The sequence below is a fragment of the Amblyomma mixtum genome, chromosome 10 (genome assembly GCF_055824585.1).
Source record: "Amblyomma mixtum isolate Tamu chromosome 10, ASM5582458v1, whole genome shotgun sequence".
Taxonomy (NCBI): domain Eukaryota; kingdom Metazoa; phylum Arthropoda; class Arachnida; order Ixodida; family Ixodidae; genus Amblyomma; species Amblyomma mixtum.
Genome location: NC_143021.1, coordinates 8,873,809 through 9,017,987, shown reverse-complemented (window position 1 = coordinate 9,017,987; position 144,179 = coordinate 8,873,809). Strand labels below are relative to the sequence as shown.

The 144,179-nt window shown below is 48.5% G+C and overlaps 1 protein-coding gene across 1 annotated transcript; it reads right to left on the bottom strand.

Annotated features, from left to right (window-relative positions):
- Positions 1–22,912: 22,912 nt before the first annotated feature.
- Notum (palmitoleoyl-protein carboxylesterase notum) lies at positions 22,913–136,267 on the bottom strand. Its single transcript, XM_089562453.1, has 13 exons — positions 136,056–136,267; positions 100,857–100,909; positions 98,003–98,098; positions 92,523–92,583; positions 91,932–91,990; positions 88,721–88,823; positions 71,301–71,489; positions 56,515–56,615; positions 36,576–36,714; positions 31,271–31,318; positions 26,449–26,595; positions 24,205–24,359; positions 22,913–23,325 (listed from the first exon to the last, which is right to left on the bottom strand). Exons 1-13 carry the CDS (start codon positions 136,265–136,267, stop codon positions 23,012–23,014), a joined length of 1,677 nt encoding a protein of 558 aa, XP_089418579.1. The 3' UTR covers positions 22,913–23,011.
- Between the last annotated feature and the right edge of the window lie 7,912 nt (positions 136,268–144,179).

The following is a 144,179-nucleotide window of genomic DNA, read 5'->3' as shown; positions in this document are numbered from 1 at the left end:
CGTCGTCGGTGTCGTCGTCGTCGGTGTCGTCGTCGCCGGTGTCGTCGTCGCCGGTGTCGTCGTCGCCGGTGTTGCTGGCGAGATTGTTCAACCGTTCTTTCGTTGATGGAGGTGAAGGAAGACAGTTTGCTTGCTTTTACTACTCGGCGAAGTGGTCCCGTCAGTACGAATTAGGGCTGCAAGTCGTTTTGACCGGCTGGAATCGTGACCTTTCCTGGTGCGCCCACAGTGACAGTTTACTTATTGAAGTGTATTTTATGCTATTTTTGCGTTCGTAATGAAAAAATTCTAACGCATTTATCGGCACGTTATATTTTTACGCTCACTCGTTTGGCTGTTTTGCCAAACTCGCCGTGTATTGAAACAAAGGCTGGTGATGTATGCAACTGGCCTCTACCACCGAAATGTGGGCATGCGTTCGGATGGTGTGCCGAAGTGCGTTTGCAAGCACACTCCGCTCAGCACGACTGCCTTTTAGTGCTGCAAGGGCAACCTTTGACGCTTCATAGACTTGCGTCGGTAAAAGTGGCGTAAATTACTGGGTTTGTTTGTTGTGGTTGCTGTGCTATTCTCTTGTCACCTATAAAAGTGAACAATTATGCTTTCTTTTGCAGCAACCCTGATTTATTGGGCTCGGCAGAAGGGTATTGATGCCATCGCAGCTGTAAACCTGACGATTATGCTCAACGAGAAGATTCAGTGAAAGCGCCGAGCGCAATAAAACACTGACGTACTCGGAAGTCACCTGCAGTATTTTGGGCTCCCGTGAATGCCATTTACTCGCTTACTCAACTGTATTTGAGCTAGCTGGAGTGCTTGGACGTCCCGACGACTCCATAGGGAAGTCTGTGGTTGGGATGCAGTATGTCTCCGTTCGATCTGGAATTGTAACAGGTGTCAGCTGCATCTTGTATTGCAGCTGGTTCCACTTGCCACTGGTTTAAGGAACAAATTTCAAGTTGCAACAACTGGAAATGTGTCCCTTAAAACAGTTGGACTGGAACCAGTTAGAAATTTTCACCTGGGTATTGATCTATGTATAGTCATATTCTCTTTATATAGACGTCTAGACTGCGTAGACTTGGCGTACTTACATGTTCACAAATATCTGATAAATGTCGAGCATGATGTCTGCAGTACGTACTTACAACGTGGACTGGACCCCAATTTTCATGTTGTAGGTACGTAGATTTTTCGTAAACGGTACTAAAATGGATGTCTACTGGAGGTGTAAATATCTCGCTGATGTCTATGTGACGTTTTATGGTTTACTGGGCAATGAGCGTCGTTAGCTCCACTCAAAGGCGGCGCTCAAGACGAAGTCCCTACGATTGGTCGAAAAAGGCGGAAAGACCACGGGAGGGACTTTTTAAAGCGCTCGAGACGTTCAGCGAGCAGTGATTCCCTCAGCGATTACCTGAGACTCTTCTCAGATTTTACCCTGTTTGTCATTGCTTGTAACTAATGTAAATATGTGAATATAGTTTTCCTTTGCTTCTACTACTCCCTGTCTCCGGCCGACGTTCCTTCCTCCGTCGGCACAGCGGCGGTGCTCCTGGACCCGATGCTTGGTAGAACACGCTACTAGCCCGGCGAAACTTATCAACTGGTGGCAGCGTGTTCTACCAGGCCAAACACTTCCTCCACTTAGCAGACCTGCGTACTAACACTCGACAATTTCACAGCAGAAACCCTGAACACTGGTATGTTAAACATGTTTAACACTGTATTAAAAACTCATCACACTCAAAGCTGTTGATGTGAACACTGGTGTAATTTGGTGCAAATTACTTTCAAAACTGATCTCCCTACTGAAATTACATTGAAACTGCTGCATCACTGATTTTTGTTTGTGTTTGTACATATGCCTCTTCATTTTTTATTTTTTTGCTGCCCCACACGGTAGGGGCGAATGACTTGTTGTGGTCTTTGTATGAGTACTTATTTTTCTGCATAGCTGTCTGCTGCTTCGCACTGTAGGGGTCGATGGACTCGTCAAGCTGCTCTTGCAGCCTTTATCCTCGGACCTTCCCAAGTGACACTAGGAAAATAAACTCAATTCAATTCTGTGCATTACGGCCTGTGTCATTGATGTCCAGATTACATTGGTAACTTTATAGATTTGCGAACAACTCTGCGGCTACTTTAACTATTTAATCCATACTGCACATCAGTGTCTTTTAGCGTATTCATATGATTTTTGCTTATGCCTTGTTTCTTCTTGACCGCTTTCAAGCTACTTCTGTTCTTGAGACCATGCTCGATTATCTCAATATTATACTTCTTTATGTCGGTAACCTTGCACACATTAACTCTGATAGCTCTCCCAGTTCTGTTTTTGCGTTGAGCTTGGCTCATGATGGCCTTAACTGCCTATGTGCCATAAAAACAAACCCAACGCAACGCTGTTTTTGTGTTAAAGAATTTCATGCTGAACCAGAACATTTTTAACAAGTTGAAGCATTTTTCTTTGTATTCTGATTCATTTCCCGCTAAGAAGCATAACTACAGGGAATATTTCTTGAGGACGCTATTTGTTGCAAAGTGGCTCCGTATATTCATTATGCAATGCTTTTGAGGGAAGAGTTTCAGTTCGAGGATTTTCGAGTTATAAATATGGGTTTTTCAGCATGGTATTACCAGCGTTTGTTGACACCAGAAAACCGGTGAATCATTCTAAATATTAAGGTTATTAACTAGTTTTTAATAATGAACTTTTAACTGTTAGAGTTATGCATTTAGTTTCAGTTAGAGATTTGTAGCCGGTTGTAAGTAATAGCCATATCAGAGTTTGGAATCACAGCGCCAAAGATAATCGCATTTTAGAAATTTAAAAAATTGATATGGCTATCACTGAAGACCGGCTACAAATATCTAATTTGGAACCAGTTGCCTTGCTGTGATAGTAAAAAAAGTTAACTATCATAAGCTAGTTAACCAACTTGCTACTTAAGATAATTAACCGGATTTCCGGTGTCCTCCAGCACTGGTAAACTATGGCACGAAAGCCATATGTTTACCTGAAAGACCAAATTTTGAAGATTAGCCTTCCCTGAAACACCTGGTTTAGGACACAGCGCTCGCTGACTATGTGGAACAATAAATCTGTTTCGTGTTATTCTTTATTTTGGAACTTCTGTACATATTCAAGTGTTGAACTAAAATGATGCTTGCCGTAAGCCTGAACGTGCTATTCATAGACTGTGATCAGGGTGTGTGTGATCTCCAGCCTTCAGTGGACAGTTACCAAGGTGGTGGTATCTGAAGTCATCAGCTGGTCTCTGGGCTGTGCAATTTTTTTTTGAGTGGCGGTAGGAGACAGGACGATGGCCTTCCACGTTTGCGTGGCAGGCCAGTAGCACCAGACTTCACGAGACTTTCCACTGCACTAAGGGTAAATTCAAGGAGATCCGTCTTACTTAAGCCTTTAAATTCAACCTCACGATAGAACTGAAGCGATAGGCTTGCCCATAAAATGTGCAATAACTCTCAATGTCCATTTTCTCTCAACGTTCGGTAGAGGCTTATCCGAAACAGTATTTTGTGACAAGCCTCCCATACCCCTGGTGGTGCTCGCGGATAGCTGCGGGACGCTCCACATTGGTATTTTTTTTTGCGCTGCGTGTCTTGTTCCATCGACACACATCGCCGGCATATTCGTCTTGTCATCCTAGTGCGGGAAGCAAGACGTCTGGATCTTCGAGAGGCGGATTTGGCAGTAGCAACGACCCATGCGCACACCGGTTTGATTCCATTCAAAGCACCGATCTGCGCTCGAGAACCTTCATCGCCTAAGCAAGCCCAGCCGAACAAGTTCGCCTCTGAACAGCGAAATGGTGCACTGCGCTTGTCAATGATACGCCTAAAACGCCCCAACTCTGGACGCTACAAAAGAAATTGTTTCATCGCTGCCTGTTTCATTTGGCAGTAGCAACAACCCCTGTGCGCACTTCTAACGCTTTGGTTCCATTTGACAGGTTGGTTCAAAGAGCGTTTGCTTCTTGCGCTTCATTATTTCTTTCACTTCATCGCTCCTGCCAAATGAGTGACCAACTGAGTGGTTTGGCCGTTTTTCCTTCTGCATAGCTGTGTCTTTGTTCTTCGATTGTCTTGGCCGCATGCCAACGGGCAAGATGAAGGATGATACGAAAGCTCAATTTACCAAGCTGTAAGAGATAATCGACAAGAACGCATGGCTTTCCGCGAGTCCATGGAAAGAGACCTGCGTAGCGAATCCGTGACCTAAACAATAAAAAAATGTGATCCAGAGCCTTGAATTCGCCTACAGAACAATAAATGAGTTGAAAAAAAAACTGAATGATGAGGTTGCTAAAAACCTGGAGACAACAGCTGAAAGCGAGATACTTTGAACGAGGCTCACGTCGACTGAAAGCAAAAGTAAAACCTTGAATACTGGGTTACCCACACCGAACAGTACTCAAGGAGGAACAGCATCACGATAGAAGTGTTCATGAAACTGAGCACGAGTCTGTCACTGACATTCTGGCAATGATCAGAGATGCTGAAAATGAACCAATTATTGAGAGACACTGAGGTAGTGTTTGTGCCGAGAAGAGGTCCCAATAAAATCAACATCGTCGTACAGCTCCGGTCTCACGCTGAACGCGATAACGCCCTTGGAAACGCAATAAAGACCCGTTTCACTAACAGCAACATTAGCCGTCTATGACCCTATTTACATCAATTAACAACTGTGTCCCACACTTAAGCTCTTTGGAAATGTCTGCGAAGAAAAAGTGGAAATCGGTCTGATCAAGCAATTGAAAGATCTTCGCAGACAGGCCGAAGGCGTGTCGGCTCTGCGAATCCTTACTAAACATCGACAAAATATTTTCCTGCCCGGCTAAGGTTGTGTCTTCCTCTGCTAATGAGAAACGAGTGTATGGGCCCAGCTGCTCATTCAAAAGGGGGGAAAATAGTAAAATCGACTTTCACAAACTGGTCTTACCATCCAAACGAGACTTTCAGCCCTATTTTTGTGCACCAATCTTGCACATCTACATGTGCACTTGGTTAGTGTTGTGTCCCCTTATTGCTTTTGTGTGTGTGCGCCCCCTCCTAACGACCACTCGCATTCCCCTCCTAACGACAGTTCGCATCCTCCTCCTAACGACCACTCAATCCTCCTCCTAACGACCGCTTGCCCCTCGTCGCACGCTGTCACCAGATGCCCCCCCCCCCACGGTGCGCCCCCGCACCCTCCTCCTGTTCTGGGAAGCCACTCCCTCCCGTGGACGCTTCTCAGCTCCCTCCTTTCTTCGGGCGGCCAGTTCGGCTGCTGCCTCGGTCGACGCTGGTCGCACCCTCTTCAGCTTTAAATAAACGAAGTCTTAAAGTACCGTGTGCGTCTTTCGCTGCATTCAACACAGCGACCGGACACGACAGTGGCGACGAGAAAGTGGATTCGACCCGCGCTACGCAACGCTATTGACAAGCCATGGCTACGCGAGGGTTTCCCAATCAGATACCGGAATTCAACGGCTCATCGTGGTCATCGTGGGTTGGACGCCTTCAGTTCTACTTTGAAGCTAACAACATCACAGACCCAGCCTTGAAGAGGGCCAACCTGCTGACGCTGTGCGGGGAGCAGACCTACGATACTGTCTGCGCCCTTATTCAGCCAAGCACACCAGCGGCAGTGTCTTACGACGACATCGTAAAAGCGCTGCAAAAGCACTACGACCCAAGGCCATCCGAGGTCTACAGCCGGGCTCGCTTCCAACGACGAGATCAACTGGGAGGAGAAACTGTGAGCGCCTACGTAGCCGCGCTCAAGAAGCTCGCTGCCGACTGCAATTTTGGAACGCTGTCGACAACAGCTACCGGGCAGGAGGGAGACGCAGCTTCTTCTGCTAACACCACCATGCTTCCCTTGGACGTGATGTTACGCGACAGATTTGTGTGCGGACTGAGTGACGAGTCACTGCAGCAGCGCCTGTTCGCTGAGAAGGACCTCACATTCAGCAAAGCTTACGACATCGCCGTTCGAGCGGAGAGCGCCGGTCACCAGCAGAGAGGGATTCGCCGGAACACCGAGCCGGTACACCAGACAAGCAACCAGGTGCGCAAGCCTTCTGTTGTTGTAAAATCGGTCAAAAAGGCACAACGCTGCTGGCGGTGTGACGACCAACACAACCCCCAGGGATGTCGATTCCAGTCAGCCACGTGTAATTTTTGCCACAAGCGAGGGCATATCGAAAGAGCATGCATTACGAAACGGAGACTTGCCAAGATAAAGTCACCTTCCCAGCCTAATCACAGCGTCAACGCCTCAGAGAATACGCCGCTATCTGATCTCCATGGAACAACATCAGCAACACCATCTGTGTTGTACGACCTGAACACCATGAATCTCGGCACGCGACCGAAGATTTTTACAGAAGTAAGCGTACATCACCAGCTGATTAAGTTCGAGGTGGACTCCGGCGCAGCCTGTACTCTGATCAGTGAGGACACGTTCCGAACTTCATGGCCATCTGACGCACCCGCCCTGCAACAAGACGACACGCACCTGCGAACGTGGTCAGGACAGAATCTGCCACTATTGGGCTCTGCCAACGTGCAGGTTAACTACAACGGCCAGACCCATACGCTACCTCTGCTTGTTGTGAAGGGCACAGGATCAAGCCTTCTAGGGAGAAACTGGTTTTCTCCACTAGGCGTGATGATATGCGGCATACACCAGACGCCGAGCCAGAACATGGTTGAGCAACTCCAAGAGAAATACGGAAGAGTATTCTCGGAAGAGATTCCAGGAAACGAAGGGCCCCCGGTCACACTGGAGTTGTTGGACAACGCGCAACCCAAATTTCTGAAGGCCAGGCCGGTGCCGTTTGCTCTCCGAGATTCAGTTGAAAAAGAGTTGGACAAACTGGAGCAGCAAGGTGTCATCGAGCCGACGCAGCATTCCATCAAACTCTCAGCGTACGACTACGCTCTGGTCTACCGCAATGGGAGTAAACATCAAAACGCCGATGCGCTAAGCCGTCTGCCACTAGACGCAACTGTTGACGAACCATTTCCACCAGGAGACGTTCTGATGTTCGAAGCACTGCCAGAACCTCCGCTTACAGCAGGCACAGTTGCAGCATCTACGCAGAAGTGCGCAGCTCTCCGGCTAGTTTACACAGCTGTTCAACAAGGCAACGTGCATAAACTCAAAGGGGACAACTTCGACGCTTACCGCAGGCGAGCTACAGAGTTGAGCACCCATCGCGGCTGCATCATATTTGGGTCCCGAGTTGTGATGCCGAGAGAACTACGCGCACAAGCTATGTCTCTCATCCACGCCGGACATCGGGGCATCGTTGCAATGAAAAAGTGTGCCAGAAGCTACATGTGGTGGCCTGGCATTGACAACGACATCGAAACAGTGGTGCGAGAATGCAAGCCTTGCCAGAGCAGCCGGAGCGCCCCGCCGAAAGCTCCTGTCCCAGAATGGGAAAAGCCAGACACACCATGGCACACACTGCACATTGATTTTGCAGGACCAATTGAGGGCTGCACTTTCCTTGTGGTCGTAGATGCCTACACAAAGTGGCTTGAGATAAGGCAAATGGGACAGACGACTTCGGCAGCAGTCATTGACAACCTCCGATCACTATTTGCAACGTTCGGCCTGCCGCGCAAGGTAGTGTCGGACAACGGAACACCGTTTGTGTCTGCGGAGATCCTCAAGTTTTATCGCGACAACGGGATCTCATCAGTTACATCGGCCCCCTACCACCCAGCGACAAACGGACAAGCCGAGCGCTACGTAGCCGAGCTAAAACGCGCCCTTGAAAGAGATCAGACAGGCTCGCTGCAGCGCCGCCTTGCGCGTTTTCTCTTCAAGCAGCACACGACGGTTCAGAGCACAACAGGCGAGACCCCCTCGAAAATGATGTTCGAGCGTGAAATGCGAACCCAGCTCACAGCCATCCTCCCCGAGCCAAAGGCAGAGACGTTCCGGGAAGAAAAAGCAATTCCGCGCTGCGGCACGCTTAATGAGGGGCAGCGCGTCCTCGCCCGACAGTTTCTGAAAAAGCCACGCTGGGAGGAAGCTACAATTGTCAGACGCATAGGCCTGCGCTCTTGGCTCGTCAACATACATGGCACAGTAGCACGCCGACATCTCAACCAGCTGCGTAGATTTACGACGCCGTCTGAGAGCTGTCCGCCAGCGGAGAGAACACGTGCACCATCTTCCCACATAGCCTGGCACCTCTTCCCGGAAGAAGAGACTTCGCCCAGGACAGACCTAGGAGACACAGCGAACAACAGCCAGCCTACAAGTGTTTCTCCCCCGAGCGCACAAAGCCAGCGCGCCTCCACGCGTGAGCGCCGACCCCCTGCACGATACCAGGCAACTTTCTAAGGGGGAAGGAAGTGTTGTGTCCCCTTATTGCTTTTGTGTGTGTGCGCCCCCTCCTAACGACCACTCGCATTCCCCTCCTAACGACAGTTCGCATCCTCCTCCTAACGACCACTCAATCCTCCTCCTAACGACCGCTTGCCCCTCGTCGCACGCTGTCACCAGATGCCCCCCCACGGTGCGCCCCCGCACCCTCCTCCTGTTCTGGGAAGCCACTCCCTCCCGTGGACGCTTCTCAGCTCCCTCCTTTCTTCGGGCGGCCAGTTCGGCTGCTGCCTCGGTCGACGCTGGTCGCACCCTCTTCAGCTTTAAATAAACGAAGTCTTAAAGTACCGTGTGCGTCTTTCGCTGCATTCAACACAGCGACCGGACACGACAGTTAGTATTAAGGAGAAGACTGTCGCCATCTTTTTACAGTTGTTTCTCTTTTAAATTAGTGTGAGAATAATGTGTGAAACATCGTATTCAAACAGTAGCCTAATATTGGTATTAGATGTCTGCGAGAACTTTCTACATCTGTGTTTTACCAGCGCCGTTGCAATTCTTGCTGAGACTCGAAATAAATGTGAAATTCTGTCAAGAGCTCTGCATAGTCATTGATGAGTGTAAAATGCTGACACTGAAAAAATAAAACGAAGCAATTTCTGGTATATACCGCCCACCACGAGTAAATGTTATGCGCTTCCTTGATTTTATGAGCATTTCTAAACTATGTCTGAAAAAAATAATCTGAAGTTGATCGATGGGTGTGTTTTCAACATGGATAATATAGAAATTATCATTCCTGCACATGAGCTTATTATGCAAATGGTTTCGTTTGGTTTTGCAACCATAATCGTAAAACCAACGCTCATCAAATAATCCACATCTTGGGAGCTTGATATCTTGATAACTTATATTGATAGAGCCATACACCGTGCCGGCACAATTTCTTCCGACATCAGTGACCATTGTCCGGTTTTCCTCATACACTACATTGATTCAGTGCCACGTAAAGAGCATAAAAACCTGTCGCTACTCAGTGCATCGCAGAAAACAGGTTAGTCATTCAGATGAGAAATATTATCCCAAAATGGGTGTTCAGTGTTACCAACAGGAAGCGCAGATGAAGCTTGCACTGAATTTGTCATGGTTATTGCATCTACTTGTGCCAAACGTTTTGCACTGAAAACAATTGAACATTTTAAGTAAGCAGGAAAGCCATGTGTGACAAAAGAGCATCTAAAAACGATAGAAACTAAGCCCGCCTTTATCAGTCTTTTCTATGTAGATGATTGGATCGACGTTAAAAACGTTCAAAGGGCTTCGAAACAGAAGTGCCAAGTTTACTTGTTGTAAAGAAATATTTGCTAACATCACTCAACAGCACGCCAATTCTGCATGGAGTGAAATAAAGAGCGTTCTGGGTCGTGGAAACTTTCCCCGCAATATATTTTAAATAATAAACGGCCGTGAACTTGGCGGCAAGAAGTTGCCTCCTACTCAAATTTTTGTTTTTTTTATTGCACTATTGCAAATCGCCAGGAGGCATTGTTGTAGGAGGAATGTTATAGAAACAAAAAACACGTAGAGTGATTATGGAAGCAAAGTATCAGTGCAACTAAAGCATATAAACACACTAAAAATGAAATTTACACAAGAAAACAAAGAATAAAAAATAAGTGTCAAGACAAGCAAAGGCAGGTGTTACAGAGGAAAAAAAAAGCAAAATAAAATGCAATATAGTGTGCAATATAAAGTCACAATCTAGGACTATGCGCTATCCCAAAGATATCGTCTTACACACCCAACTGCTCTTCACTCGTAGACTATACGGCCCGAGGCACTTCCATTCGGTAATGCTGCGGGGAAAGAATGATGACTGGTATACTTTTCTTTGGAAGGCAGTTTCGCATATTTTTCTGTTATAGTCGTGTCTATGCACTCGGTATTAAGAAAATGTAGTGGTTGATGGCGATATGATTTTGGTCAATTTGAGTATGTTAATGTTGCCGTCACGATTGTGAGAAACGCCGCCGCGGTGGCTCAGTGGCTATGGTGCTCGGCTGCTGACCCAAAAGACGCGGGTTCGATCCGGCCGCGGCGGCTGGAATTTCTTTGGAGGAGAAATTCTAGAGGCCCGTGTACTGTGCGATGTCAGTGCACGTTAAAGAACCCCAGGTGGTCGAAATTTCCGGACCCTCCACTACGGCGTCTCTCATAGCCTTAGTCGCTTTGGGACGTTAAACCCCATAAACCAAACCAACCATTGTGAGAAACGAACCCACCGAAAACAACGATTTCCCCGAGGGAGCATAATCGACAGCATCTTCTCTTCACCAACCGATGACTCTACAGTTATGGCAAAACAAATAACAAAGCGTTAGGCACTGGCAATATTCAGATAAAGCCTGCCAAATATGTCTTCTGCATAATAACACCTGTACATTTTGGTATACTCAACTTAGTAGTAGAGTAGGACGCAGGTTTCCGCATCCCTTATGCGCATACAAAGTTGGATGCACTCCGACAGGTGAGCGCATCATGCAAATACGCATATACACCCCAGGGCAAAGGCGCTGGCCTGTATGCATAAATGTGTACATGCGCTCAAAAAACGACCCCATCATAACTGTGACACCCTGCCTTCGAGAGTCCTGCTCGCTTATTTCTACAAGTGGCTATAAAGCCGCAAAGCATCTGCACTACACTTTGTAAGACACACATTTTGGGCCTAGTGCGCGCGTAGCTGCTCTAATTTAGATTTGCTACGGTACTCTGGAGGTGAAAGCGAACCTTGAAAGCTATTGCCACGTATCATTATAGTGTTTGTTCGTTCACTCTCAAGGCTGCAGTAAAGGGCTGTTATCATTTTTGTTCGTGACGCGAGAAGCGACCAGTCTAATCTCGATTGATCGCAGCCATGAAAGGCTGCATCTAGGTTTTTCCAGATTACTGTAGATGATCTTGTCCTGCTATCTGGAAGTTTCCTTGCCGGCTTTAAATTGAGCGATGCCGCGAGCGGCGGACATTCGTAGTTCGACGATTGACGAGCACGCTTGTTGCTTACGCCGCCACCGAGTGATTCAGTTCTTTTGCGGGCGCAAGTCAGCCCAAATAAAGAGCTTCGTTTGCAAGTATTTCTGGTGCCTTCCTGACCGCTGGACTGCCGTCACTACAACGTGACATCTGGTGGAGGTGCGGGGTAGCCTTTTATGTACCGGACACCCCCCGCAAGCCGTGACGCCAGCCCTCTGAGTCATTCACCGCAGGACCTGAGTCCAATCCACCGCGCAAGCCGACGTCTGCTACGGGACGCACCTGAGTTAGGGATTCTGCCGGACCCTACTTGAAAGCGAAAGCAAGTAGCAACTTCCACCATGAGCTAGCCCTAGACGATCACTCCAATCATTCTTCAGCAGCCCCGGGTGCTACCAACCTTCGACGCTTCGCCTGGCGCAGACCCCGAAGAATGGCTGGAGCTATTCGACCGTGTGGCTGTCTTTAACAACTGAGACGATGCCACGAAATTTAGGTTCGTCTTCTTCACCCTGGAGGGACCAGCAAGAGTGTGGTTCGAGAATGAGGAAGCCAGCCTTGCCAACTGGGAAACCTTCAAGGAACAGCTTCTGAAGACCTTCACAAACGTCGTGCGAAAGGAGAGAGCGCAACAGCTGCTACAGTCTCGCATACAACACCCGAACGAGACCGTTGCAGTGTATACTGAGGAGATGAAGCGTCTCTTCCGGCGTGCCGACATGAACATGAAGGAAGAAGAGAAGGTGAAGTTGCTTATGCGAGGAGTTAAAGAGCAACTCTTTGCCGCCCTCGTCCGCAATCCACCGAAAACCGTCGCGGAAATCGTAGAAGAGGCATCCACGATGGAAAAAAATCTTGATAAAATCTTGATGCCCGAGCCCGCCAGTGTGACCGCCAGCAACGCTTTTTGTCAGCAAGCTGTCTGAAGACCGCTAACTACGACAACTTGCGGGAGCTTATACGGCAAGTTGTGCGAGAAGAGCTCCGACGACTGCTGCCAACGGGAACGCAGCCGCAGCTTTCATCGCTCACTGACGTCGTCCGGGACGAGGTTCAACAGGCCTTGACTGTGACGCCGACACCCACGTCTCCTCTGTAGCCCCCAGCCATGACTTACGCCGCAGCTGTGCGCTGTCCTGCACCTCGACGACGGGACCCAAGCCCCTATCGCCCTCAGCCAGCTGCGTTGGACCGCGGCCCTCTCGCCCCAACCCGCACGTCCTACGAGCGTCGCACACAGCCGAGGAAATGCAACGAGTGGAGAACTTCCGACCAGCGCCGCCCACTATGCTTCCACTGTGGCGAAGCCGCCCAGTAAAAAAAAAACCATTGGAACAAATTGGACATTCCAGTTGGAACTAAATGGACATTCCCATTGCTTCCAATTGGATTTCCCAATTGGAACCAATTGTTTCCAGTTGTGTTTATAGCCCCCGACCAATTGGATCCAACTGGACTAGCCAATTGGACCCATTAGGCCAGGCAGTTATTTCACCCAGAAAATATTTACAAAATATGTTACGTTCATTGAGAAAGGTAGCTAAATGTTTGAATAATATGCTCTAGGATCTTGGATAAATATTTCTACAACTTAACACATTGTAATGTGCAAAAACAAAAACTGATTCATGAGGACTGCATGAAGACACTCTGCCTAGTGCAAATCACCATTTTTCTACGGTATTGAGATTAACATGCTTTTATGGAAATCAATGTCAGCAGACACACATGCATCACACACAATCAACACTGCACATTCAGGCACTAGTAGCATACATTACCTAAATATGTACATCCAGAGAACACACTTCTGCTCTAGCTTATATACCCAATTTATTAGGCTCTCATGCTGGGGCCAGTGACGCTTGCCCACTGAGCGCAGTTATTTAATTTAATTTCAGCTCCAGTGGTGGTGTAGGTGATGAGTACAATTTATTAGGCTAAGCTGCTGATAGCTCTTATTGTAAGTACCATATTAGTTCTACCTTTTTCGTCAAACATGCAAACATTCATTGGATAAATTGGGTGCAGTTGGGCGGACCAATTGGATGCAATGGGTAAGACCAATTGGGCTCACCAATTGGAAACCCAAATGGTCCAATTGGATAGTCCAATTCGACCATTCAATTGCAACACCATTCCAATTGGAACCAATAAGAATCCCAAATGGTCCAATTGGATAGTCCATTTGGACCATCCAATTAGAACACCATTCCAATTGGAAACTGAACTCGTCCAATTGGAACCAATTGGAACCCATTGGAAATCCAATTGGTTCCAATGGTTTTGTTTTGACTGGGCGGTCACGTCCTCCGGCACTGCCCATACAGAAGACTGGGCATCCGAGGGTTCGCTTACGACGCTCCACGACCCCGACCCGGCCAGCGACCAGCCGAAATCGAAGAGTTCTTACGTCGGGAAGAATACTCAACGCCCAGCCGCCTATCACGTTCCCTGTCGCCATCGTCACCGCGCTTCCTATCTCCTAGCCGAGGCTACGCCGTGCGTGGACGCTCCCCAAGTCCCCGAAGGTTAAACTGAATAAAGCAGCCTCTGGAGGTGAGGTTGCTTCTATGCACAAGGACAAAGATCCTCCACCGACGACAACTCCGACGACACCTCCGACGACACCTACGACGACAACTTCGACGACAACACCGACGACGACGCGGCCAAACTTGACGCCTTTGCCGCTGCCCATAGCAGTAACGTTGGAGTACGCCCACCGCAGCCTCAATACCCGACGAAGCCGAGATCGGACACCAAAGACAACGTGCAATACAAAAGCGCGAACAAGTGACCTTGAAGTTACGGTCGACGGTCACGCGGTTACTGCCTTGACCGATACGGGAGCTGACTACTCCGTCATGAGCGGGCCATTCGCTGTTCGACTCAGGAAAGTGACAAGAACTTGGGATGGCCCGCTGATCCGCACCGCAGGTGGTAACCTGATTACGCCGTCAGGACGCTGCTCCGCGAGAGTTACAGTAAATGGGCGAACCTATGCTACAACCTTCCTGGTCCTACAGAAATGCTCGCGAGACGTGATTTTGGGAATGGACTTCCTGAATGAACATTGGGCGATCATCGACCTTCGATCCAAGTCGATCAAGCTTTCCACGGACAAAGCCATATCTGCAGCGACGACAGCGACTGATCGCGCTGCCTTAAACGTCCTCGACGAAGCACTGACCGTGCCGCCCCGATCAAGTGTCGTCGTCTGCATAGGTACAGGAGACATCGAAACTGCCGAAGGCGTCGTGGAAGAGAACACCCAGTTACTGCTTAATCGAGGACTGGGCATCGCAAGGGGAGTCGCCCAAATCCGAAATGGCCAAGTCCAGGTGCTGCTAACCAACTTCACCGAAGAATACCGGCATCTAAACAAAGGTACGACGATCGAGTTCCTTGACGAGCTGGCAGACATCAGAGACATATTTGCCCTACCCGACCAACACGTAGAACCATCTGACCAAGGCAATCAACCAACGTTTGATAACAACCCAGCATTACCACGGAGCAGACAAGGCCAAATACGCAGTCTTCTTCAAAAGTACAGCGATTGCTTCTCATCAGCATCGAATGTGCGTGGAACCCGGCTTGCCAAGCACCGCATTGTCACAGACGAACACGCCCGACCACTGCGAGAGAGCCCCTACCGTGTATCGCCGATAGGACGCCAAGCTGTCCGCAAGCAAGTTGAGGAAATGCTTCGTGACGACGTCATCCAGCCATCGAGGAGCCCCTGGGCAGCACCAGTCGTCCTAGTGAAAAAGAAAGACGGCACCATTCGCTTTTGCGTCGATTACCGCCGCCTTAACAGCATTACGAAGAAGGATGTCTACCCCCTCTCCCGCATCGACTATACACTGGACCGGCTGTGCAACGCTGAGTACTTCTCATCGATGGACCTGAAGAGCGGCTACTGGCAAATTGAAGTCGACGAAAGAGATTGCGAAAAGACTGTTTTCATCACACCAGACGGACTCTTCGAGTTCAAGGTGATGCCATTCGGCCTCTGCTCTGCCCCAGCGACGTTCCAGCGAGTATTGGATACGGTGCTCGCAGGCTTGAAGTGGCAAATTTGTCTAGTCTACTTAGATGACGTTGTTGTCTTCTCCACAAGCTTTGAAGACCGTCTAAGAAGGCTTTGGACAGTGCTGGAAACAATCAAGTCTTCAGGCCTAACACTGAAACCAGAGAAGTGCCACTTCGCCTACGAAGAGCTGCTGTTCCTTGGTCACGTCGTAAGCAAGGATGGAGTTCGCCCAGACCCTCAGAAGACGGCTTTGATCGCAGAGTTTCCACAGCCTAATGACAAGAAAGCTATACGCAGATTTCTGGGATTGTGCGCTTATTACCGGCGATTCGAGAACTTTTCGCGCATCGCTGAGCCTTTGACCCAACTTATCAAGGCGGACGTGCCTTTTAAATGGGAAATGCCGCAAGAGGAAGCCTTCATAGCGCTAAAGCGCCGCTTACAGTCCCCTCCTGTGCTCGGGCACTTTGATGAAAACGCCGAAACAGAAAACCATACCGATGCAAGCAGTGCGGGCTTAGGAGCGGTGCTCGTTCAGAAAAATGGTGGAGAGTAAAAAGTTATCGCGTACGCTAGCCGTTCACTGTCGAAAGCCGAAGCCAACTATTCGACGACCGAGAAAAAATGTCTCGCCATAATTTGGGCCACGTCGAAATTTCGCCCCTACCTGTACGGACGACCATTCAATGTTGTGAGCGATCACTATGCTCTCTGCTGGCTAGCCAATTTGAAAGATCCCTCCGGCCACCTTGCTCGTTGGAGCCTGCGTCTAAGAATTTGACATAACTGTAGTCTACAAATCTGGCCGCAAGCATTTCGACGCAGACTGCTTGTCGCGAGCCCCCGTCGACGCAGCAAGCGAAGAAGAAGACGACGATGCTTTCTTAGGATCCGCTATGCACCCTGGCCAATCCCCCGCCGTGGGTATGTGCCATTCAGCCCGAGGACATCATCATCAAGCGCCAGCAGTTTCGCGCAGCAGCAGCGCTCCGATCCTGAGTTGCAAACTATAGTTGATTACCTGAAAGGCAAGACTGCATCGCCTCCTCGAGGATTCAAGCGCGAACTGTCGTCCTTCGTCGTTCACAATATTGTCCTCCTGAAGAAGAACTTTGCGTCCAACAGGACAGTAGATCTTCTTGTCGTGCCCAAGAATCTTAGGCAAGAAATTATGCAGGCATGTCATGATGAGCCGACTGCGGGGCATCACGGGATTGCTCGCACGTTGCACAGCGTCCAGGAGAAGTACTGTTGGCCGCGGCTAGCTACCGATGTTTCCCATTACGTGAAAACGTGCCGTGAGTGTCAACGACGCAAAACGCCTCCGACTAAACCAGCTGGACTCCTGAACCCCATTTCACCTCCAACTAAGCCCTTTCAGCAAATGGGGATGGACCTCCTCGGCCCCTTTCCGACTTCATCATCAGGTAACAAGTTGATGATCGTGGCCACCCACTACATGACCCGCTACGCCGAAGCAAAAGCGTTGCCTAATGGTACCGCAACAGAAGTCGCAAAATTTGTTGTCGAACAAATTCTCCTGCGACACGGCGCCCCCGAAGTGCTCATCACAGACAGAGGGACGGCATTTACAGCGGAGCTGACGCAAGCCATTTTAAAGTATAGCCAGACAAGCCATCGGAGGACAACTGCCTATCACCCGCAAACCAACGGACTCACAGAGCGTCTGAACAAGACCATTGCAGGCATGCTCTCCATGTACATCGACGCCGAACACAAGACGTGGGACTCTATTCTGGCCTACGTGATCTTCATCTATAATACTGCCGCCCAGGAGACAACCAGGTTTACTCCATTCCAGCTGGTATACGGCAGGAAGCCCACGACAACACTCGACGCAATGCTCCCCCACGTTTCCGACGAAGACAACCTCGACGTCGCCGCCTACCTTCATCGCGCCGAGGAAGCCCGAAGAGTTGCGCGGCTTCGCATTCAAGACCAGCAGCACACCGACGTCCGACGCTACAATCTGCGCCGACTAGACACGCATTAGAAGATAGGTAATCGGGTTTGGATATGGACGCCAGTTCACCGCCGTGGATTGAGCGAAAAGTTGCTGCGACGCTACTTTGGCCCGTACAGGGTTCTCCGTCGCATCGGTGACCTCGACTATGAAGTCATCCCCGAAGGCACGACAGCATCTCAGCGACGTCGCCGACGCCCGGAAGTTGTACATGTCGAACGCCTGAAGCCATGTTATGAACGTTAAAGGACTCGGAGTTTTCATTCTCCGTGTTTATTTTCATTTTCAAGCATCGAGACGATGCTTCCTTGGAATGGGGGTAATGCCACGTATTATTGTAGTGTTTGTTCGTTCACGCTCAAGGCTGCAGTAAAGGGCTGTTATCATTTTTGTTCGTGACGCGAGAAGCGACCAGTCTAATCTCGATTGATCGCAGCCATGAAAGGCTGCATCTAGGTTTTTCCAGATTACTGTAGATGATCTTGTCCTGCTGTCTGGAAGTTTCCTTGCCGGCTTTAAATTGAGCGATGCCGCGAGCGGCGGACATTCGTAGTTCGAAGATTGACGAGCACGCTTGTTGCTTACGCCGCCACCGAGTGATTCAGTTCTTTTGCGGGCGCAAGTCGGCCCAAATAAAGAGCTTCGTTTGAAAGTATTTCTGGTGTCTTCCTGACCGCTGGACTGCCATCACTACAACGTGACGCTATAACCAAAGAGAATTCCACGTGACTGAACATCAACCGCGCACCTTCAAGCAAGAAACGTGGTTTAATATCAAAGAAACATTCCACTGCGGCTATGGTATTTCTTCGACAATACCGTCAATTTATTAGTACAAATGTATCTACAATGCAGTTACTTACATATGACCACAATGCACCCTGAGTTGAACGATTGTAAAAAGAACACAAAAATGAAAAACTCTGCTTTTCATACCCGTTTTGTTCCGTAGTTACAAACAACAACAAAGCAGAAGGTACTGTACATGATGAAATGAAACTGGCAACCACGTCAACATTTCACATAAAATTTGCTGCCAGTCCTCTCACTGTTACAGGAGAAGGTCAGTGAGAGAAAAATTAATTTGCCAAACTGGCAGGCCAAATGCAGTTCAGCTGCTGTACAACTGACATTACTGCTCTTCTTACCCAAGTCAGATGAAGCTCTTGAGGTTTAAACACAAAATTAATTGCCAAAATTTCCATTTATCTCATTCGAACAAGAATAACAGTTTTGAAAAACTCACTTCCGATACGCTGCTCGAAAGGCTAAAGAATGATTCGCTTTCTAAATCGTTTTTAGCCCACATCATATGTGTGACACGCACCGCCCCTGCTTCAGCGCAGCTTTCTCACGGATGATAACACTTGTATTTCTGATCAAACGGACGGCTACTTGTCTGGTTTTTGAGAGGAAGAAAGTGAGAAGACGTTCAATGTCGCCTCCACAATACTGAAGCGCTGGCATGTTGCCGCACCTTTGCTTCTACTGTGGTTTCCACATATGAGAAAGAGACAGCAGATTTGAAAATCCGCAGATTACCATGGAGTATTCCGCCATATGCAACTTAGAATTCGAACAGAGGAAAATCACTTTAAATTGTCATGCTTTCGAATTTCCTACCAAGCTGATCGTTTGGAGTCTGTATGAGAGGCCACTGGTTCAAAGCGCTATGAATAGAAGAGCAACAACTGAGATGTGTTTCGCGGACACACAATTTCAGCGTCATTGCACAGGCAAGTTTCAAGCAAATGCGATGAATGTTGTAGTATTATGGGAGTCAGTAAGCAACGCGTACTGATTGAGCACTGAGATCGTCACTCCAAGTGCCTAAAGCTTTAGATTCTTTTATAATTCACTAACTGCAAAGATGAAAGAATGAAACACCACATCTGCGTACAGGAATTGTATTTAAAGGAGTCAGCAGATGAGAGAAATGTTACGGGCCAGTGCGTGGGAATTCATTCGATATGCTCGGCTAGAGTAAGGGCCAACCTATACATATTCCGATTTCGATGAATTCACCACTGTTACTGAGACGCTCCGTCGGTTCTCGCTTCCGTGCATTGCATATGCCCTGTTCAAGTCCGCTCCGTGTTCATTAACAAGAGCGTGTTCCATAACTCTCTGAATCGTATCCCTATCGTTTTTTTTCTATATAGCTCACTGTGTTGCCCTTGATTCAGTTTCAGGCACTATGTAAAGTTCGGCAATCAAAATTTGAAATTTGCTCCCATGTAGGGTTTTGGTTTTTGGAGTCCCTAACAACAAAGACGTACTTCCATCGCCTAGGATTGAGCGCGGCTGGTTCGCCGCACCGATCGTGCTGCCTGTAAATCTCCTTTTCACAGCTCTGGCTCTCCCCGAGAAGCCGCAGCATCTGAAGAGCATGCGTTTCATGTCAGATGAAGAATGAAATAGAGCATTTCGCTGTCAGCCTTCCTTATTCTTCCCTAACGGCGTGCGAAATGGCACAAGCACGTCGGCTCTTGTGAGGAACGCATTGAATGTTCCTCGAAATAAAATGACATCTGAACCTTTCACTCCAATTCACACGCTTCCATTTTATCAGTAGCAAACAGAAAAAGGCAGCCCAAGGAGTGAACGCATCTGTTGTACTTATTCAGCAAAAAAAATCGCTTTTTGTGGAGGCTCTTTCGTCAGTGCCACAAACTATCTCCTCTGTCACATTCACTGCGTCGTGGGTCACCGGTGGGCCACGCCATTTGTTCATGCTCTGTGGCCGTGAATACTAGGTCATGTGATGAATCTATGGGCCAGATTTTATTATGAGGCCTAACAAGGAGGCCCTGGCAATAAAATCTGTCCTATGGCTTCATTGTGTGTCCAGGTATTTGTGGCCGCACAGCATGAATAATTGATGTGATCCACCGGTGACCCACGCCGCTCTGAACATGATATAGCGTGTCCCACTCGAGCGCAGTACCTAAAAGTGCCGGTTCAAAACAAGAGATCAGGCCCGTATTTCTGGAGAAATAGATATATGTGGCCTGTCTTCGTATGCGATATATTATAGTTTCATGAGATGAAAATGTACTGGGAAGACGAAGAATCGCATTATTCCAGCTTGATTATTCTCAGGCATTTATGAGAGCGCTACTGCATGTTGGGCCCCTGCAGCACGTAAGTACATGACACTTTTCAAGGCTTAGTGCGCTGCTGCTATGTTTGAACTAGACGACATGGAAGTTTCTGGGGTGATCTTTGAATAATACTCGATATTTTATCGCTTGCACTATACAAACTTTAACATCGCTGATTCTTACACTGAACAGCATCGTAGGTCTCACTAAAAGTGCTACCGGTTTGTGTAATTTGATACCTTGCATATGCCTTGTATACCGTCGTAGGCCTGTGGCTGCTGTCTCTGGAAACCAGCATTTCACTGCTTATTACATGTTGATGCATTGATTGATCAACTCAAGAGAGTCGCAAGAGTAAAGAAAACCTTCCGATAAAACGATAACAATGTGATTCTGTGATCCTCCCAAGAACATTCTCTTAGTACCAAACGTCTAGGGCACTCCTTGCTGATTCTTACAATGTACGTCAGTCGAGGCACAGTATATAGCTGTTATCTGTAATTATTTCAGCACTGCAAATTAGGCTGTCCTTCAATTTCAGGGCACAGAGAATGCAGCAGCAGTTTTTTCTTTTATAGCCTCCTTGGTTTGTAGTATATTTTGCTCGTCTGCTGTAAATGTTCACTAGACAAATAATTCACCCAACAAGGGCTGCGGAAGAGCAAAACATATTTCACAAACCACACTGCGTATGTCTTGTCATCTAGAAAGCTCCGAAAACATGATTTCCCACTGGTAATAAGTTAACAACAACTGACCTTAATTTGGATAGAACGGTAATGAAAATCAACTGTGTTGAAAAATATCTATGAAAGCTGTGTACTTCAGACTACTCCAATTGTTCAAGGAGGGCTTTTGTATGTGCTTTTGTACTTAATTTTAGACTGATCAGTTACGCTACAAGAGGTGCAAAATGTACACAAGCAAACACGTATGAATACACTCCAGCCATAGCACACTCAACTCTTAGCGAGACCCGAGAAAATGTTTCTGAAATAGTTTTGAAGAGGGTAAATTTTTTTTAGACAAACATGCCCCTTTCCATTTAAAACGGATGCGAAGGTATGAGTTACTTAAACTACCGTGATAGTATGGCAAGAACATGCAGCTTCATGAATATGCAGTGTGCACCATTGATTAAATGTTAATGAACTACTGCTGGAGGCTAAAGTTCAAAGTAGGATTCCTGAAATAAAATTGGCTGAGTCTTGTATTCAGAGTTACGACATAAGAAAACTAGAAAACCCTTAGGGATATTTTCAACAAATTTCTTTTGGAACTTTTATGAAGGATGTACCTCTTCAGCTCTGGCTAAGAGCGCTTACATCATTGGACAGAAAATCTAACGTTCTCCATGAAACAATGATTCCACCGTGGCTTCATGTGGAAGAGGGATTACAAGCAGAAAATGATCCTATTCTTTTGCTCTCACGACAATGGGTATCAAAGGAGCGAAGCCCACTCCTGGATAAATTCGATCGCAATGACTTCAAATTAACTTTACTTGGGACCAGCTTCGGGAAATGTAGTTCAGCAAATTTTCTAGAGTTGCGATTCCTGTACTACACTTTCATTTTCTAGGAAACAATATGGAACAATCTTGGTGCACGCCGTGTCTTATGAAGATGAACACTGTGCGTGCAGAAATCATTATAGCTGAGACGCCAGGCACGAACAAAATTTTGCAGTGCGACTTGCACAATGCCGGAAGAATAAGCGCGATCGTTAGTGGGCTGCCTGAGCAGTACTCATGTAAACTGAGCACATCGGGCTCGGACATCAAACGAGATGAGAGGCATAGCTAAAAGCACTAATTCATTTACTTGTGAAATGAGCAGCTGTTTCTATGAACCAGCTTGAATTCAGTGTTCCTTAAAATTACTCTCGTTCAGATTAGCAGAATGAATCAGCTGTAGTGTCTTGCAGCCATTGCTGAAATACAGGCTAAGTTGGTGTTCGGCTGTTAATCAATGTGGCACAGGCTTAAGGGCAGTACGCCTGAGATCACGGCGACTGAAAAACTGGGACTTAATGTCTTTCCATAAATAGGCGAATCTGCGCTAGTATGGCCTCTGTACCACTCGAGGGATATGCATGGATTGGCGACGGAGAAGCCTCGAATATCTACAGTCTTTTGGGCATTGATAAGGTAGGTGATGGGCCTCTCCCAGAACTCTACTGCTCGCTACCTCTTGCAGCACCAACCTACAATCGCTGGGCGACTGCCTCGAGGAACAGCTCAACACAATGTGTCGAGCGTCTCTCAGCACGTTGCTTTCAGGAGAGCTGCTTCCCTCGTTCAACTGAAATCCACGCCATACTGACCAGTAGGATGAAATAGTGCGAAACACCGAGAGAAACCGCCGGTGCCTAGTCCCTCTGTGTGTGCCAGTTGTAACGGCTATTTTAGTTGCAAACAACCAAGCGTCCCCGCGCGGTTCTTGTCCAACGGCAGACACACCGCACTCGACAACCAGCGGCTTAGGGGCGCGTCAGTCGTCGTGGAGCAGGGCTTCCGGGTCCATAGCAGCCAGCGCCGCCTGGTCGAGGCCCAGAGCAGCGGCGACGTCGGCCACGTCGAGGCCGAAGGAGCGGAGCAGGTCGGCGAAGCGCAGCTCGCGGCCCGTCATCGGGTCCAGCATGCGTGGGCAGCGGCGGTTGCACTGCGGCCACGCGCAGCTGTCCATCAGCCAGTGCTGACAGAGGTCCTCGTGCAGACGCCAACGATGTTGCGCGTGCCGGCTGCCCGGACGCTCGCGGGAGCGCCGCCGCGGCTGTACGGAGCTTCGCGGGGGTGCCACCGTCGCTGCGAAAAGCACGGCGTTGAACAGTACAGACTTGACAATTTAGCCAACTTGGAAGAAACAAGACGAGACTGACAAAAGAAGACAACAGAAGCGCTTACTCGCGAGCTGTATAGGCTCTATAGAACATAATTTGCATCTCAAGCCCTGCCGAAAAAAAGTTCTCTGATGCAATAACCCCATAGAGGCTTCACAATAGAACATCATACAATTTGTATGATATATATTTCAATTTGTATGACATTCTGTTACATCGCTCTGATGACTGTGTGATTCTACAGAAATGTATGACATTTGTATGATAATTTTCTATGACTTTTTATAAGTCCATTATATTTGTATGACAAACTGTATGAGTTTATTCCATCATACAACGTTATTCAGCAGGGAGGGAATGTTTAAATATGTGTGCAAGTGCAATTTTCAAGCTCAGCAAAAGAAAGTCTTAAGAAAAGCTTTGCAACAGCACGTTTTTCATTACCCGTGATTCAATTTTTTGTTACCATTATTCCCATTTCATGCCAGGCCAATTCATACTGCCTGCTTCCGCAGCAGGGAAGCAGTAAAACCATGCCATTCATCCAGAAGGTACTGCCATTCTCTTCACTCATGAATTCTAGAGGTTATTTGGGCTACAATTCATAATGCAATTTTCATTTTGCTATCATTGTTCTTGAACTGCAACGGAAGGATAAGGGCTAAGTCTTACTGCTTGGTGATCTTTCATCCCTGAGTACAGAGGGCAGAAAAATAAACTTTACGAACATACTTCCCTACAAAAATATATTCATGCCAGCAAGCACTAAACTCTTTATTAAAAACATGGGTATTTGTCAGTCAACAGGCTTTGAATTAACGTGCCTTCATGCGCCTTCACTTACTCTGATCTGATTTCTTGGTTTTCTGCGTGCCTTTCCTATTCCGCCGGCAGTTCTTTCTCCGGCGCTTCATCTTGCGTCGTCTCGCCTTGGGTTTTTGTGCGCGACCACTTGTCATCCTCGTTGCAGACATGTCCGCGAACATTCTGTGGGGAAAGTTGAACGCACAAAAATAAAGGAAACCTGCTTAACTGCACAATTTATAATGATCTGTTAGGAGGAACAGTTCCCGTCTACATCTTTTCAATGCGAAGTTAGGCTACTTTACGCCACGGAGCATTTTCTCAGAGTATGCTCTGAATGACTTCTTCGGATGTAAACTTTGCTAACAGTCTCATTGGCAGTGGCACGATCACTCATCGCTTTATGACAAAACCAGCAAATAAAAATGGGTAGCGCTAACTTTTACATACAAGCAGAGAGCGCCACAGGTAAGAATACCAACTGGAATTGTTGGTATCCCACTAATAAATAGACCTAGACAAAATGAACCTCTTTAACCTAATCCCGAGATGGAATGAACTATGGATGAGTTCTTTTCAAGAGAAGCGAAATGTGGGAGAGAGATGTATTTCCAGGAGGGCAAATGAGGTTATGAAATTTCGGAGAAAGGAGCATGCGCACGTGGCGCATGATAGAGCCAGCCGAGGATATTGATTAGTACAAATGAATCACGAATGTTTCCAAGTGTTTCCAGAGTAGCAGACGCATGACAAATTCGTTGCAGATTTTAACGTAGTAGCGTTATGGAGACTGTGCCGTAGAAAACCCGGTGTCACAGTCGTCGTTGAGCGTGAGGGAAAAATCCACGAAAAAACCAGACAAGCAACTCAGGAGGCCGCTGAGCAATCTAGGCCACGTATCCATGTGGCATCATTACAACATGCCCATCACATCGTGAGCAAGCTGGACACCGTGGCAAGTGGTGGTTGAATTAATGACTGTTCGCGCGAGGTTGCTCACGAAGAGCAATATGGATTGAAAGTCGCACCGGTGACCGCCTCCCAAAGATCTATGAATGTTAAGCAGAGGCAGGCGAATTGTGCATGATGGCCATTAGCTATCGCGTCATATCCTTAAGGCGGAGCTTAAGACACCCCTCCACTTTTTAACTGTTCGGTGTCTGCGTTGTAGCAGGTTCTGTCATAAACATTAGCGCTCGTATTCCCCACAAGAAGCGTTACCCAACTGGGTTTGCGTGCATCATTCGTGATGAAGTGATCGGTCCTTGTTCATGCATCGGTTGCTCTCGCAGAGCGTCAGTAGTGTGTCATGAGCAGCTCTCTCTTTCTCTTGGTCCTGAGGAAACATCTAGATGTCAAGAAACTTTTCCGCGAGACTCAGAGCTTTAAGCTGTACGTCAGTCTGCAGGTATCACTCTGCAGTTGGGAAAAATTGAAAGCGTTATAACAACCTCTTCACTACAAGATTAATATTAGATTAAGATAGTAAAAAGCTTAATGAATAACGCGCGCATAAACTGGGAGTCCATGGGAACTGGGAAACTTTCGGCTGCAAAATCTCGCTATGAGCCCTCCAAAGGAATGACGTTAAATAAATATGATATCCTAACATCTTCACAACCAAACTGTTGCCATGCCCACGTTTTGCATGTGTAGGTAACTGTCATCTATATTTTCATTTCCAAGAAATCAACATTTTATATACATGAAATATATTGTTTTACCTGCTTTTGCCCAACAGTGTCCCGTATCAACACCCAGTAACTCGGCCTCGATTTAGAGCGCACAGATTGTGCAAAGAAACACCGCGTCTGAGAAGGAGTTACCTTGTCTGCATAGGTTTCAGTGTATTTCCGAGAAAATCCTAACATGCGAAGGCAGACACGAAAAGCGTTGAAGGTAAGAGCGCTGTCGTCCCTTTATGCCCGTAGAAAGCACTGAACAATCAGCTGCCGCATCACCCAGCAATTAGCAACATTCTGCGTAAGATTTAAACATAAATGAAATTGGCGTATAGATTTAACTTTTGAACAGCTAGGACACTGATTTACTATAATGAAATCTGTCAAACATTATTTTACTCTCAATTTTAAATCTATTAAGAGGCATGCAAGGAACTTGTTTTTATGTATATAACTGTTACTAACTTTCTAGGCTTAACGTACCGCCACCGCGGTATGTGCATTTTGTTTTCTAATTTCTCAAACAAAAAACAACATGTCGGTAACAACAGGGTTCAGAAGAACTGTAAACTGAGGACGGTCCCTATCACTTTCTGCATCACCTTGTCTCATTCTCTCGCGCTGGAAGCCGATCGTAGAGGTTGTGATTCGGGTGATGCTCGTGGTGATTGTGTTCATGTCTCTGCAACTCCCAGCAACGCAGGGCCTCGGGCAGAGATATGCCGCAGATCTCAATGGTCTGCCAACTCCTGGAACATAACCGAAAGAATGGCAGTTAGAAAGGCACAAACATGGCCCAATGTCCACAGCAGTACGCCATATTACATTGGGCTTTTCGGCTGGCTGGCACCATTCTAGGCGCTGAAATAAAAAGTGGCGAAGAACACACCCACGAGAATCAGCACATCGCTTCTTCTTATTATTTTTAGTAATCAACAATGCGTTTAATTTTACACCCGGGTTGCGCAGGTCTCGTCGGCAGCATGTTTGCCATGAAGGCATGAACCGGTCTGGAACGCGATCCTGCATATCCAAGGGGCACCGATTGAGTAAAATAAAGCAAAGGATATAATAACGGCCTTTACTAGACGCACAGCCGATCAAGAGATCATAAGGGATAAAAGTGAATTGGGATTTTGAGTTTCAGTAGCATCCTTAAAGTGAGGCTTCCCCTTTAGTCTGACGTGAACACTTAGTGATTTTGTGCCAAAAATTATATTTGAACCATCAATGTTACGTGCTACAATAAAGAATAAAATGCACGAATATACTTAGTGGCGTTAGTATATCAATATAAATTCCTAGAGACCACAAGGATAACGTGTCTAAGAAAGCGTGACAAAGGAGAGTGTCCCTTGAGAAAAAAAAATTGACGACGCCGCAGGCATGAACTTCGCATATTCAGACTACCCCAGCATTAAGGTAACTGTCTCGTGTCGATGCCGAGGAAAAAGTGTGAACAGCAACACTTCATGGATAAGTCATTTCAATAGTTCTTGCACATGAACTTCAAATGTCTGATGAAATATTAAAGGCAATCTTGAATTATTAAAGATGGTTGGACTGATGATAGTGCGTGGACAAGAGGTCTTTTTTCGCTATGGAAGACTTTTTCGTGCCATACGTCGTAGAAGCAAAATACTTTGGAGGTTTGACTTCAGCAAAGGATGCACCACCGCACTAAGTCTGTGACCCTACTTCTTCAGTCATAAGCCGCATCCGTTTTGACAGAAGCAGGTTTGTAGTCTGCCAGTATATACAGGGTGTCCACGCTAACTTTAGCCAAGGGTTAAAATATAAAATATTTGAGGTAGGTCAGGGAAACCACGTAGATACATCTACCAACTGGCTTGCGCATCATAAGAAGTTTTTGTTTTTCAATTAATTAGTTAGCAATTAAGATAATTTTTCTAAACGCGTGAATATTGGCTTTAGACAGCAAATGTGAACAGCAAAGTTGGAAAGCGCCTTCCGAAACCCCAATCTATTTATTTGAGATAAAGAAAGCCTCATGTGTATCGTTTTTAAGGCCTCCAAAAAAAGTCCGCGAAATACAAAAAATCACGTGAGTAGCGCACTCGCGCGCCACGATTGTGTTGCTCTCAATCATGGCTTGAGTGAACACACCAGGCTGTTTCATTCATCCGAAGCAACAACGGGCCAGGCGCAGTCCGACAACGGATCTTTTTCACGAGCGCTTCAGGTGCATAAGGTCTTGTCGAGCGCATAGGTGATGCATCAAATTTATAACACAGCCAAACAACCACAGAACAAACAAAACTTGTACTGCAGCAAAAATAAAGGTCGAAAGAAGCACGACGCGATGAAAAACTACGCAAAGACCGCGCCGGAAATGGTGGCTGACGAATAGGATTGGATCGACTTTTGGGACTGACGCTCTGCCGCGGCCCATGGTAGGAGTTTACTTTACATGGAAAGCAGCATGCCTCGGTTACCTCAGCGGAATGCTGTTGGAGAAAAGAGCACTGGTGGCAGAAAATCACGCAATTAGTTTAATTCAGTTTCTTTCATACCAGCACTATACTCGAATGATCTCAATTTATTAATCCCAATATTAAACTAATTGCGGGTATAGAAATTTGGTAGGCTGAATTTTGTCGTTTGCAACAGAGAGTTTCTTTTAACTTTTTTTTTTATGTGAGAAAAACAAACTATGTATACGATGTCGTAAGTTCAAATCCCTCGAGGGATATTCACGGATGCCCGCCGGACATCCATCAGCGGATATCCGCCAGACATCCGATAACGAATGTCCCTCAGACATACTCAAAATCTCCGATGCGTATGTACGAATATGGACGTACGTAGGCATGCCTTACGGACATCCCCACCTGGCACTTCAGATTCGGATCTTAATCGTACGCACCGCGGATATCTGTGGTTGACTGTAGATATTTTATGTGCTCCTCTGTAGCACATATGTAATCTTATGCCTCGAGACAGGTTGCTTCCTAACAAGACGAAAATCGTTTTCGTCTGCACAGTGTATAGAGACGGTGATCGAACAACCCTTGGCAATTACAGACCTATGTTACGAATGTTTTCAAAAATAGCAGAGCACGTAATCGATTCAAAGTTTAATTGTTTTTTGGTTTATAAAAACAGGTTTGAGAAAGGAAAGTCAGTTTATATTTTAAGGGTGTGTATCGACCCAAAGCGGCTCAGGCAGTGAGCGACACCGTAGTGAAGGGCTCCGGAATTTTCGACCACCTGGGCTTCTTTAACGTGCACTGACATCGCACAGTACACGGGCCTCTAGAACTTCGCCTTCACCGATATTCGACCTCTGCTGCCGGGATCGAACTCACGTCTTTCAGGTCAGCAGCCGAGCGCCATGACCCCTGAGCCACCGCTGCGGCCATAATTACGATCTTGACGGTATCATTGTAATTCATACGTTATTGTATTGTCTGTGAGCAGATCACTTATGTGTATCAGTATATATTAGTCAATTAAATTTGTTCTCATTAATACATGTGCGACATCCTTTAGTACTGTATCTAACCAGTGCAATTTAACTTTTCTCGCTTCTTTAATTTGCCCCATCAGTATTGCGTATTTCCAATCGTCGCACCGCTGTCTGGAGCCTTGTGTGCAATATAGGTTCCGAGGCCTTCTGAGGCGTTTGAATATGCCTTGTGCCTCCGCTCACCAGGCAGGATGGAAAAATCTAATGTATACATGGTCATACTGAAGACACAAAACTACGCAGGAAACAGGACACAGAAAAGAAGCAGACAGGACGAGCGTAGACTAACAACTGATTTATTGGTCGAAAACAACCTTCCTTCAAGAGCAACGCATGCGCAACCAAACTTAACGCCCAAAGCAAAAGTACACAATCTTATCAACCCAAAAAGTCAAGTTCCTTCTGATACAGGTGAATCGATGCCTCGCTAACACATTTTTCCGCACCGTATCTAGCAATTTGCCAGGCTTCAAAGATCTCGCGTGCCTTCATGTCCTTCGCGCAGCCTATAATCTCCGTTTGCTTGAAAAGCGGCGTACAAAATACTTGTTTATCCTTGTCATTGATCTTACAAGACTGGCAGTGCCTTGCTAAATGCTGCCCACCGTGCTGGCTCAAAGAGTTATTATGCTCCTGAAGGCGTTTATTAATGCAGCGCCCCGTCTGCCCTACATATACGGAACCAGTATGTCTTACCAACTCATCAGTATGTCTTACCAACTAGCCTCTCATCACACACTTCTAGTATACATGGTCTGTTCCCAAAGTAGTAGGACTCATTTTTTTAACAAAAATTTATTCAAGGGAATAGTACAAACGATTACAATTTTTCAAGGTAGCACGCACCTACAGGCTGCTGCCAATGAGTTTTACAGTTTTGGTACGCCTCCAGGAACGCCTGGACCGGAATGCTGTTTAGCTCCCTCGTCACGGCCTGTTGAACCACATCTACCGATCAGTGATGTTCCCCCTTGAGCGTCGATTTTTTTCTCGGGAATAAAAAAAAGGCTGGCGGGGCCAAGTCGAGGCTGTAGGGGGGCTGAGGCAGCGTTGCCATCATGTGCTGGGCAAAAAATTGGGGTCCTCATTCACATGATGAAGATCCTACCTGTTGGCCTTTTCCTCCTCTGACAACACTCCCGGCACCAACTTCGCGGACGCTTTCCTCATGGATAAGTTTTCTATCATGGTCTCAAAAACTTGGGTTTGAGGAATGCTCAAGTCATCAGTAATCATTCCGATACTTATTCTACGATCACTGTTAAGTAAATGGTTCACTCGCTACACATTTTCGTTGGTCTTGCTAGTCGAAGGGCGTCTGGAGTGGTCGTCTTCCTCCACTCTTTCCTTACCTTCTCGTAAAAGCTTGTGCCACTCAAAAAACACCTGATCTACCCATGGAAGCGTCACCGTAGGCCTCCTTAATTATGTTGCGAGTCTCTTTGCCGGTTTTACCAAGATTTGCTCAAAATTTGATCGCGTATCGCTGACCCAGTAAACGCTCGATGACTGCGTGACGAGACGTTTCGACAGGGGTTCACAGTACAAGCGACCTCCTCTATTTAACGGCCGGGAGCCGACTGCGGATTTTCCCCAGCATTCCTAATATTCCCCTTCCACGATCCTGCACGCGCAGACCACCTCTCGTCCGCCAGTTCGCCCAGGAAAAAACCAGTCCTACTACTTTCAGAACAGACCCTGTATATGCATGCACACCTCACCTGATTCCGTCGAAAAGAAATGAGTGAATGAAAATGAATGAATGAATGCTTAGTAGCTCGAGGTGCTAGCGCCCTCTCTCGACCGAAGCCACAGAGGGGGCGCCTCTGCGAAAGGAACAGAAATAATTATGAGCAAAAGAAAAAAAGTAAACCCGCTATGTGTAAAGAAACCGAGCAACATTCATGAAACAAGAGACAGGAAATAACACGTACCTTTTAGTCAGAATTTCGTGTGAAATGCAAGATGGTGCGAATAAGGCTCTGAAATAAAAAAATGTGTGCCATATTTTACAATCCCGTAAATAAAAAAGAAAATGCGACGTTGTGGTTACAGAAACTTGTTACAATTAGTCGGCCTTAGTAGCAGGCATAATAAAGGCTCGGCGAGCAGAATGTGGTCATTCCCCCTCAACCTCAACCCATCCCCCCCCCGCTTTCCCTTCTCCATTTTGCCCTCGCGCGCCCTCCACATGAAGATGACGGAGGTAGTGCATAACACAGGCAGAGGGTGCTCACGTGATCTGAGCGGAACCAACTGTGTGTCTTTGTCAGAGGTGCGTATCATAGCTAATCTGTAAAAACATTGGTTAAGAAATGCTTCCCTGCCTCAAACAGCTGCTGAATTGCTGAATGCGATACAGTTCTCACAATGACGAAAACATTATTCAAACACAGTGGTTTCTCTAAAACTTGCGGAAACATAGGAGGCTGCTATATGGTTGTCTGAGATAGCAAAAAGAAGGGAATCGCGCTGCACCTATTATAAACGCTGTTTGAGGCGACATTAGCATTCTAGATATTGGAAACGACAACATTTCAAAAAACAAGCATAGAAAAAATTATTCTTTGTCGTTGTGGATGGGGCGACATTTTATTTCCCATTTCATTTGGGAAAGTGCGTGTAAATTTAACCAAAATTTTCGCCTTTGAAACATTGCTTCACAGTGCGGTGCTGAAAGCGTTAAATATCTTCTCTAGTCGCTTCGTGTTTAAGTTGCCGTAAGCACCGCTTATATACAGGAAGGCTAAATACAGAGGTCTGTTCTCCGCCCTAGATATTTCTACGCATTGAAGAATTACGAACCGGCTGTCATCCAAGCGCCTACCCCTCCTGAACGTGTTGTGAAGTTCTCCCAGTATTTTATTATTCCATTTTGTGATGCGCAACAGACGTTCTCGTAATTGGTTTGCGGGATTCTGTACTGGCCTTAACTACTTTCCCATTGTAGATTAAAGAGCGTACACCTGCCCCATACTTAGCGATAGCAGAGGAGCCGTATGACCAGTTATATCGCGACTACCACGTGGAACGTGGTCGAAGGCTGAGAGCGGCAGCTATGTTGCGCTACCTATGGTGTCTATATTGAGTAGTGTTACGTTTCGCCGTCGTCGTGGGGAAGAAAACGGCATGGCTGCAGCGGAACGCCGACTAACCCCGAGACGTGCGTTGGGTGAGCGCCTGGATTGCCTCGGAAGCCGCGTCCGTCTGCCCGGTTGAGCGAGCGTCTCCCCTACACCGCGTGCGAACGCACGTTCGAACGCATGAACTGCGCGGGAACGCCGCTCGTGGACATTCCGGCGTCTGCGCTACGAGCCAAGACGAGGGGTGCTCTCGAAAGAACGGACGAAGTACGGGCCGAGGACATTGTAAAGTTTAAGGCCGGCCAGCAGCGTAATCGTCCGAGGCTGTCATCACGGTACTCCAAACGCGACATGCGCCGAAAAAGGGCCAGACTGACTGGGCGCGTTCAGAAAAAACGAAAGCCACCTGACCCGTTGTGGCGACCCTGCGGTACTTCTTGTAGGACGTGTGAACCTCGCAGCGGGTCGCAGAGAAGGACGCCCAGCTACCGCATGAAAGAACGCCGCAGAACGCGTTCCAGTCGAAGGACATTGCCGAATCGAGAAAGGAGTTCTCGTAGGCGTTTCTTTCATACGCGACCGTCACCCCCTCGCATTCAAATGCTCAGACGCTGCTCGGGTGTTGAAGACGTGCGGCCGGGGTGCGGAAGAAATCGTAGTTACATGGCGTCTGGGGCTAGCAGGTGTCGAAGCGCAGTTAAGCCCTTCGATATTGTCGATTGTCCTTTGCTAAAGCCACCGTTGGTGTGCGACCGCGCAGGGCGCGGTTGAAGAATAGGCAACCCCTTTGAGCCGCGGCGCGGCTCGTTAGCAGCGGATTCCGAGCATGTCTCTGCTGTTTGCTTTTTCTTTTTTTTTGGCTTTCCTGCAGAAAAAAAGTTTTGAGCAGGAATAGGTTTCGGACGTGTTGTTTACATTGGAAGCGTTTCCTTTGATAAAAATTGTTTTGAAACATGCACTAGTGGTGCCCATGTGTAGCAGCGTCCGCCAAAACGAGAAGTGCTAGCCAGACGGGCCATTGTAGGCCACTAGCATAAGCGCCTGGAGTCGCTTGACTTTATGGCATTGTCTGGTTTTGAGCGAAGCCTTGAGGGGTTATGCAAGGTTTACAAAAAGGGGAAGTCTCAACGGCATCGCCGATAGCTTAAGTCGAGGTCCCTAGCACAAGAATCAGCATCAAAGTTGCTGTTTGCTGGTGTTTTTATGCGAAGCATACTAAAATAGCCCAACCCAGCTCCTCGAGCGCGGCGGTGTCGTTACCATTGACCTTTCGTGACCTCCATGTCATACCACGTGATTCGTGACGTCACAGCAGATGAAAAAATGGCTGAGGCTTAGCTTAGGTTAAGCCCAGTCAGATGCGAAGCATATTGTCGCCGAGTTGCATATCGAGCACGCCGCTTGGCTAGACGTTCTTCACGCTCTTCATCAGTCTCTGTAGCACGCCGCAACTTTTGCTTCTCATTCCAACGAGCAGCCCTGTCTCCAGGAGGCATCTCTATCCCGTGTACGCCTAGCAGTGGCAGGCGCACCCCCTTGTATACCGCCGCTCCAGCATCACGTGTTCACTACAGCGCACCTAGCGGCAGAAGCAGGAAACACATTGGTCGCGAAGCCTCGCGCGACGGCGCGAGCTGGGGCCCCGTTTCTCCTATGTCGTTACGTCACGCATCACGTGGTCATCCTTGGTCACGACGCCTCGCGCGACGGCGCGAGTTGGGCCCCCGTTTTTTCATCTGCTGTGACGTCACGCATCATGTGGTATGACATGGAGGTCACGAAAGGTCAATGGTAACGACACCGCCGCGCTCGAGGAGCTGGGTTGGGCTATTTTAGTATGCTTCGCATAAAACGGGGGCCCAACTCGCGCCGTCGCGCGAGGCGTCGTGACCAAGGATGACCACGTGGTGCGTGACGTCACAGCAGATGAGAAACGGGGGCCCAGCTCGCGCCGTCGCGCGAGGCGTCGCGACCAAGGAGGACCACGTGATGCGTGACGTAACGACATAGGAGAAACGGGGACCCAGCTCGCGCCGTCGCGCGAGGCGTCGCGACCAATGTGTTTCCTGCTTCTGCCGCTAGGAGCGCTGTAGTGAACACGTGATGCTGGAGCGGCGGTATACAAGGGGGTGCGCCTGCCTCTGCTAGGCGTACACGGGATAGAGATGCCTCCTGGAGACAGGGCTGCTCGTTGGAATGAGAAGCTAAAGTTGCGGCGTGCTACAGAGACTGATGAAGAGCGTGAAGAACGAATAGCCAAGCGGCGTGCTCGATATGCAACTCGGCGACAATATGCTTCGCATCTGACTTGGCGTAACCTAAGCTAAGCCTCAGCAATTTTTTTCCTTTTGTAGGATTTTGAACCTATTGGTTTTGTTTATTGTTTTAAATTGAGATACGCTTTCTTGTGTAATGTGCAAATTTGTGGACACTTTCTAAGTGCTGGTGGACTACTCCCAGGGATTAATTGGCTTTGTAAGAAGGAAAGAGCCTGGCATTGCTTGGTGGGGATTGTGTCGTGGTTGCTGACTGAGCGGTTGGGTTTTCGGCGAGGTTCTAACGCTAGCGGAGCACGAGTAACATTAAGGTGCCCTTTGTGAACCTGCACGTGCCAGGGTGCGCTAAGCTCCAGAACCGCCGAGAGACAACCGACTCCGGTTAAGACCAGCCTCAGGCGACATCCCTCCGGATAGCGGATGTTGTCCCCTGTCCATCGGGATCTCCTTCTCCCGGCGGGGCAGTCTGTTACGTTTCGCCTTCGTCGTGGGGAAGAAAACGGCATGGCTGCAGCGGAACGCCGATTAACCCCGAGACGCGCGTTGGGTGAGCGCCTGGATTGCCACGGAAGCCGCGTCGGTCTGCCCGGTCGAGCGAGCGTCTCCCCTACCCCGCGTGCGAACGCACGTTCGAACGCATGAACTGCGCGGGAACGCCGCTCGTGGACATTCCGGCGTCTGCGCTACGTGGATGGCATCGTTCCCCCTCTCCCAGCGCGTGACGGCGGTGATCCCTCAGGAGTGTGTGTGCGTTTGTGATTGGTGCCACTGAGAACTTCCTTCCTCGGCAGGCCGGGAAAGGGCACTCTTTAAAACCTCGGCAGCGGTATGGCCGAGGAACTTTTTTCATCTGATAGTCTCATCATGTGCTTTCCTCATGAAGCGTTCCAGCAGTGAGCGTCTCGTTACCGAGCTCACTTGTAAATAATGTAAATTTTGCTGTATAAAGTTTTCTCTCCTTGTCTTTTCCCGCATCCTCGTCTCCGACCTCCCTCATTCCCTCTCCGGTACGACCATGGTACCTCATCTTTGACAGTAGGTATGCTGACCGGTTCGAGAACAGCACGCCTCCTGTTACGACGCGGTGGTGGCGCTGCCAGCGGAAGCCCTGTTCGCGCCCACTACCTCCCGCCTTTGCTATTCCTGCATAAGGCCTTGAATCCCGTCGAAAAATAGCCAGACTCTGCCTTTTCCACAGGTTTTATCATTCTCCTTTGAGTCTTCAGTTATCACCTCTGCACACCGCCTTTCACTTCGCATCAGTCATCCGAAAGCTGTTCATACACCTCGGGCATCCACTTCTGCGCACCTGAAATCATTCTTCGCCCAGACCGCAAGAGACTGGAATGACCTGCCCGCTGAAGCTTTCATCCATCCTGGCCTGGAATCCTTCAAATCATTCATCACTGATTTATTTAAACGATATGTATGCCTACACCTGATGTAATGCCGCTAGTGGGCCTTTGAGGTACTAATAAATAAATAAATAAATTAATCCTTCAATTATTTTCGAGCTCGCATGTTTTAGAAGTAAAAAGAGATTTATATAACAGGTGTGGAAGCTAACCGCAAGATAAGCAAGTCATCCTTAACGAGCATTGACCCTAGCTCGCACGGTTCAGTGACCACCGTTCAGCTGCTGGCCGTAAAATATAACATATATATTGATATCGGAACGCTGAAGTGTGGTTATGAATTATGATGAAAGTTTCCATGACAACCTCTGTCATGCGTAACCTACGGTTCAATTCACATATTTCCCGCACTAAATACCAGACTACTCAACCATGCGTTTGCTGGGGATGATCGTCAATCCTAGGCACCACCCTCCTTCACTAGCGGCTAGTCCCGGGACTAGGCGATGTATGAATCAGGCTTACGTCACATTCATGAGAGTTTTGCGTAGCTTGCTCCCTAGGGCATGAATGTAGTCCCAGTGAGCCTTGCTTGATGGGGCAGCGACGTTGTTCACAGCCATCTGGGCTTCGTCGAAGACCCATTGAAATACGAATGTTGGTGCTGAAAAAAGCAAGAAAAAATGTTCCGGTCAAGTTTCATCACATGCTCGCAAAGCTCGGTTCGGTTTTATGGTGTTAAAAGTCCCAAAGCAACTCAGACTATCATCATCATCATCATCACCAGCCTGACTACTGCAGGGCAAAGACCTCTGCCATGTCTCTCCAATTAACCCTTTCCCCTGGCAGTTGCGGCCACCCTATGCCCGCCAAGTTCTTAATCTCATCCACTCACTAAACTTTCTGCCACCCCCTGCTACGCTTGCCTTCTCTTCGAATCCACTCCGTTAACCTTAAGGACGAGCGGTTATTTTGCCTCTGCATTACATGCCCCTCATCTACCACGCTCTTAAACATCTCGATTGCGCAACGTCTGCATGACTGCTGAGGTTTCAACTAAGTCAAATGGTTTCTCGTAATCAATGAAGGCTATATACAGGGGTCCGTTACATTCTTTACATTGCTGTGTCACCTGATTGATAGTGTGAGTATTTTAAATTGTCAAGCATCCTTTATGAACGCCTGCCTGATCATTTGGTTGACTTAAGTCGAAGGTTGTCCTGACTATCCGCGATTACCTTAGTAGTAGTAGTAAAAGACCTTTATTCGGCCATTATTTACAGGCCGAGCATGTCGACCGCCTGGGCGACCTGAAGTCGCTGTTCTTCCTCCCCTTCAGTGCCAAGCCAGTCGAGCCAGGTGGTGATGGATAAAGAACGTGGGGGGTAGGAGACACGTACAAGCGCAAAAAAAACACAGACAGAGAAGATACTTGGACAACACGGAACCCGACTGCTGAGCAGCCCGGCAATAGAAGAGGCAATGGGCCAGGTCCGCATAGATACAGGGACAGTTGGGACAGGAAGGGTCTGATCGATAGCGACAGAGAAAGAGGCGAGAAGGGGTGATAACTGCATTCAATTGGATGTGCCGAAGAAGGCGAGCCTCCGGCACCGTGAGCGATGGATGAGAGGGAGGGTAAAGGCATTTGTCTAGGCGGAGCTCGAGGTAAACCTCTTTTATAATGCGGCGAAGGGTGAGTTTCCCACCGTCCTCCGAGGGCTTGGGCCAGGGGATCAACGGTGCCCGGAAAAGTGTGTTGCGGACGAGCTGATGGGTCAGCTCACGTCAATCCCTGAATGCCCAGGGACCCGGCGGAGGAAAACGATGGAAGGATGCAGTGCGGAGACCGCTCGTTCGACCTCCTGTTGGAGAGAAGGGGTTAGGGTGCGTTTCTGTATGTGGTGTATAGCGGTTGTGAGTCTGAAAAGACTGTGTACTCCTGAAGAGAGGGAAGGAGAGAAAATGACTGGAGGGCATGCGCAATGGCGAGGACCTCGAGGTACAGAGTATCCGGAGGGTGTAGATACGGCCCGCTGGTGTGGGTTTCAGGAGCGGGGAGGTGGGGATGGTACAGGGCGTAGCCGCAGGAACCTCGAGGAGCCACGAAGGCGGTATCCGTGTAGGCTACACCCTGGGTATCAAAGAGAGGGGAATGGTGCTGCGCGGCCGCACGAGGACGGCCGGCGTGCAGGACGGGGGACATGTTGGTCGGGAGAGGAAGGATACGAAGATTGGGAGCCGGGGTTGCGATAGGAGAGGTAAAAGGGGCGATGGGAATGGGCGAGATAACCGCTTGAGTCAGTAACCACTGACCCTGACGGGTAAGGGAAAGGCGGGCAAGCTGCGAGTCATGATGGAGAGAGAGAAGAGAACGGAGAGGATGAAAGAGGCCTGTGGCAAATATCTTAGCGGTAGAGGTGGTGATAGGGAGGCTGAGAGCTGCCTTGCAGAGGCCCACAAGGGCAGTCTCGAGAGTGTTGAGTCTGATTGAAGGAAATGTAGGGTGCAAAGTACAAGACCTTGTTGAGGGCCAGCGTGTGGGCAACTCGGCACGCGTGAGCCTCGTGGAGACCTGAGCGCCGAGTGACCACGCGCCGCAGTCGATGAGTTACGGAGTGGCAGGTGGTGACAGCGTGGTGGAGGGCTTGCACGTTCTTGGCTGCGTGCAAAGGAAAGCCAAGAACTTTGCACTGCGTGACGACAGGAATGGGAGAGCCAGAAAGGTGGAGAGAGACGAAGTGGTTGTGTGAGCGCTGGTATGAGGAATGGTTGAGAAGAAGAAGCTCGGATTTTTCAAGAGCAGGAGAGAGGCCAGCGGTGGTGAGAAAGGAGTCAATGAAATCTAGGCCACTTTGCAGGGTGTCCTGTACGTGACCGGGAGAGGCCGACGAACACCAAAGAGTGTTGTCATCGGCGTAAAATATATGATGCAGGTCGGGAATTTCAGCTGGCTGGGAGGCGAGAGGGGCCATAGTAAAATTGAAAAGGGTAGGAGAGAGAACAGCACCTTCAGGAGTGCCACGGGTGAGGTGTGGGGGTCGGACAGATGGGTGTCTACTCGAAAGTGAGCCACACGTTTAGAGAGAAATGAATGGATATAAGAGTACATGCTGGGGCCACAGTCTAAGCAGTCGAGTTGGGAAAAGATGTGGTCGTGGCAAACACTGTCGAAGGCCTTGCGAACATCGACGGTCACAAGTACGTGAATTTGAGTGGGGGTAGGTGACAGAAAGGTGTGCTGGAGAATCGGAAACATGTCCTGTGCACAGACGCGGCGTCGGAAGCCGATGAGAGAATGGGGGAAGAACTCTCTCGCCTCGAGAAAATTAGAGAGGCGAGTCAAGTCCATTCGCTCAAGGGTCTTACCAACGCACGATGTCAGGGAGATTAGGCGGAGGTTAGAGAGAGAGGGAGGTTTGCCCGGCATTGGAATCATAGAAATGGGGGAGGAGGTCCAGGAGGTGGTCAGGCAGCCGCTGTCCCAGGCCTCATTGTAGGTTTGAAGGAGGAATTCTTTTGCGCAGTCAGGAAGGTTGCAAAGTGTGGTATATGTAATGGCATCCTCACCGGGAGCCGAGCGTGTAGCATTAGCAGCCAGAGCCGATTCGAGCTCTCGGAGAGTGAAGGAGCGGTCCAGATCGGGGTTAGGTCCGCCCGAGTACACCGGGTAGGAGGGTGCCACATGGGGAGGGAGGTAGAGAGAGGCGAGCTGATCAAAAACATCAGAGGGAGTCCCCTGAGTGAGGGCTTTAGTTAGAGCAAGGGCAGGCTTAGTGCCAAGGAGGGATTTGAAGAGAGACCATGTGGATGGCGAATGCAAAGCAGAGTCAAGACGGTTACAAAGAGCACTCCAACGAGAGTGCTCGAGTGAGGTGCAGTGGGTGACGATCTCGGCCCGCAGAGCAGTGATCCGGGAGGAGAGTTGGGCATTGTGGAGTTTGGAGCGAAAGGAGCGTTGAAGACGTTTACAGCGACGCCATAAACGGAGAAGGTGAGGATCTGGGTCTGGGACTGTGTGACCAGTGCGAATGCGACGGCTACTGCACGTGAGCGCTGCAGTGATGCGCGACGTCCAGTCGTCGTAGGACTGAAAGGAGTCGGAGGCGAGATTAGTGCGGAAGGCGTGCCAGTCAGTGTGAATGACCGGATGACATCGAGGGATGTGGGAAAGAGAGGTGTGAATATGGACGAGAAAGTGGTCACTGCGAAGAGTTTCGGCTGTCACCTGCCAGTGAAAGGAAAGTGAACCCCGAGAGAAAGTGAGGTCAGGTGTCGTGGGGCGCTGTGATACATTGCCCGCTCGAGTAGGGCAGCCAGGAGTATTAAGAAGGGTGAGGTGGCGTTCCTGGGCCAGACAGTGGAGGAGGCGGCCGGGTTTGAGGGTTTAAGGGTAGCCCCAGAGTGTGTGAGGGGCATTGAAGTCACCACAAAAAGAGGAGATGGGAGTTAGAAGGAAGACAGTGAAGGAACTTTCTGTCGTGTCCGGTCGCTGTGTTGAATGCAGCGAAAGACGCACACGGTACTTTTAGACTTCGTTTATTTAAAGCCGATGAGGGTGCGACCAGCGTCGACCGAGGCAGGAGCCGAACTGGCCGCCCGAAGAAAGGAGGGAGTGGAGAAGCGTCCACGGCAGGGAGTGGCTTCCCAGAACAGGAGGAGGGTGCGGGGGCGCACCGTGGGGGGGCATCCGGCGACAGCGTGCGACGAGGGGCAAGCGGTCGTTAGGAGGGGATGCGAGTGGTCGTTAGGAGGAGGATTGAGTGGTCGTTAGGAGGAGGATGCGAACTGTCGTTAGGAGGGGAATGCGAGTGGTCGTTAGGAGGGGGCGCACACACACAAAAGCAATAAGGGGACACAACACTTCCTTCCCCCTTAGAAAGTTGCCTGGTATCGTGCAGGGGGTCGGCGCTCACGCGTGGAGGCGCGCTGGCTTTGTGCGCTCGGGGGAGAAACACTTGTAGGCTGGCTGTTGTTCGCTGTGTCTCCTGGGTCTGTCCTGGGCGAAGTCTCTTCTTCCGGGAAGAGGTGCCAGGCTATGTGGGAAAATGGTGCACGTGTTCTCTCCGCTGGCGGACAGCTCTCAGACGGCGTCGTAAATCTACGCAGCTGGTTGAGATGTCGGCGTGCTACTGTGCCATGTATGTTGACGAGCCAAGAGCGCAGGCCTATGCGTCTGACAATTGTAGCTTCCTCCCAGCGTGGCTTTTTCAGAAACTGTCGGGCGAGGACGCGCTGCCCCTCATTAAGCGTGCCGCAGCGCGGAATTGCTTTTTCTTCCCGGAACGTCTCTGCCTTTGGCTCGGGGAGGATGGCTGTGAGCTGGGTTCGCATTTCACGCTCGAACATCATTTTCGAGGGGGTCTCGCCTGTTGTGCTCTGAACCGTCGTGTGCTGCTTGAAGAGAAAGCGCGCAAGGCGGCGCTGCATCGAGCCTGTCTGATCTCTTTCAAGGGCGCGTTTTAGCTCGGCTACGTAGCGCTCGGCTTGTCCGTTTGTCGCTGGGTGGTAGGGGGCCGATGTAACTGATGAGATCCCGTTGTCGCGATAAAACTTGAGGATCTCCGCAGACACAAACGGTGTTCCGTTGTCCGACACTACCTTGCGCGGCAGGCCGAACGTTGCAAATAGTGATCGGAGGTTGTCAATGACTGCTGCCGAAGTCGTCTGTCCCATTTGCCTTATCTCAAGCCACTTTGTGTAGGCATCTACGACCACAAGGAAAGTGCAGCCCTCAATTGGTCCTGCAAAATCAATGTGCAGTGTGTGCCATGGTGTGTCTGGCTTTTCCCATTCTGGGACAGGAGCTTTCGGCGGGGCGCTCCGGCTGCTCTGGCAAGGCTTGCATTCTCGCACCACTGTTTCGATGTCGTTGTCAATGCCAGGCCACCACATGTAGCTTCTGGCACACTTTTTCATTGCAACGATGCCCCGATGTCCGGCGTGGATGAGAGACATAGCTTGTGCGCGTAGTTCTCTCGGCATCACAACTCGGGACCCAAATATGATGCAGCCGCGATGGGTGCTCAACTCTGTAGCTCGCCTGCGGTAAGCGTCGAAGTTGTCCCCTTTGAGTTTATGCACGTTGCCTTGTTGAACAGCTGTGTAAACTAGCCGGAGAGCTGCGCACTTCTGCGTAGATGCTGCAACTGTGCCTGCTGTAATCGGAGGTTCTGGCAGTGCTTCGAACATCAGAACGTCTCCTGGTGGAAATGGTTCGTCAACAGTTGCGTCTAGTGGCAGACGGCTTAGCGCATCGGCGTTTTGATGTTTACTCCCATTGCGGTAGACCAGAGCGTAGTCGTACGCTGAGAGTTTGATGCACCAACGTGTCATTCGCGGAGACAAAGTTGGTGGCATAGGCCTTTGTGGTCCCAGAATGCCCAATAGCGGTCGGTGATCGGTTATAAAGGTCACCTTCCGGCCGGCAATGTACTGGTGAAAATGTGTCGCTGCGTAGACGATGGCTAGCCCTTCTTTGTCAAGTTGCGCGTAGTTGCGTTCTGCTTGCGACAACGTACGTGAGGCGAAGGCGATGGGAGCTTCCCTTCCTTGCTCGTCAGTTTGCGATAGAACCGCGCCGACTCCGTACGGTGATGCGTCGCAAGCCAAAAGCAGAGGCTTCCTTTCGTCGTAGTGGCGGAGGACTGTACATCTTCGAATCAGGTCTTTCAGGGCATCGAATGACCGCTGATGGCGTGGCGACCATGTCCATGTCACATCTTTCCGAAGGAGTTGGTATAAGTCGTTGGCCACGGTAGCTCTTTGTTCCAAGAACCGGTCGTAGAACGTCAAGAGTCCGAGAAAAGCCTGTAGCTCCTGCTTGTTTGTTGGAGCTCGTGCTTCTGTGATCGCTCGCACTTTGTCCTCGGTAGGGTGAATGCCTTCCGCATCAATTCGGTGTCCCAGAAATTGCACCTCTGGCACCGCAAAACAGCACTTCGATTTGCTTATGCACAAATTAGCGTTTGCTAGCCTTTCGAGAACGAGCTCTAGGCGCACTGCATGCTCTTCAGTGGAAGTGCCACTGATGATGACATCGTCAAGGTAGACACAAACTCCTGGGATGCCCTGAAGCACTGTCTCCATGAATTTTTGAAATATGGCCGGGGCTGCAGCTACGCCAAAAGGCAGTCGCTTGACTTTGTACAAGCCTTTCAGTGTGTTAATTGCCAATAATTCAGCAGTTGACTCGCTCACCTTCAGCTGCTGATACGCCTGGGTGAGGTCCAATGTGCTGAAGACCCTTGCGCCACGCAGTACACTGAATACTTCTTCAGGTGTCGGTAGCGGGTAAGAGGACGCTTTAGTCGCAAGATTGACGGTGCTCCGGTAGTCTCCGCAGAGGCGTATGGTTCCGTTCTTCTTGCGAACTACGACAAGTGGTGTGGCCCATTCTGAATGCTGCGTCGGCTCGATGACACCTTGCTGCTCCAGTTTGTCCAACTCTTTTTCAACTGAATCTCGGAGAGCAAACGGCACCGGCCTGGCCTTCAGAAATTTGGGTTGCGCGTTGTCCAACAACTCCAGTGTGACCGGGGGCCCTTCGTTTCCTGGAATCTCTTCCGAGAATACTCTTTCGTATTTCTCTTGCAGTTGCTCAACCATGTTCTGGCTCGGCGTCTGGTGTATGCCGCATATCATCACGCCTAGTGGAGAAAACCAGTTTCTCCCTAGAAGGCTTGATCCTGTGCCCTTCACAACAAGCAGAGGTAGCGTATGGGTCTGGCCGTTGTAGTTAACCTGCACGTTGGCAGAGCCCAATAGTGGCAGATTCTGTCCTGACCACGTTCGCAGGTGCGTGTCGTCTTGTTGCAGGGCGGGTGCGTCAGATGGCCATGAAGTTCGGAACGTGTCCTCACTGATCAGAGTACAGGCTGCGCCGGAGTCCACCTCGAACTTAATCAGCTGGTGATGTACGCTTACTTCTGTAAAAATCTTCGGTCGCGTGCCGAGATTCATGGTGTTCAGGTCGTACAACACAGATGGTGTTGCTGATGTTGTTCCATGGAGATCAGATAGCGGTGTATTCTCTGAGGCGTTGACGCTGTGATTAGGCTGGGAAGGTGACTTTATCTTGGCAAGTCTCCGTTTCGTAATGCATGCTCTTTCGATATGCCCTCGCTTGTGGCAAAAATTACACGTGGCTGACTGGAATCGACATCCCTGGGGGTTGTGTTGGTCGTCACACCGCCAGCAGCGTTGTGCCTTTTTGACCGATTTTACAACAACAGAAGGCTTGCGCACCTGGTTGCTTGTCTGGTGTACCGGCTCGGTGTTCCGGCGAATCCCTCTCTGCTGGTGACCGGCGCTCTCCGCTCGAACGGCGATGTCGTAAGCTTTGCTGAATGTGAGGTCCTTCTCAGCGAACAGGCGCTGCTGCAGTGACTCGTCACTCAGTCCGCACACAAATCTGTCGCGTAACATCACGTCCAAGGGAAGCATGGTGGTGTTAGCAGAAGAAGCTGCGTCTCCCTCCTGCCCGGTAGCTGTTGTCGACAGCGTTCCAAAATTGCAGTCGGCAGCGAGCTTCTTGAGCGCGGCTACGTAGGCGCTCACAGTTTCTCCTCCCAGTTGATCTCGTCGTTGGAAGCGAGCCCGGCTGTAGACCTCGGATGGCCTTGGGTCGTAGTGCTTTTGCAGCGCTTTTACGATGTCGTCGTAAGACACTGCCGCTGGTGTGCTTGGCTGAATAAGGGCGCAGACAGTATCGTAGGTCTGCTCCCCGCACAGCGTCAGCAGGTTGGCCCTCTTCAAGGCTGGGTCTGTGATGTTGTTAGCTTCAAAGTAGAACTGAAGGCGTCCAACCCACGATGACCACGATGAGCCGTTGAATTCTGGTATCTGATTGGGAAACCCTCGCGTAGCCATGGCTTGTCAATAGCGTTGCGTAGCGCGGGTCGAATCCACTTTCTCGTCGCCACTGTCGTGTCCGGTCGCTGTGTTGAATGCAGCGAAAGACGCACACGGTACTTTTAGACTTCGTTTATTTAAAGCCGATGAGGGTGCGACCAGCGTCGACCGAGGCAGGAGCCGAACTGGCCGCCCGAAAAAAGGAGGGAGTGGAGAAGCGTCCACGGCAGGGAGTGGCTTCCCAGAACAGGAGGAGGGTGCGGGGGCGCACCGTGGGGGGGCATCCGGCGACAGCGTGCGACGAGGGGCAAGCGGTCGTTAGGAGGGGATGCGAGTGGTCGTTAGGAGGAGGATTGAGTGGTCGTTAGGAGGAGGATGCGAACTGTCGTTAGGAGGGGAATGCGAGTGGTCGTTAGGAGGGGGCGCACACACACAAAAGCAATAAGGGGACACAACACTTTCCCAGGGCAGAGAATAAACAGGAGGTGACAGGGGGGTTGTAGAAAGACAAAAAGGTGAGTGAGACGCAGGAAGAAGGGTGGTAATAGACCACACCAACTAAATATTTAAGGAGGGTGGAGGGGATGTCAAGTGGCTCCACGAGCACGTCGCTGCGTACATAAATAGACGCAAGTGGTGTGGACGTAGTGGCACGGTAGGCGCGGTAGCCTGGGACAGTGCGGGCAGTCCGAGTCTCCTGGAGAAGGATAAAATGGGGCAGGGAGGGGCGGGTTAGGAGATACTGGTGGAGGGGGTTCTTATTGTGGCGAAGATTTCGGCAGTTCCACTGCACAATCTCGAGGTCCTCGCCAAACGCCATTATGATAGTGGAGAGGTAGAGGCTCGCGATGGTACGCGTTCCTTCTTTTTTGCTGGGGGCAGTGACTCATGGACGGATTGGAGCATAGAAGTGAAGGATTCCAATTGCTTTGATTGTGCCTGGAGGGTGGTAAGAATCTGGAGAACCGATGTCTCTAGCTGAACCAAGCGAGTGTGGTGTGCCTGGTAAACACTCTGTACGCAACGGACAGTAAACTGATCAGCCTGTAATTTTTCATGTCCTTGACGTCCCCTTTCTTACGAATTTAGATAATGTTAGCGTTCTTCCACTATAAGGGGCGTCATATTACAGAGCTTCGGATAATTTCAATCACCTGGGATTCTTTAACGTGCACTGTGGTCGGAGAGCACACGGGCCTATAGCATTTCGACTTCAGTGAAATGCGACCATCGCAGCCGGCGTCGACCTCGCGTTTTTCGAAATCAGTAGTCGAGTACCGCACCACTGAGGCACCGCGGTGGACTGGTACCATACCGAGGGAAGCGTGCAACAAAATTTGTGTTCTCTCTCTGTCAAGGAGGCGGAACATCACAGAGCAGCCTTTGCCAGCCATGCCAGCAGCTCGCGCTATGACGTAAGCCACGACTCCCTATTAGTGGCGCCACGTCTCGCGCCGACTACGGGAACAGAGGCGTTTGAAAAGGTCGCATGGAGTAGAGAGAGGTGCGGCTGGCAATTAATTCTGGAGTACTCAGCTCCAATTTATTTGATTGTCACGAAAACAGAATAAACGGTCGGCTTTTACAGGACGACGCAACATCCATAGCTACCGCAAAACCCATATCACCTTCGGCACATGGCTTTAAGAGCACCGAAAGCAAGAACAAATTACGGGTTCAAAACTATTAGATACCATGTGACTACCTTTCTGAATGAAAGCAGAAATTTTTATGACCTCTTATATCAATGCAGAAGTCAAAAAATATACAAAAGAAAAGTGATTGCACTGTTGACTGCATGACTTTCCTGTACATCCTGTTACATACTGTAAATTGATAACAGTTAACATGATTCTATATATTTTTTTTCCTTTTATACCTCTCTGTATCCAACAACATGCATCTCCTTTCGTTCAAATTTAAGCAGTGCTAACTTTTAGGACGAATACACAAAGGACATGACAGGACGGGCGCTGACTCCAACTATGTTTGCACAACCAACTAGCCCCGCAACGTGTTTTACTAAGCATGCATCTCAACAAATCTGAAGCTACTGTATCATTACTGTACATTTTTTTTAACATGCCAACAAGTGTCACGGTGACCGCTATATTTATTATATTTGTTTCTTTGTGTGTATGTGCCGAATAAAATTTGTTTACCGTAGAGAGGAAGGCCCTCGTCAGGCACCACGCCTTTTGGCCTCCTTCCTGAAGTGTATGTTCACTTCAAATAAAATGTTTTTCAATTCAGTTCAATCAGCTCTATCCAAAAACAGAGATCGCTGCGGCACCCGCACTGGAGAAATGCGTAAGCATGACGTCACACCTTATAACGTCACACCTTATGACGTCACATCAGCTCGTCGACATACACTTCCACACTTTTCAAGTCAACTGAGGTTGTGACCGCAAGTCGAGACCCTCAAACCGGAAGTCGATCACTTATCGATCACTTATCGATACTTTATCGATACCACAATTGTCGTACTTAAGTTCCAATTGCACATCTAATTTTTCAATTGATTGATGGTAAAACATTTTATTCGCCGGAAAGAGCTTGGTAAGAGGTCGCGTTAAGTGGTCGAGAGTACGCAGCCCTCGACGACTTTGTCAGCCCACTCAACCGCCAAAACTTGCGTTCTGAGGTCAGAGCTAGCCAGCACGGTCTCCCACCGCTCGAGAGAAGGAGCAGTAACTAGATCACCCGGAGGTGGCTCTATTTTGTAGTCCCACAGGATGTGATCATAGGTGGCTCGTTGGCCACAGTGTTTACAGTTTGAGCTGTAAAGATCTGGATAAATGTGCGCCAGGAGTGATGGGGTGCATATCGATCTCGTCTGTAGACGACGCCACGTAACCTCTTGCTCTTTAGTCAGGCTTTTGTCCGAAGGGGGGAAAATTCTCTTCTCTAGTTTAAAATGATTGGTGAGATCATGATATGTGATCATGGAGTCCTTCGCGAAATTCAGGGAGCCAGACTCATCCACTGTCCGGTCGACGAAACCTCGGGCTTTATTGTGGGCTGCCTCCTTCCCCGGATTCCCCGAATGGGCAGGGACCCATATCAATTCGGAATAATTTGGTGAGAATTTGGTTGCGTTAAGGATTATAAGGGAGGTGTTTGTAATTCGCCCTCTTGCGAAATTATTGATACCCATTTTGGAATCGCTGAGGATGGTGCTCTCTTGGGTATGCGCTAGGGCGAGGGCTATAGCCGCCTCTTCTGCCCTTTCAGAGGATTTCGTTTTGATTGTTGCCGATACGATGTGATCACCATTATCGTTCACAGCCACCATTGCAAAAGCATTGGTATGTTTGTAGTCTGCCGCATCTACATAAAGTTTTCCAGCGCACTGTCTGTATTTATTATGTAAGGCTTTGGCTTGTGCTTGTCTTTTACCCTCATGGTGTAAGGGATGCATGTGTTTGGGGAGTGGTTTGATTAGTAGGGCCGTCCTATAGTTGCGGGGTAAGTCTACTTTAGCATCTCTATTCGTAGGTTGAAAGTTAATTCCGAGCCTGGCAAGAATACTCCTGCCAGTTCTGAAATTGGCTAATCTCGCTGTTTGAGCTATTAAATGGGCTTCTTTCAGTTCATTGTAGGTGTTGAGTATTGCTAACCTCATAAGCCTTTCGGTTGAGGCATTTAGTGGGAGTCCTAACGCAGACTTATAGGCCTGCCGTATCATGATATCCAATTTGTCCATTTCTGCATTCGTAAATTTGAGATAAGGGGTGGCATAGAGTATCCTGCTTAGCGCAAAGACCTGCACTAGTCGGCGTAAATCTCTTTACCTCACCCCTTGTCTGCGATGAGCTATGCGGCGGATTAATCGCGCCGTCGCTCCTACCGTGCGTTTCAGCGTAGTGAGTGTGTCAGTCTTCTTTCCATTTGTTTGTAAATACAACCCCAGTTTCAAACTTCACGCCACACTTTGCCTTCAAATTTGGCGCCCCGCGTTGCCTCCGCCCACACTTACGGTCACGTATTACCACAATTCCGACGTTTTCAAAATTGGCGCCACTTTTTCTCCGGCCCCGCCCACCTTTTGGACATTTCTTGCTCCAATTAACTAATTAACCCACCTCAACCCCCCGACTTCCCGCACGAGATTTTTTGATGCTCTATTCGATGGTGCCATCCTTTTTCGCATAAACCGATTCGTTCGGACGTAATCGTGCGGACACGCTCGTAATGACCCGAAACCGCAAACATAGCCATACATGCTTACGCATTAACAAAGCTCGCCCATATGCTTCCACCCACCCGTTAAGCTGTAGCCGTTTCAGTTAGCCTGACTGGTGGGTGTTTTTTTAAGAGTGGAAAAGAAATAGAGGCGCAATGTGCTAAACAAAGTTGCAGGTTCCATTCCATGCCAAGCCATGCCAACTGCGAGTAAAGAGACAATTTGGGACAGTTGGTATAGCCTTTTTGCAATGGATAGCATTAACTTTGACAGAACGACCTGGCAAAAAGAGATGACAAACAGAACGAGCGCTTGTTGGCCATCTCTGTGTCCCAGGTCGTTCTGTCAAAGTTAACGCTATCCAGTGCAAAAAAGTGCAAACTGCACGGATGCCAGCGGTTTTCCCTTCGGTTCCGGAGTTCAGATCCAGTGAACAGGGATGCCAGTTGTTTGGGTAGCGATAATGGTTTAGCGTCCATATTTCTGCAAATCTTTGTAGTATTTGTTTTGTAGAAGAAGGACGTCGGGGACGGCGTCCAGGTCGGCGAAGAAGCGGGGTGATCAAGACCAACACGATAAGCGCGATGGCAATTCCACAACTGCTTCTTCGGCTGCGTCCAGTCAAGGGGTCCATCTTCTTCTTCACAATGCCGCCCCCCCCCCCCCCGCAGAGAAAAATGAGCCATCCTGTCGACTTAAGGGGTTGAAGATACGATGGGGTCGTAGAACTGCTTAAGGCGCTGCACGTCTGCAGTTTGCGGGCCACGGCACCGAAAGTGAGAAGGTGGTGTAAGAGGCTCAACAATGTAATTGACTGGCGAAGTGCGCTCGACTGCTTCTACTTCGTCTGCGTCCAGCGAAGGGGTCCATCTTCTTCACAGTTTGTTCATTCTTCAAAGCTGCCGGAACACCACTTTACCGCTTGGTTGTGATGCACGACTCTTAACAGATTTTTTTCGATTGATCGCATCCAGAAGGAGACAAGCCTACGTTGTTCCAGAGTGTTCTAGTAATTTTGCATGCTTTATCTCGAAAGTTCGCTATCAGCTTTAAATTGAGCCCCACCGAGAGCGGCGGACAATCCGTTCGACGACCGCCGAGTACGCTTCTTGCTACGCTGCCGCCGAGTGATTCAGTACTTCGTGGGAGTAAGTCAGCCCAAATAAAGAGTTTTCTTTAGAAGACAATTTCTGGATTGCAGTCACCACTCTCTGGACTGCAGTCACCACTACGTGACATCTGGTGAAGGTGCTAACGGGCGTCCCTGTCGACATCACCACCTGGGAGCCGCCAAAGCAGGCCGAGCCGTTTCGAAGCAGATCACGAGAAAGCCGCAGAAGCCGTCCCAACCGCAGACTAAGTGCGAAGCAGCCGTGGTCTCCAGAGGCGTTCACCTGAATACGGACTACTGCCGGACTGCAAGCGTGCAAAGGACACCTCAAGGGCAACGTGAGCCATGGCTACGACACTAGCCTCCATAGTTTTGCGCAGCCCCAACAGCCGCCCAAGTTTAATGGTTATCCCGGGCTAGGATCCTGCAGAATGGCTGGAACAGTTTGATCATGCCACCGCGTTCAACAGTTGGACGACCAGACTAAACTGAACCATGTTTTCTTCGCCTTGGAAATACCAGCGAGAATTCCGCTAGAAAACCACGAGGCTTCTCTAGTGACATGGGAATTGTTTAAGTGGGAGTTCCTGAAGGCATTCACAAGAATCGTCAGGAAAGAAAGAGCTCAGGTGCTTCTACAGGCACGCATCCAGCACCCGAAGGAGATAGTTACCGCATACGTAGAAGACATGAAGCATCTTTTCGACGTGTCGATCCTGACATGACGGAAGAGAAGAAGGTGGAGCTTCTGATGCGTGGTGCTAAAGAGGCACTTTTTATTGGTATGACCCCTAAGCAACCGAAGACCGTCACTGAGTTCACTAGCGAAGCAGTCACCTGTTGAGGAGGCTTTGGAAGCACAAGTCCGCCATTTCTCTCCACAGCTGCAAGTGACCTAAACAACCCTCTCGAATGACGCAGCATTCGGAGGAAACCTGCGGGATGTCATCCACAAAATAGTACGGCAAGAGCTACGTCGCCTGCTACCATCTTCCAACCAGTCTCATGTTGCGACCCCCGCCGCGGTGGCTCAGTGGTTACGGCGTTCGGCTGCTGACCCGAAAGACGCGGGTTCGATCCCGGCCGCGGTGGCTGAATTTCGATGAGGGCGAAATTCTAGAGGCCCGTGTGCTGTGCGATGGCAGTGCACGTTAAGGAACCCCAGGTAGTCGAAATTTCCGGAGCCCTTCACTACGTCGCCCCTCATAGCCTGAGTTCCTTCGGGACGTTAAACACCAGTAACCTAACCTCATGTTGCGACCCTTGAAGAAATCGTCCGCGAAGTACAGCGTGAGCTTGGCTCCCCGTCATCTTTGCCTCCAGCTGAAGCTCCAGCCTTAACCTACGCCGCTGCACTACGCAGTCCTAAGCCCCAATGATACAGCCGAAGTCCACCTCTTCGACGTGAACCAGCTGTTCCCGAACGCCGCCCCCCTGTCATTGCCCGCCCATCCTGCGAACAACGCCCAAGGTCCAAGAATAGGGACGCCTGGAGCACTTCTGACAACCGCCCGCTGTGCTTCCATTGCGGTGAAGCCGGTCACATTCTTCGTCACTGCCCGTACCACCCTATCGGTCTTCGTGGTTTTCCCTTTGACGCGCCACGACCACGCTTCGGCCAACGTCCGCAAGATATTGACGAGTACCTGCCTTGTGAGGAGTATGCGCCCAACCGCCTTTCGCGCTCCCCATCACCGTCAGCGTAGCGTTTCGCGTCCCTACGCCGCAGCTATGCAGCCGCGATACGAGGAAGGTCTCCCAGCCCCCGTAGGGAAAACTAAAGACAGCAATCGAAACGCCGAAGACCCTCCAACGACCACGCCTCATGAAGATGCCGCCTCCGACACGCCGACGCCGCATACAATGAAAACCTCGGCCACGAAGCGAACCACCTTCAGAACGATGCCGCCAGTCAGAAAAGTTTTGACGACAGGCCCTGCCCACAATTCACATACCCGACAAAGCCGTGATCCGACGCCGAGGACGACGTGCAACCCAAGAGCCAGGACAACTGACTCAGAAGTGGTTATCGACGGCCGAAAAGTTACCGCTCCAGTCGACACAGGAGCCAATTATTCGGTGATGAATGGAACACTCGCGGCGCAGCTGAGGCAAGTCACGACCGCTTCAGACGGCCCAAAATTTCGCACCGCAGCGGGCCCCCTCATTGCGCCATCAGGTCGATGCACAGAGCAAGTGGTAGCCAAGGGACACACCTATCCTGCGACATTCTTTGTGATACGGCAATATTCTTTTGAAGTGATCTTGGGCATGGATTTCTTTACTGAGCTTCAGGTGATCATCGATCTGCGATCCAAGCTGATCACGCTTTTGATGAACGACGCCATGTCTTCGATGAGGACTCCGGAACATCACGTTGTCCTGAGTGTCCTGGAGGAACAAGTAAGCGTCCCACCCCGCTCAAGCGTCACCGCCACCGTAGGCGGCACGGAAGCTGAAGCCATCATGGACGAAAACATGCACTTGCTTCTAGACCGAGGAATCGGCCCCGCAAGAGGCATCGCACATTTGCGCAATGGCCAAGCCGAAGTGCTGCTGACTAACTCCAGCGAAGAATACCGGCACATTAACAAAGGAACGACGATAGCTTTGCTGGACGAAATATCCGACGTACGAGACTCCTTGGCCCTCTCTGACCCATCCGCAGAAGATTCGCCTGACCAAGAGAACTCGCCCACTTTCGACTTCAACCCAAACCTGTCCCAGAAGAGACAGCAGCAGATCTGAAATCTGCGTCAAAGCTACAGCGACTGTTTCACGCAATCGCCAAAGGTCCGACAAACGCCAGTTGCCAAGCATCGCATTATAACCGAGCAGCACATACGACCTCACCGACAAGGCCCTATTGTGTGCCGCCGCGAGAACGACAAGCCATCCGCGACCAAGTGGAAGAAATGCTTCGCGACGACGTCATCCCACCCTCAAAGAGCCCCCGGGGTGGCACGGGTTGTTCTAGTGAGAAACAGACGGCGCACTTCGATTCTAGGTCGATTACCGCCGCTAAAAAGGCTTCGAAGAGTGCTAGACGCAATCAAGTCGCTCGGCCCATCTGTGAAAGCAGAGAGGTGTCACTTTGCCTATGAAGAGGTTATGTTTCTAGGCCATATCGTTAGCAAGGAGGGAGTACGCTCAGACCCGCAGAAAACAGCTGCTATCGCATTGTTTCCAACGCCGGCCGATAAGAAAGCTGTGCGGAGATTCCTCGCGCTGTGCGCGTATTACCGACGATTTTTCGCGCATTGCCGGGCTTTTGACCCATCTGAAAAAGGCAGACGTGCCCTTTAAATGGGAAGCGCAGCAAGTGGAAGCCTTCAAGGAACTTCAGCGTCGTTTACAGTTCCCACCGATCCTCGCGCACTTTGATGAAAACGCTGAGACAAATTCATACCGACACAAGCAGCGTGGGCCTAGGCGTCGTCCTCGTTCAGAAAGCTGGTGGACTGGAGAGGGCAGTCGCATACGCTAGCCGTTCCCTGTCCAAGGCCGAGGCTAAGTATTCTACAACTCAGGAGTGCCTTGCCATCATATGGGCTACGTCGAAATTCCACCCCTACAAGTACGGACAACTTTTCAAGGTGGTCAGCGATCACCACGCACTGGGCAGGTTTGGCAGTTTGAAGGACCCTCCAGCCGCCTCGCTCGATGGAGCCTGCGCTTCCAGGAGTTTGACGTTGCCATCGTTTACAAATCCGGGCGCAAGCACTCTGACGCCGAGTGCCTGTCACGAGCCCCTGTAAATGAACCGCCGCCGGACGACGATGAGGACGCCTTCCTGGGACCCATCAGCTCCAGCTCTTCTGCACAACTGCAACGCTCAGACCCCTACCTAAAAGGCCTCATCGAGTACTTAGAAGGCAAGGTTTCTCACATCCCGCCTCGTTCAAGCGAGGATTGTCTTCAAGCGAGGATTGTCCTCATTCTATGTCCTGAATGATGTCCTCATCAAGAAGAAATTCGTAGTGAAAAAAACAGCCTACCTGCTTGTTGTACCTACAAGTATGCACGAAGAAGTTGTTCAGGCCTCACACGACGAGCCGGCAGCCGGAGATCTTGGGGTTTCTAGCACCCTCCGCCGCATTCAAGGCAAGTATTACTGGCCCCAACTGTCTGCCGATGTCGCACATTATGTGAAAACCTATCGACATTGTCAGCGACGAGAGAACCCTCTCTCCGACCAGCAGAATTTCTGAACCCCTTTGACCCCCCCCCCCCCAAGACCCTTTCAGCAGATCGGCATGAAGTTGCTTAGCCCTTTGTCGAAGTTAATGTCTGGAGATAAGTGGATCATCATAGGGACAGACTACTTGACCCGCTACGTAAAGGCAATGCCTTACTGAGCGGAACAGCACCAGAAGTCGCCAAATTTTTCGAGTGCATTCTGTGACATCGCACCCCGATGTACTCATCACGGACAGAGGAACAGCATTCACGGCGGAACTGACGCAAGCCATCCTGCATTACAGCCAAACCAGCCACCGGAGGACAACTGCATACCATCCGCAGACAAATGGACTGACCAAGCGCCTGAACAAAACCATCGCCGATATGCTCGTCATGTATGTAGATGCCGAACACAATACCTGGGACGTCATCCGTCCTTAGATCGTGTGCGCCTACAACACCGCTGTGCAGGAGACCACCCAGATGACAACTTTCAGGCTTCCCATGGCAGGGAGGCCACGACCACGCTAGACGCGATGGTGCCCAACGTTACCGAAGAAGATAACGTCGACGTTGCCGCCTACGTTCAACACGCAGAAGCCCGAAGACTTGACCAATTAAGGATCAAAAACCAGCAGCGGACCGACGCCAGGAGCAACACCTACGAAGAAGCAACGCGGAATACAAGCCAGGAGACCGAGTCTGGGTTTTGACGCCCATTCGCCGCCGCGGATTGACTGAAAAGCTTTCGCGCCGCTATTTCGGCCCGTACAAGGTTCTTCGTCGGCTAGGTGAACTGGACTACAAAGTCGTCCCTCAGCAAATGACTGCATCCCAGCAACGCCGCGTACGACCAGAAGGTGTCCATGTTGTCCGCGCTGAAGGACGCTTTCTTTCCACACACTGTATATTTTTCCACATTGCGTTAGTTACTTGTAGTCGCCTTCTAAAGCATCGAGTCGAAGCTTCTTTGAGAGGGGAGCAATGCCGCGAATCGTTGTAGTGTTTTTGTTCATTCTTCAAAGCTACCGGCACACTGCTTTATCGCTTTGTTTGTGATGCAAGACGAGCCTAGATTTATCTCGATTGATCGCATCCAGGCGGAGCCGATTCTACGGTGTTCCAGAAAGTTCTATTAACTTTCCAAGCTTTATCTGGAAAGTTGGCTATCAGCTTTAAAAATTGCACGGCAGAGAGCGGTGGGCGTTTTGTTCGACGACCGCCGAGCTCACCTCTTTCTGCGTCGCCGCCGAGTGATTGTGCTCTCCGCGGGCGCAAGCCAGCCCAAATAAAGAGTTCTGTTTCGAAGCAATGCTTTTGTGCTCACCGGAGTGCCGTCACCGCTACGTGACAGTACGGTATGGTTTCCGGAAAATTTTTCCCTTTTCGTTTCTCCGAGTGTCGGATTGACGGAATTGAGCCTGCATTGGTTTACATTGTCTGGTGTATTCTTAATGAGGCGTAATTCAAATGCCACTGTTTCGGTGCTGGCAGGATGCCATTTTTCTGGTTTATTTTGTTGTTACCCACACTATCGAGAGTTCCCATGGCTTCCTCCGTCTACGCTTTGCAATTAAACCGCGGCATGCACCATAGATCTCGTTAATGTTCAGTGTGATAACGGCTTTTCATGCGTGCACGGTCTTAAGCGTCGTCACTTAAGGTGGTTGCTGGTGTCAGTAACATTGGAAAGCCGGCATACGACTTCAGCCATGAATAATCTTGCTGGTTCAGTCACACTAATGTGTTGGGCAGATTTCTGCTGAGCGCAGGCCGAAATGTCGCTACTAGAGGCGGTGAGAATGGCAGCAGTCGACGTAGCCCTGCGGGCATATAATCGCTTATTATACCCGTACATTTTGCGGCAGCAGATATTACGTGAATGCGGGCTACAAAGAAGTGCAGCATTTCCCATTAAAACGTTTATTAGCCAAATGTCGATGGTTACTGCACATATCCCTCTCGTTGCAATCGCAGAGCTCCGAGCACTCTGCCAGTTAAAGTGGTGCTAAGCGGCCTATCTAGAGGCAACTACCGAAAGCAGGGAACCGGTATAGGCCCACCTAGTGCATGGAGGCTTTCAGCCTCTATTTATGCACTGTAAACAGAGCTACAAGTAAAAGACATACCTTTCAACGAAGGGTATATTCTGTATCCAAAATAACACCTCCATTGTTCATCTTCTCGGTGAAGTGGCCTACAGCGTTCTGGAACTTGACCGTTCCACAATCTGAAACACAAAGAATCCGGCGTCCGATATGACATATTTCCGTTTGCTGCACGTTTATTTGATTAAAGATTTCTGTCAAGGCATATCAAGAATAAAGCTACGCGCGTCTCAGATGCTTATGCTATTCAGGCACTTTAGTTGGTGATATACGGATTCAATTTATTTAGAACAAATTTCAGAGGCGGTCTGATGGGTTTTTGGGAAGCCCGGTCCTGTTTCATCGATAAATCTTCCGAACGATCTTCCTTGTAAAATACTCAACTTTTCTCGCTGAAAGAAAGGGAGAGGGAGCGAGGGGAGGGGGTGGTTGAATTTGCTTCAGAATATTTATAGTTATTTAATAGTCCTCCTTGTGCTCTAAAAGCTTCAAAATAGTTAATGTGACCATTCTCCACAGCCACCTCGTCTACACACCGATAGATAAAAAAAAAAGTGCAACCATAACAACGCAAGCGAAAAGCGCCAAAGGCATCTTACACAGACTTTCTCACAGTTCTCTGCAAAACAAAGTCTTTTACCAACGACCTGCAGTTACCGTAAATTTCAGTACACAGTTAGCGGGCGATACATATTGAATAGCTGGCAATTAAGGCTTTGATGGCTTAAAGGCTTACTTGACTGAACATTTGCAAACCGTAAAAAAGGTTGCTTTTTCATTGTGCACCCCCATATTATATTATTCAAAAAGCATTATCTTCCAGTTTCAAGCAGTTAAGGTGCCAACGGCACGCAAAAATCGCAGTTTTCGACACCGAAACTGTAAAAATGTCCGCTATTACCGCCCGCCAGAAGTGACGCATGTTTTAGACGGGTCCGGACAGCTTCGGACCGTCTCCCTTATGTGGCTCGTGCAAAGCGCTGGTACCGGTAGCGCGTGCAGCACTTTTCTCAATAAATACTTGTTATGTATAAAAAAATGTATATAACTCACAGAACACGCATTTTAAATGGGTTGACACGTTCCATAAAAAGTTTTAAACGCGTTTCATGTGCTGTGGTCGACTACAAAACTCCTCCCGCAACCTCAGCGAAGATGACCGCGCCGCGATGCTAGTGAGCGTTGTTCGCCTGGCAGTATTCAAGTGCAGCTTGTGCAGCGTTATAGCGAAGGAAGGAGACATATTCAAATGGAGGCCAAGGTGAAAAAGTGTCTGCATCATCAAGTCGGCATTTTTGAACGGGCCCGCGTGCCGACAGCACATGTGCGCTGTGCTGTGCGTATTGTAAGGTTACTGCCTTGTTTAGAAAGAAATGACTTGCCTTCTCCTTTTCCTTCTCACTTTTCTCCCCCGTGGAAAGGCATTCCTGCCTGCGCATAGGGATTTAGAGCAAGTGCAGCGAACGCGAGCTAAATCAAATAAAAACAGCAGGATGTCAAAAGAGGGAGCTATAGAGAATTAACTATAGCTATAGAGAATGAATTTCTGAAAAGATATGTGGGGTGGACAGCGAAATATCTACTACTAATTTTTGAGAAGTCTCTCACTACGGGGTGTATTCCGCAAGATTGGAAGATCGGTAAGGTGATACCGCTACCAAAAGGGGGCGATCAAAAACTGGCTTGTAATTACAGACCAATCGCTTTGACGAGTAAAGCTTGCAAGATATTAGAGCGCATCATTTCTAGGCACATTCGACAATACTTGAGTGATAGCAACATAATATATCCATTTCAACACGGATTTCAACGGGGTCTATCAACAGTAACCCAATTGGTGGAAGCAATGCATGATTTTTGCGAGATTGCTGATCGCAAGGGACAGATAGACATTATATTCCTAGATTTTATGAAGGCTTTCGACAAAGTAAACCACCGAAAGCTTATCTCGAAAAAGAGGCATGTTCTTAAAAATGGTTCACTGGTACAATGGATTGAAAGCTTCTTGAGTGATCGCCGACAGTTCGTATCCATCGAAGGAACTATGTCCAGAACATGCAAAGTAAGTTCAGGGGTGCCGCAAGGGTCAGTGCTCGGACCGTTATTGTTCCTGTTGTATATTAATGATCTTGTGACGGAAAGGCCAATTAAATTAAGATTATTTGGAGACGACTGCATCATTTATACTAGGATTCAAACAGTAGATGACCAAATTAGACTAAACCAATACATGGATAAAATAAATGACTGGTGTAAATTGTGGCAGATGCCCTTAAACCCCATTAAATCAACATGCCTGACTATATCGCACAAACGTCAACCACTAGAATTTTGGTACTCCGTACAAGGAAACACGCTCCGACGCACAAATGAATTTCGTTACCTAGGGGTGACTATCACATGGAACCTTCATTGGAAGCAACACGTCATGTCCATTGTTGGTAAAGCTAATAAGAAGTTAGGCTACCTCAGGAGAACACTAAAGTTTGCTTCAAGTGAAACAAAACAAATTGCATATAATACGTTGGTGCGCCCTTTGCTGCAGTACGCATGAGAGGTGTGGGACCCGCAAACCAAAATGTTAGTGCAGGAACTGGAGCATGTTTAGAGGCGCGCATTACGTTTCATATTCTACCGCTTTCGGAGGAAAGATTCAGTATCACCTTTGTACCGTGGAGCCAACTTACCGCTCCTTTCTGTTCGACGAAAACAAACGACTGTGTCTCTTTTATAACATTATGCATGAAACTGTTGGGACTGATCAGCAATGTTATATAAAGGAGTGCACATCTCGCATAACCCGTAATAAACAAACTCGATATGTCGAAGAATTCCGTGCTGCTAAAGATTGCTTTAAATATTCCTTCTTTCCGCTGACCGCACACGATTGGAATCGGCTACCTGATGACGTGTTGTGTGTGGAATCTCGTGATGAGTTTTCTTCTCTACTTTATGACCATTTGTGTAGTACTTAGCAAGCATATTTTGTTACGGGTTTGTTTCTTTGTACCAGTTGTCTTGGTATTTCTGTCACTATACAATGTAATGTTTCCACTCCTACCTTAGTCCTGGAAAGGACTGGTAGTATGTAATAAATAAATAAATACATAAATAAATAAATAAATAAATAAATAAATAAACTGTAGTGTAAAGCGAAAGAATATACCAGGAGCGAAGTGTGACTAAGAAAATAAATATTCATATTGTGGACCAGCGCAAAACGGACAAGGGACCAAGGAAAGAGAAGACAACACGGGCGCTGTGTCGTCTTGTCTTTGCTTGGTCCCTTGTCCGTTCTTGCGCTGGTCCATAATATGAATTACTTCCAACTTGCCCAGCAAAACGCGTTGTTAAAATAAATATATGTATATTTTTTTGCGAGAACCATGGCATCAATGCGGTGGCGATGGTGGGCTAGTTGATCTTGCGCGCCTCGGTCGGTCAAGCTACTGCGCGTTGCAAAATGCATGTCAGTCACAGAAGAACAAAGACATGCTCTGCGTTCGTTACTCTGTTTAGCTAGAACCACTTAAAGCCCGTGTACTCCAGGAACGGAAAAGTTTTTCCGATCTTTTCGACCACACAGCCGGGCACAACGACGCGGTTGCCGGAAGCCAGTCGACGACACGCCTACTGCGTGAATTATCTGCGCTTATCTGCGTCGACTGAGTAATAATGCAGAACATATAATCAAAGTCACGTGTTGTCCTTTGGTACTATCATTCAAATAACTGATGTGTTCAGGTCTCTGCATGCGGTTGTGGGAACGCGCCGGATGGTAACACTGAAGCTTCCTGAATTCGACCTCAGGTAGTAAGAAATTCTACATTTTCAGTAACGTGCACACGTCTGGACTTCTAAGATTCTCAGCCGGGCCTGCGAGTCTTCGCGGCCGCAGGTACAGTCTTTGTCAAAAGTTTAGAGCCCAGGAGGTTTGCTTCTAAGCCTCGCAGTGGGACTCGTGTAAATTCGTGGTAGTCCTACCCATTGGAGGAGGCAGGACCAGAAATCTTCTTACCTTCAGCAAATTTGGAGCGCTGGAGATGCATAACGAAGCAGACAGTGTGCTTCATAAGCAAACCCGCTGGGCTCCAAAGTTTTGACAAAGGCTGTACATACACTCGATGCACGGCGGCATTACGGCGCATCGGGTAGAGCTGCACCTTCAATAAACGCGTGCATGTTCATTCCTTTTCAGACGAAGCAGACCTCTCCTTAGACTTCTGTCTTGTGTAAACAACGTGACGTCAAAACGGCGTTGTTCGATGAGCGAAGCTGTTCACTTTAGTAAATAAAACGGGGCTACTGCGCACAAAAAGACACGGACAAGAAGGTAACACAACAAGCGCAGACTCGCGACTAACTTTATTTGAAAAACGACACTCCTTTTGTAGCTTCGAATTGTCACACCACACACATGCGCAAACCAAAAACCTCATGCCTCTCGTTTCGTCAGTTGCCAGACGGGTGTCGTATACCAGATACCCCTCACCTGTGGCAGGGTATACATTGGTCAGACAGGCCAATGTTTGAATGATCGCTTAAAGGAACACCAGCTTTCGATGAAATCAAGAGTACGGTCGAATTTACCTGTGCACTGTGACGCGTTCCCGGACACTACGCGCCATGAGCCATGCCTGCCTTTGCTGGCAGACGCCAGTTTTGAAGAGGAACCGTGTCCAGGTGGCGCGTGAGTTGGCTGAGGCGTTTTGCATCAAACAGAAGGGTAAAGATTGTGTAAGTGACCCTTCGATCAAACTTTATGAGAATGAAGACAGGTTTTTGGTTTGCGTATGTGTGTGATGTGACAGTTTGAAGCTACAAAAGGAGGCTCGTTTTTCAAATGAAGTTAGTCGCGAGTCTGTGCTCTGCGTCCACTTTGGCTTCTGAACCAGCTGAGCTATCTTGTGACCAGCGCTCCCCTGTCGACTTTCTTCTTCCGACTTTCTTCTTCCTTTCTTCCCCCACTTATAGCCCCCTCGGTACGTGGCATGTTTTACCGGTCGGATCAGCCACACGTACTACGTGCGCTGATGATGTAGACCCGAAGAGGTCTATGGACAAAGCCCTGCCCACAAAAGGGGTTAGCACGAGGAGGGAGAAACGTCAGCCCCCTACCACTGTTTTCTTTAAAAAAAAAAAAGAGAATTCACTTTGAACCTGAACTCCGACAGTTTACACCAGCTTTCGAGACTGGGTGTAAAAGCCAGTGGCCGAAAGGGTACAATGGTGCTTTCCGCATTCCTCTACGCAGCCCCGCACTGCGCCGACATGATGCCAGTAGTTAATTTTTCTCGGGGACCATCGAGCTTCGCGGCGAAAGCGGCCAGAAACGTGCCAGAAAAAAGGGCTTACAAGGTGCGCTGACACACTTGAGAATGCCTGAAACCAGCGAGCCGGCGATGCCGGTTTCTCAACGGTGGGTCATTTCCGGTCTGGCTTGTTAGTTGTCTAGCACACCGCTAGGGGAATGCGTCGTCTGCTAGAGAGTTTTTTGAACTCTTATAACTAAAGTACCAGATGCTTCACGGCCATAATATTAAAATAAATATTGTTCATAACATGCACACTATACCGAGCGCGAAATTAACCAGAGAAATTTTCGGTCAAGTAAGCCTTTAACAGGATTTTATTTTTCATGTCTTATAATATAGCACAAATTCACTAAAAACTTCAGTGTATAGCCATAAAGAATATTGGCGCACTGGTTCTCCTAGTGACATAACATTCAAAAATTATTCTGCAAATTAGTAGAAAAATAACCAGAAAATTCGCAGTTTGTTCAAAAAGTATGCTCTCATATACCAATGCACCAGTGGTGACCGTGAACCGGGTCCGACTAGTTGGCAAAAATCTTTTTTTTTTTTCACTCAGAACTGAACTTGACACACTTTACATCGACTGCGGACAATATGAGCAGAAATTACAAAAGAACTTATCTGCACCAGCTGAAATTTTAAATTTCCGGTGCTCGCCACTACTCTTGCCTATCTTCCGCCCCCTACTCCCGCATTCCCTCATTTCTCTTTCTTCTTTCTCTCGACCATCGGCGGCTATTCCTGCGCTGTGATAAATATTTTTCTACAGACTCCTGCAGTGGTTGCCGCAGGCGACTTTGCTAATCGGAATTTCCCACAAAATGGCTCAAAAGTAACTGTTTTACTCTCCCAAGAAATACTAGACAGGCTGGGCAGTAAACACAAAATCAAGCTGAAAAACATTCAGTTTTTACTTGATGTAGCGGGAAAAGAAATAAAAAAACGTTGCTTCAACAATTACGAGCTCCTTTATGTTCTAAAGTGCAACTTGAGACCGCATAAACCGACTATGAATTTCTGTTTTATTTTCTCTGGCTTGTAGCTCAGCTTTCAAAGAGGGCGCGTCTCGAAAGAGGCCTAGTAGTTGCTCTGTGCACCGTTGCGCCCATAGGCTACTGAGCGTCCCTTTCCAACCAAGGGTGGCATCAACATGGAGCGTCCGCTGCAGCCAAGCGAAACGCCTGTCCCGGATGCCGCCAGAAGCTACCGCTAGAATATGTACGCGCGAGCCCCTCAGCCCTTTTTGCTAGGCTGCAATGCCGAGAACACACTCAAGCCTCTACCACAGAAGGCTCGCATGTCATGGAGCTTCCGGCATGTCATGGAGCTCCCGGAGGGCTCCAAGTGCTTCCGGCGGAAACCCATCGGCATAAATAGATACAAATGTCCTCAAGCCAGCCAAATCCCCCCCCCCCCCCCCCCTCATGAAGGATGACTAATCCTCAAGTGATCGAAACCTGCCTTGCGCAGTAAAGCCCATTCTAGGTCCTCTTCTAGAGAATGCCTGTTAAGCTCACACTGGCGGGATTTGAACGCACGGGCCCTTTTCCTAAACTATTTACCCCAGAAAGCCGAGCACCAAACCGAGCCATATGGTTGCACCCATTGGAAGAAGCTGCCGGGTGCCCTTCCGGCAGCGGGAGTCGATTGCGCCACCTCCCGAAGCGGAGGGGGTGCTCTTTGGCAGGAGGAATGAGTCCGGGAATCTTAGTACTTTCACGTTGTAGTGACGGCAGTCCAGCGGTCACGAAAACATCAACAAGACTTCGAAACGAAGCTCTTTATTTGGGCTGACTTGCGCCCGCGAAAGAACGGAATCACTCGGCGACGGCGTAAGCTACAAACGTGCCCGTCAGTCGTCGAACTGCGAATGTCCGCCGGTCGCGGCATCGCTCAATTTAAAGCCGGGAAGGAAACTTCCAGATAACAGGAGAAGATCATCTGCAGTAATCTGGAAAAACCTAGATGCAGCCTTTCTTGGCTGCGATCAATCGAGATTAGTCTGGTCGCTTCTCGCGTCACGAACTAAAGTGATAACAACCCTTTCCTGCAGCCTTGAGCGTGAACGAACAAACACTACAATGATACGTGGCATTTAAAAGCGTACGTTGTTGGGCTAGTCGGTCAATCATGGTGAATACAAGGGGGGTACTGCGCACAAAAAGACAAGGACAAGAAGATAACACAACAAGCGCAGACTCGCGACTAACTTTATTTGAAAACACGACACTCCTTTTATAGTTTCAAAACTGTCACATCACACACATGATGAAACCAAAAACCTGTCTTCATTGTGATACAGTTTGATAGAAGGGTCACTTACGCAATCTTTATCCTTCTGTTTGATGCAAAAACGCTTCCGCCAACTCACGCGCCACCTGGTCACGGCTCCTCCTCAAAACTTTTGTATCTGTCAGCAAAGGCAGGCAAGGGTTATTGCGCGTAGCATCCGGGCATGCGCCACAATGCAGGGGTAAATTCGACCCTGTCCCTGATTTCATGGAAAGCTGGTGTTCTCTTAAGCGCTCATTCAGACATCGGCCTGTCTGACCGATGTACTTACCACGTGCAAGGAAAGACCTGTTGCCGTTCAGGTCAGCACATTCCAAGAATGTTAAACGGGCTATCGGAACCTATTGCCTGCAGGGCGCCTTGCCTAAGTCTTGCGCTCACCTGGTGCACGAGAGCCTCAATAATCAGGTAATTAGGATGACGAAGGCTGGTTTTCCTGCTTCAATCATTGTTGCAGTGGCTGAGAAGCTTCTGCGCAAACTGAAAAATAGGACGTGCCGGGATAGTGGCCGTTCTAAGGAAATGAGGCCAGCGGTTCTACCGTATATTCACAGAATTTCCCACAACTTGAAGAACGTGGCGAAACGGTACGGCGTGCCGGTAGTTTTACCGCCCCATGCAAGTTGGCCTCATTGTGCCCTCAGGTCATGTCCGGAGGGAAGAGGAGAGCGGACTGCGAGAAGCGTCATGCCACTCGTTTTGTCAGGTGCCAGACGGGTGTCGTTTACCAGATTCCCCTCACCTGTGGCAGGGTATACATCGGTCAGACAGGCCGATGTCTGAATGAGCGCTTAAGAGAACACCAGCTTTCCATGAAATCAGGGACAGGGTCGAATTTACCCCTGCATTGTGGCGCATGCCCGGATGCTACGCGCAATAACCCTTGCCTGCCTTTGCTGACAGATACAAAAGTTTTGAGGAGGAGCCGTGACCAGGTGGCGCGTGAGTTGGCGGAGGCGTTTTGCATCAAACAGAAGGATAAAGATTGCGTAAGTGACCCTTCTATCAAACTGTATCACAATGAAGACAGGTTTTTGGTTTCATCATGTGTGTGATGTGGCAGTTTTGAAACTATAAAAGGAGTGTCGTGTTTTCAAATAAAGTTAGTCGCGAGTCTGCGCTTGTTGTGTTATCTTCTTTTCCTTGTCTTTTTGTGCGCAGTACCCCCTTTGTATTCACCAATACGTGGTATTACCCCCCTTCCAAAGAAGCATCGTCTCGATGCTTTAAAATGAAAATAAACACGGAGAATGAAAACTTCGGGTCCTTCAGCGTTCATAATATGGCTTCAGGCGTACGACATGTACGACTTCCGGGCGTGTGCGGCGTCGCTGAGAAGCTGTCGTGCCGTCGGGGATCACTTCATAGTCGAGGTCGCCGATGCGACGGAGAACCCTGTACGGGCCAAAGTAGCATCGCAGCAACTTTTCAATCAATCCACGGCGGCGAACTGACGTCGATATCCAAACCCGATCACCTGGCTTGTAGTGCGTGTCTCGTCGGCGGAGATTGTAGCGTCGGGCGTCGGTGTGCTGCTGGTCTTGAATGCGAAGCCGCGCAAGTTTTCGGGCTTCCTCGGCGCGATGAAGGTAGCCGGCGATGTCGAGGCTGACTTCGTCGGAAACGTGGGGGAGCATTGCGTCAAGTGTTGTCGTGGGCTTCCTGCCGTATACCAGCTTAAATGGAGTAAATCTGGTTGTCTCCTGGGCGGTAGTATATTATAGGCGAAGATCACGTAAGGCAGAATAGAGTCCCACGTCTTGTGTTCGGCATCGATGTACATGGAGAGCATGTCTGCGATGGTCTTGTTCAGACGCTCTGTGAGTCAGTTGGTTTGCGGATGATAGGCAGTTGTCCTCCGATGGCTTGTCTGGCTGTACTTTAAAATGGCTCGCGTCAGCTCCGCTGTAAATGCCGTCCCTCTGTCTGTGATGAGCACTTCGGGGGCGGCGTGTCGCAGGAGAATTTGTTCGACAAAAAATTTTGCGACTTCTGTTGCGGTACCATTAGGCAACGCTTTTGCTTCGGCGTATGGGGTCATGTAGTCGGTGGCCACGATGATCCACTTGTTACCTGACGATGAAGTCGGAAAGGGGCTGAGGAGGTCCATTCCCATTTGCTGAAAGGGCTTAGTTGGAGGTGGTATGGGGTTCAGGAGTCCGGCTGGTCTGATCGGAGGCGTTTTGCGTCGCTGACACTCACGGCACGTTTTCACATAATGGGAAACGTCGGCAGCTAGCCGCGGCCAATAGTACTTCTCCTGGATGCGGTGCAACGTGCGAGCAATCTCGAGATGCCCCGCAGTCGGCTCATCATGACATGCCTGCATAATTTCTTGCCTAAGATTCTTGGGCACGACAAGAAGATCTACTGTCCTGTTGGACGCGAAGTTCTTCTTCAGGAGGACAATATTGTGAACGACGAAGGACGACAGTTGGGGCTTGAATCCTCGAGGAGGCGATGCAGTCTTGCCTTTCAGGTAATCAACTATAGTTTGCAACTCAGGATTGGAGGGCTGCTGCTACGCGAAGCTGCTGGCGCTTACCGGTCCTAAGAAAGCACAATTTAACAAATAAGAAAGCATAGTCGTCTTCATCTTGGCTTGCTGCGTCGGCGGGGGCTCGCGACAAGCAGTCTGCGTCGGAATGCTTGCGGCCAGATTTATAGACTACAGTTATGTCGAATTCTTGAAGACGCAGGCTCCAACGAGCAAGGCGGCCGAAGGGATCTTTCAAATTGGCTAGCCAGCATAGAGCATGGTGATCGCTCACAACCTTGAATGGTCGTCCGTACAGGTAGGGGCGAAATTTCGACGTGGCCCAAATAATGGCAAGAGATTCTTTCTCGGTCGTCGAATAGTTGGCTTCAGCTTTCGACTGTGAACGGCTAGCGTACGCGATAACTTTTTCCTCTCCACCATTTTTCTGAACGAGCACCGCTCCTAAGCCCACACTACTTGCATCGGTATGGATTTCGGTTTCGGCGTTTTCTTCAAAGTGCCCGAGCACAGGAGGGGACTGTAAGCGGCGCTTTAGCTCTTTGAAAGCTTCCTCTTGCGGCATTTGCCATTTAAAAGGCACGTCAGCCTTGGTAACTTGGGTCAGAGGTTCAGCGATGTGCGAAAAGTTCTTGACGAATAGCCGGTAATAATTGCACAATCCAAGGAATCTGCCTATAGCTTTCTTGTCATTAGGCTGTGGAAACGCTGCGATCGCAGCCGTCTTCTGAGGGTCTGGGCGAACTCCATCCTTGCTTACGACGTGACCAAGGAACAGCAGCTCTTCGTAGGCGAAGTGGCACTTCTCTGGTTTCAGTGTTAGGCCTGAAGACTTGATTGTTTCCAGCACTATCCGAAGCCTTCTGAGGTGGTCTTCAAAGCTTGTGGAGAAGACAACAACGTCATCTAAGTAGACTAGACAAATTTGCCACTTCAAGCCTGCGAGCACCGTATCCATTACTCGCTGGAACGTCGTTGGGGCAGAGCAGAGGCCGAATGGCATCACCTTGAACTCGAAGAGTCCGTCTAGTGTGATGAACGCAGTATTTTCGCGATCCCTTTCGTCGACTTCAATTTGCCAGTAGCCGCTCTTCAGGTCCATCGATGAGAAGTACTCAGCGTTGCACAGCCGGTCCAGTGTATCGTCGATGCGGGGGAGGGGGTAGACATTCTTCGTAATGCTGCTCAGGCGGCGGTAATCGACGCAAAAGCGAAGGGTGCCGTCTTTCTTTTTTCACTAGGACGACTGGTGGTGCCCAGGGGCTCCTCGATGGCTGGTGACGTCGTCACGAAGCATTTCCTCAACTTGCTAGCGAAAAGCTTGGCGTTCTAGCGGCGATACGCGGTAGGGGCTCTGTCGCAGTGGTCGGGCGTGTTCGTCTGTGAAAATGCGGTGCTTGGCAAGCCGGGTTCGTCGCACATTCGATGCTGATGAGAAGCAATCGCTGTACTTTTGAAGAAGACTGCGTATTTGGTCTTGTCTGCTTCGGGTTAATGCTGAATTGATATCAAACCTGGGTTGATGGCCTTGGTCAGTTGGTTCTACGGGTTGGTCAGGTAGGGCAAATATGTCTCTTATGTCTGCCAGGTCGTCGAGGAAAGCGATCGTCGTACCTTTGTTTAGATGCCGGTGTTCTTCGGTAAAGTTGGTTAGCAGCACCTGGGCTTGGCCATTTCGGATTTCGGTGACTCCCCTCGCGACGCCCAATCCTCGATCCAGGAGTAACTGGGTTTTCCCCTCGAAGACGCCTTCGGCAGTTTCGATGTATCCTGTACCTATGCAGGCGACGACACTTGATCGGGGTGGCACGCTCAGTGCTTCGTCGAGGACGTTTAAGGCAATGCGATGAGTCGCTGTCGTCGCTGCAGATATGGCTTTGTCGGTGGAAAGCTTGATCGACTTGGATCGAAGGGCGATGATCGAATTGGAAAAACAGCGCAATCAAAGACGAGACACAAGAGAAGGACAAAACACAGGCGCTGTGTTTGTGTTTTGTCCTTCTCTTGTGTCTCGTCTTTGATTGCGCTGTTTTTCCAATTCGTAAAACATGTACCAACCAGCCCGTATTTGCCCTCTTCTGGCGATGATCGCCCGATGTTCATTCACGAAGTCCATTCCCAAAATCACGTCTCGAGAGCATTTTTGTAGGACCAGGAAGGTTGTAGCATAGGTTCGCCCATTTACTGTAACTCTCGCAGTGCAGCGTCCTGAAGGCGTAATAAGGTTACCACCTGCGGTGCGGATCAGCGGGCCATCCCAAATTGTTGTCACTTTCCTGAGTCGGACAGCGAATGGCCCGCTCATGACGGAGTAGTCAGCTCCCGTGTCGACCAAGGCAGTAACCGCGTGACCGTCGACCGTAACTTCAAGGTCACTTGTTCGCGTTCTTGTATTGCACGTTGTCTTTGGTGTCCGATCTCGGCTTCGTCGGGTAGTGAGGCTGCGGAGGGCGTACTCCGACGTTACTGCTATGGGCAGAGGTAAAGGCGTCATGTCTGGCCCCTTCGTTGTCGTCGTCGGTGTTGTCGTCGAAGTTGTCGTCGTAGGTGTCGTAGGAGTTGTCGTCGGTGGAGGATCGTTGTCCTTGCGCTTAGAAGCAACCTCACCTCGAGAGGCTGCTTTATTCAGTTTAACCTTCGGGGGCTGGGGGAGCGTCCACGCAAGGCGTAGCCTCGGCTAGGAGATACGAAGTGCGGTGACGATGGCGACGGGGAGCGTGATAGACGGCTGGGCGTTGAGTATTCTTCCCGACGCAAGAACTCTTCGATTCCGGCTGGCCGCTGGCCGGGTCGGGGTCGTGGGGCGTCGTAAGAGAACCCTCGGATGCCCATTCTCCTCTATGGGCAGTACCGGAGAATGTGACCGGCTTCGCCGCAGTGGGAGCATAGTCTTCGGCGCTGCTCGGGTGTTCTCCACTCGTCGCATTTCCTCGGCTGCGCGCGTCGCTCGTAGGACGGGCGGGTTGGGGCGAGTGGGCGGCGGTCCAACGCAGCTGGCTGAGGGAGATAGGGGCTTGGGTCCCGTCGTCGAGGGGCAGGACGGCGCACAGCTGCGGCGTAAGTCATGGCTGGGGGCTGCAGAGGCTGCATGGGTGTCGGCGTCACACCCAAGGCCTGTTGAACCTCTTCCCGGACGACGCCAGTGAGCGATGAAAGCTGCGGCTGCGTTCCCGTTGGCAGCAATCGTCGGAGCTCTTCTAGCACAATTTCACGTATAACCTCCCGCAGGTGATCGTTGTTAGCGGTGTCCATGCAGCTTGCTGACAAAAAGCGCTGTTGGCGGTCGTACTGGCGGGCTCTGGCATCAAGAGTTTTTTCCATGTTTGATGCCTCTTCGACAAATTCCGCGAAGGTTCTCGATGGGTTCCGTACGAGGCCCGCAAAGAGCTGCTCTTTAACTCCTCGCATAAGCAGCTTGACCTTTTCATCTTCCTTCATGCTCGAGTCGGCACGCCGGAAGAGACGCTTCATTTCCTCAGTGTACATTGCAACGGTCTAGTTTGAATGTTGTATGCGAGACTGTACCTGCTGCTGGGCTCTCTCCTTTCGCACGACGTTCGTGAAGATCTTCAGAAGCTGCTCCTTGAAGGTTTCCCAGTTCGTGAGGCTAGCTTCCTCATTCTCAAACCAGATTCTTGCTGGTCCCTCCAAGGCGAAGAAGACTTAAGTTTCGTAGCATCGTCCCAGTTGTTGAAGACAGCCACACGGTCGAACTGTTCCAGGCATTCTTTGGGGTCAGGGCCAGGGGAAGCGTCGAAGGTTGGTGGCACCCGGGGCTGGTGAAGAATGATTGGAGTCGTCGTCTGGGGAAGCTCATGGTGGACGTTTCTACTGGCTTCCGCTTCCGGGTAGGGTCCGGCAGAATCCCGAACTCAGGTGCGTCTGCTAGCAGACGTCGGCTTGCGCGGTGGATTGGACTCAGGTCCTGCGGTAAATGACTCAAAGGGCTGGCGTCACGACTTGTAGGGGGTGTCCGGAACATGGATAGCTACCCCGCACCTCCACCAGATGTCACGTTGTAGTGACGGCAGTCCAGCGGTCACGAAAACACCAACAAGATTTCGAAACGAAGCTCTTTATTTGGGCTGACTTGCGCCCGCAAAAGAACTGAATCACTCGGCGGCGGCGTAAGCAACAAACGTGCTCGTCAGTCGTCGAGCTACGATTGTCCACCGCTCGCGGCATCGCTCAATTTAAAGCCGGCAAGGAAACTTCCAGATAACAGGACAAGATCGTCTACAGTAATCTGGAAAAACTTAGATGCAGCCTTTCTTGGCTGCGATCAATCGAGATTAGTCTGGTCGCTTCTCGCGTCAGGAACAAAAGTTGGTTGGTTGGTTTATGGGGTTTAACTTCCCAAAGCGACTAAGGCTATGAGAGACGCCGTAGTGGAGGGCTCCGGAAATTTCGACCACCTGGGGTTCCTTAACGTGCACTGACATCGCACAGTACACGGGCCTCTAGAATTTCTCCACCCTTTCCTGCAGCCTTGAGCGTGAATGAACAAACACTACAATGATACGTGACAGTATAAATAACTGTTCAAGAACAGTCCTAATATGATTATGCTTTGCTTGCGCATAAGCACTACAGCAGACAGGATATTTGCTGTAGTTCTGAATTCTCGGAAAGCAAACTACAAGTGTTTCTGTCGAGAGAGAAATGTTGGAAGCACAGATGGCTGAAAAAAAAAAGTTTACCTCATGCCTCTTTTGATGGTTTCCACTGGCGCACACGAGTATGGTTCCAAGCACTCTCTTGATTCAAAGGGCTCATTGTCCAGAAACCACCCTGAGTCGACAATTCCACGCACTTTGATTTTTGAGCCAAGAGACGCCAGCAGATCGGCCGTTCTGTCGACGTTGAGCAAAACGCCAGCCCCTCCTGCACTGCATAGAGAGAGAGACGAGTAGTGAGGCCTCCACCTTGCAGATGCAATCTCAGTTGAAAAAATACTCAGGTTGGTACCCGAATACGACAAAGGTCTCGGCCGTCCTGTTGTCACAACGTTCATGTTGTAATGGGCACTCTTCTGTCGTCACAACATGTCTGGCTGTGTTGCGACAAAAAACTCAACCCGGATTATTACAGAATACGTCACGACAAAAATTCAGGGGCACTTTGACTGTCTAAAGCGCGTACAGGAGAAAGTGTTTTCCGCACCGCTTTGACTGCCTTTGTGGCCCTGGTGACGTCCCCAATGCATGACGTCACACGTAATTAATAACTAATTACTAAGTATCGAAAATTTGCTATTGACTGGCTGATTACTTATTGATGACTAAATACTAATTAACTGCTAATTAACGACGCTTAAGCTTCGCCTTTAGAAGTGGAACGTGACAGCCTGTTCTAGCGCTGCCAGGGAGTCCACGGAACACTACTACCCGTTCGGCGCGATGCCTTGCCCTTTGAACGCTTTTTGAGGAAAGGGAATGGCGCAGTAATTCTCTGTAATCTCGGTGGACACCTGAACCGCACCGTACAGGAAGGGAGGAAGTGGGAGTGAAAGAAGAAAGAGGGGCCAAATTGTATTTGAGGAAAGTAAATTACGCAGTAACTGTCTCGCCTATCTTGGCAGACACCTGGTCATCCGTTTGATGACATCAGCTGAGCTGGATGTAACGCCTGCCAGACGGGAGAATGAGCCATTAAACGCTTTCGCCTTAATATTTTCACTGGTTACGAGGTCAGTTCCGAAAGTACTTCAGGAATATCTGTTTCAAGGAGAGGAAATACCCCTTTGATGTTTTTCTATAGGGATATAAAAATAATAGCACACGCAAACAAGAAATCTTTCAAGCTTCTCTAGTGAGAAGTGACAACAAGTCTAGAATTTATGCTTAATCAAAAATGAAACTATTAACCACAATGCGGATGTTCCATAAACTTTTGCAATGTTTTGTTTCACGGCAAAACGCAAAGCTGGCCAGAAACCTAGTTTACGCATGTGTGGTGGCTGTGTCAGGCTGCCACCTCGCGTCAGCGCGAACCAACGGCACCGTGGACGGAAACGCGTCGAAACCGTTCGGCTGGCAGGTCTGCGTGGTACGAGGTACCAGTCAACTCGACAACAAGCGAATTCAACTCCAGCAGAGCAGCATCAGGCGAGTAGAGCGGCATTCTCGGAATGAAAGAGCCTCATGCGTAACACCATTCGAATAAATCTGCGAGTTCATCGGACAGTACGTGCTACGATCGAAACAGAATGTGCAAAACTTACAAGAACATCAATACAGCCATTGAGGAGAGAGTAGGTAAAACGCGACACAAATTTGCAAATTTTTGTCTTTTTAATTCATACGTATAAAAAAAAATTGCGCCTCTCCCGTAACCGAGAGTAGAGTAAGCATGAAATGTTTACGGGCCTAACACAGGCTCCATTGCTCGGCTTAAGCAGCTGTGACGGTGGCGGCATTGAAATCCAGGACGATGCAGGAGCGTACGCGGACACGACGAGACGCAGGCCTGACAAGAATGCATATGCAGCGCGTTCGAATACTCCGCGAGCGTGTATACATCTGCCTGCCAGAGGGGGAAACGGCGTGAAGGCCCTGCGGCCGGTCTTTTACATGCGTGAGTATAGGACCGCAGCGCCATCCCTGGGAAGCGCGCGAAAGCAGTTTTTCAGCCGAAAGCCCTTCTCGCCCTGGAGCTCCCCTCTTTCTCTAAGCGGCCTTCTCTCAAACCCCTAACAGATCACGTATGACAACGAAGTGTATTGTGGCATGTACGTGCTTTTTGCACGCGTTAATAGAAATCGGAAATTATAATTCCGTGCATTATCAAATGCACAGCTCGACTGATATCTTGATAAACATTGAGAAGACACTGGCAGCAGTTATTTTTTGTGACTCGTTTGGAGAGCAACCGGCGCTTGTATGCCGGTCCCGTAGGAGGGCTTAGGGAGTCTCGTTGAATCTCGTCAAGTCTCGTACGGTGCCCGGATGTTCTCGTTTCAGAGCACGGATGAGTGGAATTCACAGCCCGGATGAGTGGATTTCGGTCTCGGCATGACGTCACCACACTGCCGACAACGGGAGCTAAAAGCATTTCATGCTTAAAACAAATGCTGGCGATTCATTCCAGCCTGTCCTGGCATCAAATATCAAATATAAAAATATCAGCTCAACAGTAACACAAGAAAACTTATTGAAAATTAAAACAACGTAATGCCGCATTTTTCCTCACCTCTTGTGGCAAGATCAGACAGCGCACAGAACAAAATGACATGCCGTTCCAAATAAACATTTTACTCATCCTTGTACTGAACGAACACAAATTTGCTTCCATAAAATTTTAGAAAATTTTGCGAACTCATTCGAGCGAAAGTCACTACAGTCAGGACGAACTAGCCACCGCTTTGTTCTATGCCCCACTACATGCTACCCTGTTCTATCACAATGCTGTGCTTATAGCCTGGCTACGCGATGTTTTTGAATTTCTTGCCTTCATCGCAACTTTTTTCTGTTTTACTGTTGTTTTTCATTCGCTCAGTCAGGCAGAATGGACACAGGATTTGGTTTTCTTCTCAACGCCTGAACACTTGGGCTTGAACGTGCTCCCACATAAGGGCACGTTCAAACCCTCGTGCTCGTACACAAGAGCGATCACCAGCCAATTTCTCATGACATTGGATATCTGCATCACTTGGCTTTTACTGACGGCAACTGTATAATTTTTAATTGATTCCAGCTCAATGCGGCATCCTGGCCAACGAGAGAGCAGACGAAGCGTCCCGCAAAGGCGTACAGTGTCGTAACTATAAGCGCATCTTCACAAAATCAGATGCGTCCCATCTGGCCAAACGATACAACCAGGATGAAAAGAACAGTCTCTTGAACTTGCCACGTCATCATCACCCGTTTCTTCATTCCATCAACCCACAGCTCAAATCAAGACTACCACTCGGGCTTCCGCGTCATCTAGAAACAATTTATCATCGTCTCAATGTTGAATTTACGAACAGTCTACGATACCGTTTCAAGCAGGCAGACAGTCCGTATTCTGACAATTGTGGCTAAATTGGCACTGTACTTCATATTCTCTTCGAATGCCCAGCGTAAGCCAACGAACTTGCGCACTATGAACATTGAATGCAGTCCGTCACCTAAGTTCCACTCTCGATGGACTCTATATTAGGTCCTTTAGGCTGCTGCAGACAGCAGCGACGTGCAATATTCTCATTTGCCTGTTTAGACGCTATTGGTGTTTTAGACAAACTATAAATTGCCCGAACACTTGATCACCCGCTGTACATGCATAGAACTTGGTTTCTGTCTCATCCAAAGAAGCCATCGTGCTCTGAACTATTGCATTGCAACCCTCTTCAATTACCGCACTCTTTTATAGCACCATTCTTCAATCTTTACACCCCTATTCCCTCCCTTACGCAGAGTAGTATGTCAGCGAATATTCACGCAAGCTAAAATCACTGCTTTTCATTACAGAGCTCTCTATCGTACACAAGAGCGAACAGAGCTTGCTGCATTGACAGAATGCGTTATAGAAATAGCTCTTCATGCCCACCGGACAGAGTGCGACGTTGAGGTTCTCAAGGGGGTTTGTACAATTCCTGCCCGCCATATTCTCTCATTTTCTTCCCGTTTGTAAGTTGAGGCCTTGCGGGGTACCAAACCGTTTGTTGGCGTCGGCACTGCATCCATTTCCGCTGAGCTTTTTTCATGTCTTCTACATCCCATTGGAACTCAGTTTTTTTTCGTCCGTCCCGATTATCCTAAATAGCGGGAAATCAAGGGTAGAGCTTTACAGCAGAGCTCTCTGTCTAATCAGTTGTGAAACTCCGCTTCAAAAATGGCTATTTAGAAGCCACTTCCCGGGTGCTTACGTATGGCCATAGTCCTTCAATGCAAAAAGCACTGAAGGACTATGGTATGGCTATTGCGGCCGTCGCTACCGTCGCTTCGTTTACGTTTGCACCGGCGTTTTGCCAGCGTTATGATGGATCCCGTTCTAGAATTCGTCAACAAAGTTCTCGCATACCGCATTACCTTTAGCATACCGTGTACCTTGTTACCGTTAGAGGAATACCGGGAGCCCGCCTACCTCCGGTGAGCAGGCGCTGATTGGTCCCGATGCTCCTGGAGGCGCGCGTAGCTGCCGGGTACGTGGCGCCATCTGGCAACGTCAAGGAGATTTGCGCATGCATTGGCTGCGCCTCAGTGATTCGTTGCTTCTCGTGACCCAGTGTTACTAGAAGCATTGGTTCTAGCAACACTGTTTTGTCCTATGACGTCGTCATGCTTGTACTTGCGAGTTTGGCCGGTGGCGGCGATACCTGTATTTTGCTTCTTGCTCTCTTCTACGTTACAAGAGCTTTGTTATCAGTATGAGTGGCGTTTTTGTAATCAGGAACTGGTGTTCTGTCGATACAACCCCAACTTCAATTTCTCATCAGGGTCCCTTTAACCGCTGCGCCACTGCGCTGGTAATGGTATGAGGACTCACCACTATCTATGAATCTTTTAAGTAGAAATTACCAATTCAGCATACATGGGCATTAAGCCACTAAAGATATCATGCCACACCCCTAAGGCGGAGTTTAAGTGCCCCTCCAATTGAAGAATGAACAGCTGCTGTGGCAGGTCTACTCAATTTAACTACGTGAAGCCACTATCAATTTTTTCTCCCGATTACCGCCGCCACGGTGCACATCGTACCTCCAGCCCTATGCTGTCACAAGTCGGATGTTTTGTCCACCAGAGAAGCCGCACGTGAACCCAACGACGTAGCAGAAAAAGCTGGAATCGTCCCGCTGCCGATAGGGCCAACGGCAGTCGAGGATTAAAAGTTAAAACCTGCCTCGCCCCATCATTATCTGCCGACAGCTTTCATTATTCCATGCTCAGTCAAGGACTGGAACAGCCTTCCACACGACATCACCGCAATCACCTGCCCATCAACATTTGCGAACTGTTTAGCTGCTACCTTTAACAGCGAATAATATTTGTATCTTACGTTTTTTCTTTGTTTATTCAATCTGATTTTTCAATGTAACCACCCCTTATGTAATACCCCCAATCCTGGGGGCCTTTAAGGTAATAAAGTGAAGTGAAGTGAAGATAAAGACGGTTCCCAGTAAGGCAGCCATATTATTTAGGCGCTGTCGCAGGCAAGCGATCAGTCGAGTGTGTAGCCTGGGGTTACATGATGTAGGTACGAATTGCGCACAAAAGACACACACAGGAAAAACACGAGGGAGACTGAACGAGCGCAAACATGAATGCGATCTGCAAACATGAATGCGATCTATTACATGAATGCGACAGAAGTCGACTCCTGTCAAACTTTTGAGGAAAACAGCAGATTTTGAGAAGGAAAGGCATGACTCGGCTTGTAATCTCTTCCTCGACGTTTATGCCCTTTCCCTGAAAAAGTGGACTGGAGTAGACTTCTGTCGCATTCATGTAAACGCGGCTTGTGAAGCTCTTGTCGCTGCGTTTTGTTCAGTTTGTTATTTTCTACGTGTATTCAACAACGTTCAGAGGGAAACTCAACCGCCTGCGTGATTTTGCTCTGTAACAACAAAAAGGAAGCCGTTGAGGAAATTTGACAATCGGGTTTCTGACGTGTCGGCAGCTGTCTACACCAGAGCAAAGTGGCGACGGATCATTTGGAAGAGAAATTTTCCGTTATTGCTGTGAGAAATTCCCTCTCTACGGTGCCGTAATACGACAAAGGGATCCCAGAGATTGTTGAAAAATGTGGGTGGTAACTACGGAAAAAGTTATATTTTGCAGGTCATTCCCCGCGCTGGTGGCATAGCCGAGAAACTTGGGGTGTTGTGAACAGTCCTTACGCTGCAAAACAAATTTAGCTTAATTCTGAGGCATTCGGCGACACTGTCACTATAAATTGCGACTGTGAACAAAGACAAATATTCTCTGTCCTTCTTCAGTGCAGCCAGAGACTGGAAAACAGCAGTGCGTCATAACCTTTCGATTGCCGTGTAATCTGAGCGACTGCACCATGCATAATACACACTGAAAAGTGCCAGAGTATTATTCCCAGGAGAGAAACAACCATGCACTGCACATTTCCAGTTCGGACGCATTATTTCAGCCGCCACATAACCGCATACAAACCACGCCACACGCATATCTCTCAAAACGCCATCGGTGCGAGGGACCTAACATCCGCTGCGAGGAGGAAACGGCGGCGCGGAGTGTTTCAAAGGGTGTCCCCATTCTGAAAGCGAGGCGAGGGGACACCAAGGCACCCTATAAACATCCGAATTTCGGCCACCTCGAACCGCTGTTTTTTCAAACCTGGACGCTATGGGGAAATTTCGCCACTAGTAATATAATAGAGCTCTGGCTTATGGCAGGAAAAAGATGGCAACTGCGCGCAAAAACAAACAATAAATTTACTTTAGTCCCTCCAGAACTTCAAAACGTCGCATTCTACCTTGCATGCATAAACCTAGGACGCCAGGCTGGTGACACCGCACAGTTCTGAAAAATGCAGCGGGCATCCTTTCGCGCCCTTTCGACTACATTCTTGTTCAACAAAGCTCACTTCTGGTGAACCTTAAACTTAACTGTTGCGGACGTGAGGCGGGCCATGCCAGCTAAACATGAATGTTATTTTCTTTCTTTCTATATTGATTTTGTTTGTCAGTACTGAGGCTAAAAAAATTGAGGGCGTGGGGACCTAACCCGCTGGTCCCCTATGTTTGGCTTCCCTGCGATGCACTCTCCCTAGGCTAGTTAGTTACCTTAACTAAAAATAAGGGAGGGCTCTGGTGTCGCAGCGACACGAGCGCCACGGATGGCGTAATTGCTTCGCGCGCGCGGAGAGAAGACGGCCCTCTTCGGCTCGGGAATTAGTTGTGTATGGATGTGTCGGCACGCTTCTCCGCTCTTCGCTGACGAGACGAAGCCACGTGGGGAGGAATGTTCTCCCTCATCTCGTTCCGTCCGGCCGCGGAGTATACGCTGCCCTAGCGTAGGCGAACGTTCGCTCATAACCTTGCTGCTGAATCGGACGACCTTGATTCCTTAGCGTATTTCGTTGCTAGCTGGCGTTATTATTATAGCAGCAATAAATGCCTGTTAGTGTCAGCCAGACTGTCTTCCCTTCGTTCCCTCCGAGCAAGGCCCGCCGTGGTCGGCATGCGCTCGGCAGCGACGCGATCACGGGGTGGGATCCCGGCGGTTTTGAACTGTGTCAGGCGCGGTAAAGCGGGAAAGAACGTATCTTACCCCACTTGAAACCCCATACCTGGCGCCCAACGTGGGTCCTTCTCTTGGAACATTGGACGACTGTCTGTCCAGTTCGAGGAACGCTCTTTGTCTGGACTTCACAAGGACTAAGCCTAACGGAATTTTTATCGCTAAAACATGTGGCATGCTTTCTTGAGTGTGAGGTGTAATGCGCTTCAGCATGTTTGAAGTTGCCACGTTTTTCTTCAAGTTGGCCCTGCACTTGCCCCATCCCGAAGAGAGTGAGTACAGAAGCTGGGTGTTCCGAGTTTTTCTGTACATATTTTCCTCTACTGACTCTGTTGCCACTCTGGGAGTCGCGACTCCGGGAGCCGGGTGGCCTGAGGCCACGGGTGCCACTACTAGTTCGCTTGTATTGCAGCTCGGCCCCCGGCACTCCGACACCGTCCGATACGGTGGGCGCCGACCGCTCAGAAGCTGCTTCCTACAGTGGGTGGGCTAGGACCACCTCACAGAGCTGATGTTTCCTCGCGGCTACGCGCACGTAACCCTTTTCGGTCCTTTTGTTCGCGGTCGTTGTCAGTGGTAGTTAGGCTTAATGCTTTTTGGAGCTGCCTGCACCATGTCGGAAGAGAGACGACCACCGGACCGTGGGGTTGAAAGGGGGTGCACTTTGCTACCCACCCGTTTTTAGCTTTAAAGAGCAGCTTAAAGCTTGCACGGAGCGCGCGATTCGTTCGGCCGGTAACTCTGAAGATCAAAACTGCAAAATTCCCAACCGACCATAATGAAGCCGAACGCGACAGCGTTCAAAGTCACTCCTGCTTCGCAACTTCACAAGCACCATTAGGGTAGGCGTGCATCTCTTTCGGCGCCTCAATCTTTCTGAGAAGCGCTCCTCTAACCCTACAGCCACCTTCCAAGAAGCACCAGAGATGCGCCTTCCACAGAGCAGTGGAAACGTTCCACACGGTTTGACTGCTGCGCAGCCGCCACCCCGCCAGTAACTCGAGTGTCCGACATCATACCTCGTTCTCATTGGTCACAACCTCTCCCGACCAATCCCGAATTAGTGTGACAACGCGCTCGGCTTTTACTCCGAGCGTAAGCTCTAACGCTGTGCCGATGAAAATTCTGTGTTCCAGTGGCTGCAGGTTTTTGCACGCGTCCCGACACACTTGAGCTCCGAGTGTGCGTGATATTTCAGTGTGCTCCTCTACAGCGTCTGTTCCCATTTTCACCTCTTTTATCGCTTCATTTACTGCGCGGCTTGTGTTGCCATCATGAATGAGAGAGCTTATACATCTTGCCATATTTATTAACAAGTTATAATTATACTTAATTTCTACGTCATACGATACTTTAAGTACCGTGCACAAAATATGAAGACAAAGAAAAGGAATGACCACCTGGCCGGAAAGGAGCTTCAGAGCCCGTGATCGCCTAGATTCCGGTGATTCTAAGGAGCGCAGGACTGTTGTCTACCTTTAGTATGGCATTCAGATGGACATCTCCATGCCCCTTAGTGTAGAAGTTTCCGCAAAGAAGCTTCCTGTTTCCAACCTCAATGTTAAGGCAGCTGGCGCAAAAAATCATTTGAGAGTCGGCGGTAGGACCCTTCAACCGCAGTGTTTTAACGCGCGAGCTTCTCTAGACGTCTAGCTTTAGTAGCAGAAGCTACACTAGGCTAGTAGAAGCGCATCTCGCGGTGCCTGCCAAAGGCCACTACTGCGCATGCGCCATTACCATGGCAGTCATGGCGCCGCAGCTATTGGGACACACTGCGCTTGCGCAGAGTCGCGCCGCGCAGCTGGGATATAGTGAAGAGAACGAGTACAAACTTCGTGAACAAGACGGGACGTAAGGCACACAAAAGAACAAAGCGCAGACTTAAACTACCAACTGCCTGTCCTTTTGTGTGCCTTACGTCCCGCCTTGTTCCCGCAGTTTGCACTCGTTCTCTTCATTATGAACCAACTAGCCCGCCAGAATGACCTTCATCTCAGATAACAGCCGCAAGCGATGCGCTCGCTCCTCAGACGCGCACCATGGAAGAAGGAGAGCGGCCGTGCTCGTCACGGCAGCAGCACAGGCTGCTTGAAATTGAGACTTCCGATCCAGACGTCGCCGCATGGTACTAGGCCGGCCGACAGCGTGAAAACGAGGCGAAAAAGGCTAAGCGGGAGGCCGAGACGCCCGAAGAGCGAGAGGAACGTCTCGTGAAGAGACGCCGCCGAGTTGAACGACAGCGACGGCGTGTCGCTACCGAAATGTCAGTAGACAAAACTGCTTTCGCTACGTAAAACCTGGCCTAGCTGAGCTAAGCCAGTGCCAAATTTTTTCAGTAGCTTTGTAGAATGCAGGTTGGGAAAACGAGCCTTTTCTTACTTGGTGCTACGCTTGTCCGTCTCCGTCGAGCTGCACAGGGCCAGAGTGTTGCAACCTGGCCTCTCGTGAGAATAGCCCCCTTGGCGAGAAGTTAATGACTCTGCGCCATTTGCCAGCTGTGCGGTCGACTGTGTTTTAACGGCAGTCCCGAAGCAACCGGCTCGCTCTACCCCCCCGCATGCCTGTACTCCCACCCGTACTGCTGTCTCCTCGCAAAACAGTTCCTAGGTAAAAGCGATCGACTCCGTATCGGCTGCTTGAAGCGGTTGTATCCGCGCGGAAACTGCGGCATTAGCGTGTTCTGCTCATTCCCCTAGGGGCCACAACTGTACTTCATTCTCCTGCTCAGGCTCTACAGCCGACGCATCTGAAAAAAGCTCCGTGGCTTAGCTGCCATAACTATTAAACCTGTTCGCCTGAGCCGTCCCCGAGCTGCCCTCTACTTGGACCGCACCATCGAGCTCGGTCCTTGGTTGTCCGACGACTTCAAATTCGTCGCATTTCCCTCCTTGCAGCTCTGTCAGACACCCAGAACCACAACAGCACCAGGATTATTTCGTATCTAGAAAGGCTGCTCCCGTGTCCCATTCTATAGGTCAGGCGGTGCTTTCGCCACCATTGTGACGTCTCAGGGTGGTGCCTGCACTCTATTGAATTACTATTTTAGCATACTCGTCTCAGGCCTTTTTGGACTCACCACTATCCCAATTGCACAGAAAAGCTCAACGCGTCATCCCTTGACGATACTGAGATCTTTCGCTCGAAACATAAGCTCCCTGATCGGGAAGTGTCGGTAAACGCACCTCATCTGCTGCCGATGCCACTTCTGCTTCCGCCCTGCGGTCGCATTGCCGGTAATCCCGTTCGACGGCTGCAAGCGCCTTTCCTGCTGTCTCACATGTCACTTCGCATTCGTTTGAAGCGGTATCAGAACCCCTGCCCCTGCTAGGCTTGTTTCTTGCTCGGAGAGCCTCAATTTCTTTCTGCATCTCGAGCACCTGCGCGCCGAGCGCGCTTTGTCTAGCTCGTCCTCCTGACGACGGCGCTCATCCTCCTCCCGACGGCGTTCGCGTTGACGCTCACCTTCCTCAATACAAGTTTGTCTTGAGATTTAAGTTCATTTAGATTAAATGCCCCAAGGCTAGGTTCCTCCAGGCCCAGACCCTTTCATCACTCGATGAGGCTCTATAAGTCCTCCATCAGAATATTGTGCGCTGCTAGATAGTTGGTTGCCACCAAAATTATAATTAATCGGGCCAACCTCCCCCCCAGTGTACTTTACGAAAATTTGGAGGGGGAGGAGCGACAAACTTCTCCACCCCGCGTGCGAAGGATGAGATTCGACAGCTGACCGGCGATAGGGGCCACGCCTGATTAGCTGCTGTCCGGAGGCATGAGGCGTAGGCAAGTTCCTTAACAAACCCTTTAACTTGGGCAAAGAACAATACGAAATGTAAAAAACAAGCCCAGCAAAATAGCGTCAATACGCAGGTGCGACGCGAATAACAAACACGGAATGAGAACGCAAACAACTATTAAAAGAAAGAAGGAAACATCAAGGCGAGAACTATACAAGAATGTTAAAAGATTAACGCAATACTGTACAAAACAATAGGACGAGAAACAGCGACAGGAAAAAGAAAAGAGTCAAGCGAGAGGGGAGAACCGGTAGCATAGCTGCGGGGTGGCGAGGTCCGATCGCCGGGAGGGTCGGGCTGCGGATGCTCGTCGTGTGGCTGATGGGGTGTTGCTTGTATGGGCGGACTTAGGCCACGCGTCTTCGGAGACGCCGTCGCCGCGCTCTACGCGTCAGACACCCGCCTAGGCTCGCTAGACGAACACCTACTTGGCAGAACTCACACACGTCCGCAGGCACTGAAATCTCCAAGCCAACTGCACGGCTCGCTGTTTTCCCGCCGCCGCGCTCTCGTGACAAACAAACAAAGAAAGCTCAAGGCACAGTGCGCCAACGATTCGCAGACGTTGAAAGGGATAAAAACATGGAGAAACAGAGAACGAAAACGACAAAAAGCCACGATCCTCACGATGAGCGATGCTAACTTGCGAACGTCGGGCAGGATGCCGGGGCATTCAACCCACAGCTCCTCGTCCCTGCAAAGTGCCAGCGCTCGTTACCCGGCGATAATACTGCGAGGGCGCGGAGTGGCCTTGACCCTCCAGAGTCGAAAGGGTCGACCGTCCACGCGGGGGACAGAATCATCGGCGCCGCGCTGCGACATGTTTGTAAAAAACAGAGGCGCCTTGGCCACCTCTGCCGCAAAAGTAAATGACGTTCCAGGCAGGCACGAACTTTGTGAACATTACCTCAATTTAGTTTTCAGCACAATTCATTTAGTTTATACACAGATGACCTAATGACGTTTGAGTCACGTTGCGACCTGCTAATCACCCATTTTCTAATATTAATAACTTTTCATAGCACAGTGGCACATGTGACATCATGACGTTATCGACCAATACGGCTCTTTGGCACACACCGCTGAGGATGCCAACTTCGCCGAGTTCTCAGTTGGATCGGGCGCTTAACGCGGTCGCGTTGATATTGGCCTGCCACTCCAAATCTATGGGCCGCTAATGTCAGTCCGCTTTCGCTGAATAATGCGCTAAGCATTTAAGCTTAAATCTAATTTTTTTTTATTCATCGGAAGCCAATTTCTAAAGCAATAAGTAAACTAAGCCTAATCTAGAAATCTCTCGCCTAAGTGGCTCACTTTAAGGAGCGCTTGGCGAGCTTGTATGCCTGCCATTAGTGATGTCTGGGGCCCGTGTTTGCGCCTTACCTCGTCAGTAAGGATGCTTATCATATGCTGAGTGGAGCATGGCGAAACCAAAAAGGACTGGAATGTGGGATTTTAACGCCGCGAAGCGACTCGGGATAAGAGACAGGTCTTTTTTGACGGCTCCGGTCACGGCTGCGAGCGAAATGGTGAAGAAACAGCAAGCCGAGCTAAAAGGTAACGACTGTACGATTCTTGAAGCTTGAGTCGCCGCAATAAAGGCGAGGAAAGCCGGAGAAAAGACCACATTTTCACGCGGACGGAAGAAGGCTTGTCGTCAAAAGAGCTGCAATTTCTGCGAGGTCCGTCTCATCCGAGAAGCAGTTGGCCAGCGCTCCAAGGAAGGTGCAGGTTCAGCCGAAAGTTGGGCCATTTTGAAATAGCGTGCCGAAAAAAGCAGGCATACGGGAATCTCGACGGCATTGCCGAGCCTGATAAATTTCTCGGCACGGTCGAGCAACCACAGAAGAAAGCGTCTGCGCACTTCGTCAAAGTACTGATAAACGACCACTAGGTTTGCGTAAAAGTTGATAAGGGAGCAGAAGTGACTGTCTTAGGTGAAAGGTTTTCTTTCCTTCCACGTTCTCTGGATCAAGCAGGCGATCTGGTCAGGCCGAACAGTATAAGCATCCGTGCAATCGGAAAGTTTGACGGTGAAGTAGTTTGAAAAGAAAACCATTCGCACCAATCAATTTACGTCGTGCATATCTTCCGCACGTCCTTGTTGGCATTGTCAGATATCAAAGCCCTGGAAATCGTACACCTTCCGTATGACATGCTAACTGCTGACGACATAGTAGGCAGGTATCCTAAGGTATTCCAACGAACAAGGTCACTATCTGGCGAACATATGATACGCCTCGTGCCGAATGAAGTGCCGTACGCTGGGTCTACACCCCCGGAGGATTCTTAAACGCATGAAAGAAAGGGTCAAGGACGACCTGCACAGGCTAGAACGAGGAGGAAAAATGCAATAGGTTGAAGAGCCGACAGCATAGTGCGCGCCTATTGTCCCCGTAATGAAGCCGTCTGGAGCAGGAAGAATCTGCGTTGACTTTACGCAATTGAACCAGTTTTGTAAGACGGGAGCGCCATCAGCTGGCAACGGTGGATCAAGTCATAAGGAGCCTTCAGGAAGCCAAGGTCTTTTGTAAACTAGACGCGAATTCCGGATTCTACCAAATACGGCTTTGCAAAGAGTGTAAAAAGTTAACCACTTGCATTACGCCGTATCGGCGGTACTGCTATTGCAGGGTATTGTTCGGGATCACATCCGCACCAGAAATTTTCCAAAGAAAGGTCTCGCAAGTCCTAGAAGGCCTAGACGGTGTGCTGAGCTATATGAACGAACTTTTGATGTATGGCAAGAACAAAATGGAACACGACAGCCGCCTTCGTGAAGTGCTCAAGCGGCTGCAACAGACGGGCGTGACCCTCAACAAAGGTGCCAAGTAGGTAACATTCCTGAGTATTATCTCCGACAGCAGTGGTGTGCGCCTTAATCCTGAAAAGGTTAGGGCCGTCAATGAGTTTCCGCGACTTGAAAACGTTGCTGAGGTTCGTTCCTTGTTAGGCATGATGTACCACCTCGCAAGGTTCCTTCCTGATGCTGAGTCTACGTTGGCGCCTCTACGCAGCCTCCTCGGCCAAGGCAGCGACTGGCCTTGGGGAAGCCCAACAAGAGGAAGCCTTTGAGAAGATAAAGGCTACTGTAAGCTCGAACAGATGCCTTGCAAGGCACAACCTCGGGTACCCGACAATCGTCTCGGCGGACGCGTCTTCACAAGAACTTGTCGCAGTTCTAATCCAAAAACCAGCCCTCCGCCGAAAGACGTCCTGTAGCATATTCCTCTAGACCGCTCACGAAAACTGAGCAGAAGTATTCGCAGATCGAGAGAGAATCGCTGGCTTTGACTTGGGCAGCGGAGCGCTTCGACTAATCCCTGGAATGTCTCGCGCGCTTATTTGAGACAGATCACAGGCCCCTCCTTCCGTTGCTAGGTCGTCATCCTCTTGACTCTCTCCCACCTAAAATTCGAAGGTTCAAGATGCGTCGAGATACTCGTTCACACACACACACGCCCAGGGCAAAAGCATCGCTACGGCGGACACTCCTTCTCGGGCCAGAGGGGTGAACACGGGTCTAGCGATCGGAGAACTGTCTGAAGCTGACGTCTCGGCATACGCGGACGTAAGTGTCCGATATGCGCTCTACGATGGCATGCTAGACCGCATACCCTTAGAGCAGGCAGAGGATCCAGAGTGCGCCTCTGCTCGAACCGTGCGTGCACGGTTGGCGTGACAAGGGCCGGGTGCCGCACGTTCTAAACCCGTTTTGGGCATATCGCGGCAACATCACGGTGCGCAAGAAGCTACTTTTTAAGGACTTCAGACTAGTAATTCCACGAGCGCCGCGGAAAGATGTGCTGCAACGAGTCCACGAAGGGAATCAAGGCGTCGTCCGCTGTCGCGCAAATGCTAAAGGATCGGGCTGGTGGCCAGGCATAAGCCAAGAAATTGCAAGAACCATAGCCAGCTGCCAAACCTGGGCGCAAAAGCGCACCCAACTTTTTGAACTGATTATCCCCTCTGAAACAACGGAGCTTCCATGGGAAAACATCAGAGTGGATTTATTCGAGAGACGAAAGGAGCTGTATATCTTGCTGTTGTCGATTATCACTGCAGGTATCCTGAGCTGGCCCTGCTGGATCGACGAACATCGTCAGAAGTGGTCATCCAGCTTCTGAAAAGAATCTTCGCCAGGCATGGGATCACGAAAACGGTGATATCGAACAATGGTCCACAGTTCATTTCATTTGCTTTCGTTAATTTTGCAAGATTCCACGGCTTCAAGCATGTTACAACGAGCCCTCGTTACCCTCAAGATAACAGGAAAGCTGAGCGAATGGTAGGGACTCCCAAAAGGCTACTGAAATATATAAATTCTCCTGGGCCAGCCGGCTCTAGTCCAGCGCAACTGCTTATGAGCCGTCGCTTATGCTCAAGAGCGCCGTGCATGCCATCTGCGCTAAAGCCTAGAATAGTAGGCACTTCTTGGAAAAAGCATGACGAAAAGTGCCGACAGAAACAAAAGCTGTATTTTGGCAGACGTCATGTTGGTAGACCTCTTCCCACTTTGTCTGCCGGTAACCAGGAGCGGTTGCGAGACAGATGCGCCCGAGGCAAAGTCCTTCGTCCGTCTTTGACATCAAGGTCCTGCTGGGCCCAGACTGAGGGTGGGGGGGGGGGGGGGGGCATACGCCAAAACAGACGTCATCTGGTACTGCTCCCTGAAGAAGAAACCAGCCCCGCACAGGTGGACCAGCGTCAACAAAGCAGCCAGCTTATAGAAACAACCGCCAACGACGGGATGCCACGAACTGCTTCTGATTCGCTTGGCAAGACCAACGTGCCGCAGCAGCCATCCAACAACACCCAAGCGATCGCACCTGAAAATGGAACTTCAACGACAGCGGAAAAAACGACGCGATATGGGCGCGTGGTACGAACGCTGAAAAGACTGGGTATCAGTGACTGAATGGTGAAGTGTTTCTTTTTGGGCTAACACAGTGCTTTTAAAACAGGGTAAGATGTGACGTCATCCTGATAAGCACTCTGTGTACGGCGGTCCCACTGATACGTGCTGAGATATGCGCTATGCCTTTAGTTTTCTCACCCAGTTGTCACAGAAGTCACGTGACCATTCTGGCTGTATATACTGCGCGACGGAACATTAAACGGGATCATTATTTGGTCACCATGCCACGAGCGTCTGTCTGAATGGTTTAACACTGGATAAGCATAAAATGATATTCTTTCAAGTGCTTGTCCAATGCACGACCAAGGACGGGTTCCTGAGAGCAACACAGGGGTCGGCAGCAGGCAGCAGTTTTTTTAACAAGTGCGTGTTAGCCTCACTCTATTAACTGGTCATCTGTTGTAAAGCGATGCAGTTTAGGCAGCTATGCAGAAATAATACAAACAGATTGCACGCCAATTGTTGCATAGTGTGAAGAGTTCCCCATTATTACCGCCAGTACCACGTAAGCCATCAGCCTATTGGGGATTAAAAATATGTGGGGCACCTTTCACACCTGCAAGATTACCGTAGTTGACTGCGTGGTGTGGAACATAAATGGAATTGATTTCCCCGGTCGTGTGCTAAATAAAAGAAGCTCTTACGTGCTTGAAAACAAATCCGCATTACACTTTCTGGCCAATTTAGAGAACATGGGAGCCCTAACGTGCTCATGCATATAACTCTAGCGCGGCAGAGCGTGAAAGACAGAAGCATAGACGTACAGCACAAGCGCTAACTTACAAAGGATTCCGTTTTTGCTCAAGCGGCATATTTATACGGCAGAGCACGACTACATGCCACGGTGTAGCAATTGCCGGCCGAAACCGCAAGGCTAACTCCACCTGTAGCTCACAGAACCTTAACTCTCAAATCAGCTCTTGTGCAAATTGTCTTGTTCTGTGGTAGAAATGTACTGCTTCACAAAAATAAAATCTGTTGGTAGTTAGCGCACGTGCTGTTCGTCAATGTTACGATGTCTTTTCCCTTCTGCTGTGGTACAATCATGAACGGTGTGCCAATAAGTCACGCTCCGGTAATGTGCGGCGCGTGGGACACATCCGTAGAATGCGGTGAAGAACTGCGGTTTAGGAACTTCAGGGTGAAATACAAGCAGAACCAAGAGTTCGGAGTTTGACCACTATCAATTTAAATGTTACGTGCCATCTTACCTGCTCCCAGTAAGCAACAGCATTTTCCCCTCATATAGTCCTCGGCTGAGCAATTCACGGATGACGGATTGCAGAATAAGAGAGCCCATGAAGGCATATCCGGCTGAAATTGAAGCAGGTGCATTTGATTAAACAATGAATAGCGCTGAAGAAGTAACGGCTTCTAACCGGAGCAAATGTCCACAAGCCGAAAATAAATGTCTCGAACTCACATCAGTGCTCACGTATTTCGAAAAACAGTGACTTAAAGCATGTTTCGGATGTTCAGCCTCCAACTTATCGATTCCTTTTTGTGTCTCTTTTGTTTTTAGTATCCATCGCACAGATTTCTACGCTTATGAAAATGCGTGAATTGGCACTAATTATTGCGCCGAAATCAAAATGCAAAACGAAACCCAAACTAAAACCGACTTTCTTGATAGTTAAGTAAGAGTAGAAAAGCATTGCCACTGGAACTATTGCATTTACTGGATTCACGCAGGACAAAATAAAACGAGCAAGGTTTCGGATAGTTGATGCACATGCTCGAGAAATGGCGTGCAAAAAATACACGGGTTGCTGAAGACGGCACAGAAGCCCTTGTCAAAATACATAAAAAAATATCAATTACTTCATCAGGAATAAGGCCCCACTCGCAGTGAGGAGATGACAGAGCGCTTGGCTCCTTCGTGCCTAATCTGTTCGCTAAACACTGGCCCAAAAAGTGTGCAATTTTACACCTTTGCATCCTGAATGGTTCACAAATTGCGCAACCTGTAACTTGAAAACCAACGTAATAGCAATGTAGGGCATGTAGTGGCAAGTATCCTGCGGCAAATACCAGTCTGTTTTTTTTAGTGGCCTTGAATACGAATGACAGGCAAAGGCGTAGTGGCATTATCGACAATTTGACATGAATGACATAGAGATTCTGCTTTGGCCTAATCGGAGGGAGTATCGGCACGCCGTGTGCATGTTTAGCTTCTTCACGCCACAAAACGGTGACGGCGTGCCTAATATCACCGCCACACATAGGCGCCAGTAAAGCGGCGTTTCGGGAGCTGTTCAAAAACATCCAAAACAGAATGCTTAGCCTACCTTGACAAACACACGCTGAATCACCTTAGAGGTAGTGTTCCCAACCCTACGCAAAAAAAGCAAAAGGGTAAATTAGCTGGGTGGCAGCTGAACAACAAAAGCGTCATGTTACGTTGTCCAGGTGCATAAAACAATGGAAAGCAATGAAAACAGTGCTACAATGACAATATTTGCCTAACCTGCGAGCACAAAAAGAAATCATTGTGGAATCAGCGCACGAGCAACTTGGAGGTTGAAGTTTTTGTGAGATTTTCTCAACCTACTCCTCTCCTGATCTAAGTAAGCTGCTTCCTGGCTCCGGTGTTACTGAAACGTGACACAAGAACGGTCCGTGAAAGCTCATTTGCGTGATAGAAAAAATAGCCCGTTTTGCTCTAATTTCACTTCACTAAAGTATTGAGAGATCTGCGGAAACACAAGAGCGTAAGGAAACAAGACAAAGACAAAAGGTCATGAAAATAGAGTGCGATCATTTGCAGCCATATTCTAAGCGTAGAAAGATAACTACGAACTGTAAACATGGCAATATAGGAACTTGGTAATCGACATTAACAAATTAGCTAGTAATTTTAGCATCGCAGACGCTCCGTCGGTATAAAATATCAATGCCACTACAGCTAAAATCAGTATCAATCCTTAGCAGAAATATAAGCCAGTGGGACCCCTACTTTGCTCGTACGTTGATTTCGTCACATGATTTCAGATTCAGATGAAACGAGAAGGCTACTGCGTGTTTACTGTGAGCTCCAGTACTTGCCCTAGAATCGGGTTTTCCTCAGGGCATTCTCGTGGAAGAGGAAGTTCGACAAATATGCCTTGGGATGGCATACATGCCGATGCGTCTCAAATGCTCCTAGCATTAAACAAGGGCAGCTGTTACTTCTCCTGTGTGTATGCTTGTGCTGAACTTGATGTCAATTTAAAAATCTCACTCTTTGTAAGCTTGTCTCAAATGTGATAATTAGCCGCCTTAAACTAAGAAAAAATTAAGTAGTCAATGTTAAAAACAAAAAGCAACTAACCTAGGGAACACATATCCTTGCTAATGATGTCAGTAAACCGATTCTAAAGTAATGGTCGTACCGTTCCTCCTGTAAGCTCATATGAAGAAGGCGTTTCGCAGCGCCAAAAAAACACCACTTTCAGTGAAATGTCTGACAGTATAAGCAGCTCGTAGTTTAATACGTACACATTGTGAAAACTAGTGGTGGCAGTTATTAGGGGTTATTGAGAATACCTTCCAAGCTCCGTGTGAAGAGAAGAGGTAGCATTTTAATATCATACCGTTTTAATTACGTGGAACTCAATGACCATTGTCATGAACTAGGTTCCTCAGTACGAAGATGGCAGTTTCCTGTACGCAGCCACGGAGTATGTTATAAAACAAACCAGCACTTCTAAATAGCCTTTTCGAAGAGCCTTAGAAAGAGCTCATGATGTTAGCAGAGGACTACACACATCGTTCAAGACTTCTGCCAAGGTCTGAAGGATTCCTAAATCTCAAGGCCTAGCACGTGAAGCACGCTGTCTCAGATTTCACAAGAAGCTATTAGCTCAATATTTCGGTAAATGTTGCTTCGGACTCTCATCTTCGTTTATCTCTGTGCGCTGTGCATGAGACAACACAAATGGAAACTTTATAACGCGCAGAGTATTAGTTGGGCATAGGTGCCGTAGCCCAAGCTGTAAAAGAGAAATATCGCTTAAACGAACCAAAACAGAGACTTTGACACCAACAATGCGCATCAATACATATCCTTTTAAGGTAGCGCATTTCTGTGTCAAGCAATTCCCTTTCGTGCCGTGTATCTTCGGCGGCTGTCTTTGAAAAAATACTACTTCCATTAAGAAGGGTCCTATATTTCATTCCAAGCCTTTTACTATGTCAGTATATGGACATCGAAGTTTAAAAAGCAAAATGAAATATAGAGTGACATAAAGATTCAGCTTTATCAAAGAAATATGGTGGCATTTGTTCATGGAAAGCAAAGAAATGAAGTAGCCATCATTGACCATAGTCGAAAACAAGAAAAGGCGTTTCGAAACCCGTACAGTTTTCTTTTTCACGGTGTGCGTGACACGAACTGAGGCGAATTTATAACCTGCACGCAAAATACGAGAGTCCAACACTCACTCTCGGTTTTTCCGTTCGTCGCACCGCTCCATGCGTCACTTGAGCAGTAAGGCACCAACCTGTAAGCATTCCCAACATGTAACGTGCACATTTTTGATTTCAGTCTTTTTTCCTCAACTACACAGGCCTATTGGAAACAAAGTAAGATTTTAGAGCAACGCTAGAAGTATGGCCATGAGATGCGAGTGTTCATCATATCCTGTGGAACTTTTCTCTGGGGTAGTAGCAACCTTTCCACGCAATCTTATTTTGCGAATGACCACTTAGGAAACGATATATAATGTAACCAGAGCACTTTGAGTACAAGTTAGCGGCAGCTCTTACAGATCACCGTCGCGTTCATTCGGTCACTTTCTAGTTTTCGTTCGGGGTCTGATCAGCCAGATTTTTACACTGATGCTCGTCTGAACCACCTGCAGTAACCGATATGAGGCTCGGGATTGAGCTCTCACGATATAGGAGTGATTTAAGGGAGACAAGTGGGAAGTATGATTTATCATACAGTTAAAAATGACGCTGGAAAAGGAGACACACAGCATTTCAAACAGGCAGCTAAGGGGCCAGGAGACTCAACATACTCTAGATACTCACACGTGGTTCGCGTTCCACCAGTACTGGTTTTCATCTGGGCTTGCTGAGAGTATACCACCAACTGGAACACAAACAGAAAAAGGGGAATGCAATCCGGATTTCTTGTCTTCCTTTGCGAAGACTCACTACAAGTGCCGCTAGAGTGTGCACTAGCACATCAGCAGAATTCTGTATATTTGCTTGGGATGCGTTGGTTTGGAAAGATACTTGCTTTGAAAGAAAACGTTGGGGAAAAAAGCATAAAGAGAGCGAAGCATAGGTGCTGTGTGTAGCAATGTTAGTAGTTTTCATGGCTCGAAATCTAACAATAGCCAAAAAGCAATCTCATTCTGGAAATTATAGTGGTACCCCTACGAAAGGGTAGCGCAAGACGCCGCCAGATGCTTCAGCGCACTGCTCTGTCTTTCACAGCACCTGCATATTCCTTTTTTTTTTTTACTACACAGCCAAGAACACAAAAAGTGCCGAATATGTTTAGCTGCGAGTAGAGCAAAGCGATTTTACTGTCGGAATTTAAACAGCTCACCTTTTTCCAAACACTGTGTCATTTCTAACTGTTACAGGTCCTATGGGTACATTCGATCAATACAGCAAATTTGCAAGAATGTTTTTTAATTTCTATTCAAATATTTTACCAAATTCTTGTAGGTAATAGGGACTACTACCAGCTGACGCTTCTTCCTGCACTTGAATTATTACTGACGGAAACGAATTTGGAAATACTGGAGGGGCACTTGAGCTCCGCCTTAAGGGTACGACGTTATAGCTTTAATGGGCTAATGTCTTTATATGCGGAATTGGGCATTTGCTACCCTCAATTCATAGATTGCTGGGAGTCTTCATGCCGTTCCTGAGGCTGTGGTGCAGCGGCTACGCGATAAACCCCTGCCCCGGCAGGTGGCAGTTGAAACAAAGCCACTGATTCAGCTTTAGTGCTTTTTGGCGAGGTTGCTCTTCCCCAAGAATCTTTTGCGCTCAATCATGAATTTAACTTCCACCTGCCACAAAAAAGCAGTTCTTCCCTCGGGGTATTTTTCGTTCACGCCGCCGCCGCCGTCGGCAATGGCGCAGGGTTTCCAGCTGAACGGGAGCCTTAAGGCGGGGACACATGTCCAACAGGAAACACATGTCCGGCAACGCGTCCGGCGCGCCGCTCCGATCGCCGCTCATAGAGTAACATAAAAGTAAAGAGCGGACACTCGGGCCCTTTCGCGGCCGAGTTCGGCGCTTCCCCGTTTCCGCCAGATGGCACTGAACGTGCAAATAAAAAAAAAGAAAAAGAGTATGGTCTTGGCTTCCTTCTGCGGAGTGACTGATGCGCTCGTTGTCACCCTGACAGAATGCACGTAGTAGGTTCACTGCCGCTTGCCAAGCACTCGCGATGCGTGGCATAACGCCTTTGCGGCTTGTGGGTGACGTGTTCGCCGCGGCGTCCAGGCAAGCGATCAAAGCCAAACGCTTTTGACGAGCGTTGCGCGTCGAAACCTGGATAATCGTTGCGTGCTCCGTAATCGTCACGCTGGTGGCCGGCTGCTCAGCTGGGCAATGTGACACCGCCTCCTCCGCGAGAGTGGAGAACGCACAAGACGCAATGAAAGTAGAGCCTCCAAGATTCCTGTTATCGCCTATCATCTCTGAGGCCAGTGCGTTTCCCCGGGTCCGCTAGGTGCGCTGTGCACAAAAGTCGGCCGCTGGGGCCTACGGGAGTGTCCGCTCTTTACTTCTATATTACTCTATGCGCCGCTTCCGAACTGCCACACCAGAGCAAGCAGGGGCACACGGAGCGGCAAGCACTGCTGAGCCGCTCTACCCAAGCTCCGCCCACAATCGGTGTCGCACTTCGCCGCCGCGCAGCAGTGCCTGAGCGCTGCTTGGCTTGGTGTACAAATATTGCAAGAAAAGGCGGCATCGCCTTGTTATCAGAAAGACTGCCAGCTATACTCGAGCGGCGACATGCCTGCTTATGTTGCGAGCTTTCAGCAACGGCACCGCTCGCGGGCGCTCCGGGCGACGAGCTCTGCTGCTGCCTGTCTGCCGTGGTCGTCGCTAGGCCTTAAGGCTGCTTCGCATCGAAGCGGCAGGGGCCGGCGCTTCGGAAGTCGCCTGAGCTATAATTCAAGGCCTATTCTTCACTCCGCTTTGCTGTCAGCAGCATCATCTCAGAATAAAATAATAGTATGGTCAATTTCCGTGGCGCCTTCAGCAGCGGAGCTAGCGGGCGCCAGTCGAGCCGGACCCCAGCTTCCGGCCAGCTAGCGGCAGCTGCGAGGCGGTTCTCGCAACTAATTCGCTCGTACCACAGTTGTTACTTTTACCAGCAACTCGGTTTTGGCCAATGAACCAGAAAAATGATATAATTTTCTCATTTCCCTATCACAGGGTTTATTATTTACGTCAAGAACACTCATTAGCTCGTTTTTATGACGCCGGCAGACGGGACTCGTTGACGTGCGGTGCTTTCCCAGTTCGATTGAAACTGTTTGCTGACACATAGTAGACTTGTTAGTGCGTCTTTGTGCGCGTCTATGCCTCTTGGCCGTCCGTGTCTCGTTCGAGCAGTTGTTTCTTCTCCCTGTGCGACCAGAGCAAAAAAAAATGCTGGGTAACGATATTTATTGGTTTGCATCCTTCGCTGAAGGTGTTGCTCAGGGCGTTTCTGAGACCTCTTACTCCATCGCCTGGCTACCTCGTTCTTAAATGTGATATAGGAAGTGTTTTGAGAGATCCCCGCCCCACTATGTTCTGAGAAAAAAAACTGTATGTTGAGTCCCTCTACAGAAACGGCGTAGTGGTAGCACTGCGCCCCAAATATAACTCCGCTTTCATCCTCGGCCGGAGTGGATCCATTGCCTACGTTTTGGACATTTTCGGCTCTAATTAATGAAAGCACCTCGCCCTCGCGATTTCACTTGCGACATTTTTTGGTTCTCTATCCGATGGTACCATTCTTTTTCGCATGAACCCATTCATCATCATCATCATCACCATCAGCCTGACTACACCCACTGCAGGGCAAAGGCCTCTCCCATGTCTCTCCAATTAACCCTGTCCTTTGTCAGTTGCCGCCACTGTATCCCCGCAAACTTCTTAATCTCATCCGCCCACCTAACTTTCTGCCGTCCCCTGCTACGTTTGCTTTCTCTTGGAATCCACTCCGTTACCCTTAAGGACCAGCGGTTATCTTGCCTTCGCATTACATGCCCTGCCCAAGCCCATTTCTTCCTCTTGATTTCAACTAAGATGTCATTAACCCGCGTTTGTTCCCTCACCCACTCCGCCCGCTTTCGATCTCTTAACGTTACGCCAATCATTTTCCTTTCCATAGCTCGCTGCGTTGTTCTTAACTTAAGCTGAACCCTCTGTGTTAGCCTCCACGTTTCTGCCCCATAGGTGAGTACCGGTAGGATACAGCTGTTGTATACTTTTCTCTTCAGGGATATTGGTACGCTACCATTCATGATCTGAGAGAACCTGCCATATGCGCTCCACCCCATTCTTATTCTTCTAGTTATTTCCCTCTCATGATCCGGATCTGCGGTCACTACCTGCCCTAAGTAGACATATTCTCTTACTACTTCCAGTACCTCGCTACCAATGGCGAACTGCTGTTCCCTTGCTAGGCTGTTGAACATTACTTTGGTTTTCTGCATGTTAATTCTTAGCCCCACCGTTCTGCTCTGCCTGTCTAACTGATTGATCATGCTTTGCAGTTCTTGTCCTGAGTGGCTTAGCAAGGCAATGTCATCAGCGAATGGCAAATTACTCAGGTATTCTCCATTAACTCTTATCCCCAACTGTTCCCATTCCAGTCCCCGGAATACCTCCTGTAAGCAGGCAGTGAAGAGCATTGGCGAGATCGTGTCTCCCTGCCTGACACCTTTCCTTATTGGAATTTTATTGCTGACTTTATGGAGGACTATAGTAGCTGTGCAATCGTTATAATTATCTTCCAATATTTTCACATAGCACTCTTCTACACCCTGATTCCGCAATGCCTGCATGACAGCTGAGGTTTCCACTGAGTCAAATGCTTTCTCGTAATCAATGAAGGCTATATATAGGGGTTGGTTATATTCTGCACATTTCTCTATCACCTGATTGATAGTGTGAATGTGATCTATTGTCGAGTATCCTTTACGAAAGCCTGCCTGATCATGTGGTTGACTAAAGTCCAAGGTTGTCCTGACTCTATTAGCGATTACCTTCGTAAATACCTTGTAGGCAACGGACAATAAGCTGATTGGTCTGTAATTCTTCAAGTCCTTGACGTCTCCTTTCTTATGAATTAAGATAATGTTAGCGTTCTTCCAAGCTTCAGGTATTCTCGAGGTCACAAGGCATTGCGTATACAGGGTGGTTAGTTTTTGTAGCACAATCTCTCCTCCGTCCTTCAACAAATCTGCTGTTACCTGATCCTCACCAGCTGCTTTCCCTCTTTGCATTGCTCCTAAGGCTTTCTTTACTTCCTCCTTTCTTCACTGGCAGGATGTCCCATTGCTGTGCTCGACTGCCTCCCTCAGTAACTTGATGATTAGATTCGCTACTGTATAGATTTTTGTAGAACTCTTCGGCTAATTCAACTATCTTATCCATATTGCTGATGACATTGCCCTGTTTGTATTTTAGCGCATACATCTGGTTTTTACCTATGCCTAGTTTTCTCCTCACTGATTTTAGGCTACCTCCGTTGTGAACCCATTCGTTATGACGTAAACGTGTGGACAAGCGCGTGATGACACGTAATCGCGAACATAGTCGTACAATGCTTGCGCATTAAAATATTTTGTAGCGATAGCTAGATTACGCCAGGTTTTCGCCTCTTCGCCGTTGCCTCACTGTGACGTCACACCACAGCCCTCGATTCTTCAGCTACTCGGCTCGTCGCGGTCGCCGCGCGGCCGCCGCTCCTGCCGATGGACGCTCGCTGCGCCCACTGCATGACGTCAAACCCTACGCTCTGCAGCTGCGATAACCGGGAGTATACAAGGGGAGAGCTCGCGTCGCCGCAGCCATAGTTGAGGCCGCAGTATGGATGGTGGGAAGTCGGCCAGCCTCAAGGAGGCCGGAGATCGCCGTAGAAATGAAGTGGAGACAGTGCGCCGAAGAGACTCAAGAGGAGCGTGCCGAACGGTTGGCCAAACGCTGTGAAAGCGATGCCGCTAGACGGGCTCGCTTAGCCTCTAACCATGAATCTACAACGCCAACCTCTGATGTTTAACAAGAACATGTCTAACTACAAGCGAAGCCTAAGCGCAGCCGGGGGTCTGTAGCTGTCGCTACTCGACTAGGTTTAACGAGAGCTAAACCACAGCTAATTTCACTACCTTTCTTGAAGTTTTTGTCCCGTCCTGGTCCGCATTGTTTGTGTAATATGAACAAGCAAATTATCCCACAAGCGTCAGTTCCGTATCACCAAACAGTGAGTATATTTGGCAGATTAGTTACTCTGCATTCCAGACGACCAGGAAGAGATGGCTCACCTTGGCGTGTTTCCGGCCACTGCAGGGAAGACATGAGATGGCGCGTGCGCATCCAGCGCCCCGCGCAGCTCTTCTCGTCGTAGCAGTGCCAGCCTCCTGCGAGGTAGGGAATAGGAGGGAGACAGAACAGTGGCAGAGTCGCCGCATGAACAAGTGTGAAGTGCAAGTGGAATCGCGGCCTCAAGATGAAGTTGGAAAGAACCGTGTTGTTTAAGTAGCTTAAGCGCGCTTCAGCAGATTGCTTTCTCGAAGGTACGCCTCTGCAAGGGTGACAAACGCGTCGGCTGCCCCTTGCAAGTAGAAATGCGCTGTCGACAAATGTTATTTGAACGCATACAGCTCACAGCTTCGCATTGTAGAGCTACGAGTGCGGGACGATGTTTCCTCCTTTTGTGAGGTTCGCTTGAGAGCGTGCGAAAGAAGAGCTCTGGCCGAAGCTTCGCGCTCCTAACTTCCACGCTGCTACATGAAGTTGTTTTAAAACGTGGCAGCAATTAAGTAACATTAGTACAATTACATTAAGTTAACTGTATACCGTAATTTGTAATGCAACGATTACTTTCCGTCCAGTTTTGAATAACGTAATGGATTACTTGGGGCAGTAATTGCGCTGCAAACATGAGTAATCACTTTTCAAATTACTTCTCTTAAAATGCACCCCGGCTCTTTGTGCCATCAAGCGTTTGGACATTGTGGCAGCAAAGCGGGGAAAAAAATTCGTTGACTGATTTGAAGCTCACATGCTCCTGCGGTGTAACATATTCGGACTATTTATGGAGGCTCTGACCAGCGTACTTGTTAGGGTTCGTCAAAACAAAAAACAAGTAACTGAAATGTAATTGGTTCACTTTTTAGAAGTAGTTGTGAAGTTGTGAGCATTTTTGTGACCAGCATTTGGTAAACTATTGTAATTACATTTCCACAACTTTCTGCAAAGTAATGGGTGGTCCAATTCAATAACTTTTCAAAAGCAAATTTGCGGCGCCTGCTCAGGTGGAACAAAGGCTGCAATGGCTCAGAGACGCCGGTGGGGAAGGGCAAGGGCCCCTCCTCTTAGGGGAAATTTTGACTGCAGGCAATACGTAACGATTAAAATATATTGTCCAGAATCAAATAAGATGGCTTATTTTATGTATTCATGTATTCATTTGACAAAGACAAAACGAATAGCCATCGACTGGAACGATATTTCCGGAAGTGGTTACCAATTCACTTTAATCCTGCGCGACTGCAAGCTGCCATCGAGAAATTTTTCTTGCTACCTGCCAAAACGTCATATAAAACGCTGCATCCCGGGGTACTTGAACTACTTCAATAAATAAATGACTCAGTGACACCAGCATTTCCACAAAGTTTCTCTGAACACGGCTGTCCCCGGTATCATTGCTGTATTTGTGCGCCACGTACCGTAGACAGCGTGTCCACTGGGCGGTTGTGGGCAAGTAATCGGCAGCTCGCGTCATAAATGGGCGGCAAGTTGATATCTAAGATTTACCTAATTCCTATATTTTCCTATATGAATATTTACGGTCCTTGAAATCATCTTCATAACAGCACTGGTATAGTAAAAGTAGTACCTCTAGCAGGCCTTTTATTTCCGCGCACTGTTTTTGGCCAACATGGACATGAATGACTAGAAACATCATTCAAAGACGTACCTGGAACATTTTAGATGGTATTTATGATCATCATGGCTGGTTTTTATCTATGCCTCGTTTCCTCTTCACCGCCTTGAGGATACCTCCGTTCTTTAAAGCATGCACGATTCTCTCAATTTCCTTCTTTCAGCTACCTTGCGCTTATTTATTAACTTTAATAGCTCTGTCAGTTATGGTTAATTATTTCTCTCTGCGAACACCACAAATAACTCTCCCCTGCATTTCCTTCAGCCTACGGCATAGTCTCCAACTGTCTGGTCTCCGTGCTGCTGCTTCTTACCATGGTACTGAAGTAATCCATTAGTACTGGATACCATGTTTTTATTTTGCGCATTGCCGATTCCACGTTTTCGTTGAAGCTTTCAGCGATCTGATCATTAAGGCTGGATGCAGGCGCGTAAGCCTGCGCCACCTTAAGTGTGTACCTCTTACTGAAACTAATTAAACTGCCACTCTTTCTTTATTACCACAGAATTCCTCAGTGCTACCAGGTATACCCCATTAGTGAAGGATCAAAAACCTAGTTCTCGTCCATTCTCTAATCTACGATAGCACAGAATGTACCCATCTTTAACACTCTTTATGCCTCATCTGTCCTCCTAGCCTCATTAAGCACTATGACATCCCATCTAATACCCGCTAGTTCTTCGAACAGCACAGCTTGGTTAGCCTCTTTGGAAAAGGTTCCAGCGTTTTACGTTGCCAGGTTCAGCTTCCTATGGCGGCCTGTACACAGCCAGAGATTCTTAGCACCCTCCGCTGCGTCGCAGGCCTGACCACCGCTTTGGCCAGTTGCTCCGCAGCCGCTGGGGACTGCGGGCCGAGGGTTAATTGGTGTAGGTGGTGGCCAAATCCTGTTTTGGTGACGGAGTGAGTTGTCGGTTCAGGTCAACGAGATCAGGCCGCACCCCAGGCCTGGCTATGCATTTTATCGACACGCGCAGTTTCTTTTTAATCGGGTGGAGAATTTCACGCAAAGCAGAAAGCACGGACACTTCCGGGCCGGCCCGCTTCGACAACCTACCTTTTGCGAAGCGAGGGTATGCGCGGTAAAACACGCGGTGCTACAATCTTCCATTTATGTTTTCTTCCCTGATAAAAAGAAAACGCAAATTATAAAGGAAAGGGAAAAGGGATTTTAGGACAAAGCTGGCATACCAACAGAACCACAATGGATGAAACTTTCTTAAACTTACCTTCTAGAAATACGATCCAACGGCGACTTCCGTGCCTTTTGCGTATGTAATACCTGCCGGAGAAGAATAACTCAAGTCAGGTGCACGTTTTAGACACGCATCATCGACAGCATGTCAAGTGAGCGCACTGTTAGGCCAGCGGGTGTGTTTACGGCAATTGAGGACAGCAGGTGCTTTGTAGCCATTCTTTCCTGACCTAGGACCCTGTGGCTAAAGCTACGCGACAAAAATGTCCATCCAAGCTACGCGCTCGTTCGAGCACTGGTGTTATGGTTGCGGGCAGCAGTAGTACATCCTGCGTGCATGATCTGGTGCTGGGGTCAAGGTAGTATCTAAGAACTGCATGCTATCAAGCTCTGGTAATGGTAATCGATGGGGAAAGGTGAGGCCCCTCCCATGTGGTCTGAAAACCGATGAACGTTTTGTGTTGTGGACGCTTATTTAGTCAAGGTCATCCTGATATGGCACACACGGTTTCCGTGGAGGAATTTTTATGAATTTATCAGTCAGGAGGCATATACACTTTAATGTATGCCTGCAAATGAAAGTGCTGACAGAGCATTACGTGATGACACGGCGGTGAAATTGAGGAAACGAAGCACGGGGGTACTACCGTCGCAGGTTGGAGCTAAATTAAAGATTGGTGGCGAGAGACTGCTCGGGAAGAGCAACCTGGGTCGCTTCAAGCCCCAGCGGCGACAGGACTTGCCACCGCACGGCAGCAGCGCAACGCTTAACCGCTGCAACAATGCGGCAGTTACGCATATCCAGTCATTAACCCGCCGAAGCTATCGCGTCGTACCCTCATACAGATGGGGTAAAGGAAGAGGGTGAAAAAGAGGGGGGAAAAATAAAAGGAAGAAATGAAAAGGTGAAATCAAGCATACACAATACTCGCGCTCTCACAAACACAGAGGATTATCAAACGGCGCCTATAAAACCTGTGTTCCTTAGGTAAACTAGAAAGTCTTTTGTCTCACACGCAGCCGTTGCAGCATTACTCAAGGGTCCAAGGACATCCTTCAGGCCCAGGGCGCCATTCTGGCAGAATCCGAAACTACTTAGCAATGCCTTGCGATGAGTATTGATGATGTGGCAGCAGCAGACCAAGTGCTCAAGATCTTAGCGAACATCACATATCGGGCACAGAGGGTTGCTTGACGCACCAATTTTATGAAGAGAATGTTTAGTGTATGAAACGTCCAAGCGATTTCCGTGCAGGAAATTTCGCTCACCCCTATGTAAATTACGTCGGATACGAAAGTCACATGTGGGGTCCACACGATGTAGGGGTCTCTTATCGACGCTGGGGATCACACCACAGAGAGAGCTGCGTCTGCCAGGATCTAGCAGCAAGTCTGGCGCCATCACTACGGGAAAAAGGAACGGGTAGCATCAGGGAAGTATCACCATGCGCCGCTTTCGCTGCGCCGTCAGCGAGGTCGCTGCCTGCGAGGCTGCAGTGAGCGGATAACCACTGCACCAAAACACGATGACATAGACCGCAGGCCACGATTTGTAGCCTGTTCAGGTCGACTACGAGCTGCTCCTAAACGCGCGATGGCTTAACGATTGTAGTGCGGCGCGATAGTCAGAGTAGATAACCCACGCAGTCCGGGATTGTTGCAGAGTATAAGTAAAAGCTGCTTGCAGAGCAGCCAGCCAGCCACAAAGCAGCCACGGAGCAGCAAGTAGTCGAAGTGCGTCGACTGGGTGTCGCCGATATTGTGGGGCGCGTTGATGGAATCCAGAGGCCAACTGCTGATCGGGTGTGACTGAGCCATCAGCGTTGACGTAGCAGTGAGCACTGTGACATCCAGAAATATGCTCAAGGGCAAAGTATTTAAGTGGGGGTCCAGGGCTATGGTTTATTTTCTTAATTCCAGGTATTTTTGCCGTAATCTGCCATGCAGCAAACTTAAAAGAAGTTGAGGAGGACGTGGCCGCACTGATAGAGAAAGACGTCTGCTGTCTGCTAGACTACGCACTGTGGAGGTGTTTCTGTGAAGGCCGTGGCCGATTCTCAAGGCTTTCCCTTGCATGTCTGCAATGAGTTTCATATTTCTTTGCGAGATACCCTGGAGAACTAGGAGACTAAAACGCAGAAGGCCTTCACAGAGCGCTCCATACAGCCGTTGTAATTGATGAGAACAATAGCCTCTTCTGGTAGTCGAGACTATTCTAAGGGGCGTATGAAGAGAGTGATTTTCAGCTGTGCTACATGTGGAGACCACGAGAAAGGCTAGTCAAACGTCACACCTCGATATTTATGGCTTTTGACACATGGTACTATACAGGGTGTTTTACCTAAGACTATACATACTTCTTGAAAATCGCCTTTTTGAGTTAGAAGAGCGCTTTTTGCGGCCTAGCATTGTTAGTGGTGTTGTAGAGCTAAATCAGAATACATCTGAAATGTGCCAACTAGCAGGCTGGTTAATTAATACTCAATAGTTAGCTTTTAACTCTTAGCGTTGGGCTCCTTAATTACCAAGAGGCGTGTAGCTGTCACCAGCGAAACAGAAAATAGGGATGAATAAAGCACTGTATCTAAGGAAAGACACGTTAGTTGGCACGTGACACTTCAGGGAAAGGGAAAAGAGAAAAAAAGGGAGTGCAGTGGTATTTTGGAAGAGATGGAGAAGACGACGAAACCGAAAACGAGGCGAAGAGGGGTGGCGACGCGGACAGAAGGAGGGCCTATCTGTTGTTTCAGCCAGCGTCTTCGCTTCTGCGGACGCGGTTGTTGCGACGCGCGTCTGTTCTTTCACTCTTTCCTCTTATCTTTTAACGCTCCTCTATCTGCAGGTGGCAGTGGTGGTGGCTCGGCTCGAGCCAGTCGGCAGGCCCGTGCACTTTTCATCCTTCTCTCAGACGCAACTACAGAAGGAACGTTGTAGATGTGGACGTTGGCGCACGTCTGTCAGCTGCTGCAAGAGATGTTCGATCGTGAGGCCCACTGACCAGGACTGGTGCCTACCGGCTGATGCTCCAGTCCAGTGGATCACGACGCTGACCCCGTCACCGGTACAAGGACGCTCCAACGCCTACAGCCAGCTAAGGAGACCTGGTGGTGGTGGTGGTGAAGTCTTTTATTTGATGAAATAGAGTTTGGGAGCCACAGAGTGGCCCCGCTGCATGGTCGGCGTCCCTAGTCCGGGACACCGCATGACAAGGCCCTTTCTGTCGCCCGTTTCACCAGAGCCCTTTAGGACTCAAGCGAGGAGCAGTTGAGGAGGGCAGTCTCCCATGCCTCTCTGGAAGGGGTAGGGGAAGTGGGGAGGTTGGGATTTTGAGTACATGCCCACACCATGTGGAAGATATCACAGGTCTCCCCACAGTGCGGCCATCACCCATCCGTGTTAGGATCGTAATGTTTTATAATTGCAGGACAGAGTAGAGTACCTGTCTGCAGGCGCCTTAAAGTTCGCGCCTCCGTCTTACTCAGCCCCTTTGCAGGGGCCGGTCGGTGAGCATTTGTTCAGCCCCACGACCAATAACTCTGACATAGTTGTCTTTAAGCTTGAGAAAACTATAGCCACCCCGTATCTGCAACGTTCTGTAGGGTGCGTTTTGGGCAGCTGCGTAGCAACTGGCTGCTGACCCAAGCAGTGGCCTCTCGCTGAGCTGCATGGCGCGGTGCCGACGCTGTTAACTACGAGATCGAAACCGGCCGCGAAGGCCACGTTTCGATGGAGGCGAAACATAGAAGGCACCCACGTGCTATGCGATATCAGTGCACATAAAAATCCCCAGGTGGTGAAAATTATTCTGGACCGCTACACTCAGCACCTCTTTCGCTCTTTCTTCTTCCACTCCCAACTTCTTCTCTTTCCTCACGACGCGGTTAAAGTGTTCACCTGGACAGTTACTGCGACATTTCCTTGCCCCCCCCCCCCCCCCCCCCCCGCAAGAGAAGGAAAAACCAAGATCGCCAACGTTCGCTACGTCAGGAAAGGTACTGATGGCGGTGACACCAGCCTGCAATCCGGACGGACGGTCACTAATAAGTGCCACGTAACCGGCATTTGTTGTCAGTGAGAGAACGGCATATTTAAGCACCGTTCAGTCGTGGACAGCTCTGAAAACTGGGGCTCCAAATCTCTCCAAATGCAAAGGAGCCCCGCCTGCACCACTGCCACACTCGTGGGAAGCAGAGAAGAGGAAAGGATTCATGCTGGAACAAGCTAGTAATGCACGACATCAACACTGTGATGCTCTGTTGTCATTAATTTCATTACATTTATCATTTCATTTATTTACCCTAAGCGCCCTTTCGGGCATTACATAGAGGGGGGATACAATTCAAAATTGGTTATATATGCACATAAGCAAAAAAGCACTTATAAGCTAACCATAGAAATCTATAAAAGGAAAAAATGTAAGACGAAGTAAACGAATTTGGAACCTGTGTATTTATGCAATAGCAATATATATGGGTGTGTTCAGATAAGAACGGTAATCGAGGTCCCATGACCATTTTTTGTTTTCAATTAAATTTTTATATATGATGGGCAAATGTGTCCACACAAAGGAATGAACCTTAGTTTTGCAAGAAGCTTCGTAGTTTTCTCGGAAAAAAATCGCATGTCACAAGAGGTGGAGAATGTCGTTTTTGGCACTTCGCAATGTTGCAAGTTTGAAGCCTCATTGCATGCACAAAAAAATGTTTCCGCGCATCAGCATTTTTTCAGAACTTCTTTACAACTTTTACAATCCGAGAAAATAAAAAATGTTTTCTTGCTCTTTTAACCTTCCGAGTAAAAAAATTGCAAACTTCGCTTCCGGAGCTATGCGGTGCAAAAAAGGCACTTTTCAGGGCAGCCTTAGGGCAAGATGCCTAAAGATCTCCCCAATGAATATTTTTCTCAGTATTTTTCAGCTGTTTTTACTCACCTCAGGCAAGTTCTGTTGCTCTAGACTTGACAGATAGTTTTCAGTACAGTCTCAAAATTGGCCGAAGTTCAAAAACGCCAAAAAAGTGACAACTTTGACTTGGGTTTAAAAAAAAACATCATCATCGAATTTTGTGAAAATTTGCCTGAATAATCCTCAATACATGATAACTTTTAGGCACTAGAAAAGTGTTGCATTATATTGTTTTCAAATACAAAAATAAACACAAAACTGAGTCCACGTTTTTGTTACATAGAATTGCTTATCACTGCCTCTTAGAAATAGTAGATGTCAGAAATTTGATTTAGCACTCAATGAAAGTGGTTACATTTTATTTACCCCAATGTCCGAACCATTCTCAATGCTTATAGAACTTTTATTCGCTTGTTAGCGGCGCTCTTAATGCGTTAAAATCGGAATAAATCCGCTATTTTGCCTGATGTCATAAGAATTGGCTGGTGGCGGTCAAACGTTGTTTGTATTCTCTAATTTATTCGTCGTACGGTCTATTGGTATATATAATCGATTTTTTAAAGATATTAGATCATTTCTCGGTTCTTAGAAAAAAATTTATATATAAAAGTTAATACTAATGCGTTTCTCAAGTCGGCGTTTCCGAACCTGCGTCTATTTACCTCTGTGTTCAATGGTTCTACAAGGCACTGTCAGGAGACAAAACGTCGTTTCCTGAGGGGAACGATTTATCCGCAAGGTTTTTAATCATGGGGAGTTTTAATCGGGAGGCAATTTAAAAATTTGATGCCGCTTCATGTGCACATTGCAATTCAGAAAATCGTAACAAGAAATAAACGGCGGCAGTTGATTTCGGTTTTGTGCACAGTATATTGTCCAGCACGAAGCACTAACCAGATCACAGCGTCTTCCATGCAGAAGCAGCGGTGGAGGCCACGTAGGATGCACTGCCTTAAGTTGACTGAGCGTACTTCCACAGGTGGAGCGTCTGAACTCCAGGCACTTTCTTTGCCAGTTTCCATTGTTCCTTCTTCACTTCGCGAAAGTCTGCAAGCTCCCTCTGTGGCAGCTCCAGAATGGTGATGCACTTAAGTGTTTCTTGAATTGCGTCTACGAAGCCTCTGGCTGTGTGTATGGCCTCACTTACAGGCTTCCGCAAGTTGTGTTGTGATGCTCGATGTTTCACTGGCCCACCAGCACCGTCGCAAGCATTTTTGCAGTGTCCAGAGGCCGAAAACATCAATATCGTCCATTGACATTCACTGCGCTGCAGCTCATGAACCTGGGATTTATTCCTGAAGTCAGCGGGAGCCCCGTCACTCAAATATATTATCTTGGTGTAGATTGGCGCGTTTTCTTCGATATGTGCTTTGATTTTCGACAGAGCCAAGCATGCATGAGCGGAATTATGAGACATATCGTCGAAATTAACGGCGTAGTTACCAGTCGATTTTCTTGACATGACAACGCAGCTAAAAACGGTTACCTGCTTTTGCTGCCAATGGTACGCTTGTACTCAGTCTGGAAGCACAACTGTTCATTTTTTGGGGAAATCAGAATGTAAAAGAATTGCACCTCTCTTGCAGCTGTGTGCTTTTTCGTGTATTGCTCTTGCTTGCACAGATATAATGTAGTTGTAGGGAATGCATTTCATGGCCACTCTTAGAAATTCTCTAATAAGCGATGAAGTGGTCAGAATTTTTTTACCTAGCTCACCGTATTCCCATGTAGCAATCAACACCTCATCCTCGCTGCTCATTTCAAAATTTTCTAAAGTGAAAATGCCATCATGTGGATAGTGGCAGAATTCCTGAGGAAACATGACGCAGCATCACACCATCGAGCATCACAACACAACTTGCGGAAGCCTGTAAGTGAGGCCATACACACAGCCAGAGGCTTCGTAGACGCAATTCAAGAAACACTAAAGAACATCACCATTCTGGAGCTGCCACAGACGCAGCTTGCAGACTTTCGCGAAGTGAAGAAGGAACAATGGAAACTGGCAAAGAAAGTGCCTTGAGTTCAGACGCTCCACCTGTGGAAGTACGCTCAGTCAACTTAAGGCAGTGCATCCTACGTGGCCTCCACCGCTGCTTCTGAATGGAAGGGACTGTGATCTGGCTAGTGCTTCGTGCTGGACAATATACTGTGCGCAAAACCGAAATCAACTGCCGCCGTTCATTTCTTGTTACGATTTTCTGAATTGCAATGTGCACATGAAGCGGCATCAAATTTTTAAATTGCCTCCCGATTAAAACTCCCCATGATTAAAAACCTTGCAGATAAATCGTTCCCCTCAGGAGACGACGTTTTGTCTCCTGACAGTGCCTTGTAGAACCATTGAACACAGAGGTAAAGAGACGCAGGTTCGGAAACGCCGATTTGAGAAACGCGTTAATATTAACTTTTATATATAGAAATTTTTCTAAGACCCGAGAAAGGATCTAATATCTTTAAAGAATCGATTATATATACCAATAGACCGTACGACGAATAAATTAGAGAATACGAACAACGTTTGACCGCCGCCAGCCAATTCTTATGACATCAGGCAAAATAGCGAATTTATTCCCATTTTCACGCATTAAGAGCGCCGCTAACAAGCGAATAGAAGTTCTATAAGCATTGAGAATGGTTCGGATATTGGGGTAAATAAAATGTAACCACGTTCAATGAGTGCTAAATCAAATTTCTGACATCTACTATTTCTAAGAGGCAGTGATAAGCAATTCTATGTAACAAAAACGTGGACTCAGTTTTGTGTTTATTTTTGTATTTGAAAACAATATAATGCAACACTTTTCTAGTGCCTAAAAGTTATCATGTATTGAGGATAATTCAGGCAAATTTTCACAAAATTCGATGATGATGTTTTTTTTAAAACCCAAGTCAAAGTTGTCACTTTTTTGGCGTTTTTGAACTTCGGCCAATTTTGAGACTGTACTGAAAACTATCTGTCAAGTCTAGAGCAACAGAACTTGCCTGAGGTGAGTAAAAACAGCTGAAAAATACTGAGAAAAATATTCATTGGGGAGATCTTTAGGCATCTTGCCCTAAGGCTGCCCTGAAAAGTGCCTTTTTTGCACCGCATAGCTCCGGAAGCGAAGTTTGCAATTTTTTTACTCAGAAGGTTGAAAGAGCAAGAAAACATTTTTTATTTTCTCGGATTGTACAAGTTGTAAAGAAGTTCTGAAAAAATGGTGATGCGCGGAAAAAAATTTTTGTGCATGCAATGAGGCTTCAAACTTGCAACATTGCGAAGTGCCAAAAACGACATTCTCCACCTCTTGTGACATGCGATTTTTTTCCGAGAAAACTACGAAGCTTCTTGCAAAACTAAGGTTCATTCCTTTGTGTGGACACATTTGCCCATCATATATAAAAATTTCATTGAAAACAAAAAATGGTCATGGGACCTCGATTACCGTTCTTATCTGAACACGCCCATATGTATTTGAATGATTACACAAGGCTATAACAGAATTAGCTATAAGCACGCGCAGTCCCGGGCAGGGAGCGCAATACAACAATGAATACAGCCCTGTACATGGAGCGGCCGCTCCATTCTTATGTGCGCTGTTGGCCGCTTTGTCGCACGTGGGCTCGGCACCTCTCCTGCCAAGTGAGAAGTGGCGGGTGTGAATGAAGACCAGGAATGCGGTGCGCCTTACGCGATCTCCTCCGTTTCTCTTTCTACCAGGCGCCCGTAAATCACCGTAAATCGGCAATGATCTCACTGCGTGGAGGGAGCCCCCCCCCCCCCCCCCCCCCCCCCCTCTGGGCCGGTATCCCGTTTCGGGCAGTCTCAGCCACCCCTCTCAAAGTGGCCGAGGGCGGCGTTTTTACGAGCTGACGCGCAGCGGCGGAAGGGCGCCCGATGCCAATCTGGCCATCGGAGAAGAACTGGGCGGGGGTGAGGCCCTGTTTGCGCGGCGGCTCGTTTGACTCGGGGCGCCGGCGGCCGAAGGCCATAGATCTTGCGAGTCGCCTTAACGACAGGCCTGGCTACATCCAGGAATGCGCCCCCTCCCCGCCCGATATGCGCGCGAGGCGGCGGCGGCTCTTGTGTAATTCGTCTCGCGAAAGGGAAGGAAACCGAATGCGGGGACGGCTTTCGCAGCGTGTCTTCCGAGCCATCCTCGAGACCACAATCCATCACGACGGTACAGATCCGCGCGAGAGATTCGGTCACCACGCATCCGAAGCAGTGCATCGCGGCCATGGTCAGCCCTTGTGCACAGTCAGCGGCTGCCATCCGTAAGAACAGCGCTCATGTGGAATGTAAGGAGCTACTGTGCACCTGAGGAGCCCGAAAGGAAGTCATCTGGAAAGTCAGCTTCCCCACCTGCCTTAGTTGCCTGGGAAAGAGATCAACCTGCAAACATTCATTCCTCGGCTTGCAGATTCACCAGTACGTTTAATGGCTTCAACAGTTCACGTGAGGGAAGGTGTTCAGTAGGGTGTGTAATTTTAAACTGCTGCGTCTTTTGTCCCTGATGCAGCCGTCACGGTGGCTACGTGGTTGTGGTCCTCGACTGTTCGGCCGAATGACACGAGTTCGATGCCGGCCGCTCTGGTCGCATTTCGATGGAGGCGAAATGCTAGCGGCACTTGTATTGCGCGAGGTGGTTGAAATTACCAGGGGCTCTCCATTACGGCGTCCTGCGTAGCCTGAGTCGCTTTACGACGTTAAAACCCTAAAAAGGAAGTTCATCAGTGTATATCTTAGTGTATACATTACTGTTTACCTTGGGCTTCCCGCCTATAATTTTGGTGGTGCATAACAATTGTGGCCGTTATCAGACCGCATGTCTTCATTCTCCACTAGAAATTAAAAGTGGCCCAGATAAGTGTACGGTGAAAATCGCGGAAAAACTACTCACCGGACGAAAGCTTCCGACCGTCGAACTTACACGGACACAACTGAACGCTTTCTTTTGTGACCATGGACACAACCTCTCCAAACTGACGCCTGACAATCTCTGTATAGAACAGCTGTATTTATAGCATAAACTAACACTAACCTAATGTGATTATAACCGTAAATCAAGTGCCTTAATGAGCGGGTTTTATGCAGCTGATCTCATAATCTCATGGTCATGATTTCATCTCATGATCTGATTCCAACAGCGTACCTTTCAATGCTCGTGAGACATCAATCCGTGCAGTTAGTACTCAAAGACGTTATGTTGGTTCAAGAGCTAAGTTTTAGCATGCGTGCAGTTGTTCATTCAAATGAACCTCGCAAAAAAAAGCTCACCGGAAGTAACCTCACTTAGTATTAGCACACCTGCAAAGATTCTCACAGCTTCATTCATGACCTCAAAAGAAGCTTAACGTATTAAAGTCAGCTATTCTCTTTAAAGAGCAGTTAACCTAACCTAACTAATCCAACCAAGCGTAGGTTTGGTTAACCTGACCATGAAGCCTAACCGTGAACTCTTGCTACAAACTGTTAGCCTTTCTTTTTTAACGCTTCCATTTAAAACCTAATCTAAACGCTCTATCTGCTTGGTTCACTACCGATATTGGTTCCGAAGGCGCGCGCTATAGGCGCCGGATAAACGCTCATCGGCAAAATTTTGACCGAACTCAAGCTAACCGATCAGAAGCAGACCCTCCCCGGTAGCCTAGTTCTTTGGTTTGGTTTATGGTTTGGTTTATGGGGCTTAACGTCCCAAAGCGACTGAGGCTATGAGAGACGCCGTAGTGGAGGGCTCCGGAAATTTCGACCACCTGGGGTTCTTTAACGTGCACTGACATCGCACAGTACACGGGCCTCGAGAATTTCTCCTCCAAAGAAATTCAACCGCCGCAGCCGGGATCGAACCCGCGTCTTTCGGGTCAGCAGCCGAGCACCATAACCACTGAGCCACCGCGGCGGCTCCTAGTTCTTTGATCATCTGCCTCGCATGCGGGAGGTGCGGGGTTCGATCCCCAGCGCCGCCGGGCACCCACTCAATAATACGATGGGTACAAGTTTTCCCTCGGCCTGGTGCTCCGCTTCTTTAGGGCGAAATACTTGGGAAATGGGTCTTTGACCCATTTGCATGTGCCATGGTGCTCTTTGGCCGCCGAAGCCCTTGCGCAATAAAAAAAAATTATGATCATCATCAGACTCACCCATAAGATCACTGCTTTCTTTCGCACTGCTTCTTTTTTCGCAAAAACCTCACCGAACTGAGGTTTTGCATTCTTTTGGAATTTTCGATGACATCTACTCCGATATTTCGGGTTAATCTAGTCTTAAAGCTAGGTTAGGTTAGGTTAGGTTACGTTAGGTTACGTCACGTTACGTTACGTTACATTACGTTACGTTACGTTAAATTAAGTTAAAGATTGGGTGAGGTTTTAAATAGAGGCTGGTTAGGTTTTAAATAGAGGCGTTAATAGTTATTCTGAATAAGACCTCCACGCCTACTTTAGCTTACAAGTTGCTGAAGGAAACACGGGAACAAATAAGAAAGTGAATACCACAGGCATGTGTTCGGGCTTGGTGCCAGGACCTTTTTGGAAGCTGATGGACTCAAGCCATATATATGCATAAGCCCATCTGCGCGCCTGTGTCCATTACAGTAAAGAGACTGGCAGTCTTCCGATGCGGCGTCCGGTGATTGGCTGAGCAAAGAAAGCGGTGAGAGCTTTTGTCGGTGAGCTTGAGTTCAGGATTAGCGGAAATATTTACACATCTCATTTACTCTCCCTTCTGACTGAGCTCACGAAACTGCCTGAACAGGTTGGGCCGCGTGTAGCATGCTTCCTGTGCGGACAGTTCCCAATCCAAATACCGCGTGTTCGCCGTAATGCTGAAATCTCAGCGGCCGAAATTTCTACATGGCTTTTCCGTGCACCAACGCCACCTACTCAAAAACCCTTTAGCCCCTCCTGTAAGCGTTAAGTTATGGATGACGAAAAAAAAAACACAAAAGAGAATTAAACTTAGAAAATAGAAGCAAACTCTCCCGCTCGTGGTTACGTAGAAACTGTGCGTGTTATTCCAAGCTTTAGAGAATTTTCAACAGGCTGGCGTCTCGATTACACGGGAGCAGTAGAGTCGAACCGCTGGTTACCTGGAAAAGGGCAGCCCGCAAAGGTGTGCGACACTTGACGTAGCCGTGTTTGTGATTCTACAGAAACCTAAGCGGAAATTTTTTTACTTTCTCGCGCAGCGAAGGAAAACGCGGAGGAGCGCCAGCAGAGAATAGTCAGCTAAGCGGGGAACAACCCCACCTTCGCACAGCATCTGAAACGCTTTTCCGAGGGGGAGATATAACGTGGAAGCAAGCTGGGAGAGCAGCAATGCAGAATGGAATAATAAAATTCATAAAAAAGGCAAAAAACATGCACAAAGATATGAAGAAACGCAAAGAGGCTCACAGATGCGACTACAAACAAAACAAGACTTGCGACTAAAATAATTCTCGCAAGCAACGTCGTCAAGATGGGTTAAGAGCAATAGGAGGGTTATAAATTGATTTCGGAACAACAGAATTTTTAAAGAAGTGGAAAGAGCGGCTGCATTTTGCTGAATTTGATTTATGACTGTCTCCTTTCGTGCACACCTCGGAGGGAGTCTGGCCATCTGCCCATCTTCGCACTGGGCAACAATCTATTTTCTTCTCCGCTGTAGTAAGTGCTCCAAAGAGATTAAGGTTCACCGGAATCTGTGAAATCCGTTCGTTTCGACTAACAAAGGTGGCTTTATATATATATATATATATATATATATATATATATATATATATATATATAAAATGGGGTTGATACTGGGGGGATAAACACGTATTCCCCGTTTAAGCGCGGCTGACACAGTTCAAAACCGCGCGGACCCCACCCCGTGATCGCGTACGCTACCGAGCGCACGCCGACCATGGCGGGCCTTGCTCTATGGGAACAAAGGAACGACACACTGGCTGACACAAACAAGGCATTTATTGCTATAACAACAATAACGCCAGCTAGCAACAAAATACACTGAGGAATCTAGGATGTCCGACTCACCAGTACGGCTACGAGCGAATGTTCGCCCACGGTAGGGCAGAGGGAATATCTCCGACGCCAGACGGGACGAGCTGAGGGGAACAAGTTTCAGAAGGGTATATGCTTGGGCTTGTTGGTTCATAACTGCAAGGTGAAAAACGTAGCGCAAAGAGACGAGGACACAGAAAGACGGACAACACACGGCGCTAACTTCCAACAATGGTTTATTTCAGAAAGAAAGGTGGTTTTATAACGACATCACGACCAACACGCCGTCAAACCATGAGCTAGCAAAGCGTATCAGCCAGATATGCGAGCTCTTTCCTCGTGTGGAACAAGTTTCCACACGAGGACGCCCGCGGCAGAGAGCGGAGCTTTGCGCGTGAACGTCCAACACGCTTCCCTGTCCCAGGGAGAAGAGAGCCAGCTATCCCCCGCGCGCGCGCAGCAAAACGCCATCCGTGGCGCTGGTGTCGCTGCGACGCGAGCGCCCTCCCCTGTTAGTTAGAGAAACCAAACTGAGAAGGGTGCGTTGCGGGAGAGATAACTACAGGGAACTAGCGCGTTGAGGGAAAGCGAAAGCAGGGGACGAAAGCGTCCCCACATCATATATATATATATATATATATATATATATATATATATATATACAGGTTCTTCCAGCGCCCTTCTTCATACCTTTCCCATACATTAATACGCAGAACGGCGCTGCAAGAACCTGTATATATATATATATATATATATATATATATATATATATATATATATATATATATATATATATATATATATATATATATATATATATATACAGGTTCTTGCAGCGCCCTTCTGCGCATTAATGTATGGGAAAGGTATGAAACATGAACTGAACACATGCGGTGCAATATACAAAATACATCCGAATGCAAACGAAAAAATTGGCTGTGGTTTAGCTCTGGTTAAACCTGGAGCAGGATTGCGAAAGTAATATCTGCGCGTAGCCATACATTGTTGCGTGAGCTACACTGCCCACAGTCTCGCCGTTTCGTGTGCTCTTGCACGACCATACTGCGCATGCGCGAAGATCAAGTGACGTCACTACGCACAGCTGGCGTGCCTCGCCGCGCGCGCTCGCCTTCCTTTCCTTAAAATGATTCGAGAGAGAAGAGACAGAGAAGAAACTTCATTTATAGAATCTTTGAAGAGGGAGACTCTCTTCTGGCGCAGGCGGGCTACTGTCGCTTGGTGGCCGTGATCTCTATGATCTCGCAGACCTGTTCAGCTCTCTCTGTCAGCAACTTTTGCTGCCACAGGTCCGAGCTGCGCAGCGCGGTCTCCCAGTGCTCCTCTGTGGTTATTCCGCTTAAAGGGTTTTTACTTCAGGCCCACATGATGTGGTTAAGGGTAGCATACTCTACGCAGCTTTTGCATTCTGCGGAGTATATATCTGGGTGAAATTTGGCTGGAATTGTGGGGCATGGGAATGTGTGCGTTTGGAGCTGCCTGAGAGTGGTTGCTTGCTCTTGCGTGAGCGTGGGGTTGAGCGGATGGTAAAACGTTGACAACGCCAACGCCAATGAACACAACGAACGTCGATGGCCTATGGCTTCAGCGCCGCGTTTCTGGCACAACCTTGTCAATGCCTGCTGCTCACATCTCTCCCTCATCGTCCCACGTACCTATAAGCACTAATCAGGCGTCCACTCACCCAGGGAGCCATAATGCGCACTTCGTTTTCTTAAAATGATCGGAGTGTAAAACGTGGTCAACGCCAACGCCAATGAACACAACGAACGTCGATGGCCTATGGCTTCAGCGCCGCGTTTCTGGCACAACCTTGTCAATGCCTGCTGCTCACATCTCTCCCTCGTCGTCCCACGTACCTATAAGCACTAATCAGGCGTCCACTGACCCAGGGAGCCATAATGCGCACTTCGTTTTCTTAAAATGATCGGAGTGTAAAACGTGGTCAACTCCAACGCCAATGAACACAACGAACGTCGATGGCCTATGGCTTCAGCGCCGCGTTTCTGGCACAACCTTGTCAATGCCTGCTGCTCACATCTCTCCCTCATCGTCCCACGTACCTATAAGCACTAATCAGGCGTCCACTGACCCAGGGAGCCATAATGCGCACTTCGTTTTCTTAAAATGATCGGAGTGTAAAACGTGGTCAACGCCAACGCCAATGAACACAACGAACGTCGATGGCCTATGGCTTCAGCGCCGCGTTTCTGGCACAACCTTGTCAATGCCTGCTGCTCACATCTCTCCCTCATCGTCCCACGTACCTATAAGCACTAATCAGGCGTCCACTCACCCAGGGAGCCATAATGCGCACTTCGTTTTCTTAAAATGATCGGAGTGTAAAACGTGGTCAACGCCAACGCCAATGAACACAACGAACGTCGATGGCCTATGGCTTCAGCGCCGCGTTTCTGGCACAACCTTGTCAATGCCTGCTGCTCACATCTCTCCCTCGTCGTCCCACGTACCTATAAGCACTAATCAGGCGTCCACTGACCCAGGGAGCCATAATGCGCACTTCGTTTTCTTAAAATGATCGGAGTGTAAAACGTGGTCAACTCCAACGCCAATGAACACAACGAACGTCGATGGCCTATGGCTTCAGCGCCGCGTTTCTGGCACAACCTTGTCAATGCCTGCTGCTCACATCTCTCCCTCATCGTCCCACGTACCTATAAGCACTAATCAGGCGTCCACTGACCCAGGGAGCCATAATGCGCACTTCGTTTTCTTAAAATGATCGGAGTGTAAAACGTGGTCAACGCCAACGCCAATGAACACAACGAACGTCGATGGCCTATGGCTTCAGCGCCGCGTTTCTGGCACAACCTTGTCAATGCCTGCTGCTCACATCTCTCCCTCATCGTCCCACGTACCTATAAGCACTAATCAGGCGTCCACTCACCCAGGGAGCCATAATGCGCACTTCGTTTTCTTAAAATGATCGGAGTGTAAAACGTGGTCAACGCCAACGCCAATGAACACAACGAACGTCGATGGCCTATGGCTTCAGCGCCGCGTTTCTGGCACAACCTTGTCAATGCCTGCTGCTCACATCTCTCCCTCATCGTCCCACGTACCTATAAGCACTAATCAGGCGTCCACTGACCCAGGGAGCCATAATGCGCACTTCGTTTTCTTAAAATGATCGGAGTGTAAAACGTGGTCAACGCCAACGCCAATGAACACAACGAACGTCGATGGCCTATGGCTTCAGCGCCGCGTTTCTGGCACAACCTTGTCAATGCCTGCTGCTCACATCTCTCCCTCATCGTCCCACGTACCTATAAGCACTAATCAGGCGTCCACTGACCCAGGGAGCCATAATGCGCACTTCGTTTTCTTAAAATGATCGGAGTGTAAAACGTGGTCAACGCCAACGCCAATGAACACAACGAACGTCGATGGCCTATGGCTTCAGCGCCGCGTTTCTGGCACAACCTTGTCAATGCCTGCTGCTCACATCTCTCCCTCATCGTCCCACGTACCTATAAGCACTAATCAGGCGTCCACTCACCCAGGGAGCCATAATGCGCACTTCGTTTTCTTAAAATGATCGGAGTGTAAAACGTGGTCAACGCCAACGCCAATGAACACAACGAACGTCGATGGCCTATGGCTTCAGCGCCGCGTTTCTGGCACAACCTTGTCAATGCCTGCTGCTCACATCTCTCCCTCATCGTCCCACGTACCTATAAGCACTAATCAGGCGTCCACTGACCCAGGGAGCCATAATGCGCACTTCGTTTTCTTAAAATGATCGGAGTGTAAAACGTGGTCAACGCCAACGCCAATGAACACAACGAACGTCGATGGCCTATGGCTTCAGCGCCGCGTTTCTGGCACAACCTTGTCAATGCCTGCTGCTCACATCTCTCCCTCATCGTCCCACGTACCTATAAGCACTAATCAGGCGTCCACTCACCCAGGGAGCCATAATGCGCACTTCGTTTTCTTAAAATGATCGGAGTGTAAAACGTGGTCAACGCCAACGCCAATGAACACAACGAACGTCGATGGCCTATGGCTTCAGCGCCGCGTTTCTGGCACAACCTTGTCAATGCCTGCTGCTCACATCTCTCCCTCATCGTCCCACGTACCTATAAGCACTAATCAGGCGTCCACTCACCCAGGGAGCCATAATGCGCACTTCGTTTTCTTAAAATGATCGGAGTGTAAAACGTGGTCAACGCCAACGCCAATGAACACAACGAACGTCGATGGCCTATGGCTTCAGCGCCGCGTTTCTGGCACAACCTTGTCAATGCCTGCTGCTCACATCTCTCCCTCATCGTCCCACGTACCTATAAGCACTAATCAGGCGTCCACTCACCCAGGGAGCCATAATGCGCACTTCGTTTTCTTAAAATGATCGGAGTGTAAAACGTGGTCAACGCCAACGCCAATGAACACAACGAACGTCGATGGCCTATGGCTTCAGCGCCGCGTTTCTGGCACAACCTTGTCAATGCCTGCTGCTCACATCTCTCCCTCATCGTCCCACGTACCTATAAGCACTAATCAGGCGTCCACTGACCCAGGGAGCCATAATGCGCACTTCGTTTTCTTAAAATGATCGGAGTGTAAAACGTGGTCAACGCCAACGCCAATGAACACAACGAACGTCGATGGCCTATGGCTTCAGCGCCGCGTTTCTGGCACAACCTTGTCAATGCCTGCTGCTCACATCTCTCCCTCATCGTCCCACGTACCTATAAGCACTAATCAGGCGTCCACTGACCCAGGGAGCCATAATGCGCACTTCGTTTTCTTAAAATGATCGGAGTGTAAAACGTGGTCAACGCCAACGCCAATGAACACAACGAACGTCGATGGCCTATGGCTTCAGCGCCGCGTTTCTGGCACAACCTTGTCAATGCCTGCTGCTCACATCTCTCCCTCATCGTCCCACGTACCTATAAGCACTAATCAGGCGTCCACTCACCCAGGGAGCCATAATGCGCACTTCGTTTTCTTAAAATGATCGGAGTGTAAAACGTGGTCAACGCCAACGCCAATGAACACAACGAACGTCGATGGCCTATGGCTTCAGCGCCGCGTTTCTGGCACAACCTTGTCAATGCCTGCTGCTCACATCTCTCCCTCATCGTCCCACGTACCTATAAGCACTAATCAGGCGTCCACTCACCCAGGGAGCCATAATGCGCACTTCGTTTTCTTAAAATGATCGGAGTGTAAAACGTGGTCAACGCCAACGCCAATGAACACAACGAACGCCGATGGCCTATGGCTTCAGCTCCGCGTTTCTGGCACAAGGTTTGTAATGCCAACGTGTGCAGCGCACACCTGTCACTACCGTCACTTGGCTTAAAAAAGGGTTGAGGTCTCCACTGTTCCAAGAGGGCAGTAATGCGCCTTCCCTCTCGCCCGTGTGCTGTGCGATGTCAGTGCACGTTAAAGATCCCCAGGGGGTCGAAATTATTCCGGAGACCTCCACTACGGCACCTCTTTCTTTTTTCACTCCTACCTTCCTCCCTTCCCTTACGGCGCGGTTCAGGTGTCCGCCGAGGTATGTGATACAGATACTGCGCCATTTCCTTTCCCCAAAAACCAATTTACCAATCTACCAATTTTACTTCTCTCTGGTTCAGGTGTCCACAGAGATGCGGACACCTCGCCCTCACCTCACACTGCGTATATCCTGGCATAGCAGAGCTAAGCCTTTGGAATCATATTTGCTAGCGAGTGAACACACGAGACAAGAACACAAATACACAGGACAGACGCTAAGCCACTGTCAATTTTATATACACCCCAAAACACACAGATGGCGATGCGCAATTGCTACTGCGCATGAGAGAGGGAGAGAGAGGGAGAGACTGTCGGCGAGGCGATGGTAGAGCGCGCGGCGGCGGCTCCGGCGGCGGCCCCGGCGCGCCACCTGTGCGCCGTTTGACGTCACCCGCTCCTCGCGCATGCGCATATTGGCCTTTCCAGAGCTCCGCGAAATGGCTCGGCGACTAGCATAGTGTTGCTTTCGTAACAAAACAAACAACCCAACACTTCAGTGATAACAGAATGATGGACAGAATACAACACACAAATAAAACACCCACAGTAAAACTGGGAACAATGCAACAAATAATTTACGGCAAGACATAATAACGTGGTCATCTAACATTGTGAAAAAGGATGGAGGAGGCGCAGTGACAGATCCGGCAAACAGTTCAAGTCATATACTATAGTATGAGGTGGAAAGGAAAATATGAAAATAGTTAGTCCACAATTGTACTCTTGTATTTTAATAGAGTTGCTTACGCGGACGGACACGTAAGCTGGCTCCTTTTGGTAAGGTTCACTATTAATTCCAGCTTTAATTTTACATTGTTAAAATAAAAACGTTATTTGCAGGTACTTACGCCTCTCAGCGAGCAAGGTCCACCCGAAACGTGACTTTAATAGGCTCTAATTCAGAAATGAACGAACTAGCCCGGCAAATCTTTTTAGAACATGCTCTAGCAGATCTGCATTCTTTTTCGCTGCCAGTCCCATACCAAGCAGGTGTACTCTAGGATCGGGCGTATATTTGCGATTTACAAGGTTTGTGATAATTGCGACAAAGTAAGTCTCAAATTGCGTAGCAAGAAGTTCAGCACCCAACTAGCCTTTGCTGTTAAACACTCTACATGAGCGCTACGGGACACCGTGCTCGGAAAAATAACGCCTATAAATTTAAACTGTGTCACCGCCATTATGTGTTGAAAGCCATAGATTATTTGGCCAACTGCATTATTTTCGCTATATTCATGCTTAGATTTTAACACGAGTCTGCTCTTTTTGTCCACACTCCTCGCTTTCTGTCACTAAATTCTATCCCACTGATTTTCTTCCCTGTTCTATCCACTTCACTCTTGCCTTCTTTAAATAATATTTCCTGTTATCATTACATGGCTCTGTATTTACTTCAAACTTTCTTCTTAGCTCCAAAACAAGAAAATAAGAAAAAAATGAGCCGACGCTGAGGCAGCTATCGAATATCGAGCGTTAGCAAACCTAACATAGGTCGCCAGTTCGAATCTCTGCCCCGGGAAAGGCTCTAACTTAACTAGTACGTTAACGGTTTACGGTTTACAAAGCGCTGAACCGTGCGACCCCATTTGAAACATTCTGCGGCAAATGGTTGGCTCACAAAATTTACACGAATGTATGGACTTATTCGCCCGACTTTGGCGCTGGTCTTTAAGGGTAACGGAGTGGGTTGCAAGCGAAGGAACGTAGCAGGGGGCGGCAGACAGTCAGGTGGGCGGATGAGATTAAGAAGTTTGCCGGGAATACGGTGGCCACAACTGGCGAAGGACAGGGTTAATTGGAGAGACATGGAAGAGGCCCTTGCCCTGCAGTGGACGTAGTCAGGCTGATTATGGTGATGATAAAGGGGCAACAAGTTTTCCTCTGAATTGCTTAGAAGTGGGACATCATCACCAAATCTCAGGTCATGAAGGGGCTCTTCCTTATGCTCCTCGCGATACAACCCTGTGAGCACCTTTCGTAAAGATAAACTAAATGGCGTCATCATCATCAGCCTGAGCACGCCCACTGAAAGGCGATGGCCTCTCCCATGTATCTCCACTTAAGTCCTTTGCCAGCTTGATCCTTACTGCTTGATCTTTTATCACTTCTATGTACGGCTAAGGTTGATGACCAGTTCCAGAATATATGTTGCAGTTTATTTAATACCATCACGCCTTAGGATATATATTGCCTTAATAACAAACGTGGAAGGTAAGAGGGCTTGCAGCGATGTTACGAGGGGACAGGGATGTGGTGTTAGAATTTGTCCCTCTAGGAAATATATATGCACACAGGGGCTCTCTGAATTTTGCTCGTTCAACGTTTCGAAGTCGAAAAAGTTACTGACAGCCAGCATCAGCTGTGCGAGCTGGTGTGAGTTTTCCTTTTTTGGCCGATTTCGTCCATTAGTATGATGCCTAGATCGCATTGGTTGTCTGGTTTAATCGAAGAGACTAAAAAGGCTGCTACGCTGGGTTCGTGGCAGTTTTAAAATGAAAGAAAAAGGAATATTTGAGCTACATTTCCGCTGTGCAAAAGGACACAGTTTTGGAGGGGCGCGCACAAAGGGAAACGATCGAAAGGAGAACGCTGAGAAATTATCTAACGAAATTAAGGTGCGTTCGAGCGCCACAAGCGGAAGTGTGCTCCGTAAAGGCGACGGCAGTGCTTTTGAGCACACTGCACACCGAACTGCAATGGAGGATGGGCGAGAGGCCAGCACTTGGTCCTTGCCCTTGGTCGCAGCAGTACTGCTCCGAGCTGCGACCGTACGCAGCAAAGCCGGATCGCAGTGCTCTACACTCGTGAATGAGTGCGACAAAAATGCGCTCCAGACAGGCGCATTCGTACAACGCATGAACTCGGCGAAGGAAATGAGGTGGAATACGGAGTCCGCTCGTAAACACATCCGATCGGCGGCGGAGAGCCATCGGCGACGCGGTTTCGACGCGAAGAATCCGGGGCCTGCAGCAGCCGTGCTCGGAGGAAGGCGCCATTCCGGTCGGCGGCAGGTGGGGCGGCGGCACTCCATTAGGCCCATTGTCTCGGCGGTCGAGCAAAGAGATGAGTGCGCGCGGTCGGCGGCCCCCTTTGAACGGGCGGCGCCCTTTGATGGGGCGCCTTTGAAGTCCGCCGCCGGCCTTGGGCGGCCGCGCCCCCTCCCCGGGTCCCGCTACGACGGCCCGGCGCCGTGGGTGCCCACACGGGGAATCATTCACCGCCGGCCGAACGCTGCTGCTGCGCCGAACGGAGAGCAGGGAAACCGAAGCGGGAACAAAGAGGCCATGCCTGCACGGGCGACTAAAATAAAGTCCTCTGAAATCCTGCCGAGCAGAGTTTATTGTGACTGCGCCATCGCCGAGTGTACAGTCTTTGTCAAAAGTTTAGAGCCCAGGGGGTTCACTTCCAAGCTTTCTACTGGGACTCCAGGAGCATTCATGGAAGTCATACCTATTGCAGGAGGAGGCAGTACCAGAAATCTTATGTCCAGGAAATTTGGAGCGCTTGAGATACATTAAGAACGACGCAGTGTGGCTCAAAAGAAAACCGCCTAAGCTTCAAACTTTTGACAAAGGCTGTACATTTTAAAGCATCCTGCCTATCGATGGCTTCGTGCCGGTGATTAGAAAGGGAGGACGCAAAGGGAGGAAAGGGAGGACGCAAACTGCCACTACTAGAAAATCCTACCCTAAAATCGGCACTTGACACAAATGACCATCATTAATACTAAGCGCAATCACGTACCCACAGCGTGGAACACGAAACCAGCCTAATGGCTGTGCTGGTGCACGGAAGCAATTCAGATGGGGAAATGTTCCCACTAGAGCAACGTAATGTTTGCAGGGGCAGACTTGTTGGTGGCCTCTGAAATCGGGGCTTTTCAAAATGGGGCAGAAGCAGCGGCAGATGTCGTGCGGGTGATGCACGGAAACATCAGCTGCCTCTTGTAAAAATACCCCCACAAAATGGGCTGCTGCTCGTGCCACATTCTGAAAAGGCCCGATTTCAGAGGCCACTGGCCCCGCCGCGGTGGCTGAGTGGTTACGGCGCTCGGCTGCTGACCCGGAAGACGCGGGTTCGATCCCGGCCGCGGCGGCTGAATTTCGACGGAGGCGAAATTCTAGAGGCCCGTGTAGTGTGCGATGTCAGTGCACGTTAATGAACCCCAGGTGGTCGAAATTTCTGCAGCCCTCCACTACGGCGTCCCTCATAGCCTGAGTCGCTTTAGGACGTTAAACCCGAATGAATCAAATCAGAAGCCACCGACAGAGCTGCCCCCGCAAACAATATGCAGAATTGCAGCAGCTGTCACCGCCTTTAATCATTCTCAAGCGCTTCGCCCTTTCGTACTTTCAAGCAGAATAAAAATTTTCTTGTTCACTTTCGTAGCCTTCGACGCTTTATCGCTTCGGAAACGCTGGGCCAAAAGCGTGCATTTACGCCGTCAAGCGATAAGAGCCGCATGCCCAGATACCTGCATCAGTAATAACGGCCTGTCGCGGGCCGCTGTCGCCCTGCAGCCGACCTTGTTCATCCATTGCACGCTTGAGAGCAGCACAACAACTGAGCGAAAGTGCCCCGCCATATGGTATTTTTTCATACTTCGCGGGCATTCTTTGGACCTCGGAGAAAACAACCACGTTAGATATATCACGTAGGAAACAATTTAATGAAAGGTTTCTAAACGTTCTGTACAACTTTCCAGATCATACTTGAGGTCTGCAGCCAATACTTAAGAAGTTCGTTAATTAAATACAACGAGTCAGTTAGTTAAGGAGAAAATAAAAAATAGCTTGAGTAACTATACCATAGCGCCAACATTATGCATCTGGTTTCTTTCGGGTCCGGAGTGCCTTCAGTTTTAAAACCTTGGCTCAAGTTATGTGGGAGAGCATGTATAGGCCTGCCTTCACGCGCATATTGGTTGGTTACTCCCATATCTTCCATAAGTAACCGATTTATTTAATTTACTTCTTTATTTATTCGAAATTCTCCGTAGGGACGTCAGTTCGAGGGCATTACATAGGGGGGGGACCGGCATGTAATCAACAGTGTACAAATAAACCACAATTTCAAGAAACTACAACAAAAAAGTTAGAAGCATATGTCATTGCAAGAAAAAACACAAAAACACAAAATTAAACATTGAAGCGCAAAGGGGAAAAACAAGAACATGAACAGAGCAGCAGGCAGTAACGTTATTACAAGTTATGCAATGTCTCACAAACAACGGCGTGAAAAAAAAAGAGAATCATCAATAACAGAACTACAAGACAGAAACCTAGTAAGTTAACAATGTGCCCAAAAAATTTAAGCAGAGGTAGTGGCAACGAATAGATTACAAAATTTATCCGCATCAGTGACGGTAGAAACATGTGAAGGCAGAGAGTTCCAGTCAGTTATCTTACGTGGTATGAATGAAGGTTCATAGTTAGATGTACAACATGACAATTAACTTTAGATGGATGGTCGCGGTGGTCAAAAATGAAAGAAAGGAAAGAAAAAAAGTCAGTATGAAGCGTTGAAATTGAGGAATAAGTGAATTACATAACTAATTGCTTTTATGAAAACCGTGAAAATGTAGTAAATGGCTTTAGCAATTAAAGCCGACAAAAAAGGGATGATATTACATTACAGTCACTTAGTGAAAGTAATCCAATTCAATTTCAGAATACTTTTAAATAAAAGTGAATGAAAAGTGCAACGTGCACAGCTCGTACAAGGATTGCAGACCTCAGTTCACAGCATTTCAAGGGTAGCTGAGCTTGAAAGGTGGTGAAATTATTTTAATGAAATTGTTTAGGAGGTTGTAGCGGCGGGTGGAGCTCTCAGTCTGGAACCCCATTGGCGTAGGCTGCTGTCCGGGCTCTTTCGATGAGTGGCTTTTGACTCGGTTCGTCCGAGCTGGTCAGAGCTGCCTCCCACCCCTCTTTCGTTGGCTGGCTATTGACAGCGACCGCCTGATTTCGTTGGCAGGCGCATACCATGCGGTACAGGTCCGCCTTCTCCCCGCAGAACTTGCAGTGTGAGTCAAATGACCCCGGGTCTATGGCATGTAGTCTTCGTGGGTTGTTGTAATACCCCTGTCACACGGGCACTTTCGATCCTCATTGAGTCAATGCTCATCGAACTCAATGGAGATCGACGGTTGTCACACGGCCACTTTCAAGCGCAATCGAGCTCGATCCTGCTTGACTCGATGCCGGCCCCTCAAGAGTGCTTGAGGTTCCAAGCACAATCGAAAGCACTCTCGCTCTCACGAAGCTATAAAAATAAACACTAGTTAACAAAACAAAACTACAACTGTTGTTGTAATTGATTAAAATGCAAGACAGAACATTTTCAGGCACTATGCCTGCTTATATGAAAACATATTTATATATAATCTCGGCACCACGCTCCAAGCTTCGCCGTCAGTGTAAACAACAAAGATGGCGTCCTCCTGCCCGTCGACGCGCAAACTGTGGAGCGAGCGCGAGACAGCCGCTCTCATCGACTGCTGGCTAGACCGCCTAGATAATTTGCGGCACCAGAAGAGAATCGCCGTAGTCTACGCAGAAATCGCGGAGGCGTTGCGGACCCTCGGGTTCCATCGCACAACAGCAGAGGCACAGAGGTGCGTCGCACGTCTGGCTACGGATTTGGCTGCCGCTGCCCCCAACTGCACAGTGTTGCCGGACATCACCTTGTTATAGCTGTTGGAGAAAAATTTGGCGCCACCTAACACACATGAGGGAAACTTCTCAAGGAGCATTGAAAATGCCCGTGTAGCACCGGATGTTTCGAGCGTGCTCGAAAATCTCGATGCAGATCGAGTTCAATGAGCATCGAAAGTGCCCGTGTGACAGGGGTATAAGTGTTGGTCTTTAGCTTTCTGAGGTGAAGTTCCTCCCCTTTTTGCACTGTCTTAGTCGGCGGAGAGTAGACCCGACTGGATAATCTTAAGTGCTGAAGTATGTCGTTGTAAGTTAGTAGTGGGGTAGGAGGTTCTACGGCATCCGCAATGGGTGCCCGGGGGAGAAATGCTCAGGCTGAGGCATGTGCGCTCTCGTTCCCTGGGATGCCCTGGTGACCTAGTACCCATATTAAGTGTTTGTGTGTGGGTTGGTAGCCACGGGTGCAGCTATCTTGCAGGATTTTAGCTGCTAGTGGTGCGATCCTGCCCCTGAGGTAATTGCGGTACGCTGTCTGTAAATCTGTAAGAACGTATTCCGAGCTGGTGTGCGTTGCAAAGTGGGTGTAGAAATTTCTGCCCTGCCTTGAAGTTTCCCTTCGCCATAATGCATAGGCGCTCTGCTGACGAAGTTTAGAGCGATCGAGTTTTGTACTTAATGATAGATTTTTTCAGCCCTAAGTACAGCTGAAAATCTCAAAACTGCGGTTAGGTGTGTTTGCGTCGGTATGAAGCGCCAGGAGCTTTGTAGCTTTCCTTTGTTCCAGTTCCAATGTCGTGTCTCAGATCGGCGCAAATATCGCCACTCCTTGGCGCGTGCAACGAACTGCCCTGGCTTGCTGGCCCTGGAGTTTCGCGCGTCGCTCCTGCTTTCCAGCTGCCCGACTCGGCAAACGAGAGATGAAAGACTTGCCGACACAAAAAGCAATGCTGAATTTTACTAATTGTTTTTCCAAAGTATTAATTACTTTCACTGCCAGACTGTTGCTCAAAAGAAATTAATTATATTACCAAATTACAGTAACTTTAATAGAAAATTTAAATACTGCAATGTCTCGCCAATACTACACACACAAAAAATGTCAAACTGCTCCAGACAAATGAATGCGGGTAAGATGAAGAGCCATATCAAACGAATCCTAACAAAGAGGAATAATATCGGAAGTCGAAATGAGACCGGGCTTCTGAAAATATGAAGCATGGTAGTCATTCCCAACCCCGCCACACTGCGTGCCCGACGGATTTTAAGATCAACGACAAAATAAAAACAGGCGAAGAAAATCATTAATGTGATTTTAAGGGGGGTGGGAACGAACATCAACCAGATCGCCCAGCTTTCTATTCCGGGGAACACGCTTCAACTTCTGCTTCAGACCCCTAATTCAGCAACCAAACGTGAATAAGGAAGAACCACAGTGACGGAATAACAAAAAGTAGACAAGCGCTGCGTCGTTTACTTTGTGTTCCTTCGTGCTGGTTGTTCGTGAACTGTTTGTGCGCCCGAACGAACTACCACCATCTAGTCTGAATTGCCGTTTTAGAGCACCATTCACGGTTGGGACGCTAGCCACGTTGCTGATTGTACTACGCGGCCACATAGGCTTCTAATTGCAGCTGTGAAAATGGGAAACGACAGGGTGCAAGCAAGTGCTGTTTAAACACATTCTTGCAGATGTACAAGGCTATATCTCTGCTGAACAGGAGATCACTGAAGCTATTTACTTCTTCAAGTGGGTTTGTTTTTTCGGCATTCTGTGCAGGGATTGCAATCATTATGGCATTAGACATTTCTACTGACGAGCCAGTTTTGAGGTCGTAAGCATTGTTTACTCTGCAAGCATGCATGTTTTGGTGCACTCCCAAAAGGTGGAATGCTTTCTCGTAGTCTATACAGATGGATTGGTTATATTTTTTACATTCCTCTATGACGTGATTGATATTGGGAGTATTGTATATTTTCGAGTATTCTTTACGAAAGCCTGCATGATCATGTGGTTGATTGAAGTCTAAGGTTGTAGACACTCTATTGGCGATTACCTCCGTAAATACTTTATATGCAACGGAGAGTAAGCTGATCAGCTTGTAATTTTTTAAGTCTTTGACATCTCCTTTCTAATGGATTAGGATTACTTTAACGTGCTTCAAGCGACTCGTACGCTCGAGGTAAAAGGCATCGGTTGTACAGTGGCTAGTATTTTTAGCACAATGTCCCCTCCGTCCTTCAACCGGTGGGCTGTTGCCTTACCCTCACCAGCTGCTGTCCTCCTTTAAATTGTTACTAAGGTTTCCTTTACTTCCTCTTTCGTTATTGGCGGGACATCCCATTGCTGTGTGCTACTGCGTATCTCATTCGCATCCCCATTAGATTGCCTGCTGTAGAGATTTGTGGAGAACTCTTTGGCTATTTTATCTATCTTATCCATGTTGCAAATGGTACTGCTCTCTTTGTCTCTTAGAGCATACATCCGATTTTTGCCGACGCTTAGTTTCCTCATCACAATGCTCGATTCTATCCATATGAAACCTCCTTACGTCACTTACCATGCGCTTATTGATTAACGTTGATAGCTGCGTCAGTTCTATCAGTGGGGCTTGATTTCCTGCTGTGATGCTTCTTAATGAGATGTGTCGTATCCCGAGAGAGCTTGCCGGTATCCTGTGGGAGCCTGCAACCGCGTACCTCTGCTGCGCATTCCGTAATGATAGCTGTAAAATTATTGTTCATAGCTTGAATATTAGGGTCGTCTTGCTCAGTAAAAGCCGAATATCTATTCTTCAGCGATATCCTGAGTGTGTCTACTTTCCGTCTAGCCGATAACTTTTACTGGACTTCCGCTTCACTATTTCCTTCTTAAAGTCGAGGCTAATTCGAGACCTTACCATCCTGTGGTCGCTACAGCGCACCTTTCCGGAGACCTAGCTGCACATTCTGCACGATGCCACGGTAAGCGAATAGTATGAAGTGTATTTCGTTTTTAGTCTCACCACTCGGGCTCTTCCACGTCCACTTCCTTTTCTCTCGTTTGCAGAAAAAGGTATTCATGAACTCTAAATTACTTATCTCTGCGAACTCTACTATAACTCTTTCCTGCAATTCCTAGAGCCTATGTCATTGTCGCCTACTACCTGGCCTCCAGCCTACTTCTTGCCTACCATGGCATTAAGTTGCCCACCAGTACTGGGTAGTGTGTTTTGGCTTTGCTGCTGGTAAAGGTGCAACGATAGCAAAACAACCATGCTAAATTCAGTTGCATTTCTTGGAAAAAGGGGAGAAAGTGTGTTAATTGCCACATCTTTCCTAATAACGTGACCTTGCCTTACCCGCACCCTCGTTTTGCGAAAATTCAGTGGCTCTCCATTTGTTGACTCTGCTCTGCCGTCGCACGCACACCAGTTCATAACCCTCACTTTAAGTAGTTTCAAAAAGTGCCTTCCACTCTGTTGCTTTACCAACGTTCGCGCTGAGAAAATCGAGTGGCTCTCTTGGTGGCCATAGCAAGGTGTCCCAGACGGCACTGTGCAGTATCTCGAAATGCGTTTGGTCAGCAGCTCCGAAAAGAGACGAGGTTTTATGGATGGCAGGGTGCTTGCACTTTTCTACTGATCATAGGCGGGAAAGAGGGCCAGTGACTCGAAATACACCTTCGTGGCCAATGAAGATTTTGTGGTCGCATTACGTAACTTATTGTCAACCAGACTGTCCGTTGGGGAGGCAATTGACCTCCTCATGAAGGAATTCCTTCTGACCTTCATTTTGCATAGAGTTGCTCAGCATACAAGAGCTCGTCGGCCGTTAACGGACCGGCTGCTGTGTTTATGAGTCGGCAACGGTTGAGAAATCGGACTGCCCATGCCGTGACCATGAGACGTCACTGTGTCTTGCTGTGGTCTTCGGAAGGGCAAGGCAGGAACTCCTGCGATGGTCATCAAATTTTAAAGATTGAAAACTAGTTATTTAAAAGGCGGCTTCAATGACGGCTTTAACCCTAGCTGGTAATGACGTTGCTGTTGCCTCTGAAGCGATGGCACATACCAACGGTTGGGGATTGGCCAGGGCTTGGGGCCGATCCAAACGTGCAGAAGGTCCGAGTGCGCGTGCCTAGGCGCTTCACTAAAAGCGATCTTCAACGACGTGGCGGCTAAGACGACGTGAAAGATTTAATAGCTTGTTTCTTGATACGATAAGCCGTCGCAGTAATGCTTGCGTTAGGAGACATTGGGAAGGGAGTAGATGGAGATCAATATTTGCTCAGGGATGCAGCGCTCAAAAGAAAATAAAGCTCTTTATGGGAACATTAATGTTCGGATTGTACTTTTTTCTTTATTTCTGTGAGTGCTAGCCAAATTTTTTCCTCGTCCATTTTTTTTTTGCTTTTGGTAGAATGCAGTGTCGTGACATGAAATATGCCGCGGTTAAACGATTTCACCCTGATGCGTGATGGCCTAGAGCTTTTCGACGGAGCTATTACAGACCGAAGGGGCGATTGCATGGTAACATCAATTGGGAGAAAGAAATAAAGGTGCCGAATAATAGCAGGCTCTCTTGGTTTGGTTTCTTGACTACAGCCTCCTGATCCGACGTTGACGGGGTTCACGATGCCGACGCTGAAGTCGCCTGGCAGGACGATTGGCGAATTGCGACGCAAACCCGTGACGGGGGACTCGATAACTACAGGGTGTTTTTTTGCGGACTGTTCCTAGGATTTTGGGAGTGTGTTGTAAACGCGCGCCCCATCCGAAGACGATGGATGTAGCTTGAGGCACGGATTCGAGGACCCACTCTCGTTCTCACCTCGTCCTCCGCGGACTCTGGGATGGTGATGCTGACACCTTTCGAATTAATGGTTAGCACTGTAGAAATCGGTGGAATCCGGTCGTGCACAGCCACAGAGATTCTGTCACGTTGAGGACAGTGTCGCTACATGGCTATTAAGTATATACGGCATGCGCCCCGGATATGGAAACCCGAGGCCTTCGAGTGATAACTTAAATGTCGCTCACTAGTCATCCTGGAGCGCGTATCAACGTTAGTTGGCAATTCAAAAGTGATAAAAGCAAAGTACTTCCATTTCTAGAATTTATTCGGCTTTTGCCATGCATGTAGATGGATGATCCAATCTTACCGTCCAGAGTCAGTGTTTCCTGCAATACCGAGGGTCTGGCTGAAATTCACTCTTTTCCAGGACACAGCTATTGCTAAGTGGAACACAGCAATGAATTTTGTGCAATAAAGCCGGACGGATTGAGTACGAAATTAAAAAAAAAATGAGAGAACGCACGGTAGTCATGAGAGGACGGTTACCACTGGTTAACGCGAGATTCCGCAACAGCTGTTAAGGTATTTATGCCTTACGGTATGCTGTGGTAGAGAAAAAAAAAATCAACGGGCACTTTGTCTAGAGTGCGTAGAGGCGCAAGCGTTTTCCGCACCACTCTGACTGCCTCTGTGGCACTGGTGACGTCGCCACTGGATGAGGTCACACATAATTAATGACTAATTACTAAGTAATTACAAATTACTAATCAGTAGCTAATTGCTGATCAATGACTAGATACTAATTAACTGTAATTAATGGCGCTTAAGCTCAGCCTTTAAGAGTGGAGCGCGACAGCATGTTGTAGCGCTGCCAGGGAGTCCACGGAACGCCATCACCTGTTCGGCGCGATGACTTGCCCTTTGAACGCAACGCTTTTTGAGCATAGGAAATGGCGCAGTAATTCTCTGTCATCTCGGTGGACACCTGAACAGCACGGTACAGGAAGGAAGGAACTGGAGTGAAAGAAGAAAGAGAAAGAGGGGCCGTAATCAAGAAAATGAAAATTGTATCTGAGGAAAGGAAATTACGCAGCGACTGTCTCACATATCTAGGTGGACGCCCGTCAAAAGAGCGACACCTCTGTCGACAATGATGAGGCATTAAAGGATTTCGCCCTAATGTAGAGAATATAGTTCTAGACGCCAAAGCATGAGGACGTCTAACTCAACAGAAAGGATAGAACTAGCAGAACTATCGAAGTTAATAAATAAGCGCAAGGTAGCCGACATAAGAAAGTTTAACATGGAGAAAATCGCGCATGCTCTAAGGAACGGAGGTAGCCTAAAATCAGTGAGGAGAAAACTGGGCATAGGTAAAAACCAGACGAAAGCGCTAAAAGGCAAACAGGGCAATGTCATCAGGAATATGGATAAGATAGTTGAATTAGCTGAAGAGTTCTACACAAATCTATACAGTAGCGAATGTAATCATCAAGTTACTGAGGGAGGCAGTCGAACACAACAATGGGACATCCTGCCAGTAAAGAAAGAGGAAGTAAAGAAAGCCTTGGGAGCAATGCAAAGAGGGAAAGCAGCTCGTGAGGATCAGGTAACACCAGATTTGCTGAAGGACGGAGGAGAGATTGTGCTACAAAAACCAGCCACCCTGTATACGCAATGCCTTGTGACCTCGAGAATACCTGAAGCTTGGAAGAACGCGAACATTATCTTAATTCATAAGAAAGGAGACGTCAAGGACTTGAAGAATTACAGACCAATCAGCTTATTGTCCGTTGCCTACAAGGTATTTACTAAGGTAATCGCTAATAGAGTCAGGACAACCTTGGACTTCATTCAACCGAATGATCAGGCAGGCTTTCGTAAAGGATACTCGACAATAGACCACATTCACACTATGAATCAGGTGATAGAGAAATGCGCAGAATATAACCAACCCCTATATATGGCCTTGATTGATTACGAGAAAGCATTTGACTCAGTGGAAACCCCAGCTGTCATGCAGGGATTGCTGAATCAGGGTGTAGAAGAGTGCTATGTGAAAATATTGGAAGATATTTATAACGATTGCACAGCTACTATAGTTATCCATAAAGTCAGCAATAAAATTCCTATACGGAAAGGTGTCAGGCAGGGAGACACGAGCTCGCCAATGCTCTTCACTGCCTGCTTACAGGAGGTATTCCGGGGACTGGAATGGGAACAGTTGGGGATAAGAGTTAATGGAGAATACCTGAGTAATTTGCGATTCTCTGATGACATTGCCTTGCTAAGCCACTCAGGACAAGAACTACAAAGCATGATCAATCAGTTAGACAGGCAGAGCAGAACGGTGGGGCTAAGAATTAACATGCAGAAAACCAAAGTAATGTTCAACAGCCTAGCAAGGGAACAGCAGTTCGCAATTGGTAGCCAGGTGCTGGAAGTAGTAAGAGAATATGTCTACTTAGGGCAGGTAGTGACCGCAGATCCGGATAATGAGAGCGAAATAACTAGAAGAATAAGAATGGGGTGGACCGCATATGGCAGGTTCTCTATGATCATGAATGGTAGCTTAACAATATCCCTGAAGAGAAAAGTATACAACAGCTGTATCCTACCGGTACTCACCTATGGGGCAGAAACGTGGAGGCTAACAAAGAGGGTTCAGCTTAAGTTAAGAACAACGCAGCGAAGTATGGAAAGGAAAATGATAGGTGTAACGTTAAGAGATCGAAAGCGGGCGGAGTGGGTGAGGGAACAAACGCGGGTTAATGACATCTTAGTTGAAATCAAGAGGAAGAAATGGGCTTGGGCAGGGCATGTAATGCGAAGGCAAGATAACCGCTGGTCCTTAAGGGTAACGGAGTGGATTCCAAGAGAAAGCAAACGTAGCAGGGGACGGCAGAAAGTTAGATGGGAGGATGAGATTAAGAAGTTTGCGGGGATACAGTAGTGGCAACTGACAAAGGACAGGGTTAATTGGAGAGACATGGGAGAGGCCTTTGCCCTGCAGTGGGTGTAGTCAGGCTGATGATGATGATGATAGTTCTAGAGCGCTGTTTTAAGTTTTCCACGCGTAGTAGTTTTTATTGCGAAAGCAATACTGCTCACAGTTTGAGCCCTTCAGCGCAGCGCGGCGGTGGACACGTTTGACCTTTAGCGTGACCTTAGACGTGACGTCATACTAGCTGCGAAAAACTAGGGCCCCAGCTCGGCTCATCAGTGTAGAGCGGCGGAAGACACGGCGGGCGGTGAGCCTCTCGCTTCTCCCACTAGAGGAGCAGCGGTAGGAGTGACGTCACACCATCTGTGGAAGAAAAGGGCCCCGGCTTGACTCGTCAATGTAGAGCGGCGGTAGACACTGCGGATGCGGCCTGAAGAAACGGATGAAGTTGCTTTCGCAATTTCCGGGCTTAACCAAGCTGAGCCTCTGCCAATTTTTCGTCTAGGTCTTCTCTCCCGTCTGCCGCTCCAGAAGCGCAGCGCCGCCGATGATCTTCTCCTCGGGCGGCGCGTTTCGCAGCATCTGCCGCAGATGGACCGCGCTACAATCCTCCGCTCTCGCCATACCCTCCCTCCTTCATCCCCGTTACCTTCCGAGTGGTTACCGTGCTATGCATTTCTACACTGTCGCCATACGCCCTCCTTCCACGGCAACACTCCTCCTTCTGGGGCTACTACCCTCCGGTTGGTTCCCACGGCCGACACGTATCGGTTGGTTTTTAAAATTGGTTTCGAGGAAAGGAAATGATGCAGTAACTATCTCACGTATCTCGATGGACACCCGAGCCGCGCCGTAAGGGGAGGAATAAAGAAGGGAGTGAAAGAAGAAGTGAATGTAGAAGTGCCTTAGATGAAGTCTCCGGAAGAATTTCGACCACTTGGGGACGTTTAACCTGCACTGGCATTAAAAATCCCCAGGTGGTCGAAATGAATCGCAAGACTTCCACTACGGCACCTCTTCCTTGCTTATATCACGCTTTCGCCACACTCTCCGGACGAGTTCCGTTGTTAACTATCCTCTGGTTACGCCTTCCTACCCTCTCTCCATACAGCTTCCTTCCATGGTAACACTCCTCGTTCTCATCCACAGGGTAACTACCCTCTGGATGATTTTCTGGTAACCCTTGACTGGTTGCTCCTTACGTTTTTGCCATGCCCTCCTTCTTCCAGGGTAACCATCCTCTGGTTGGGGTTTCCTCCGTTGTCCCAACGCCCTCCTCCTTGCGCGGTAACCATCCACTGGTTACACATCTCTCCGCTCACCTTATACCTTCCTCCTTTCAGGATAGCCGCCCTCCGAGTGGTTCCCATGGCAATGCAACCACAGGTAACGCCGACGACTACTGCGCCATACTACGGCATACTACTACTACGACGGGAAACGTAGTAACGGGCGCTTTACAGCTGTTGCTGTAAAAGAACCTTCGTACAACGCCCCTGACGGACTAGGTTAAGCTGTTGCGATTAAGGAAATTGATAATTTCAGTGTTGGTCTGAACTAATCTGGGATGTATCTTGTAAAATATATGACAGCACATCAAGCACGAAAAATAAACGAGGTTTCATTTAACTCCTATGTTTAGTGAGCATGCAGCACGTTTTTCTCCCGTCATTAACCAGCACGTAGTGACTAGGGAAGCAGAGTCAGAACAATATGAGAAGAGCTCACCAAGACACTCAGAAAAAACACTAACAAACGGATAAAATGAGTAGCAGCCCAAATGCAGTGCAACACCGTTTAGTAGCAACAGGGATGAGGCTAGAAAAGGACGCAAAGCAGGCGCTGATCGCTTAGCGCCTGTGTTTGCGTTACTTTCTCGTGTCGTCCGCGTTGCTACGAAGCTGTAACAAGGGTAGGAAACTTTAATATACACCGCTGACCAACAAATCTAGACATCAGCGCCAATTTCTCCCGTAGTAGAGGAGGAAAGCCAACTGAAGCATCCTATCGTTTTCCATGGCAACGGTGTATAGCTTAAAAAACTTTACCCAGAGCAGGATTCGAGCCACTGCCCCCTATAACAAGCCGCGTCGATTCCCCGTGCCTCACACGATTCAGCCATCACCGCAGCCTCTCGGGCTGCGTGCATCTCCACGATTTATTATTTTTCAAACATCGTCTCTTTCAGATACCAGGTGTGATGACGTAGCTGAAACTGGAACTAATCAGAGCTTTCTACTCCTGGCTCTAGACCTCAGCGTGCAGAACCAACTAAGCAGCTATTACGCATTAAACAGATACATTTTTTCCAATTTTTTTTAGCTCCACCCAAGCAGTACACAATGAAATGTTCTGAGTCCAACCCATCATGCTATCCCATCCTCCTATTGCTCCTACTTGCGAACTTGGTGAGAAGAGACGTGAGGCACTCACCCTGCGGGCGAGCCATCGTTACACATGGCAGTGCCGTTGGTGAGGAGCACCCGGCGCAGTCTGGAGCGTTGCCCGCGTTCCTGGGAGCAGGGATGAGCGTGGGGACGCGGAGAGCGGTTGCCAAGCCACGGAGGCTTCGCAGCGCCGGGTCCCGTCGCACTGATCCACAGGAGGAGAAGGAGGACCAGGGAGGGGGGCAGACACGAGTCCATGTCCAGGCGCTGCGCTCTGCGGGGAAAGACAGAACAACTTTCGTCACGCGCTTTGTGATGCCTCTGCAGGATGGCTTGCCCTGTAAGGGACACTCAATTTCACGCTACCTGTGTCATTCAGGTCAGTGCTGCTTCACAGTGATTTCTTCGAAATGCATACAGCGCGGATTGGCGGCAATGTGTGCTGCCTGCTCAGCGCACCGCGACGAAGTCATGCGAGAGATAGGTGCGTGCGATGACCGCCGAAAGCTACGGTATGGGAAAGGAGGCGGCGAGAGGAAGAGGCGCAGTGTCGAGGGCGAGGAATGTCACTGCAGCAGCATGGAGCCACGTTGAGAAGTGAGAAGGACTTTTGTTTTATCATAATCATTTATTTCACGTTTAAAAGCCTCTATCGGGGCATTACGTAACAGGGGGGGGGGGGGGCGGGGGGGCAGCAAAATAAATGCAATCTAAAGCGAGTAATAAAATACGATGTGATATAATAAATACAGTCTGCATGATACAATACAGTGCTAGTCAGTGCAGAGTGGCGATAGACTTCATTGAGCAGGAACAACAGCAAGGCCTTTGATAAGGTGCCACATGGCAAGCTTCTCTATAAGATGGAATGTATGGTTGTGCCTTTTTTATCATTCAGTGGATTCAAGCCTACCTTACAGACAGACGGCAATATGTGGAAATTAATAAGACCGCTTCTAGTGTTGTTAGTGTTCACTCAGGAGTTCCCCAGGGAAGTGTGCTTGGGCCATTGTTGTTTTTAATATATGTCAATGATTTAGTTGCGGTTGTACCTGAACATGTTTCTGTTAAGTAATTCGCAGAGGACTGTGTTGTGTATAAACAAATTTTATCCGAAAATGACCACAGCTCTGTACAAAAAGCAGTTTTTGCTATTGAAGAATTGTGTCTTAAATGGGCTATGGAACTGAATAGTGAAAAAACTGTTGTTTTACGTATAACTAGAAAAGAGTCTCCCAGTTTGCTGCCTTACCTTATTCGCGGTAATAGAATTTTGGAAGTTCAGAAATATAAATATTTAGGTGGAACACTCGACAGTAAGTTAAAATGGTCGTCACACATTACTAATATTTCTACAGTCGCATTGTGAAAGCTATGGGTTTTACGAGGAAAGCTAAAAACTGCCCCAGCACACATGAAAAAATTGGCTTACGAAACTTGTGTGCGGTCTTTACTTGAATATGCTGCAGTAGTGTGGGACCCGTGCACGAAAAAAGACATAATGGTCCTTGAAAAAGTCAATAGGAAAGCGGTTAGGTTTCAACTTAACCGTTTCAACTTATAAGTACCTTGGAGTACACATTGCGAATAACCTTTCCTGGAAGTTTCATATTAACTACACAACAGCCAAAGCCAATCGCATGCTTGGGTATTTGAAACGTAACTTTTCACTAGCTCCGTCTTCACTTAAAAAGCAGCTATATACTACCTATGTACGACCCAATCTCGAGTACGCTTCATCCATATGGGACCCTGGCCATGTATCACTGAATAAAACCTTGGAGAGCGTACAAAATCGCTCTGCTCGTTTTATTCTCAATAATTACCACCGCACAGCAAGCGTCACTAACATGAAACTAAGTCTAAATTTGCCCCCTCTCGTTGTCCGTCGTAAGATTTCTCGTATCTGCCTCTTCCATAAAATTTATCATCATAACCATCAACTCAGGACGCGCCTGATCACAGATGCTGCGCATGTTTCTGCCCGTGTAGATCATTGCTACAAAGTCGCCGTACCTCGCCACAACACCATGACATATGCACATTCATTTCTACCAAAAACATCCCGTCACTGGAACCATCTACCTGCTGACCTGGTCGCTATCACCGACAACCACCGATTTCGTACTTGCCTTACTAACTTATTTTGAAGCCCTTTTTCTATTTTCTTTTTAAAACTTGCACTGGCGCGTATCATGATCTGTATGACTGTTCCTTCATTTTATTTTTTTTTTTTACGTTGATGCTGTACTCTGCTGCATTCTGTTCAACCAAAGTATTGCACATTTGTAACCGACCCGTGTGCTTTGAATACGTGCCGTTTTTGTTCTTTTTTCGTCGTTGTTGTTGTTGCCTTTATATTTTCTTTTCTGTTTCCTTTTATTAACCAAATTGCATAGTGTCCCTTGTATTTCTGCCCCTCCCCTCTACAATTCTTTTGTAAGCCCTGAGGGTAAAATAAATAAATAAATAAATAAATATATACGGAAAATATAAAAGGGAAGACTCCCCCTCACAGTTAATGATGTCAAATAACATTCCTACACTATAAATCCGCCGAAAAATTAATAGATTAGTATTCTTGTTTAATAATTTAACAGGTAGAAATAAACTGAAGCTTCCGGCAACCATTACGCGTCCTCTAGTGGGAAGGACTCGGAACGTTCATGAACATTAACTTATTCCCCTTTTCCCCAAAACTAACAGTTTTAAATACAGTTTTTTCCCTAGAACAGTGCAAGATTCTAATTCGTTACCGGAATCTGTTTTTCTCCGCAAAATTTTTCTGATGCGTTAAATCGTCTACTTACCAGCTAATAATGCGGTGTAGAGCAGCTGAAAGCAAAACAGCTGAAGAATGACTTCATCTGCATTTTAAAAAAGTGAGATATTTAAGACTGACAATCGCAATGACATTTTACTTATAGCATGGGTTATTCATGTTTACTATTTCGTGCAAAACCATAAGGTATTTGTGACGGAACAGCGCAAAACACCGGGACAAGAGACAAGCGCTGACTTACAACTGGTTTTTATTTCGAAGAAACACTGCTTCTTATACTTTCTTCCCCCTCAAAAAAAACACAACAAATGCGTCACAACCATATCGCTCAAGCGTCCAAAAAAAAACAAGATAAATAATCAAAGAGATTTATAATCACATTTTTAACATTTCAAATTCTTTCTTAGTCAAAGCAACAGACGGCGTGCTGACACAATCGTCGCGCAGACTCGCTATCGAAGCAGCCTCGATTATTTCCCTGACTAACTGGTCTTTGTGATTAGCCAAAGCTTTGCATTTCTGGAAAACAGGTGCGCAACTTGTTGAAGGGCAATCTCTGCGATGAATTCCCAGGTTCCGGCAAGCTTGCTCGAAATTAGTTTTGTGTTCTAGTAGCCTTTCGTTCATGCACCTACCAGTCTGCCCTATGTATTGTTTACCACATGCCACTGGCAACGAATAAACAAGGCCTTCGGTGCACTCCACAAACGGGGTTCGATGCTTTATCGTGCATCCCTGCTTCTTTTTGGTCGGGTCGGAATTGACTCGTCTGCACAGACTTTTGAGTTTGTTAGGAGCAGTCAACACTACATTCACGCCAGCTTTTCGACCTATGCTCTTCAGGCGATGGGAAACGTTGTGTATATACGGTATTGCTACTACCGGCCTCCTTTCTTTTTGTTTCTTTGCCTCATCTTGCTGCTCGGGCCTAGCCTGCATCAGGTGCTTTTTCATCTGCTTGGCAACAGAAACCAAAAGGTGCGAGGGGTAACCCGAGTTGCCAAGCCGTTCAGCCTGGCGAAGAAAGCTAACTTCCATTTTGTGAGCACATGATTTCCTCAAGGCATTTGTGAGGCACAAGTTCACAATAGCCCTCTTGGTCAGCTTAGAGTGAGCTGATTGGAAGGGCATTGGCGCTTTCTCCCCTCTGGGCTCATAGGCCCAGCAGGCATGCCCTCTAGCGAACTCAAGTCTCAGGTCTAAAAACCTTAGTGACCCTTGAGCAGGAAGCTCGTGCGTGACAATAAGTGGCTGCAAAGCCTGTGCAAAGCGACCCACCTCCTCCATTACTGTTTCTAACGTATTCGCGCGTTGGCCATCACAAAGAACCAGGTAGTCATCAACGTACCTAAATACCTTTTTTACGCTTGTACCAGCGAGGGTTTCGTTCAGGAACCTGTCTTTTCGCGCCAAGTACAAATCACTGAGTAGAGGCGCTATGCACGAGCCAATGCAAACACCGCGTTTCTGGAGATACACTTTTTCTTCCCAGAAGACGTAAGTCGACCTGAGGTACACTGATAATAGTTCCAAGAACCCTCTAATAGACATTCCACAGGCGTTTTGGAATGCAACAGCACCATGCGTATCTATGCATTCTTCTACAGACACCATTAGCTCGTCATGCGGTATGGAATAGTACAGATCTTTTACATCAACTGAGCATGCAGCGAAGTCACTGCTAGAATTGTCATTTAAAAATCTGGCTATATCGTCCGAGGATTTCACCTGAAATGGGTCGTCAATTGTTAGTAGTTTTAATTTTGCTTGCAAGAAGACACCAAGAATCTTTTGCCAAGTCCCACCCTCAGAAATTATTGCCCTCAAGGGCCAGTCTGGTTTGTGAGTTTTTACAGTGAAAAACGCGTCCAAGTTAGACTTCTTGCAAGTTTTTATGCCTCGAAGGAGGCAGTCGAGTTTAAGTTCTTTGCAGAGCTTCATAGCAGTTAACTTTGCTTTCCTAACAGCTGATGTCTTGTGCTCGTCAAAAACAGAGCTGATGGTTTCTAACGCCTTAGCTTTGTACAGGTCCTTGGAAATCACACCAAAGCCCCCCTCTTTGTCAGAGGTCAGTAACGCAAGGGAATTGTCTTTCAAGTACCTTACAGTACGTCCCACTGGCAGATTCCTCTCGCAGAGATGGTAGCGACCAACGACGTCGACTCCGTCTGAAATGCACCTTGCACTTTCCGATTCAGGGCTCGCCTTGGCAACGCGTCGCACCATGGCAAGAAGCTCCGGTGTTGTCTTCTTAGGTTGGATGGCAAACTTCGGCCCAAGGCTAAGCACCTCACGGACCGGTTGTGGCAAAACATCGACACCAAGCGTGTGGATCTTGTTTTCATGGCTCTGTTCGGTCATGCCTCTTCTCCTTTCATTGCAGTCAGCGCGCAGCCTTGACAAAATGGAGCGCCACATGAACTCGCTCGTCCGGTCTATAACGCGGGACCAATCCCGCCAGTGGCGCCAGTCAGTGAATAGACGCAGGCGAAGGCAGTCCCGGTAGAGTTGGGCTTGATGGTTCCACTCTGATTTAAGAATCTTCAGGCATCTTCGGCCATGGCTCTCAGAAGGAGCATGCCCTCCAAAGAGAGCCAGCACATCTGGTGGTAAAAACTTTTTCCGGATGCAAAACGACATGGTCCGTGCTCGGCACACGGCGTTGACGATGAGGGAAATGAGAGTTTGGAAGTCGAGAGTGAAACACTGAAAAGAGCCCGGGGTACTAGAAATGAAATTAGCCAGGACAGCAGCTTGGGCATGTTGGTTATTCATTTGTGACGGAACAGCGCAAAACATCGGGACAAGAGACAAGCGCTGACTTACAACTGGTTTTTATTTCGAAGAAACACTGCTTCTTATACTTTCTTCCCCCTCAAAAAAAAAAAACACAACAAATGCATCACAACCATATCGCTCAAGCGTCCAAAAAAAACAAGATAAATAATCAAAGAGATTTATAATCACATTTTTAACATTTCAAATTCTTTCTTAGTCAAAGCAACAGACGGCATGCTGACACAATCGTCGCGCAGACTCGCTATCGAAGCAGCCTCGATTATTTCCCTGACTAACTGGTCTTTGTGATTAGCCAAAGCTTTGCATTTCTGGAAAACAGGTGCGCAACTTGTTGAAGGGCAATCTCTGCAATGAATTCCCAGGCTTTGGCTAATCACAAAGACCAGTTAGTCAGGGAAATAATCGAGGCTGCTTCGATAGCGAGTCTGCGCGACGATTGTGTCAGCACGCCGTCTGTTGCTTTGACTAAGAAATAATTTGAAATCTTAAAAATGTGATTATAAATCTCTTTGATTATTTATCTTGTTTTTTTTGGACGCTTGAGCGATATGGTTGTGACGCATTTGTTGTGTTTTTTTGAGGGGGAAGAAAGTATAAGAAGCAGTGTTTCTTCGAAATAAAAACCAGTTGTAAGTCAGCGCTTGTCTCTTGTCCCGGTGTTTTGCGCTGTTCCGTCACAAATGAATAACCAACATGCCCAAGCTGCTGTCCTGGCTAATTTCATTTCTAGTACCTCGGGCTCTTTTCAGTGTTTCACTCTCGACTACCAAACTCTCATTTCCCTCATCGTCAACGCCGTGTGCCGAGCACGGACCATGTCGTTTTGCATCCGGAAAAAGTTTTTACCACCAGATGTGCTGGCTCTCTTTGGAGGGCATGCTCCTTCTGAGAGCCATGGCCGAAGATGCCTGAAGATTCTTAAATCAGAGTGGAACCATCAAGCCCAACTCTACCGGGACTGCCTTCGCCTGCGTCTATTCACTGACTGGCGCCAATGGCGGGATTGGTCCCGCGTTATAGACCGGACGAGCGAGTTCATGTGGCGCTCCATTTTGTCAAGGCTGCGCGCTGACTGCAATGAAAGGAGAAGAGGCATGACCGAACAGAGCCATGAAAACAAGATCCACACGCTTGGTGTCGATGTTTTGCCACAACCGGTCCGTGAGGTGCTTAGCCTTGGGCCGAAGTTTGCCATCCAACCTAAGAAGACAACACCGGAGCTTCTTGCCATGGTGCGACGCGTTGCCAAGGCGAGCCCTGAATCGGAAAGTGCAAGGTGCATTTCAGACGGAGTCGACGTCGTTGGTCGCTACCATCTCTTCGAGAGGAATCTGCCAGTGGGACGTACTGTAAGGTACTTGAAAGACAATTCCCTTGCGTTACTGACCTCTGACAAAGAGGGGGGCTTTGGTGTGATTTCCAAGGACCTGTACAAAGCTAAGGCGTTAGAAACCATCAGCTCTGTTTTTGACGAGCACAAGACATCAGCTGTTAGGAAAGCAAAGTTAACTGCTATGAAGCTCTGCAAAGAACTTAAACTCGACTGCCTCCTTCGAGGCATAAAAACTTGCAAGAAGTCTAACTTGGACGCGTTTTTCACTGTAAAAACTCACAAACCAGACTGGCCCTTGAGGGCAATAATTTCTGAGGGTGGGACTTGGCAAAAGATTCTTGGTGTCTTCTTGCAAGCAAAATTAAAACTACTAACAATTGACGACCCATTTCAGGTGAAATCCTCGGACGATATAGCCAGATTTTTAAATGACAATTCTAGCAGTGACTTCGCTGCATGCTCAGTTGATGTAAAAGATCTGTACTATTCCATACCGCATGACGAGCTAATGGTGTCTGTAGAAGAATGCATAGATACGCATGGTGCTGTTGCATTCCAAAACGCCTGTGGAATGTCTATTAGAGGGTTCTTGGAACTATTATCAGTGTACCTCAGGTCGACTTACGTCTTCTGGGGAGAAAAAGTGTATCTCCAGAAACGCGGTGTTTGCATTGGCTCGTGCATAGCGCCTCTACTCAGTGATTTGTACTTGGCGCGAAAAGACAGGTTCCTGAACGAAACCCTCGCTGGTACAAGCGTAAAAAAGGTATTTAGGTACGTTGATGACTACCTGGTTCTTTGTGATGGCCAACGCGCGAATACGTTAGAAACAGTAATGGAGGAGGTGGGTCGCTTTGCACAGGCTTTGCAGCCACTTATTGTCACGCACGAGCTTCCTGCTCAAGGGTCACTAAGGTTTTTAGACCTGAGACTTGAGTTCGCTAGAGGGCATGCCTGCTGGGCCTATGAGCCCAGAGGGGAGAAAGCGCCAATGCCCTTCCAATCAGCTCACTCTAAGCTGACCAAGAGGGCTATTGTGAACTTGTGCCTCACAAATGCCTTGAGGAAATCATGTGCTCACAAAATGGAAGTTAGCTTTCTTCGCCAGGCTGAACGGCTTGGCAACTCGGGTTACCCCTCGCACCTTTTGGTTTCTGTTGCCAAGCAGATGAAAAAGCACCTGATGCAGGCTAGGCCCGAGCAGCAAGATGAGGCAAAGAAACAAAAAGAAAGGAGGCCGGTAGTAGCAATACCGT

Coding starts and splice junctions, on each gene's coding strand:
- Notum (XM_089562453.1), bottom strand. CDS start 136,267: ATGGACTCGTGTCTGCCCCCCTCCCTGGTCCTCCTTCTCCTCCTGTGG. Junction 100,910..136,055: donor AACGATGGCTCGCCCGCAGG/GTGAGTGCCTCA, acceptor CTTCTCCGGCAG/GTATTACATACGCAAAAGGC. Junction 71,490..88,720: donor CTGTTGCTTACTGGGAGCAG/GTAAGATGGCAC, acceptor CTCTCTATGCAG/TGCAGGAGGGGCTGGCGTTT.